We start from the raw sequence: 143402 nt of genomic DNA on the forward strand, positions 1-143402 counted from the left end.
TACACGCTGATCCCGGGAGGGAAAGGGTTACACTCTGATCCCGGGAGGGAAAGGGTTACACGCTGATCCCGGGAGGGAAAGGGTTACACTCTGATCCCGGGAGGGAAAGGGTTACACGCTGATCCTGAAAGGGAAAGGGTTACACACTGATCCTGGGAGGGAAAGGGTTACACGCTGATCCCGGGAGGGAAAGGGTTACACGCTGATCCCGGGAGGGAAAGGGTTACACTCTGATCCCGGGAGGGAAAGGGTTACACACTGATCCTGAAAGGGAAAGGGTTACACGTTGATCCCGGGAGGGAAAGGGTTACACGCTGATCCCGGGAGGGAAAGGGTTACACGCTGATCCCGGGAGGGAAAGGGTTACACGCTGATCCCGGGAGGGAAAGGGTTACACGCTGATCCCGGGAGGGAAAGGGTTACACACTGATCCTGGGAGGGAAAGGGTTACACGCTGATCCTGGGAGGGAAAGGGTTACACGCTGATCCCGGGAGGGAAAGGGTTACACGCTGATCCCGGGAGGGAAAGGGTTACACGCTGATCCCGGGAGGGAAAGGGTTACACGCTGATCCCGGGAGGGAAAGGGTTACACACTGATCCTGAAAGGGAAAGGGTTACGCACTGATCCTGGGAGGGAAAGGGTTACACGCTGATCCTGGGAGGGAAAGGGTTACACGCTGATCCTGGGAGGGAAAGGGTTACACGCTGATCCCGGGAGGGAAAGGGTTACGCTCTGATCCTGGGAGGGAAAGGGTTACACACTGATCCCGGGAGGGAAAGGGTTACACACTGATCCCAGGAGGGAAAGGGTTACACTCTGATCCCGGGAATGAAAGGGTTACACGCTGATCCCGGGAGGGAAAGGGTTACACGCTGATCCTGAAAGGGAAAGGGTTACACACTGATCCTGGGAGGGAAAGGGTTACACGCTGATCCCGGGAGGGAAAGGGTTACACGCTGATCCCGGGAGGGAAAGGGTTACACTCTGATCCCGGGAGGGAAAGGGTTACACACTGATCCTGAAAGGGAAAGGGTTACACGTTGATCCCGGGAGGGAAAGGGTTACACGCTGATCCCGGGAGGGAAAGGGTTACACACTGATCCTGGGAGGGAAAGGGTTACACTCTGATCCCGGGAGGGAAAGGGTTACACTCTGATCCCGGGAGGGAAAGGGTTACACGCTGATCCTGGGAGGGAAAGGGTTACACGCTGATCCTGGGAGGGAAAGGGTTACACTCTGATCCCGGGAGGGAAAGGGTTACACTCTGATCCCGGGAGGGAAAGGGTTACGCTCTGATCCCGGGAGGGAAAGGGTTACACTCTGATCCCGGGAGGGAAAGGGTTACACTCTGATCCCGGGAGGGAAAGGGTTACACTCTGATCCCGGGAGGGAAAGGGTTACACTCTGATCCCGGGAGGGAAAGGGTTACACTCTGATCCTGGGAGGGAAAGGGTTACACTCTGATCCCGGGAGGGAAAGGGTTACACACTGATCCCGGGAGGGAAAGGGTTACACACTGATCCCGGGAGGGAAAGGGTTACACTCTGATCCCGGGAGGGAAAGGGTTACACGCTGATCCCGGGAGGGAAAGGGTTACACACTGATCCTGGGAGGGAGGGAAAGGGTTACACTCTGATCCTGGGAGGGAAAGGGTTACACTCTGATCCTGGGAGGGAAAGGGTTACACTCTGATCCTGGGAGGGAAAGGGTTACACTCTGATCCCGGGAGGGAGGGAAAGGGTTACACTCTGATCCTGGGAGGGAGGGAAAGGGTTACACGCTGATCCTGGGAGGGAGGGAAAGGGTTACACGCTGATCCCGGGAGGGAAAGGGTTACACGCTGATCCCGGGAGGGAAAGGGTTACACTCTGATCCTGGGAGGGAAAGGGTTACACACTGATCCTGGGAGGGAAAGGGTTACACACTGATCCTGGGAGGGAGGGAAAGGGTTACACTCTGATCCCGGGAGGGAAAGGGTTACACGCTGATCCCGGGAGGGAAAGGGTTACACACTGATCCTGGGAGGGAAAGGGAAAGGGTTACACGCTGATCCCGGGAGGGAAAGGGTTACGCGCTGATCCTGGGAGGGAAAGGGTTACACTCTGATCCCGGGAGGGAAAGGGTTACACTCTGATCCCGGGAGGGAAAGGGTTACACTCTGATCCCGGGAGGGAAAGGGTTACACACTGATCCTGGGAGGGAAAGGGTTACACTCTGGTCCCGGGAGGGAAAGGGTTACACACTGATCCTGGGAGGGAAAGGGTTACACTCTGATCCTGGGAGGGAAAGGGTTACACTCTGATCCCGGGAGGGAAAGGGTTACACACTGATCCTGGGAGGGAAAGGGTTACGCGCTGATCCTGAAAGGGAAAGGGTTACACGCTGATCCCGGGAGGGAAAGGGTTACACGCTGATCCCGGGAGGGAAAGGGTTACACTCTGATCCCGGGAGGGAAAGGGTTACACTCTGATCCCGGGAGGGAAAGGGTTACACTCTGATCCCGGGAGTGAAAGGGTTACACTCTGATCCCGGGAGGGAAAGGGTTACACTCTGATCCCGGGAGGGAAAGGGTTACACTCTGATCCCGGGAGGGAAAGGGTTACACTCTGATCCCGGGAGGGAAAGGGTTACACTCTGATCCCGGGAGGGAAAGGGTTACACTCTGATCCCGGGAGGGAAAGGGTTACACGCTGATCCCGGGAGGGAAAGGGTTACGCTCTGATCCCGGGAGGGAAAGGGTTACACGCTGATCCCGGGAGGGAAAGGGTTACACACTGATCCCGGGAGGGAAAGGGTTACACACTGATCCCGGGAGGGAAAGGGTTACGCTCTGATCCCGGGAGGGAAAGGGTTACACGCTGATCCCGGGAGGTAAAGGGTTACACTCTGATCCCGGGAGGGAAAGGGTTACACTGATAGAAATCCACTGGGAGATTTACATGGGCGGATCCCTCCCAGGATCAGACTCTTATTTCCCAGTGTGCATTATACCGGATCCCTGCATCTCCGGAATCAGCGCGGCGCCCGCCCAGTAACCCGCCGTACGGCGCCGCGCAGGGTCAGCGCCAAATCTGTTCAATATGACGTCTAGTAATAAAACACTAACTGCTGAGAAGGCGTCGCGTGACTAAGTGCTTCCATCGCTACGGCGGCCCCTGAATAGATTTTGGGGGCGCACGTTTTTATAGCTTCGGGGTCAGAGCTGGATGTAAATCCACAAGTGTCCACAAGGTGGAAGCACCAACCTTGGCCAGATCTTTAAAGGTGCAGTCCCACTTTAGGATGTAACTAATGGCAGTGACAGGGTTAATAGGATGTAACTAGGTGGTGGATCATGTATATATACACATTAACCCTTTCCCTGCCAGAGGGGCCAGTAACATATTGAATCTGCCCTGTGTTCTTTAGTCTCGGTTACACGGGGGATCTCGTTGGGTTCTGCATAACCTGCTTTATAAATGCCCCCTTTATAGGCGCTATAAATGCACTTATTGTTCTGTAAACGTGACGCTTAGAGAGGCGCGTCCTATGTAGCCGGCCCAGAAATATATGTTTCCATAACGCCGGTTTTCTTGGATTTCTCTCACCCCTTAAGGTAACTGTTTCATTTCCGTGTGTCTTGTGAAATATTCTTGTTTGTATTCTTTCTCCAGGAACACAGATACCAGCGCAGCAGCTGCTTCTGTACGTCTGCTTCCTGGCATCATACTTACTCTGCAAGCAAATACAAAAATAACAATATACCTATGCTTTAGAGCAGGGGCGCGCGCACTTTTCCTGCTGCGCCCCCCTGTCTGCCTGCTCCGAAGCTCGCGCCCCCCTGTCTGCCTGCTCCGAAGCTCGCGCCCCCCTGTCTGCCTGCTCCGAAACTCGCGCCCCCCCTGTCTGCCTGCTCCGAAGCTCGCGCCCCCCCTGTCTGCCTGCTCCGAAGCTCGCGCCCCCCTGTCTGCCTGCTCCGAAGCTCGCGCCCCCCTGTCTGCCTGCTCCGAAGCTCGCGCCCCCCTGTCTGCCTGCTCCGAAGCTCGCGCCCCCCTGTCTGCCTGCTCCGAAGCTCGCGCCCCCCTGTCTGCCTGCTCCGAAGCTCGCGCCCCCCTGTCTGCCTGCTCCGAAGCTCGCGCCCCCCTGTCTGCCTGCTCCGAAGCTCGCGCCCCCCTGTCTGCCTGCTCCGAAGCTCGCGCCCCCCTGTCTGCCTGCTCCGAAGCTCGCGCCCCCCTGTCTGCCTGCTCCGAAGCTCGCGCCCCCCTGTCTGCCTGCTCCGAAGCTCGCGCCCCCCTGTCTGCCTGCTCCGAAGCACACGGGCAAAAAACAAATATTTTTCTGTGCATGTTTTTTTTTCAATCTCTTCATACATATTCACCCAGCCACTTCTGAGTCCCAGCTGCAAAACGGGGCCAGAATTAGGAAGAGATATGTCCAGTAAACCCCCCCCCCCCCCCTCACATTCCCAGTGTTTACGTTGTCAGGATAAAGTTTAATTTAATGGTTTAAAAATCCTTCCCGGTCTCATTTATTTATCTGTATCTGTCTATATCTCCGCGGCCATCAGCGCGGCGTTCTGTGCCCCGGCGCCGTTTAATCGTGCGTCTGAAACTAGCCGGAGGAATAAAGCCAGCAGGGTTCTTTATAAAAGGGTCACTGACCCCCGATACCAGGTGTGGGCAACTCCAGCCCTCGAAGGTCACCAACAGGTCAGGTTTTCCAGATATTTCTGCTTCAGCACAGGTGGCTCAGTCGACGACTGAGCCACCTGTGCTGAAGCTGGGACTGATTGTGCCACCGGTGCTGAAGCAGGGATATCCTGAAAACCTGGCCTGTTGGTGGCCCTCGGGGACAGGAGTTGCTCACTCTTGGTTTTTAAGATATTTAACTTTGAACAATGTCTGATCCTTCTGAATAAAACCTCCGGGTTTACGTGTTGCCGCTTCGGCCGCTCTACGTCAGGTGCCGAGTATATCCGTGCGGGCTCCAAGTGGAAGAGAACACAGCCTTTGAAGTGGTTGTCCGTGAACCCAGCTCAGATCCCCGTGTCCGCTCCTTGTAACCTTGGGCAAGTCTCTATCTCCGTGTCGCCCGCACGAACATTAGAGTGTAAGCTCTTTGGGGGAGATAGGGGTTGTGCCGGCAGAATGTCTGTGCAGCGCTGCGTATAATCTCAGAGCTGCGAGGGGAAATAAACGGTTAGTTATAATGAAATAAGAAAAGATTATTAAAATAATGGAAAGGATGTTTCCTTTTAAATAAAGTGTGAGGGGCGACATGTCCAGTCCCGGACCGGTCCTGGTTGGGTATTCCAGGGTGTCGGTGGCTGTAAGTAAGAGTTATATGTGCCAATGAACTTGTGCAGTTGCGCACTCCCTTCCTGTGCCCGCAGGCCGTCGTCAACACCAAGTGCGGACAGGGGATGCAGGCCCTGGACTATCTGCAGGCCGGAGAGTTCATCCACATCAACGGCTGCATTGACCGACTGGTCAACTGGCTGCACAGCAACCTGTTCCTGCTGGGAGGGGTGGCGCTGGGACTGGCCATACCGCAGGTAAGACCGCCGGCGTGGCCAAAACGTGCCGGGAATGTCGCCATCTTCCCCAAACTCGTCAGTGCTGCCAATACTTGTTGATTTATTGATGACGGAAGAAAGCGCAAAGTTCTTTTGTGGCCGTTTTACGAAGTGAGGACCGCAACGCACGTTTCTGACGCAATGCGTTCCCGTTGGCGTGTCATTCTTGCCCGTCGCTTGCAACGGACGCGGGTTAGAAGATGGATGCCAGGCGGGGGCTCCCTCAGCTTATTAACAAAAAAACAATGTGCCCTTCATCACCAAATAAAGAAAATCGGCCAGATCTTTGCGTTACTCATGGTTACGTTTGGTTCAGGAAGAAATACCCCCAGATTCAGTAATCTCCGATACTGGGTAACGTGTCCAGGCTGGCGTTAACGCCCATTGCCTTGTACAGGAGGTAATGTCCGATGGCGTGTTCACCGTATCCGAGCTCTGTGAATAACGCTCTTATCTTGTTACATTCTTCGCAGGAGGGTTTTTTCTCTGCCCAGCTGCGTGGGATCGCACATTTTAACGCTATTACATATATAGTTATATATTATTTTTTTTACCTTATTTGAAACAAAGGGGTCCCCCTGAGGTGAAGCAAAGGACCACTCCGTCCCCTGAGATATTTCATTATAAAATTGCCTTACAATATTTTTTCTCCTGGGGAAACAAAATGGCCACTGGGGTCCGCCTCATCCTGGCAGCCTATAAAACGCTGTCACTCTGCAGCTTCTGAATGGGTGTCCCTCCCCCCCCAAGACATCTTTGTTTTATTCTTGCAAGTACTGGCGAAAGTAATAAATATCCTGGCAATTTGGGGGGAAAGGGGTGTGGGGGGAGGGGGGGTTGTCCCGTTTTTTAATTCCAGGGGACGCTCTGGTTTATAGAAGGTAAAATAATGAAAATTCTTTATTTGTGGGCTGGGGTTTGTTGCTTTAACGTGAGCTCTCTGTAGTACTGCAGCACAAGAAGGAAAGGGAAGTATCACTGAGGAAAGCAGAAGGTGCTTAATACAAAGGCAGCAGGCTCTGTTAGTAGACATGTTAATGTCCTGTAGGAGGGGAGCTCCTGTGTTAACTCTTTGTAAAATCTTTTTTTCCCGCCTTTTTTTCTGCCAGCTGGTTGGCATTCTCCTCTCACAGATCCTGACCAATCAGATCCGGGACCAAGTCAAACTGCAGAGCTACAACCAGCAGCACCGCTCCGACCCTTGGTACTGACGGGGGGCAGAGAGTCCAGTGTATGCGCCACGTGGGATACTGCGCACACACCGTTGCCACGTCTCAGAGGGGGGGAGGCGCGTTTACCCCCCCTGCCAGAGCGCAGAGGAGGCGGCGCAGGAACACACTCCACTCCAGTGACGCGCGTCTGTGAGAGTAACGAGGTTCTGACTGTATTTCATTGGGAATTAACACTTTACACAGAGAGGAGAGCGTGGAGCCGGCGAGCGCGCGGCACGGTCATTAAAATCGCCTGCGTGTTTAACGTGGCGCTCACTCTCCAGGTGCAGGACAAAGCGCCAGTAACAGGGGGTCTTTGTTACCGAAGGAGGAACGCAGTATTTGGGGGTCTCTGTTACATAGGTTTCCGTTAGTGTATCCTCTTCACATGTTTTGGGTTTAAAACCCACGTTTTACCTGTTTCACGGCCGGGGGGGCCTGGGGAGTTTATTTGGGAGTTTATTGGTTTGAGGAATACTCATGCAAAACTTCCCATGACTGCCGGGTGTTTAAAATGGAAGCTAAATGCGGAGCGGCGAGGAAGTTTGAGATCAGCCGGGCGGTGTTATTTATCCGTGTCTCCCAGCTGCAGATCCGGGAATTATCCCCCGGGAACGCGTCCCCGTTGCTTTCAATAAACAAACATTTTCCTTGGTGCAAACTTCTTGCCCTCGTTTTGCAGCCGGGAGACTCTGATGCCCCCCCCCCCCCCCCCCCCCGCCGGGCTCTACAGACGAGCAAAACCGTCCGTTGATTTGAAATCCCTGGGGGGTTATTGTAACGTTATCCGGGTGTACAAGTGGGACAAATCCCCAGTGCAAAATAATTGTGGGTTTCCTTTTCTGTGATTGTGGTGCTGGTCTGTATTTTTGTTGCCTGGAGACGACAGTGAAGACGCCATGTTTTAAATCCCGATGCGGATAACCTATCCCGCCATTGATTTGTCACTAGAGTTTATCACTTTTTCCCGTTTTTAACCCTAGCACCATTTTTTATTTTAATTTTATTTATTTTTACTTAAGTTTTGAAATGTGGGAATTTCCAGAAATAAGATGACACATAAAATGACATCATATCCGTCCCGGGTCATCGTTCTGCTGCTTTGTGTGGTAACGGGGTCACGCAGCGTCCTAACGTGGGTCACAGGGGGGGCTTGCGTTTTGGGGACGGAGGCCATCTTAATAAAGTATTTTTAAATCGTTCCTGAAGGATTTCATGGACAGGAAAACGTGATCAAACGCGATGCGCAGGGAACGCGACGCGCAGGGAACGCGACGCGCAGGCGGAGGGAACGCGACGCGCAGGGAACGCGACGCGCAGGCGCAGGGAACGCGACGCGCAGGCGGAGGGAACGCGACGCGCAGGCGGAGGGAACGCGACACGCAGGCGGAGGGAACGCGACGCGCAGGCGGAGGGAACGCGACGCGCAGGCGGAGGGAATCCTCTCCCGCGTACAAATCCCTTCCAATCATTTCAAAAACGGCTTAAAAATATTTACATTTTATTTATTTCTTTAAGCGGGGCAGAAACTGGGCCGGTTTAACCCTCTAACTTTAGATGTAACATTATTAAGCGTATTATATGAAATGGTTCTGTTGCATTATTATCTTTATGTCCCTTTGTACTGCCAGCAGCATATGTTGGTGCCATAATAATAACTACCATTAGCCCACTTTGGCCTAACACTTTTTGGTCCAAAGTGTCTGTTCTTTAAATTCTTAACTGTGAATCCATCCGTCCCGTCCCGCCCCCCCGCTCCCGTCCCGCTCCCGTCTTGTCCCGTCCCTTCCTGCCCCCTCCCCCCCCGCCCCCGTCCCGCTCCCGTCCCGCTCCCATCCCTTCCCTCCCCCCCCACCCCGTCCCGCTCCCGTCCCCGCCCCCTTCCTGCCCCCTCCCCCCCCGCCCCCGTCCCGCTCCCGTCCCACTCCCATCCCTTCCCGCCCCCTCCCCCCCACCCCCGTCCCCGCCCCCTTCCTGCCCCCTCCCCCCCGTCCCGCTCCCATCCCTTCCCGCCCCCCCCCACCCCCGTCCCGCCCCCTCCCCCCCCGTCCCGCTCCCGTCCCGCCCCCCCCGCTCCCGTCTTGTCCCGCTCCCGTCCCACTCCCATCCCTTCCCGCCCCCTCCCCCCCCGCTCCCTTCCCCCCCCCTCCCCCCCGTCCCGCTCCACCCGCAGGTGTTTCTTGCACTTGAGAGAAATCTAATTTATTCTTTGCATTAAATATGGCTGCCATGGTGAACTTTCCTAACCGTTTGCTTTGGAACGGCCCAGATCGCTGAAGCGTTGGATTTGCTGCGGCATTGCTTCCTGAGCAGACGGCGTGAGCTGTCTCCGCCCTGTGGGGCTTCCCTCAGACATTACTTTGCGCACGCATCCTGCATGATAATGGAAGATGTGTCTCAGGGGTTGGTCGGGTTTACCTTTTGTCACTTGGGCGATGTCCATATGGGCTGAATATTTCTGTCGGGTATCCCGGGTATTCAGCATGCAGGCCGGGTATTCAGCATGCAATCCGGGTATTCCGCATGCAGCCGGGTATCTTGGGTAGTCCGCATGCAGGCCGGGTATCCCCTGTAGTAAGCATGCAGGCCGGGTATCCCGGGTAGTCAGCATGCAGGCCGGGTATCCCGGGTATTCAGCATGCAGGCCGGGTATCCCGGGTATTCAGCATGCAGGCTGGGTATTCAGCATGCAGGCCGGGTATCCCGGGTAGTCAGCATGCAGGCCGGGTATCCCGGGTAGTCAGCATGCAGGCCGGGTATCCCGGGTAGTCAGCATGCAGGCCGGGTATCCCGGGTAGTTAGCATGCAGGCCGGGTATCCCGGGTAATCGGCATGTAGGCCGGGTATCCCGGGTATTCAGCATGTAGGCCAGGTATCCCGGGTATTCAGCATGCAGGCCGGGTATCCCGGGTATTCAGCATGCAGGCCGGGTATCCCCGGTATTCAGCATGCAGGCCGGGTATCCCCGGTATTCAGCATACAGACCGGCTATTCAGCATGCAGGCCGGGTATCCCGGGTATTCAGCATGCAGGCTGGGTATCCCAGGTATTCAGCATGCAGGCCGGGTATCCCGGGTATTCAGCATGCAGGCCGGGTATCCCGGGTATTCAGCATGCAGGCCGGATATCCCCGGTATTCAGCATGCAGGCCGGGTATCCCGGGTAGTCAGTATGCAGGCCGGGTATTCAGCATGCAGGCCGGGTATCCCCGTTATTCAGCATGCAGGCCGGGTATCCCGGGTATTCAGCATGCAGGCCGGGTATCCCGGGTAGTCAGTATGCAGGCCGGGTATCCCCGTTATTCAGCATGCAGGCCGAGTATCCCGGGTAGTCAGTATGCAGGCCGGATATCCCGGGTATTCAGCATGCAGGCCAGGTATCCGGGTATTCAGCATGCAGGCCGGGTATCCCGGGTATTCAGCATGCAGACCGGGTATCCCCGGTATTCAGCATGGAGGCCGGGTATTCAGGATGGAGGCCGGGTATCCCCGTTATTCAGCATGGAGGCCGGGTATCCCCGTTATTCAGCATGCAGGCCGGGTATCCCCGTTATTCAGCATGGAGGCCGGGTATCCCGGGTATTCAGCATGCAGGCCGGGTATCCCGGGTATTCAGCATGCAGGCCGGGTATCCCCGGTATTCAGCATGGAGGCCGGGTATCCCGGGTAGTCAGTATGCAGGCCGGATATCCCGGGTATTCAGCATGGAGGCCGGGTATCCCGGGTATTCAGCATGGAGGCCGGGTATCCCGGGTATTCAGCATGCAGGCCGGGTATCCAGCATGCGGGCCGGGTATCCCGGGTATTCAGCATGCAGGCAGGGTATCCCGGGTATTCAGCATGCAGGCCAGGTATCCGGGTATTCAGCATACAGGCCGGGTATCCCCGTTATTCAGCATGCAGGCCGGGTATCCCCGTTATTCAGCATGCAGGCCGGGTATCCCGGGTATTCAGCATTCAGGCCGGGTATCCCGGGTATTCAGCATGCAGGCCGGGTATCCCCGGTATTAAGCATGCAGGACGGGTATCCCGGGTATTCAGCATGCTGGAAAGGTATCCCCGATATTCAGCATGCAGGCCGGGTATCCCGGGTATTCAGCATGCAGGCCGGGTATTCAGCATGCAGGCCGGGTATCCCGGGTTTTCAGCATGCAGGCCGGGTATCCCGGGTATTCAGCATGCAGGCCGGGTATCCCGGGTATTCAGCATGCAGGCCGGGTATCCCCGGTATTCAGCATGGAGGCCGGGTATTCAGCATGCAGGCCAGGTATCCCCAGTATTCAGCATGGAGGCCGGGTATCCCTGGTAGTCAGCATGCAGGCCGGGTATCCCGGGTATTCAGCATGGAGGCCGGGTATCCCGGGTATTCAGCATGCAGGCCGGGTATTCAGCATGCAGGCCGGGTATCCCCGTTATTCAGCATGCAGGCCGGGTATCCCGGGTATTCAGCATGGAGGCCGGGTATCCCGGGTATTCAGCATGCAGGCCGGGTATCCCGGGTATTCAGCATGCAGGCCGGGTATCCCGGGTATTCAGCATGCAGGCCGGGTATCCCTGTTATTCAGCATGCAGGCCGGGTATCCCCGGTATTAAGCATGCAGGACGAGTATCCCGGGTATTCAGCATGCAGGATGGGTATCCCCGATATTCAGCATGCAGGCCGGGTATTCAGCATGCAGGCCGGGTATTCAGCATGCAGGCCGGGTATCCCGGGTATTCAGCATGCAGGCCGGGTATCCCGGGTATTCAGCATGCAGGCCGGGTATTCAGCATGCAGGCCGGGTATCCCGGGTATTCGGCATGCAGGCCAGGTATCCCGGGTATACGGCATGCAGGCCGGGTATTCGGCATGCAGGTCGGGTATCCCGGGTATACGGCATGCAGGCCAGGTATCCCGGGTATACGGCATGCAGGCCGGGTATTCAGCATGCAGGTCGGGTATCCCGGGTATACGGCATGCAGGCCGGGTATTCGGCATGCAGGCCGGGTATCCCGGGTAGTCAGCATGCAGGCCGGGTATTCAGCATGCAGGCCGGATATCCCGGGTATTCAGCATGCAGGCCGGGTATCCCGGGTAGTCAGCATGCAGGCCGGGAATCCCGGGTATTCAGCATGGAGGCCGGGTATCCCGGGTATTCAGCATGCAGGCCGGGTATTCAGCATGCAGGCTGGGTATCCCGGGTAGTCGTCATGCAGGCCGGGTATCCCGGGTAGTCAGCATGCAGGCCGGGTATCCCGGGTAGTCAGCATGCAGGCCGGGTATCCAGGGTAGTCAGCATGCAGGCCGGGTATCCCGGGTATTCAGCATGCAGGCCGGGTATCTCTGGTAGTCGGCCTGCAGGCTGTAAGAATACCGTGGATGTTTTCAGGTCATTGTGACCCTTTTCTCTGCCAGGTCTGCCACACATACCTCTGCCAGGTCTGCCACACATTGCTCTGCCAGGTCTGCCACACATACCTCTGCCAGGTCTGCCACACATACCTCTGCCAGGTCTGACACACATACCTATGCCAGGTCTGACACACATTGCTCTGCCAGGTCTGACACACATTGCTCTGCCAGGTCTGACACACATTGCTCTACCAGGTCTGACACACATTGCTCTGCCAGGTCTGACACACATTGCTCTGCCAGGTCTGCCACACGTTGCTCTGCCAGGTCTGCCACACGTTGCTCTGCCAGGTCTGCCACACGTTGCTCTGCCAGGTCTGCCACACGTACCTCTGCCAGGTCTGCCACACGTTGCTCTGCCAGGTCTGCCACACGTTGATCTGCCAGGTCTGCCACACATTGCTCTGGCAGTAACACCGGTAAGACACTTTGTAGGGTGTAATGCCTTCTTTTAGAACCCACATATCTGAGGTACCAGAGAACAATACCCCGGCCTCAAGATACTTATCCTCTCAACACCTCATCCATTAATGTAAAAACCAGGGGACATACCTCAGTCACAGTATGTTACCCCCAGGGGACATACCTCAGTCACCGTATGTTACCCCCAGGGGACATACCTCAGTCACCGTATGTTACCCCCAGGGGACATACCTCAGTCACAGTATGTTACCCCCAGGGGACATACCTCAGTGACAGTATGTTTCCCGCAGGGGACATACCTCATGCACAGTATGTTACCCCCAGGGGACATACCTCAGTGACAGTATGTTTCCCGCAGGGGACATACCTCATGCACAGTATGCTAATACTCTGGACACCCCATGCACAGAGGACGACCCTCACTGAGACGGATCTCATGTGCGATGTATTTCCACTTCAGTTTGGAGATCTCCTCTGATGTAGAGACCTCAGCAGTCTCCGTCTGCAAGAAAGCCCTTGTATTACTGAAAGATATCGCCACCTATAAAGTGTCTTACTCTTTCTAGCACCGATATCGCCACGAGCACCGGGCCTGCAAGTGACCAGGACTGTCCTGCCGTTAGCAGGTCCTGTTTCGCGCTCTGACCATATAATAATGTTCCATTTCCAGCAGTATTTTCTTTTTTTGGTTTCTTGAGACTTTAACCCTTTTTTTGCTTCAGTGACCCCCCGGTGTGAAAAATAATTGTTCCCGTCGCAGAGTTTTTGTATATTAAAAGGAAACATTGTTTGAATTGTATTTTTGTATGTAGTACAGATTGTCCCGATGCGGGCGCGTGACTTATATTCTTGTAAATTCACCACTGTGACTTTGTGATATGGAAAAGTGATATTAAAGCGAAATTGTTCTCTTGATGCAGTGTGGTCCCGGTCAAACATTTTCCTTGGTGCAAACTTCTTGCCCTCGTTTTGCAGCCGGGAGACTCTGATGCCCCCCGCCGGGCTCTACAGACGAGCAAAACCGTCCGTTGATTTGAAATCCCTGGGGGGTTATTGTAACGTTATCCGGGGGCAAAATAATTGTGGGTTTCCTTTTCTGTGATTGTGGTGCTGGTTTGTATTTTTGTTGCCTGGAGACGACAGTGAAGACGCCATGTTTTAAATCCCGATGCGGATAATCTATCCCGCCATTTATTTGTCACCAGATTTTATCACTTTTTCCCGTTTTTAACCCTAGCACCATTTTTTATTTTAATTTTATTTATTTTTTACTTAAGTTTTGAAATGTGGGAATTTCCAGAAATAAGATGACACATAAAATGACATCATATCCGTCCCGGGTCATCGTTCTGCTGCTTTGTGTGGTAACGGGGTCACGCAGCGTCCTAACGTGGGTCACAGGGGGGTCTTGCGTTTTGGGGACGGAGGCCATCTTAATAAAGTATTTTTAAATCGTTCCTGAAGGATTTAATGGACAGGAAAACGTGATCAAACGCGATGCGCAGGCGGAGGGAACGCGACGCGCAGGCGGAGGGAACGCGACGCGCAGGCGGAGGGAACGCGACGCGCAGGCGGAGGGAACGCGACGCGCAGGCGGAGGGAACGCGACGCGCAGGCGGAGGGAACGCGACGCGCAGGCGGAGGGAACGCGACGCGCAGGCGGAGGGAACGCGCCGCGCAGGCGGAGGGAACGCGACGCGCAGGCGGAGGGAACGCGACGCGCAGGCGGAGGGAACGCGACGCGCAGGCGGAGGGAACGCGACGCGGAGGGAACGCGACGCGGAGGGAACGCGACGCGCAGGCGGAGGGAACGCGCAGGCGGAGGGAACGCGACGCGCAGGCGGAGGGAACGCGACGCGCAGGCGGAGGGAATCCTCTCCCGCGTACAAATCCCTTCCAATCATTTCAAAAACGGCTTAAAAATATTTACATTTTATTTATTTCTTTAAGCGGGGCAGAAACTGGGCCGGTTTAACCCTCTAACTTTAGATGTAACATTATTAAGCGTATTATATGAAATGGTTCTGTTGCATTATTATCTTTATGTCCCTTTGTACTGCCAGCAGCATATGTTGGTGCCATAATAATAACTACCATTAGCCCACTTTGGCCTAACACTTTTTGGTCCAAAGTGTCTGTTCTTTAAATTCTTAACTGTGAATCCATCCGTCCCGTCCCGCCCCCGTCCCGCTCCCGTCCCGCCCCCGTCCGTCCCCCGTCCCGCTCCCGCCCCGTCCCGCCCAACCGTCCACCCCGTCCCGCTCCCGTCCCGCTCCCATCCCTTCCCGCCCCCTCCCCCCCCGCCCCCTTCCCCCCCCCTCCCCCCCGTCCCGCTCCACCCGCAGGTGTTTCTTGCACTTGAGAGAAATCTAATTTATTCTTTGCATTAAATATGGCTGCCATGGTGAACTTTCCTAACCGTTTGCTTTGGAACGGCCCAGATCGCTGAAGCGTTGGATTTGCTGCGGCATTGCTTCCTGAGCAGACGGCGTGAGCTGTCTCCGCCCTGTGGGGCTTCCCTCAGACATTACTTTGCGCACGCATCCTGCATGATAATGGAAGATGTGTCTCAGGGGTTGGTCGGGTTTACCTTTTGTCACTTGGGCGATGTCCATATGGGCTGAATATTTCTGTCGGGTATCCCGGGTATTCAGCATGCAGGCCGGGTATTCAGCATGCAGGCCGGCTATTCAGCATGCAGGCCGGGTATGCCGGGTATTCAGCATGCAGGCCGGGTATTCAGCATGCAGGCCGGGTATGCCGGGTATTCAGCATGGAGGCCGGGTATCCCTGGTATTCAGCATGCGGGCCGGGTATCCCGGGTATTCAGCATGCGGGCCGGGTATCCCGGGTATTCAGCATGCAGGCAGGGTATCCCCGTTATTCAGCATGCAGGCCGGGTATCCCCGGTATTAAGCATGCAGGACGGGTATCCCGGGTATTCAGCATGCTGGACGGGTATCCCCGATATTCAACATGCAGGCCAGGTATCCCCGATATTCAGCATGCAGGCCGGGTATCCTGGGTATTCAGCATGCAGGCCGGGTATTCAGCATGCAGGCCAGGTATCCCGGGTATTCAGCATGCAGGCCGGGTATCCCCGGTATTCAGCATGCAGGCCGGGTATCCCTGGTAGTCAGCATGCAGGCCGGGTATCCCGGGTATTCAGCATGGAGGCCGGGTATCCCGGGTATTCAGCATGCAGGCCGGGTATTCAGCATGCAGGCCGGGTATCCCGGGTATTCAGCATGCAGGCCGGCTATCCCGAGTATTCAGCATGCAGGCCGGGTATCCCGGGTATTCAGCATGCAGGCCGGGTATCCCCGTTATTCAGCATGCAGGCCGGGTATCCCGGGTATTCAGCATGCAGGCCGGGTATCCCGGGTATTCAGCATGCAGGCCGGGTATCCCCGTTATTCAGCATGCAGGCCGGGTATCCCCGGTATTAAGCATGCAAAACGAGTATCCTGGGTATTCAGCATGCAGGACGGGTATCCCCGATATTCAGCATGCAGGCCGGGTATTCAGCATGCAGGCCGGGTATCCCGGGTATTCAGCATGCAGGCCAGGTATCCCGGGTATACGGCATGCAGGCCGGGTATTCAGCATGCAGGTCGGGTATCCCGGGTATACGGCATGCAGGCCGGGTATTCGGCATGCAGGCCGGGTATCCCGGGTAGTCAGCATGCAGGCCGGGTATTCAGCATGCAGGCCGGATATCCCGGGTATTCAGCATGCAGGCCGGGTATCCCGGGTAGTCAGCATGCAGGCCGGGTATCCCGGGTAGTCAGCATGCAGGCCGGGTATCCCGGGTAGTCAGCATGCAGGCCGGGTATCCCGGGTATTCAGCATGCAGGCCGGGTATCTCTGGTAGTCGGCCTGCAGGCTGTAAGAATACCGTGGATGTTTTCAGGTCATTGTGACCCTTTTCTCTGCCAGGTCTGCCACACATACCTCTGCCAGGTCTGCCACACATTGCTCTGCCAGGTCTGCCACACATACCTCTGCCAGGTCTGACACACATACCTCTGCCAGGTCTGACACACATACCTCTGCCAGGTCTGACACACATACCTATGCCAGGTCTGACACACATTGCTCTACCAGGTCTGACACACATTGCTCTGCCAGGTCTGACACACATTGCTCTGCCAGGTCTGACACACATTGCTCTGCCAGGTCTGCCACACGTTGCTCTGCCAGGTCTGCCACACGTTGCTCTGCCAGGTCTGCCACACGTACCTCTGCCAGGTCTGCCACACGTTGCTCTGCCAGGTCTGCCACACGTTGCTCTGGCAGTAACGCCGGTAAGACACTTTGTAGGGTGTAATGCCTTCTTTTAGAACCCACATATCTGAGGTACCAGAGAACAATACCCCGGCCTCAAGATACTTATCCTCTCAACACCTCATCCATTAATGTAAAAACCAGGGGACATACCTCAGTGACAGTATGTTACCCCCAGGGGACATACCTCAGTGACAGTATGTTACCCCCAGGGGACATACCTCAGTGACAGTATGTTACCCCCAGGGGACATACCTCATGCACAGTATGCTAATACTCTGGACACCCCATGCACAGAGGACGACCCTCACTGAGACGGATCTCATGTGCGATGTATTTCCGCTTCAGTTTGGAGATCTCCTCTGATGTAGAGACCTCAGCAGTCTCCGTCTGCAAGAAAGCCCTTGTATTTCTGAAAGATATCGCCACCTATAAAGTGTCTTACTCTTTCTAGCACCAATACCGCCATGAGCACCGGGCCTGCAAGTGACCAGGACTGTCCTGCCGTTAGCAGGTCCTGTTTCACGCTCTGACCCTATAATAATGTTCCATTTCCAGCAGTATTTTCTTTTTTTGGAAACATTGTTTGAAATGTATTTTTGTAAGTAGTACAGATTGTCCCGATGCGGGCGTGTGACTGTAAGTAGTACAGATTGACCCGATGCGGGCGTGTGACTGTAAGTAGTACAGATTGTCCCGATGCGGGCGTGTGACTGTAAGTAGTACAGATTGTCCCGATGCGGGCGTGTGACTGTAAGTAGTACAGATTGTCCCGATGCGGGCGTGTGACTGTATGTAGTACAGATTGTCCCGATGCGGGCGTGTGACTGTAAGTAGTACAGATTGACCCGATGCGGGCGTGTGACTGTAAGTAGTACAGATTGTCCCGATGCGGGCGTGTGACTGTAAGTAGTACAGATTGTCCCGATGCGGGCGTGTGACTGTAAGTAGTACAGATTGTCCCGATGCGGGCGTGTGACTGTAAGTAGTACAGATTGTCCCGATGCGGGCGTGTGACTGTAAGTAGTACAGATTGTCCCGATGCGGGCGTGTGACTGTAAGTAGTACAGATTGTCCCGATGCGGGCGTGTGACTGTAAGTAGTACAGATTGTCCCGATGCGGGCGCGTGACTGTAAGTAGTACAGATTGTCCCGATGCGGGCGTGTGACTGTATGTAGTACAGATTGTCCCGATGCGGGCGTGTGACTGTAAGTAGTACAGATTGTCCCGATGCGGGCGTGTGACTGTAAGTAGTACAGATTGTCCCGATGCGGGCGCGTGACTGTATGTAGTACAGATTGTCCCGATGCGGGCGTGTGACTGTAAGTAGTACAGATTGTCCCGATGCGGGCGCGTGACTGTAAGTAGTACAGATTGTCCCGATGCGGGCGTGTGACTGTAAGTAGTACAGATTGTCCTGATGCGGGCGCGTGACTGTAAGTAGTACAGATTGTCCCGATGCGGGCGTGTGACTGTAAGTAGTACAGATTGTCCCGATGCGGGCGTGTGACTGTAAGTAGTACAGATTGTCCCGATGCGGGCGTGTGACTGTAAGTAGTACAGATTGTCCCGATGCGGGCGTGTGACTGTAAGTAGTACAGATTGTCCCGATGCGGGCGTGTGACTGTAAGTAGTACAGATTGTCCCGATGCGGGCGTGTGACTGTAAGTAGTACAGATTGTCCCGATGCGGGCGTGTGACTGTAAGTAGTACAGATTGTCCCGATGCGGGCGCGTGACTGTAAGTAGTACAGATTGTCCCGATGCGGGCGTGTGACTGTATGTAGTACAGATTGTCCCGATGCGGGCGTGTGACTGTAAGTAGTACAGATTGTCCCGATGCGGGCGCGTGACTGTATGTAGTACAGATTGTCCCGATGCGGGCGTGTGACTGTAAGTAGTACAGATTGTCCCGATGCGGGCGCGTGACTGTAAGTAGTACAGATTGTCCCGATGCGGGCATGTGACTGTATGTAGTACAGATTGTCCCGATGCGGGCGTGTGACTGTAAGTAGTACAGATTGTCCCGATGCGGGCGCGTGACTGTAAGTAGTACAGATTGTCCCGATGCGGGCGTGTGACTGTAAGTAGTACAGATTGTCCTGATGCGGGCGTGTGACTGTATGTAGTACAGATTGTCCCGATGCGGGCGTGTGACTGTAAGTAGCACAGATTGTCCCGATGCGGGCGTGTGACTGTAAGTAGTACAGATTGTCCCGATGCGGGCGTGTGACTGTAAGTAGTACAGATTGTCCCAATGCGGGCGTGTGACTGTAAATAGTACAGATTGTCCCGATGAGGGCGTGTGACTGTAAGTAGTACAGATTGTCCCGATGCGGGCGTGTGACTGTAAGTAGTACAGATTGTCCCGATGCGGGCGTGTGACTGTAAGTAGTACAGATTGTCCCGATGCGGGCGTGTGATTGTAAGTAGTACAGATTGTCCCGATGCGGGCGTGTGACTGTAAGTAGTACAGATTGTCCCGATGCGGGCGTGTGACTGTAAGTAGTACAGATTGTCCCGATGCGGGCGTGTGACTGTAAGTAGTACAGATTGTCCCGATGCGGGCGTGTGACTGTAAGTAGTACAGATTGTCCCGATGCGGGCGTGTGACTGTATGTAGTACAGATTGTCCCGATGCGGGCGTGTGACTGTAAGTAGTACAGATTGTCCCGATGAGGGCGTGTGACTGTAAGTAGTACAGATTGTCCCGATGCGGGCGTGTGACTGTATGTAGTACAGATTGTCCCGATGCGGGCGTGTGACTGTATGTAGTACAGATTGTCCCGATGCGGGCGTGTGACTGTAAGTAGTACAGATTGTCCCGATGCGGGCGTGTGACTGTAAGTAGCACAGATTGTCCCGATGCGGGCGTGTGACTGTAAGTAGTACAGATTGTCCCGATGCGGGCGCGTGACTGTAAGTAGTACAGATTGTCCCGATGCGGGCGTGTGACTGTATGTAGTACAGATTGTCCCGATGCGGGCGTGTGACTGTAAGTAGTACAGATTGTCCCGATGCGGGCGCGTGACTGTAAGTAGTACAGATTGTCCCGATGCGGGCGCGTGACTGTAAGTAGTACAGATTGTCCCAATGCGGGCGTGTGACTGTAAGTAGTACAGATTGTCCCGATGCGGGCGTGTGACTGTAAGTAGTACAGATTGTCCCAATGCGGGCGTGTGACTGTAAATAGTACAGATTGTCCCGATGAGGGCGTGTGACTGTAAGTAGTACAGATTGTCCCGATGCGGGCGTGTGACTGTAAGTAGTACAGATTGTCCCGATGCGGGCGTGTGACTGTAAGTAGTACAGATTGTCCCGATGCGGGCGTGTGACTGTAAGTAGTACAGATTGTCCCGATGCGGGCGTGTGACTGTAAGTAGTACAGATTGTCCCGATGCGGGCGTGTGACTGTAAGTAGTACAGATTGTCCCGATGCGGGCGTGTGACTGTAAGTAGTACAGATTGTCCCGATGCGGGCGTGTGACTGTAAGTAGTACAGATTGTCCCGATGCGGGCGTGTGACTGTATGTAGTACAGATTGTCCCGATGCGGGCGTGTGACTGTAAGTAGCACAGATTGTCCCGATGCGGGCGTGTGACTGTAAGTAGTACAGATTGTCCCGATGCGGGCGTGTGACTGTATGTAGTACAGATTGTCCCGATGCGGGCGTGTGACTGTAAGTAGTACAGATTGTCCCGATGCGGGCGTGTGACTGTATGTAGTACAGATTGTCCCGATGCGGGCGTGTGACTGTAAGTAGTACAGATTGTCCCGATGCGGGCGTGTGACTGTAAGTAGTACAGATTGTCCCGATGCGGGCGTGTGACTGTAAGTAGTACAGATTGTCCCGATGCGGGCGTGTGACTGTAAGTAGTACAGATTGTCCCGATGCGGGCGTGTGACTGTAAGTAGTACAGATTGTCCCTATGCGGGCGTGTGACTGTATGTAGTACAGATTGTCCCGATGCGGGCGTGTGACTGTAAGTAGTACAGATTGTCCCGATGCGGGCGTGTGACTGTATGTAGTACAGATTGTCCCGATGCGGGCGTGTGACTGTAAGTAGTACAGATTGTCCCGATGCGGGCGTGTGACTGTAAGTAGTACAGATTGTCCCGATGCGGGCGTGTGACTGTAAGTAGTACAGATTGTCCCGATGCGGGCGTGTGACTGTAAGTAGTACAGATTGTCCCGATGCGGGCGTGTGACTGTAAGTAGTACAGATTGTCCTGATGCGGGCGTGTGACTGTATGTAGTACAGATTGACCCGATGCGGGCGTGTGACTGTAAGTAGTACAGATTGTCCCGATGCGGGCGTGTGACTGTAAGTAGTACAGATTGTCCCGATGCGGGCGTGTGACTGTAAGTAGTACAGATTGTCCCGATGCGGGCGTGTGACTGTAAGTAGTACAGATTGTCCCGATGCGGGCGTGTGACTGTATGTAGTACAGATTGTCCCGATGCGGGCGTGTGACTGTATGTAGTACAGATTGTCCTGATGCGGGCGTGTGACTGTATGTAGTACAGATTGTCCCGATGCGGGCGTGTGACTGTAAGTAGTACAGATTGTCCCGATGCGGGCGCGTGACTGTAAGTAGCACAGATTGTCCCGATGCGGGCGTGTGACTGTATGTAGTACAGATTATCCCGATGCGGGCGTGTGACTGTAAGTAGCACAGATTGTCCCGATGCGGGCGTGTGACTGTAAGTAGTACAGATTGTCCCGATGCGGGCGTGTGACTGTAAGTAGTACAGATTGTCCCGATGCGGGCGCGTGACTGTAAGTAGTACAGATTGTCCCAATGAGGGCGTGTGACTGTAAGTAGTACAGATTGTCCCGATGCGGGCGTGTGACTGTAAGTAGTACAGATTGTCCCAATGCGGGCGTGTGACTGTAAGTAGTACAGATTGTCCCGATGCGGGCGTGTGACTGTAAGTAGTACAGATTGTCCCAATGCGGGCGTGTGACTGTAAATAGTACAGATTGTCCCGATGCGGGCGTGTGACTGTATGTAGTACAGATTGTCCCGATGCGGGCGTGTGACTGTAAGTAGTACAGATTGTCCTGATGCGGGCGTGTGACTGTAAGTAGTACAGATTGTCCCGATGCGGGCGTGTGACTGTAAGTAGTACAGATTGTCCCGATGCGGGCGTGTGACTGTAAGTAGTACAGATTGTCCCGATGCGGGCGTGTGACTGTAAGTAGTACAGATTGTCATGATGCGGGCGTGTGACTGTATGTAGTACAGATTGTCCCGATGCGGGCGTGTGACTGTAAGTAGTACAGATTGTCCCGATGCGGGCGTGTGACTGTAAGTAGTACAGATTGTCCCGATGCGGGCGTGTGACTGTAAGTAGTACAGATTGTCCCGATGCGGGCGTGTGACTGTAAGTAGTACAGATTGTCCCGATGCGGGCGTGTGACTGTAAGTAGTACAGATTGTCCCGATGCGGGCGCGTGACTGTAAGTAGTACAGATTGTCCCGATGCGGGCGTGTGACTGTAAGTAGTACAGATTGTCCCGATGCGGGCGTGTGACTGTAAGTAGTACAGATTGTCCCGATGCGGGCGTGTGACTGTATGTAGTACAGATTGTCCCGATGCGGGCGTGTGACTGTAAGTAGTACAGATGGTCCCGATGCGGGCGTGTGACTGTAAGTAGTACAGATTGTCCCGATGCGGGCGTGTGACTGTAAGTAGCACAGATTGTCCCGATACGGGCGTGTGACTGTAAGTAGTACAGATTGTCCCGATGCGGGCGCGTGACTGTAAGTAGTACAGATTGTCCCAATGAGGGCGTGTGACTGTAAGTAGTACAGATTGTCCCGATGCGGGCGTGTGACTGTAAGTAGTACAGATTGTCCCAATGCGGGCGTGTGACTGTAAGTAGTACAGATTGTCCCGATGCGGGCGTGTGACTGTAAGTAGTACAGATTGTCCCAATGCGGGCGTGTGACTGTAAATAGTACAGATTGTCCCGATGAGGGCGTGTGACTGTAAGTAGTACAGATTGTCCCGATGCGGGCGTGTGACTGTAAGTAGTACAGATTGTCCCGATGCGGGCGTGTGACTGTAAGTAGTACAGATTGTCCCGATGCGGGCGTGTGACTGTAAGTAGTACAGATTGTCCCGATGCGGGCGTGTGACTGTAAGTAGTACAGATTGTCCCGATGCGGGCGTGTGACTGTAAGTAGTACAGATTGTCCCGATGCGGGCGTGTGACTGTAAGTAGTACAGATTGTCCCGATGCGGGCGTGTGACTGTAAGTAGTACAGATTGTCCCGATGCGGGCGTGTGACTGTATGTAGTACAGATTGTCCCGATGCGGGCGTGTGACTGTAAGTAGCACAGATTGTCCCGATGCGGGCGTGTGACTGTAAGTAGTACAGATTGTCCCGATGCGGGCGTGTGACTGTATGTAGTACAGATTGTCCCGATGCGGGCGTGTGACTGTAAGTAGTACAGATTGTCCCGATGCGGGCGTGTGACTGTAAGTAGTACAGATTGTCCCGATGCGGGCGTGTGACTGTAAGTAGTACAGATTGTCCCGATGCGGGCGTGTGACTGTATGTAGTACAGATTGTCCCGATGCGGGCGTGTGACTGTAAGTAGTACAGATTGTCCCGATGCGGGCGTGTGACTGTAAGTAGTACAGATTGTCCCGATGCGGGCGTGTGACTGTAAGTAGTACAGATTGTCCCGATGCGGGCGTGTGACTGTAAGTAGTACAGATTGTCCCGATGCGGGCGTGTGACTGTAAGTAGTACAGATTGTCCTGATGCGGGCGTGTGACTGTATGTAGTACAGATTGACCCGATGCGGGCGTGTGACTGTAAGTAGTACAGATTGTCCCGATGCGGGCGTGTGACTGTATGTAGTACAGATTGTCCTGATGCGGGCGTGTGACTGTATGTAGTACAGATTGTCCCGATGCGGGCGTGTGACTGTAAGTAGTACAGATTGTCCCGATGCGGGCGTGTGACTGTAAGTAGTACAGATTGTCCCGATGCGGGCGTGTGACTGTATGTAGTACAGATTGTCCCGATGCGGGCGTGTGACTGTAAGTAGTACAGATTGTCCCGATGCGGGCGTGTGACTGTAAGTAGTACAGATTGTCCCGATGCGGGCGCGTGACTGTAAGTAGTACAGATTGTCCCGATGCGGGCGTGTGACTGTAAGTAGTACAGATTGTCCTGATGCGGGCGTGTGACTGTATGTAGTACAGATTGTCCCGATGCGGGCGCGTGACTGTAAGTAGTACAGATTGTCCCGATGCGGGCGCGTGACTGTAAGTAGTACAGATTGTCCCGATGCGGGCGTGTGACTGTAAGTAGTACAGATTGTCCCGATGCGGGCGCGTGACTGTAAGTAGTACAGATTGTCCCGATGCGGGCGTGTGACTGTAAGTAGTACAGATTGTCCCGATGCGGGCGTGTGACTGTAAGTAGCACAGATTGTCCCGATGCGGGCGTGTGACTGTAAGTAGTACAGATTGTCCCGATGCGGGCGTGTGACTGTAAGTAGCACAGATTGTCCCGATGCGGGCGTGTGACTGTAAGTAGTACAGATTGTCCCGATGCGGGCGTGTGACTGTAAGTAGTACAGATTGTCCCGATGCGGGCGTGTGACTGTAAGTAGTACAGATTGTCCCGATGCGGGCGTGTGACTGTAAGTAGTACAGATTGTCCTGATGCGGGCGTGTGACTGTATGTAGTACAGATTGTCCCGATGCGGGCGTGTGACTGTAAGTAGTACAGATTGTCCCGATGCGGGCGTGTGACTGTATGTAGTACAGATTGTCCTGATGCGGGCGTGTGACTGTATGTAGTACAGATTGTCCCGATGCGGGCGTGTGACTGTAAGTAGTACAGATTGTCCCGATGCGGGCGTGTGACTGTAAGTAGTACAGATTGTCCCGATGCGGGCGTGTGACTGTATGTAGTACAGATTGTCCCGATGCGGGCGTGTGACTGTAAGTAGTACAGATTGTCCCGATGCGGGCGCGTGACTGTAAGTAGTACAGATTGTCCCGATGCGGGCGCGTGACTGTAAGTAGTACAGATTGTCCCGATGCGGGCGCGTGACTGTAAGTAGTACAGATTGTCCCGATGCGGGCGCGTGACTGTAAGTAGTACAGATTGTCCCGATGCGGGCGTGTGACTGTAAGTAGCACAGATTGTCCCGATGCGGGCGTGTGACTGTAAGTAGTACAGATTGTCCCGATGCGGGCGTGTGACTGTAAGTAGCACAGATTGTCCCGATGCGGGCGTGTGACTGTAAGTAGTACAGATTGTCCCGATGCGGGCGTGTGACTTATATTCTTGTAAATTCACCACTGTGACTTTGTGATATGGAAAAGTGATATTAAAGCGAAATTGTTCTCTTGATGCAGTGTGGTCCCGGTCAGAATGGGCACGCGGGGGGGCAGTGTGGTCCCGGTCAGAATGGGCACACAGGGGGCAGTGTGGTCCCGGTCAGAATGGGCACGCAGGGGTCAGTGTGGTCAGGGTCAGAATGGGCACGCAGGGGGCAGTGTGGTCACAGAATGGGCACGCAGGGGGGCAGTGTGGCCCCGGTCAGAATGGGCAAGCGGGGGGCAGTGTGGTCCCGGTCAGAAGGGGCACGCAGGGGGCAGTGTGGTCCCGGTCAGAATGGGCACGCAGGGGGCAGTGTGGTCCCGGTCAGAAGGGGCACGCAGGGGTCAGTGTGGTCCCGGTCAGAAGGGGCACGCAGGGGGCAGTGTGGTCCCGGTCAGAATGGGCACGCAGGGGGCAGTGTGGTCCCGGTCAGAATGGGCACGCGGGGGGCAGTGTAGTCCCGGTCAGAATGGGCACGCAGGGGGCAGTGTGGTCCCGGTCAGAATGGGCACGCAGGGGGCAGTGTGGTCCCGGTCAGAATGGGCACGCATGGGGCAGTGTGGTCCCGGTCAGAATGGGCACGCGGGGGGCAGTGTGGTCCCGGTCAGAATGGGCACGCAGGGGGCAGTGTGGTCCCGGTCAGAATGGGCACGCAGGGGGCAGTGTGGTCCCGGTCAGAATGGGCACGCGGGGGGCAGTGTGGTCAGGGTCAGAATGGGCACGCGGGGGGCAGTGTGGTCCCGGTCAGAATGGGCACGCGGGGGGCAGTGTGGTCCCGGTCAGAATGGGCACGCGGGGGGCAGTGTGGTCCCGGTCAGAATGGGCACGCGGGGGGGAGTGTGGCCACGGTCAGAATGGGCACGCGGGGGGCAGTGTGGTCCCGGTCAGAATGGGCACGCGGGGGGGCAGTGTGGTCAGGGTCAGATTGGGCACGCGGGGGCAGTGTGGTCCCGGTCAGAATGGGCACGCAGGGGGCAGTGTGGTCCCGGTCAGAATGGGCACGCAGGGGGCAGTGTGGTCCCGGTCAGAATGGGCACGCAGGGGGGCAGTGTGGCCCCGGTCAGAATGGGCAAGCGGGGGGCAGTGTGGTCCCGGTCAGAAGGGGCACGCAGGGGGCAGTGTGGTCCCGGTCAGAATGGGCACGCAGGGGGCAGTGTGGTCCCGGTCAGAATGGGCACGCAGGGGGCAGTGTGGTCCCGGTCAGAATGGGCACGCGGGGGGCAGTGTGGTCCCGGTCAGAATGGGCACGCGGGGGGCAGTGTGGTCCCGGTCAGAATGGGCACGCAGGGGGCAGTGTGGTCCCGGTCAGAATGGGCACGCAGGGGGCAGTGTGGTCCCGGTCAGAATGGGCACGCAGGGGGCAGTGTGGTCCCGGTCAGAATGGGCACGCGGGGGGCAGTGTGGTCCCGGTCAGAATGGGCCCGCGGGGGGGAGTGTGGTCCCGGTCAGAATGGGCACGCGGGGGGCAGTGTGGTCCCGGTCAGAATGGGCACACAGGGGGCAGTGTGGTCCCGGTCAGAATGGGCACGCGGGGGGCAGTGTGGTCCCGGTCAGAATGGGCACGCGGGGTGGCAGTGTGGTCCCGGTCAGAATGGGCACACAGGGGGCAGTGTGGTCCCGGTCAGAATGGACACGCAGGGGGCAGTGTGGTCCCGGTCAGAATGGGCACGCAGGGGGCAGTGTGGTCCCGGTCAGAATGGGCACGCGGGGGGCAGTGTGGTCAGGGTCAGAATGGGCACGCGGGGGGCAGTGTGGTCCCGGTCAGAATGGACACGCAGGGGGCAGTGTGGTCCCGGTCAGAATGGGCACGCAGGGGGCAGTGTGGTCCCGGTCAGAATGGGCACGCGGGGGGCAGTGTGGTCCCGGTCAGAATGGGCACGCGGGGGGGAGTGTGGCCACGGTCAGAATGGGCACGCGGGGGGCAGTGTGGTCCCGGTCAGAATGGGCACGCGGGGGGGCAGTGTGGTCAGGGTCAGAATGGGCACGCGGGAGCAGTGTGGTCCCGGTCAGAATGGGCACGCAGGGGGCAGTGTGGTCCCGGTCAGAATGGGCACGCAGGGGGCAGTGTGGTCCCGGTCAGAATGGGCACGCAGGGGGCAGTGTGGTCCCGGTCAGAATGGGCACGCAGGGGGCAGTGTGGTCACAGAATGGGCACGCAGGGGGCAGTGTGATCCCGGTCAGAATGGGCACGTAGGGGGCAGTGTGGTCACAGAATGGGCACGCAGGGGGCAGTGTGGTCACAGAATGGGCACGCAGGGGGCAGTGTGGTCCCGGTCAGAATGGGCACGCAGGGGGCAGTGTGGTCCCGGTCAGAATGGGCACGCAGGGGGCAGTGTGGTCAGGGTCAGAATGGGCACGTAGGGGGCAGGGTGGTCCTGGTCAGAATGGGCACGCAGGGGGCAGTGTGGTCCCGGTCAGAATGGGCACGCAGGGGGTAGTGTGGTCAGGGTCAGAATGGGCACGCAGGGGGCAGTGTGGTCACAGAATGGGCACGCAGGGGGCAGTGTGGTCAGGGTCAGAATGGGCACGCGGGGGGCAGTGTGGTCCCGGTCAGAATGGGCACGCGGGGGGGAGTGTGGCCCCGGTCAGAATGGGCACGCGGGGGGGAGTGTGGTCCCGGTCAGAATGGGCACGCAGGGGGCAGTGTGGTCCCGGTCAGAATGGGCACGCAGGGGGCAGTGTGGTCCTGGTCAGAATGGGCACGCAGGGGGCAGTGTGGTCACGGTCAGAATGGGCACGCAGGGGGCAGTGTGGTCCCGGTCAGAATGGGCACGCGGGGGGCAGTGTGGTCCCGGTCAGAATGGGCACGCGGGGGGCAGTGTGGTCCCGGTCAGAATGGGCCCGCAGGGGGCAGTGTGGTCCCGGTCAGAATGGGCACGCAGGGGGCAGTGTGGTCACGGTCAGAATGGGCACGCAGGGGGCAGTGTGGTCACGGTCAGAATGGACACGCAGGGGGCAGTGTGGTCACAGAATGGGCACGCAGGGGGCAGTGTGGTCCCGGTCAGAATGGGCACGCAGGGGGCAGTGTGGTCCCGGTCAGAATGGGCACGCGGGGGGGCAGTGTGGTCCCGGTCAGAATGGGCCCGCGGGGGGGCAGTGTGGTCCCGGTCAGAATGGGCCCGCAGGGGGCAGTGTGGTCCCGGTCAGAATGGGCACGCAGGGGGCAGTGTGGTCACGGTCAGAATGGGCACGCAGCGGGCAGTGTGGTCACAGAATGGGCACGCAGGGGGCAGTGTGGTCCCGGTCAGAATGGGCACGCAGGGGGCAGTGTGGTCCCGGTCAGAATGGGTCCGCGGGGGGGCAGTGTGGTCCCGGTCAGAATGGGTCCGCGGGGGGGCAGTGTGGTCCCGGTCAGAATGGGCCCGCGGGGGGGCAGTGTGGTCCCGGTCAGAATGGGCCCGCAGGGGGCAGTGTGGTCCCGGTCAGAATGGTCACGCGGGGGGCAGTGTGGTCACAGAATGGGCCCGCAGGGGGCAGTGTGGTCCCGGTCAGAATGGGCACGCGGGGGGCAGTGTGGTCACAGAATGGGCACGCAGGGGGCAGTGTGGTCCCGGTCAGAATGGGCACGCGGGGGGCAGTGTGGTCACAGAATGGGCCGCGGGGGGCAGTGTGGTCCCGGTCAGAATGGGCACGCGGGGGGCAGTGTGGTCACAGAATGGGCACGCAGGGGGCAGTGTGGTCAGGGTCAGAATGGGCACGCGGGGGGGCAGTGTGGTCCCGGTCAGAATGGGCACGCGGGGGGGCAGTGTGGTCCCGGTCAGAATGGGCACGCGGGGGGGCAGTGTGGTCCCGGTCAGAATGGGCACGCGGGGGGGCAGTGTGGTCCCGGTCAGAATGGGCACGCGGGGGGCAGTGTGGTCACAGAATGGGCACGCAGGGGGCAGTGTGGTCCCGGTCAGAATGGGCACGCGGGGGGGCAGTGTGGTCCCGGTCAGAATGGGCACGCAGGGGGCAGTGTGGTCCCGGTCAGAATGGGCACGCAGGGGGCAGTGTGGTCAGGGTCAGAATGGGCACGCGGGGGGGGCAGTGTGGTCCCGGTCAGAATGGGCACGCAGGGGGCAGTGTGGTCCCGGTCAGAATGGGCACGCGGGGGGGCAGTGTGGTCCCGGTCAGAATGGGCACGCAGGGGGCAGTGTGGTCCCGGTCAGAATGGGCACGCGGGGGGGAGTGTGGCCCCGGTCAGAATGGGCACGCGGGGGGCAGTGTGGTCCCGGTCAGAATGGGCACGCGGGGGGCAGTGTGGTCCCGGTCAGAATGGACACGCAGGGGGCAGTGTGGTCCCGGTCAGAATGGGCACGCAGGGGGCAGTGTGGTCCCGGTCAGAATAGGCACGCGGGGGGCAGTGTGGTCAGGGTCAGAATGGGCACGCGGGGGGCAGTGTGGTCCCGGTCAGAATGGACACGCAGGGGGCAGTGTGGTCCCGGTCAGAATGGGCACGCAGGGGGCAGTGTGGTCCCGGTCAGAATGGGCACGCGGGGGGCAGTGTGGTCCCGGTCAGAATGGGCACGCGGGGGGAGTGTGGCCACGGTCAGAATGGGCACGCGGGGGGCAGTGTGGTCCCGGTCAGAATGGGCACGCGGGGGGGCAGTGTGGTCAGGGTCAGAATGGGCACGCGGGAGCAGTGTGGTCCCGGTCAGAATGGGCACGCAGGGGGCAGTGTGGTCCCGGTCAGAATGGGCACGCAGGGGGCAGTGTGGTCCCGGTCAGAATGGGCACGCAGGGGGCAGTGTGGTCACAGAATGGGCACGCAGGGGGCAGTGTGGTCACAGAATGGGCACGCAGGGGGCAGTGTGATCCCGGTCAGAATGGGCACGTAGGGGGCAGTGTGGTCACAGAATGGGCACGCAGGGGGCAGTGTGGTCACAGAATGGGCACGCAGGGGGCAGTGTGGTCCCGGTCAGAATGGGCACGCAGGGGGCAGTGTGGTCCCGGTCAGAATGGGCACGCAGGGGGCAGTGTGGTCAGGGTCAGAATGGGCACGTAGGGGGCAGGGTGGTCCTGGTCAGAATGGGCACGCAGGGGGCAGTGTGGTCCCGGTCAGAATGGGCACGCAGGGGGAAGTGTGGTCAGGGTCAGAATGGGCACGCAGGGGGCAGTGTGGTCACAGAATGGGCACGCAGGGGGCAGTGTGGTCACAGAATGGGCACGCAGGGGGCAGTGTGGTCACAGAATGGGCACGCGGGGGGCAGTGTGGTCCCGGTCAGAATGGGCACGCGGGGGGCAGTGTGGTCAGGGTCAGAATGGGCACGCGGGGGGCAGTGTGGTCCCGGTCAGAATGGGCACGCGGGGGGGAGTGTGGCCCCGGTCAGAATGGGCACGCGGGGGGGAGTGTGGTCCCGGTCAGAATGGGCACGCAGGGGGCAGTGTGGTCCCGGTCAGAATGGGCACGCAGGGGGCAGTGTGGTCCTGGTCAGAATGGGCACGCAGGGGGCAGTGTGGTCACGGTCAGAATGGGCACGCAGGGGGCAGTGTGGTCCCGGTCAGAATGGGCACGCGGGGGGCAGTGTGGTCCCGGTCAGAATGGGCACGCGGGGGCAGTGTGGTCACAGAATGGGCACGCAGGGGGCAGTGTGGTCCCGGTCAGAATGGGCACGCAGGGGGCAGTGTGGTCCCGGTCAGAATGGGCACGCGGGGGGCAGTGTGGTCCCGGTCAGAATGGGCCCGCGGGGGGGCAGTGTGGTCCCGGTCAGAATGGGCCCGCAGGGGGCAGTGTGGTCCCGGTCAGAATGGGCACGCAGGGGGCAGTGTAGTCACGGTCAGAATGGGCACGCAGGGGGCAGTGTGGTCACAGAATGGGCACGCAGGGGGCAGTGTGGTCCCGGTCAGAATGGGCACGCAGGGGGCAGTGTGGTCCCGGTCAGAATGGGTCCGCGGGGGGGCAGTGTGGTCCCGGTCAGAATGGGTCCGCGGGGGGGCAGTGTGGTCCCGGTCAGAATGGGCCCGCGGGGGGGCAGTGTGGTCCCGGTCAGAATGGGCCCGCAGGGGGCAGTGTGGTCCCGGTCAGAATGGGCACGCGGGGGGCAGTGTGGTCACAGAATGGACCCGCAGGGGGCAGTGTGGTCCCGGTCAGAATGGGCACGCGGGGGGCAGTGTGGTCACAGAATGGGCACGCAGGGGGCAGTGTGGTCCCGGTCAGAATGGGCACGCGGGGGGCAGTGTGGTCACAGAATGGGCACGCGGGGGGCAGTGTGGTCCCGGTCAGAATGGGCACGCGGGGGGCAGTGTGGTCACAGAATGGGCACGCAGGGGGCAGTGTGGTCAGGGTCAGAATGGGCACGCGGGGGGGCAGTGTGGTCCCGGTCAGAATGGGCACGCGGGGGGGCAGTGTGGTCCCGGTCAGAATGGGCACGCGGGGGGCAGTGTGGTCACAGAATGGGCACGCAGGGGGCAGTGTGGTCCCGGTCAGAATGGGCACGCGGGGGGGCAGTGTGGTCCCGGTCAGAATGGGCACGCAGGGGGCAGTGTGGTCCCGGTCAGAATGGGCACGCAGGGGGCAGTGTGGTCAGGGTCAGAATGGGCACGCGGGGGGGGCAGTGTGGTCCCGGTCAGAATGGGCACGCAGGGGGCAGTGTGGTCCCGGTCAGAATGGGCACGCAGGGGGCAGTGTGGTCCCGGTCAGAATGGGCACGCGGGGGGCAGTGTGGTCCCGGTCAGAATGGGCACGCGGGGGGGAGTGTGGCCCCGGTCAGAATGGGCACGCGGGGGGCAGTGTGGTCCCGGTCAGAATGGGCACGCGGGGGGGCAGTGTGGTCAGGGTCAGAATGGGCACGCAGGGGCAGTGTGGTCCCGGTCAGAATGGGCACGCAGGGGGCAGTGTGGTCCCGGTCAGAATGGGCACGCAGGGGGCAGTGTGGTCCCGGTCAGAATGGGCACGCAGGGGGCAGTGTGGTCAGGGTCAGAATGGGCACGCGGGGGGGGCAGTGTGGTCCCGGTCAGAATGGGCACGCAGGGGGCAGTGTGGTCCCGGTCAGAATGGGCACGCAGGGGGCAGTGTGGTCCCGGTCAGAATGGGCACGCGGGGGGCAGTGTGGTCCCGGTCAGAATGGGCACGCGGGGGGGAGTGTGGCCCCGGTCAGAATGGGCACGCGGGGGGCAGTGTGGTCCCGGTCAGAATGGGCACGCGGGGGGGCAGTGTGGTCCCGGTCAGAATGGGCACGCGGGGGGGCAGTGTGGTCAGGGTCAGAATGGGCACGCAGGGGCAGTGTGGTCCCGGTCAGAATGGGCACGCAGGGGGCAGTGTGGTCCCGGTCAGAATGGGCACGCAGGGGGCAGTGTGGTCAGGGTCAGAATGGGCACGCGGGGGCAGTGTGGTCCCGGTCAGAATGGGCACGCAGGGGGCAGTGTGGTCCCGGTCAGAATGGGCACGCAGGGGGCAGTGTGGTCCCGGTCAGAATGGGCACGCGGGGGGCAGTGTGGTCCCGGTCAGAATGGGCACGTAGGGGGCAGTGTGGTCACAGAATGGACACGCAGGGGGCAGTGTGGTCCCGGTCAGAATGGGCACGCAGGGGGCAGTGTGGTCACAGAATGGGCACGCAGGGGGCAGTGTGGTCCTGGTCAGAATGGGCACGCAGGGGGGCAGTGTGGTCCCGGTCAGAATGGGCACACAGGGGGCAGTGTGGTCCCGGTCAGAATGGGCACACAGGGGGCAGTGTGGTCCTGGTCAGAATGGGCACACAGGGGGCAGTGTGGTCCCGGTCAGAATGGGCACGCGGGGGCAGTGTGGTCACAGAATGGGCACGCAGGGGGCAGTGTGGTCCCGGTCAGAATGGGCACGCAGGGGGCAGTGTGGTCACAGAATGGGCACGCAGGGGGCAGTGTGGTCAGGGTCAGAATGGGCACGCAGGGGGCAGTGTGGTCAGGGTCAGAATGGGCACGCAGGGGGCAGTGTGGTCCCGGTCAGAATGGGCACGCAGGGGGCAGTGTGGTCACAGAATGGGCACGCAGGGGGCAGTGTGGTCAGGGTCAGAATGGGCACGCAGGGGGCAGTGTGGTCAGGGTCAGAATGGGCACGCAGGGGGCAGTGTGGTCAGGGTCAGAATGGGCACGCAGGGGGCAGTGTGGTCAGGGTCAGAATGGGCACGCGGGGGGGCAGTGTGGTCCCGGTCAGAATGGGCATGCAGGGGGCAGTGTGGTCCCGGTCAGAATGGGCACGCAGGGGGCAGTGTGGTCAGGGTCAGAATGGGCACGCGGGGGGCAGTGTGGTCCCGGTCAGAATGGGCACGCAGGGGGCAGTGTGGTCAGGGTCAGAATGGGCACGCAGGGGGCAGTGTGGTCAGGGTCAGAATGGGCACGCAGGGGGCAGTGTGGTCAGGGTCAGAATGGGCACGCAGGGGGCAGTGTGGTCCCGGTCAGAATGGGCACGCAGGGGGCAGTGTGGTCAGGGTCAGAATGGGCACGCGGGGGGCAGTGTGGTCCCGGTCAGAATGGGCACGCAGGGGGCAGTGTGGTCCCGGTCAGAATGGGCACGCAGGGGGCAGTGTGGTCAGGGTCAGAATGGGCACGCGGGGGGCAGTGTGGTCCCGGTCAGAACGGGCACGCGGGGGCAGTGTGGTCACAGAATGGGCACGCAGGGGGCAGTGTGGTCACAGAATGGGCACGCGGGGGCAGTGTGGTCCCGGTCAGAATGGGCACGCAGGGGGGCAGTGTGGTCAGGGTCAGAATGGGCACGCGGGGGGCAGTGTGGTCCCGGTCAGAACGGGCACGCGGGGGCAGTGTGGTCCCGGTCAGAATGGGCCCGCGGGGGGGCAGTGTGGTCCCGGTCAGAATGGGTCCGCGGGGGGGCAGTGTGGTCCCGGTCAGAATGGGCCCGCAGGGGGCAGTGTGGTCCCGGTCAGAATGGGCCCGCGGGGGGGCAGTGTGGTCCCGGTCAGAATGGGCCCGCAGGGGGCAGTGTGGTCCCGGTCAGAATGGGCACGCGGGGGGCAGTGTGGTCACAGAATGGGCACGCAGGGCGCAGTGTGGTCCCGGTCAGAATGGGCACGCGGGGGGCAGTGTGGTCACAGAATGGGCACGCAGGGGGCAGTGTGGTCAGGGTCAGAATGGGCACGCGGGGGGGCAGTGTGGTCCCGGTCAGAATGGGCACGCGGGGGGGCAGTGTGGTCCCGGTCAGAATGGGCACGCAGGGGGCAGTGTGGTCCCGGTCAGAATGGGCACGCGGGGGGCAGTGTGGTCCCGGTCAGAATGGGCACGCGGGGGGCAGTGTGGTCCCGGTCAGAATGGGCACGCGGGGGGCAGTGTGGTCCCGGTCAGAATGGGCACGCAGGGGGCAGTGTGGTCACAGAATGGGCACGCAGGGGGCAGTGTGGTCCCGGTCAGAATGGGCACGCGGGGGGCAGTGTGATCCCGGTCAGAATGGGCACGCAGGGGGCAGTGTGGTCCCGGTCAGAATGGGCACGCGGGGGGGCAGTGTGGTCAGGGTCAGAATGGGCACGCGGGGGGCAGTGTGGTCCCGGTCAGAACGGGCACGCGGGGGCAGTGTGGTCCCGGTCAGAATGGGCCCGCGGGGGGGCAGTGTGGTCCCGGTCAGAATGGGTCCGCGGGGGGGCAGTGTGGTCCCGGTCAGAATGGGCCCGCAGGGGGCAGTGTGGTCCCGGTCAGAATGGGCCCGCGGGGGGGCAGTGTGGTCCCGGTCAGAATGGGCCCGCAGGGGGCAGTGTGGTCCCGGTCAGAATGGGCACGCGGGGGGCAGTGTGGTCACAGAATGGGCACGCAGGGCGCAGTGTGGTCCCGGTCAGAATGGGCACGCGGGGGGCAGTGTGGTCACAGAATGGGCACGCGGGGGGCAGTGTGGTCAGGGTCAGAATGGGCACGCGGGGGGGCAGTGTGGTCCCGGTCAGAATGGGCACGCGGGGGGGCAGTGTGGTCCCGGTCAGAATGGGCCCGCGGGGGGCAGTGTGGTCCCGGTCAGAATGGGCACGCAGGGGGCAGTGTGGTCCCGGTCAGAATGGGCACGCGGGGGGCAGTGTGGTCCCGGTCAGAATGGGCACGCGGGGGGCAGTGTGGTCCCGGTCAGAATGGGCACGCGGGGGGCAGTGTGGTCCCGGTCAGAATGGGCACGCAGGGGGCAGTGTGGTCACAGAATGGGCACGCAGGGGGCAGTGTGGTCCCGGTCAGAATGGGCACGCGGGGGGCAGTGTGATCCCGGTCAGAATGGGCACGCAGGGGGCAGTGTGGTCCCGGTCAGAATGGGCACGCGGGGGGGCAGTGTGGTCCCGGTCAGAATGGGCACGCGGGGGGCAGTGTGATCCCGGTCAGAATGGGCACGCGGGGGGCAGTGTGATCCCGGTCAGAATGGGCACGCAGGGGGCAGTGTGGTCCCGGTCAGAATGGGCACGCGGGGGGCAGTGTGGTCCCGGTCAGAATGGGCACGCGGGGGGCAGTGTGGTCCCGGTCAGAATGGGCACGCGGGGGGCAGTGTGGTCCCGGTCAGAATGGGCACGCAGGGGGCAGTGTGGTCCCGGTCAGAACGGGCACGCGGGGGGCAGTGTGGTCCCGGTCAGAACGGGCACGCGGGGGGCAGTGTGGTCCCGGTCAGAATGGGCACGCAGGGGGCAGTGTGGTCCCGGTCAGAATGGGCACGCGGGGGGCAGTGTGGTCCCGGTCAGAATGGGCACGCGGGGGGCAGTGTGGTCCCGGTCAGAATGGGCTCGCGGGGGCCCCCTTGATTCTGTCCGGCACCCAGCAGTCATTGGCGGGGACAGAGATGACCGGCCTCAGGATCACAGCGCTGGGATTGGAGCCGGGTTAACCCACCACAAAGACAGTGTTCTTACCACAAAGCTACTTCTTCAGCCCATGGAGCTTATTTATTAAACTGTGGTAGTGCCACTCAGGACACATCGCGCAGACATTCCCACTTCAATGGGCAGCTTCCCTGGTAAAATCCCCAGCCCCCGAGTTAGCGAGGAACAATATCCCAATAAAACCAGTAACATTTCTTTTTTTTCCCTATGATGCAACGAGCAGTAATGGTTTATACTGGTGTGGGGCTGGTCCCCGAATGCCGTGGGCTAATTTTAAGGATTTGTCTTCCCAAATTCCATCCGCCAAACCTCGAAGGGCGAAGAGTGTGGCCAGACGAGTCGCCGGTCTTTCAGGGGAATAGGGGCAGACCGTGAGAGGAGCGTGGCGCCTCCGCCATATTTACAGTCCCCGCGTTGCGCCGACCTAGCAACCCGGGAGAATTTGAGCAAATTGGCATATTAAACTAAATCGCAATTGAATTCGTGTTTATCGAATCGTTGGCGAACCCCCGACTCGGCCGCGGATTTTTCTCGCACATTTTCGCCTCGTGGGAAAGTTTTGCTGATCGCAAACGGCTATCGCACTTTTACGAATATAACTCGTTGGATCAGGCGCCTGACGCCATGGCGACTCGTCACACCGAGATTCTGAATCCTGGTAAGTGAAGTTGCAGAGTGATCCCCCGGCATTTAATTTAAATGCCTTGGGGAAGAGCGCGGAGCCTCTGTAAGGCCGTGCACCCCACCGCTCCCCCCCCCCAGTTTGCGCACCCCTGCGTTAGATGCAACATTAAAATACCTGTGTGCGAGCGGTTTCTATTAATACAAAATAGGGCAAAAGCGAAGTACAATGGAGGGTTAACCTTTGCAGTGCCGGGGTCCGCCATGGTATGTCCGGCACGTCCGTGTCATGTGATCGCCCGTGCAATGCCCTGCGATGCCAGAAATGGAGGGAGCTCTACTTCTGTTCGGCTCAGCCCATGATGGAAAAACTGGAATACCAGGTAAAGAGCTAAGGACGGTGTCTTCTAACACTGCGTGTGCAACCAATGCAGGATAAGTGCGGAGCGCATGCGCCAGTCGTGGCACCTTCCCACGCTTGATGCCACGTTGCCGGCAGTGAAGGGGTTTACTGGTTAGTACCATGCGGGGCAGATAGAGAGGTTATCACTGTGACGGTAGGGGTAAATGTGACTGCTTTTAATAAAGGTCAAGCCCGCCATTCCCCATACCTGTCAGTAATACCTCTGTATTGTGTGTATATTGTAAGTACCTGTCAGTAATACCTCTGTATTGTGTGTATATTGTAAGTACCGGTCAGTAATACCTCTGTATTGTGTGTATATTGTAAGTACCTGTCAGTAATACCTCTGTATTGTGTGTATATTGTACGCCTGGTTCCAGCACTTCAGGGCTCAGGGGTTAATTTTGTGTTGGCGGGAATGTTGCAAAGCTGAATGTGACCTATCCCTGTAACAGTTTTCATGTAACTTTCTGTATGTTGCAGTTAAACCCACCAATCGGGCTGGGTCATATTGAAGATGCCTGGCCTTAACCCTCCCTTTGTGTCTCCATGTTGTGGCATGGGGTATAAAGGTGGGGAGGGACACCCCTAGTTAGCTGGGAGTAGCTGGTGGCTTTCAGCTTTAGCTCAGGATTGATGTTCAGTGGGGATTCCAGCTGCAGCGTCGGCATCAGTGCTGGTGCCAGGCCTGGAGTCCTGTTCCAGAGGACACTGCATGGAAGAAAGAACCAGGGGAAATCTCTTTAGGGAGGTCCCTGCACCCACGTCTATATGGTAACCCCAGTTGTGCGCGCATGTGTGTGTGTGTGTACCTGTGAATAGTTGTGGATACTTTTTTCCAATAAATTAATTTTTATAACTCTCTTGTTCTGTCTGGCGAATTGATCCCTGGTATGATACTCGTGGTCTCCCGTGACTATCACCTCGGGGGTGGGGGGCCATAGCCTGAGGAAGAGATGGGACAGAGACCCATCACGATATAATGTTGCTCTCTATACGGGACGGGTCCCGCGTCTCTCTTCCTCACAATCCATGAATCGCAGCTTTTACGTTTGCTGATGTCTACAATTCTGTGTGAATATTATTAATCAAATTATAAACAGCGGGCCTGCAAACACCCTCTCCCACCCCCATTATGTGTGTGTGCGTGCGAATGTGTGTTACTGCGGCACATCCAAACATTAGACCTTTCCTAGGTGCTACTGGAAAAAGGCAATGCATATTAATCTGGAGTCAAGTTCTTGTTTGAGTTAAAACGTTGAGGTGTTAAACATATGCATAAATATATATAATTATTTTATTTAAAACCTCAGAGTGTATATGTATATATATATATCTATATAAAATGACACACATAAAAGGGAACAGCTGGCACTGCAATAGAAACAGTATGGTCAGGTGCTAGCTCCATACCATAATATAATAATATATAACAATATTGTTATAATAAGATAACAATATCTCGATTCCCACCAAGATGGAAAGCACAAAGCAGCATTAAGAAATTCATAACCAAATAAGTGTATTAAAACACAAAAAAAAGCACAAGCTCCAACGTTTTGTCCCAGCAGGAGGACCTTCCTCAGGGGGCTGCAGAGGACCTTCCTTAGGGAGCAAGAGGACCTTCCTCAGGGAGCTGCAGAGGACCTTCCTCAGGGAGCTGCAGGAGGACCTTCCTCAGGGAGCTGCAGAGGACCTTCCTCAGGGAGCTGCAGAGGACCTTCCTCAGGGAGCTGCAGAGGACCTTCCTCGGGGAGCAAGAGGACCTTCCTCAGGGAGCAAGAGGACCTTCCTCGGAGCTGCAGAGGACCTTCCTCCGGGAGCAAGAGGACCTTCCTCAGGGAGCTGCAGAGGACCTTCCTCAGGGAGCAAGAGGACCTTCCTCAGGGAGCTGCAGAGGACCTTCCTCAGGGAGCAACAGGACCTTCCTCAGGGAGCTGCAGAGGACCTTCCTCAGGGAGCAAGAAGACCTTCCTCGGGGAGCAAGAAGACCTTCCTCGGGGAGCAAGAGGACCTTCCTCGGGGAGCAAGAGGACCTTCCTCGGGGAGCAAGAGGACCTTCCTCAGGGAGCTGCAGAGGACCTTCCTCAGGGAGCAAGAGGACCTTCCTCAGGGAGCTGCAGAGGACCTTCCTCAGGGAGCTGCAGAGGACCTTCCTCAGGGAGCTGCAGAGGACCTTCCTCAGGGAGCTGCAGAGGACCTTCCTCAGGGAGCTGCAGAGGACCGTCCTCGGGGAGCAAGAAGACCTTCCTCGGGGAGCTGCAGGAGGACCTTCCTCAGGGAGCTGCAGAGGACCGTCCTCGGGGAGCAAGAAGACCTTCCTCGGGGAGCTGCAGGAGGACCTTCCTCAGGGAGCTGCAGGAGGACCTTCCTCAGGGAGCTGCAGGAGGACCTTCCTCAGGGAGCTGCAGAGGATTTATCGCAGGAAGTGGGTCCCAGTGCTGTCCGCTTTTTGTTTCTCTAATAAATCTGGTGCATTTTTTTTGTTGCAGCTGAGAGACTTTTAGTAAATATTCCCTAAGATCTTCAGGGGAAGAAGGGGTCGGTATGAAATTCTCCCAGCTGCAAAACGGGGGAACAAAGTATATACACCAGGGTTAATCCTGCTGAAAGTAATAGGGGGGCTAACCCTCCCCCTGAGACTGATATATCCCCCCAAGGACTCCTGTCCTGCACAGGGGTCTCCCAGCTTCAAAGCTGGGGCACAATCACGGCCTTCTGTGCTATTTCTTCTCCTAATCCTGTGCTGTTTTTTGGCCGCCGGGAGACCAGTAAAGGGGATCCCTCTGCTGTTTTATTTACCTCTCCCACCTGCACACTTTTAATTATGGGCTATTTCGGGCCCCTTCACGACCGGAGCCTGTTACCCAAAGGAGCAAACGGAATCCCAAGGAAATAAACGGGGGGACAGCTCTGATGAATCTGGTGCTGTTCTCTGCCTCCTTCGCCCCCCGCGAGACTACGAACGCCCGTTTTTAGTTTTACGCCTCGTATTTTGTGTCCGGTCCTTTTGTCCGACGCGCGATATAAAAGAGTCAGACCGTATGAACGTCCGCCTGCTTTTCACGCAGGTTCCTGCAGGCCGGGCGAGGGGGAGGGGGGGGGACGTCGCCCTGAAGGTTTTACGAGTTGGCAGCTTGGGGGTAACGTGGGTGTTTTTTTCCCCCTCTGCCTGGCTCGCTGCACACACAGGATTACGGGCTGGAGCAGGCGGCTGTGTGTGGTCCTGTGCAAACCTTCCCTGCACCTCTCCCAGCAACCACGTCACAGCCCAGCCACGGCTGCCTTAACCCCTGCCCTGCCAGGGAGGCAACGTCTGGCAGCAAAAAGGCTAAAGCAGGAGCGCCATCTTAATTGTTCCCCCTTTTTTTGTCTGCTGGTTATTTTTTTGGAGACACTTTGTTTTTTGGGGGGCTGGGAGCTTTTAAAAATGGCCGTCACTGTCATTTAATACACATAATGCTTGATTAACTCCGTTCTGATCAGCGTGAATGGCAATATATCCCTTGTCTTAGATACTGCAGAGCCCCTAAGAGAAGCGGTGCGGCTGTACATATTTCTGTAGCTGTCTCTGCGTACAGAGGGAATGAGACCTAATACAGGGAAATACAACACAAAGGAGGTGTGAGCGAGGCTAATATAACAATGCAAGTATTGGGGGAAGGCAGCCCCTGTGCTGAAAAGCTTGCACTCTAAGTGGTACAGGTAGTTTGCTGGCCCAGTTTGGCCTGTCCTGCATTCTGGTTTATGATTTGATTGCATTTGTAAGTCAGTAACTCCCCCCCCCCCCCCCCAAATCCCCCCACCCGAAGTCCTATAGGATTTGGATGCATAATGTATAATGTTATTATATTGCCCGTCCGAGCATGTCCTGTTCTTATCTTATTATTATATATTTGTGAAAGCACTGTATGCCTGTCTGCATCTTCCTGTGTCCCTAGGGGAAATCTCATTGGTCCCTTGGGCCGCCCGCCCCCACACCTCTCATTGGCCTGAGGCGGAGTGACCACACACACACACACACACACTCTATTGCTTGGCCTCACTCTCCCCCCGTCAGTTGGACCGCAGCTCACCTTCCACATCCGCCCCCCTCCTCTCCCGGTGCCCCATCTCTCCCGGTGCCCCTCACTCTCTCCCCCCTCCCCACCTCACCCAAATCCCCACGCTCCGCAACATCCCCAGCCGCACCATCACCCTCACCATGCGCCGCTCCCGGAGAGGGGAAGCGCGGCCCTCCTGCTCAGCAGCAAACTCCAGGCTCCTCTCCCCTCGCTAACAACGAGGAAAAGCGCGGCCCGGGCCTCCTGCACTCCCCCTCACGTGCGCCGGCTCCCGGAGAGGGGAAGCGCGGCCCTCCTGGTCAGCAGCAAACTCCAGGCTCCTCCCCCCTCGCTCACATCGAGGAACGGAGGGGAAGCGCGGCCAGGGCCTCCTGCACTCCCCCTCACGTGCGCCGGCTCCCGGACGGAGGGGAAGCGCGGGCCTCCTCACGTGCACCGGCTCCCAGACGGAGGGTAAGCGCGGCGCGGGCCTCCTGCCACTCTTGCCCCCCCTCCGCCAGCTTCCCGAACTCACCTCCTGCCCCAGCCAGATGCCACGGGGTCAAGGTAAGTCACCCACCGTCTCCCACCCACGCACTGTCACCCAGTCACCCACACACCCACCCAGTCACCCACACACCCACCCAGTCACCCACTTTCACCCAGTCACCCACTTTCACCCAGTCACCCACTTTCACCCAGTCACCCACTTTCACCCAGTCACCCACTTTCACCCAGTCACCCACTTTCACCCAGTCACCCACCCACTCAGTCACCCACCCACTCAGTCACCCACTCACTCAGTCACCCACTCACTTAGTCACCCACCCACTCACTTAGTCACCCACCCACTCAGTCACCCACCCACTCAGTCACCCACCCACTCACCCACACACCCAGTCACCCAGACACACACCCACACACCCACCCAGTCACTTTCACCCAGTCACCCACTCACTCAGTCACCCACCCACTCATTCAGTCACCCACCCACTCATTCAGTCACCCACCCACTCATTCAGTCACCCACCCACTCATTCAGTCACCCACCCACTCATTCAGTCACCCACCCACTCATTCAGTCACCCACCCACTCATTCAGTCACCCACCCACTCATTCAGTCACCCACCCACTCAGTCACCCACCCATTCAGTCAGTCACCCAGTCACCCGGGGGAAGCCCAACCCTGTCGTCCACCCCCCCAAAATTACATCCCGGGCTACGCCGGGTCTCTCAGCTAGTATAGTATAAATGTTTCTGCGATAAGCCGTCCGAGCCGTCCGATAAGCCGACAAGTCAGGCCGTCCATTATTTTTATTTTGTAAACCGCCGTATCCACGCGGCTCCGATAAGTCCGCGGTATTAACGGGAAGTTATCAGTCATTAACGTCTGTTATGTTCCCTGAGGTTATCCACAATGCTAATTAAATGCAGAAGCCGCGGGCGTGGTATGTCTCATTAGCTGAACGCCACGTTACGGGAAGTTAGCGCTGCCGGCGCTCGCTTTAAATAACGCCGTTATAGGTTTGCCACGTTTTATGTTTGTAGTACGGGGCGCCAAAATCCAGCAGGAAAATGTGTTTTAAATCCAGACTTTTCCTATGTTTTCATTACAAAAACACACACTGTTTCTGTTCCCTCAATTCTCTCTCCTCCCCCATCTCTTTCCCACCCCCCTCCCACTCACAGCCCCCATCTCCTCCCACTCACAGCCCCCCATCTCCTGCCACTCACAGCCCCCCATCTCCTCCCACTCACAGCCCCCATCTCCTCCCACTCACAGCCCCCCATCTCCTGCCACTCACAGCCCCCCATCTCCTGCCACTCACAGCCCCCATCTCCTCCCACTCACATCCCCCATCTCCCAGTCACAGCCCCCATCTCCTCCCACTCACAGCCCCCATCTCCTGCCACTCACAGCCCCCCATCTCCTCCCACTCACAGCCCCCCATCTCCTCCCACTCACAGCCCCCCATCTCCTGCCACTCACAGCCCCCCATCTCCTGCCACTCACAGCCCCCCATCTCCTCCCACTCACAGCCCCCATCTCCCAGTCACAGCCCTCATCTCCTCACAGCCCCCCATCTCCTCCTCCCATTCACAGCCCCCCATCTCCTCCCACTCAGCTCCCCATCTCCCATTCACAGCACCCCCATCTCCTCACAGCCCCCATCTCCTCCTCCCGTTCACAGCCCCCCCCATCCCCTACCACTCACAGCCCCCCCATCTCCTCATACTCACAGCCCCCCCATCTCCTCCCACTCAGCCCCCCATCTCCTCCCACTCACAGCTCCCCATCTCCCACTCACAGTCCCCCCATCTCCTCCCGTTCACTGCCCCCCATCTCCCGTTCACTGCCCCATCTCCCATTCACAGCCCCCCATCTCCTCCCGTTCACAGCCCTCCTCCCACTCATAGCCCCCCTTTCTCCTCCAGCTCACAGCCCCCCCTTTCTCCTCACAGCCCCCCTCCTCCTCACAGCCCCCTCATCTCCTCATAGCCCCCCTCATCTCATAGCCCCATCTCCTCATAGCCCCCCCCCCCCTCATCTCCTCACAGCCACAACTCCTCCTCACAGCCCCATCTCCTTCTCACAGCCCCATCTCCTCCTCACAGCCCCCATCTCCTCACAGCCCCCATCTCCTCCTCACAGCCCCATCTCCTCCTCACAGCCCCATCTCCTCCGCACAGCCCCATCTCCTCCTCACAGCCCCCATCTCCTCCTCACAGCCCCATCTCCTCCTCAGCCCCCATCTCCTCCTCACAGCCCCATCTCCTCACAGCCCCCATCTCCTCCTCACAGCCCCATCTCCTCACAGCCCCCATCTCCTCCTCACAGCCCCATCTCCTCCTCACAGCCCCATCTCCTCCTCACAGCCCCCATCTCCTCCTCACAGCCCCATCTCCTCCTCACAGCCCCATCTCCTCCTCACAGCCCCCATCTCCTCCTCACAGCCCCATCTCCTCACAGCCCCCATCTCCTCCTCACAGCCCCATCTCCTCACAGCCCCCATCTCCTCCTCACAGCCCCATCTCCTCCTCACAGCCCCATCTCCTCCGCACAGCCCCATCTCCTCCTCACAGCCCCATCTCCTCCTCACAGCCCCATCTCCTCCTCACAGCCCCATCTCCTCCTCAGAGCCCCAACTCCTCCTCGCAGCCCCATCTCCTCCTCGCAGCCCCATCTCCTCCTCACAGCCCCATCTCCTCACAGCCCCCATCTCCTCCTCACAGCCCCATCTCCTCCTCACAGCCCCATCTCCTCCTCACAGCCCCATCTCCTCCTCACAGCCCCATCTCCTCCTCACAGCCCCATCTCCTCCTCACAGCCCCATCTCCTCCTCACAGCCCCATCTCCTCCTCACAGCCCCATCTCCTCCTCACAGCCCCATCTTCTCCTCACAGCCCCATCTCCTCCTCACAGCCCCATCTCCTCACAGCCCCCATCTCCTCCTCACAGCCCCATCTCCTCCTCACAGCCCCCATCTCCTCCTCACAGCCCCATCTCCTCCTCACAGCCCCATCTCCTCCTCACAGCCCCATCTCCTCCTCACAGCCCCATCTCCTCCTCACAGCCCCATCTTCTCCTCACAGCCCCATCTCCTCCTCACAGCCCCATCTCCTCACAGCCCCCTCTCCTCCTCACAGCCCCATCTCCTCCTCACAGCCCCCATCTCCTCCTCACAGACCCATCTCCTCCTCACAGACCTCATCTCCTCCTCACAGCCCTCATCTCCTCCTCACAGCCCCATCTCCTCCTCACAGCCCCATCTCCTCCTCACAGCCCCCATCTCCTCACAGCCCCCATCTCCTCCTCACAGACCTCATCTCCTCCTCACAGCCCTCATCTCCTCCTCACAGCCCCATCTCCTCCTCACAGCCCCATCTCCTCCTCACAGCCCCCATCTCCTCCTCACAGCCCCATCTCCTCCTCACAGCCCCCATCTCCTCACAGCCCCCATCTCCTCCTCACAGCCCCCATCTCCCCCTCACAGCCCCCATCTCCTCCTCACAGCCCCCATCTCCTCCTCACAGCCCCATCTCCTCCTCACAGCCCCCATCTCCTCCTCACAGCCCCCATCTCCTCCTCACAGCCCCATCTCCTCCTCACAGCCCCCATCTCCTCCTCACAGCCCCCATCTCCTCCTCACAGCCCCCATCTCCTCACAGCCCCCATCTCCTCACAGCCCCCATCTCCTCACAGCCCCCATCTCCTCCTCACAGCCCCATCTCCTCCTCACAGCCCCATCTCCTCCTCACAGCCATATCTCCTCCTCACAGCCCCATCTCCTCACAGCCCCCATCTCCGCCCCATCTCCTCCTCACAGCCCCATCTCCTCCTCACAGCCCCCATCTCCTCCTCACAGCCCCATCTCTTCCTCACAGCCCCATCTCCTCCTCACAGCCCCATCTCCTCCTCACAGCCCCATCTCCTCCTCACAGCCCCATCTCCTCCTCACAGCCCCCATCTCCTCCTCACAGCCCCCATCTCCTCCTCACAGCCCCCATCTCCTCCTCACAGCCCCCATCTCCTCCTCACAGCCCCCATCTCCTCCTCACAGCCCCATCTCCTCCTCACAGCCCCCATCTCCTCCTCACAGCCCCCATCTCCTCCTCACAGCCCCCATCTCCTCCTCACAGCCCCCATCTCCTCCTCACAGCCCCCATCTCCTCCTCACAGCCCCCATCTCCTCACAGCCCCATCTCCTCCTCACAGCCCCCATCTCCTCCTCACAGCCCCCATCTCCTCACAGCCCCCATCTCCTCCTCACAGCCCCCATCTCCTCACAGCCCCATCTCCTCCTCACAGCCCCCATCTCCTCCTCACAGCCCCCATCTCCTCACAGCCCCCATCTCCTCACAGCCCCCATCTCCTCACAGCCCCATCTCCTCCTCACAGCCCCATCTCCTCCTCACAGCCCCATCTCCTCCTCACAGCCCCATCTCCTCCTCACAGCCCCATCTCCTCCTCACAGCCCCATCTCCTCCTCACAGCCATATCTCCTCCTCACAGCCCCATCTCCTCACAGCCCCCATCTCCGCCCCATCTCCTCCTCACAGCCCCATCTCCTCCTCACAGCCCCCATCTCCTCCTCACAGCCCCATCTCTTCCTCACAGCCCCATCTCCTCCTCACAGCCCCATCTCCTCCTCACAGCCCCATCTCCTCCTCACAGCCCCATCTCCTCCTCACAGCCCCATCTCCTCCTCACAGCCCCCATCTCCTCCTCACAGCCCCCATCTCCTCCTCACAGCCCCTATCTCCTCCTCACAGCCCCCATCTCCTCCTCACAGCTCCCATCTCCTCCTCACAGCCCCCATCTCCTCCTCACAGCCCCATCTCCTCCTCACAGTCCAGCCCCCATCTCCTCCTCACAGCCCCATCTCCTCCTCACAGTCCCATCTCCTCCTCACAGCCCCCATCTCCGCCCCACCTCCTCCTCACAGCCCCATCTCCTCCTCACAGCCCCCATCTCCTCCTCACAGCCCCCATCTCCTCACAGCCCCATCTCCTCCTCACAGCCCCCATCTCCTCACAGCCCCCATCTCCTCCTCACAGCCCCCATCTCCTCACAGCCCCATCTCCTCCTCACAGCCCCCATCTCCTCACAGCCCCATCTCCTCCTCACAGCCCCCATCTCCTCACAGCCCCCATCTCCTCACAGCCCCCATCTCCTCACAGCCCCCATCTCCTCACAGCCCCCATCTCCTCCTCACAGCCCCATCTCCTCCTCACAGCCCCATCTCCTCCTCACAGCCCCATCTCCTCCTCACAGCCCCATCTCCTCCTCACAGCCCCATCTCCTCCTCACAGCCCCCATCTCCTCCTCACAGCCCCCCATCTCCTCCTCACAGCCCCATCTCCTCCTCACAGCCCCATCTCCTCCTCACAGCCCCATCTCCTCCTCACAGCCCCATCTCCTCCTCACAGCCCCATCTCCTCCTCACAGCCCCATCTCCTCCTCACAGCCCCATCTCCTCCTCACAGCCCCATCTCCTCCTCACAGCCCCCATCTCCTCCTCACAGCCCCCATCTCCTCCTCACAGCCCCATCTCCTCCTCACAGCCCCATCTCCTCCTCACAGCCCCATCTCCTCCTCATAGCCCCATCTCCTCCTCATAGCCCCATCTCCTCCTCATAGCCCCATCTCCTCACAGCCCCATCTCCTCACAGCCCCCATCTCCTCACAGCCCCCATCTCCTCCCCACAGCCCCCATCTCCTCCTCACAGCCCCATCTCCTCCTCACAGCCCCATCTCCTCCTCACAGCCCCATCTCCTCCTCACAGCCCCATCTCCTCCTCACAGCCCCATATCTCCTCCTCACAGCCCCATATCTCCTCCTCACAGCCCCCCATCTCCTCCTCACAGCCCCCCATCTCCTCCTCACAGCCCCCCATCTCCTCCTCACAGCCCCCCATCTCCTCCTCACAGTCCCCCATCTCCTCCTCACAGCCCCCCATCTCCTCACAGCCCCGCCCGTCTTCACCTCTCGGATCCCCCGCCCCACCTGCTGAAAGTGCATTACCCGTAGAGTGAAGCCCGTTCTGGCAGCAGACAATTCAGGGACGAAGGTTCGGCCGGCACTGACGGGAGAAGGATGACAGCGGTGCGGTGGCAGATGGCATGGGTCATTCTCCACCACCACCCTCTGCATGCGGCTGCCATGGTCTTCCGCACCCGCTATCCCTCGTCGCATCGCTGCCATCCTCCCGTCGCTGCCGGACAGACCTATAGCCCTGAATTGTTTCGTTGCCCCTGAAATACGGGACAATTACACGTCTCGACAGACCTTGACCTTTTAGGGACAATTCATTGAAATAAGGGGCAATTCCGTATATACGGGACGTCCGGCAAACTCATTTAGTAACAAAGCAGGGAGAAGGAGTAGGGGTATGATACCTTTTATTGGACCAACAAGTAGTTATGCTACAAGCTTTCCAACCTCTCAGGGTCAGGGTAACCCAATGAAGGACCCCGAGAGGTTGGAAAGCTTGTAACTCATCAACTACTTGTTGGTCCAGTAACAAGTCACACTCCTTCTCCCTGCTTTGTTACTATATGGAAGAAAGGACCAACACGGCTCCCCAGCCTGCTCATGTTTAAATAACATGAGGGAGAGAGAGTATAAAGTATATTTAAATTACTTAAATAAGTATCTAAGGTGTGTTCCTTTTTGTGCCCCGGTGTCTCTCCCCGTGCTGTAGAAAGGTGTGTTTGGGGAGTTATACAAGTCACTTGGGACTTTAAGAAAGAGTTTCTGCGAGTCTCTCCGCCGCCTCTCTGGATGGGAGTTGTTATAGGGAACACCTCTTTTGTGTGTCACTAGTGAGCCCCAGCTTCACTTCACCTTGCAATGCCTCTAAACCCTTCCAGGACGGGCTCTTCAAATAGTGGTTTCAAAATATTTACTCTTCACAATGGACAAACTGCTTGTCATGATAGAGAGGATTTGGCCCGGGATTAAAGGGGTTACACCCCATTTGGCCACCCTCTACTCTCATCAGGGAAGCAAGGGGTTTACTGGACTGAGGTCCAGTAATGTGTTTTGCCTTGCTTCAATATCCAAATGTTTATTCCCCTGTGTAACTGTATTGTGTTATCCGGGTGTTTGCACTCACACATAAACTAGGGTTGATGCGGGAGGGAAGGGGTTAATGTCAAAATAGTGATTCTAGCCCTTTGTTTAAGTTACCCTCAAAGATGCCTGCCTACTAAGGAATGCGACCAAATGTTTAGGAAGCTGGAGTGGTTTGTGAGTGTTAAAACTCACACTTACAAACCATAGTTTCCTGCCAGACACTCCATTTGGTAGACTGGCCAAACGCCCCTGATTTAGGAGTGGGGCTACAGAATGAGTGACCTTATTAAATATAAGAATATTATGAGATGTCCTCGGCTGAACGTGCTAAAAGCTACATATGTATATTCGTGGGACTGATTCGCAAATAACGATTACAGCCACCTGATGTTTAGCCGGTCCTAAGAGACAGATATTAATATCTCTCTTAATTTTAGTATTACATGGTAATATTTAGTCTCATTGGGAGCGTCATGCGTGCCGGAATGTATTAATATGTCTCGCGTGCCAGTAAGTAATACTGAACTGAAGTTATGAAGTTATTTAGATAGGAAAGCAGTTTTTAAACGTCCTTGGGTGGGAGGAGTTTTACTCTGAGGAAAACTGTCAACTTCACCACTGATTTATGAGAGGGGCTGGGTTTAGGTTGTGTTCAATGGGAAATAATTGTATAAGAACCAGGCTCAGCCTATGGCTATTGTCTTCATGTCTTCATGTGTCCTTCATGTCTTTCGTGTCTTGATGATTATGACGATTGCTGTATGAACTGCCAGTCCAGATATGACTGTTTCATCATTTCCATCTTAAGTGAGTGTCCATATTTTGTCTGTTATTTGTATATCTCGTGTGTTCACCTTTTTCAAGGAATAAATTATATTTTATCATATCTAAGCCTCGTCCAGTTCAACCCAGTTATATATTTGGTGTGTATTATTAATAGCCTGTCTCAAAGCTACCGTCACACTGCTGGATCAAAAAAAAACAATAATAAATATCGGAGTCACGTCAACTCCGTGGGGACCTGACTGATCCTTATTTCACCAGCTGCACCTGGGTACAGGAGTGCTCAGGAAGGTATAAGTGCACCAACAGGTCACAGGGGTAGCGCTACCTCACACTTGGGTGGGACATGCTGGGAAGGACACATGGGGTATTGGTGCCACCGCACCCTCAGTACTGTGGGGAGGAACTACCAAGTTTTGGGCTATTGGGTGTACTTAAGGGGGTTACTATTGCTATTGTTATTGTATGTGCGTCAGTAAACATTAGTTATGTACCTGTGTGTGTATTATTCATCACTGTGATTGGTTCCTGTGAGGGGTTACCCCACCAACGCTGGGATCCCTCATAGTTGGAGGCGCTGCGCACAAGGAGAAAGAGCTCACCCCAGGCTCCCAGAGGCGGAGGCTTAGGCCTCCTGTGAGCAGACAGGTACAGCAGCACGCGTAGTCGCCCGCGTAGTTCCCTTAGGCGTAGGGAAAGGGGGCTACACATACAGTATATCATTGTATAATACTGTATATTAGAGGCGAAGAACGCAAAAGAAAATACCATTTTTTAACTTTTTTTTTTTTTTTTTTTTAAACAAAGTAGCAGTTTAGTGGATTTTCCGAGGGGTTAACTGCCCGGCGCTGCCTGGGATCAGCGAGTTCTGCGTTCTGTCAGGAGGAGCTGAGCTTGTAATCCGGCCCCAGAATCCTGGCTTCCCCACCAGCCCCTAAAATGGTCTCTGTTCAGTCAGGATTATTGATGGAAATATAAACAGCCTTAGACAGAGCTGCAGAAGGAAGCCATGCTGGCGTCTTCTGTGTCCTGTCCGAAGAGGGGCCCCGGGGATGACATGTCGGTGATTAGTATTTAGTAGGGAGGGGGGAGGGGGGGGGGGGGACAGGCTGCTTAATGCTCCTGGAAGCTCCTGAATTTGTAAACACTGAGAAAGTGATGATGTATAAAGGCGGATGTTCCATCTTTGGGGTTATTCAGTAAACTGCGCCAGTCATTGCAGCATGGAAACTCAGATATTGGCATAAATGGGAGTTTTCTTGCAATAATGCCCCGATTGGCACTATCAAAGTTTAATGAATGACCCCTTTGTGTCAATGTATTCAAATGCTTGAGATTTGTGTCAGTAGGAGGAGTTACATGACAGATTATAATCAGATGGATCAAACGCTGACACGCTGGGCACTATTTTATCTTTTATTTGCGTCCCCCCAAAAAATCCACCATGTCTGATGTGGAATAAACGTCCCTTGCACCAGATGACAATGTGGGTGACCTGTAGAAAACGTTCTCCTATTTGTATCTCTTTATATAGTGTCCAGCTGTGTTCTCGGCGCTGTACAAGAGAGACAATACAGTACAGGAAATAAAAATACAATAAGTGAAATAAACAACATCAGACAACAGGAAAGGAAATCCCTGACCCGGAGAGCTTACAATCTAAGTGGTATGATGGGAGAGTTACAGAGACAGCAGGTGAGGGAATTAGTGCAGTAGAGGGCAGTGCCTGGCCTTGATGGTGGGTAAGTGCAGTAGAGGGCAGTGCCTGGCCTTGATGGTGGGTAAGTGCAGTAGAGGGCAGTGCCTGGCCTTGATGGTGGGTAAGTGCAGTAGAGGGCAGTGCCTGGCCTTGATGGTGGGTAAGTGCAGTAGAGGGCAGTGCCTGGCCTTGATGGTGGGTAAGTGCAGTAGAGGGCAGTGCGTGGCCTTGATGGTGGGTAAGTGCAGTAGAGGGCAGTGCCAGGCCTTGATGGTGGGTAAGTGCAGTAGAGGGCAGTGCCTGGCCTTGATGGTGGGTAAGTGCAGTAGAGGGCGGGACTTGGGACGCAAACAAGCAGAAAATGAGGCAAATACGTCAAAACAAACCTCTATACTTTCGTAACATTGATACATCTCTTAAATGGGAGATCCGTCCTGTTTACGCAGCCGTCGGTGTAATGTTCGTTGTCCTGTTTATGTTTTTATTAGACCCCTAATTTAAACATGTTCTCTAACATCGGGTACTGTAATCCATGTACGTTGGGTCTCCGGGGATGGCTTCTCCCTTCTCTGTGTTTGTTGTAAGTGTAGCCGAGCCCCCTTATCTCCGTGCCGGGCAGGGGGCGGAACGGCTGGGCTGCTGCAAGGGAGTTGGAGGGGCGACCGGGTTGCCGGGGGCTCCGGGCGGACACTGGTACAGGGCGCCGCCATCTTGGTAATGCCGCACATGCGCAGAAGGGGCTTGCACTTGCGCCAGAGAGTCGGGTGGTGCGGCTGCCATTAGAGGGTGGCGCGAATGCGCAAGAGATCGCTAGTAGCAGCGGCCATCTTATAACATGCTACGCAGGGGAACTACAAGCCCCATAGTGCTAAGGGGCGGTGAACAATGTGGCACAGCCCAGCAAATCGGGCTGCAGCAATCTCGGCAGTGATAGAAGGATACATTTGGCGCGCTGGTAGTTGAGCCAGGACACAGAAGGGAGAGGTAGGGTCTGGGTGTCAGTGACCCCCCAGACTAGGTCCAGATTTCCCCCTTAGGTCCCAGATAGGCCCCATCACAAGTATAGCTTGTGGTTGCTTCAGGGAAGGCCCTAGATAGGGACGCTTCCCCATTACTGCATAGTGTCAGGGACACAGTGAAGACACCGTGCTGTGACACGCGCCTGTGGTCTGGGACCAGACCACCTACGTTAATAGACTCTCAAAGGTGAGACCCTTTAGCGGGAGTTCGCCCCACGCAGAGGCGGGCGCCTTCGTGGATGACGGCGTCGCTGGATCAGCGGATCCCTGTTTATTATTTCGGCAGCACCTGGGTACCGGAGTACCCGGGCAGGTACCTCACCTACGTGCACCAACAGTTCACAGGGTAGCTCTGCTCCATACACTTTTGGGTGGGCCTGGAGATTGGGAAAGGACATCAGGGTATTGGGGCCGAGCACCCTTTGTACTTTGGGGGACACTCACTGGGTGTATTGGGGGTTGTATATCTTATATACCGTGTGTTACAGGCTGCCGATATATATATATATATATATGTAGCCATGCATAATAATGACTGCATACGTCTTCTCTGTTGGCAGTTAGTCCTGGTATATACAGGCCTGCCCACAGTAGTTATGGAGGTTTTCCCTCACACCCAAGTGTGGTGCCCTGTGTAAGGATGGGAGTGGCTGTATGCTCTGAGTCCCTGGATAGTGACCTCAGAGATGCGCCTGCCCCCTGGAGTATAAAGGGCACAACACTGACAGTTAGTGGTTGTTCGGAGCAGAGAGTAACCCGAAGATACAGATATTGCAGGAACACTTTTGTGACCCTAGTGCAGTAACTAGCGGGAGCATAGTGATAATTCCAGTGCGTTTACGCCACGCTGTGTCCAGGGACCTGGCACAGTGGTGATCTCCCTAGGAGAAAGGGAATCCCACTTCATTATTGGAGGGCGTACCTGGCAAAGGGACATCACGCAGAGATGTGCGGCTAGAGCTGGCAGCTGCATGGGGCAGTCTGCTTCATCCCTGTACTTAATAAAGATGTCCTTGAAAACAAGAACCCCACTGTGTGAGTGTGAGCTTACTCGACAGTGGATGGCACCAAGAAGGAGTTCCTCACCAGGACCATCTCCCTGCGGAAGCATAGATCCTGATGAGGTGGAGGCGCTGCACATGATGTAAGTTGGACTCGCACCCACTACCTCAGCTACCTGTCCTGATGACATCCCCTAATAACACCAAGCGGGAGACTCAAGAGTCCTGTTACTTGCAGGTGCACCACCACACACGCCTTGTAATGGGGGACTGGTTAGACTACACGGGCCAATATGAGATTGGGTGGGTCAGGCCAGAGGGAACACCCGTTACAATTGGAGGCGCTGCTGAGATACCTGTCAACAGGACAGGCTTTTGCTAGGCACACAGTAGGAATTAAGGAAAGTGTCTGCTGCCACTTTGTGCTTGAGGGACGGAGCCAGGGGTAGTCAGGGAGGTGCTGGATATGCATGCCGCAAAGACGCCTTGGGATCCGTTAGGGGTTAGTGAGTCTGGAGCCGGGGGCTATTGCTGTTCTAGTCGCCTTGAGGTAGCGCTAGCGGGGGACGCCTGAAGGGGTAAACTGGTAACTGAGAGCAGGAATTCTGGAAGGGTCCGCACTAGGCTAGCCAAAAGTAGGTCGACGCCCAAAGTGCTGCATGGAAGAGCCAGAGTACTCTAGTCCCCATTCCAGATCACTTACCAAGGAGCACAGACTGGAGGAACGTGTTACGGTAGACACAGGAAGGGTGAGCCTAGCCTGAGGTAGTGCACACACGAGTCAGATCTACGTTAGGTACACAAGGTGGTGCACAAGGCATGTTTGTTGTACAGATGTGGTAGCTGCCCCGCAGAGCGGAGCTCCACGTACAGAAGAGCGGGGTTCAATCAAAGAAACAGAGGGAGACCTGTCAAAATGGAGGATCTGTACAGCACAGAAGGTCCAGGATGGCAGGGAAGGAGAACCACAAGAATGGAGGATCTGCATAGAGCAGAAGGTCCAGGATTGCGGTCATGTGAAGAACAGACTACAGAAGAGACTTTTGTGAGTTTGTTATGGAATGGCGTGAAAGCCGTGGCTGCGCCGTGTTTGTCGTGTTTTTGTTCTCGGGATGATACCCCTGAGAATAATGAGCAGGACAGTGTGCTTCGATGGGAGGAACAAAATGGACTTTGTTATACACCAATTAACAGACAGCCAGACGTTGCCTTCAGTGAAAGAAAAGACAATGCTTACCAAGATGGCGGTTCCCGCGTTCCCGGGACACCGCGTGGGCATGCTGCAAAAGGTCTTGCAACTTTGCAGTCTGCTAGATGTTGGCCAGGATTGGCGCCAACGCGAAAACTCCACCCCGATGGGGAGTTTGGCGCGAAAGCTGGAGCCGCGCCCTCATGGACTATGACTCACTCCGCACCTGTGCTGGGTCAGCCTACAAGTCTACGAGACATCCCCCTAGTTTCAACCAGGGGGAGTGGTTTGCGGTCTCACCGGATGTCGCAAGAGGAAATGGGAGGAAGGGTGGCTATATCAGCCCATGCCTTTCAGTTGCGAAGAGCCATTGATCAGTACCGACCTCTGAGCAGAGTACCTCCGCTGATAAAAATGGCTGAAGCTGTTGATAAAGTGGACCAAGGTCCTGTGATTTCCACGCACCCCTATTCGGCTCCAGGAGGCTTCCTGGTGATCCGGGTGGAGGGTGTAGAGACTGTGGCGTGTCTGTGCCTGCAGTGCAGACTGCCGGGCGGAGCCGTGGGCAGCGAAGCCCGATGCCCCCACTGTGGACTGCAGTACATGTGGCCCATGACCACATTCGTACCTGTACAATCTACGGGGATGACCGGAAATGTACCGGTGGCAACAGAAGAGCATCCGGGAGCTCTCGGGAATAAGAGCCCAAGTCCCGCAGAGTCAGAGTCAAGAGTGGTGCTTCCGACAGAGAAGCCGAGTCATCGGAGAGGTGATCACCGAGGAGCCCATCGCCGGTCTCCTACTGGGATGCCTCGGCCGAACTGCAAACTGGAATCCTCGGATGAGGAGTGTGCAAGGCTGGCGAGTAAGACAGTCATCAGACGAGACTGTCATACCATTGGTACGCCATGGAGGGATGAAATTCCTCGTGGTATGGAGACGCGGAGTCGAGTGTCTCCTGTACCGCGACCATCCGATCGCCGGAGTCCCACTGCCGTGGTGACTAGTGGATCGGACGGAGGCAGATCTACACCTACCCTGCACGGGACTAAGACACAGTGTCTGTCGCAGGCCCAGGAGGTGGAAGATCCAGAGGAGCGAGTCCAGAGCCAGACTGGATCGCGTGGCAGAATGGCGTTGGAGGAGATCCTTGTGGAGGAAGAGATTCCGCTTGGGAATCCACCGCAAGATGGCGTCGCAGCACGTGCGTGTGCGGAAGTGGTGCCGGAGAACCAGGGAGGCCCCGAGTGGGAGATGGTGCCGCCTCTGCGATCGAGCAGCGGGAAGCGATCCCCTATTATCCAGGGGAATGGACGTTTGAACTGCAACCCCAGAAGCTCCGCTGTTGAGAATAAAGATGGACTTTGTGGCGACGTCAAGACAGGTATCGCTGGAGAGCAGGTCGAAACCCTGTCAGTACCTACTGTTCGGTCCCGTCCCCACACCCCGTCCACACCCAAGGTTAGTCCTACGGCCCTCGCTAAAGCCCCTGTACCCGTCCCTATCCTATTTGGATCTAGTTCCAGTTTAGGGTTGTCCGGGGAGTCACGGGGTCCTTTTGATGATCGGACTGGGAGCCTGGACTTGGGTACGTCGGATGATGGGTCGGAGGGAGGAGGGAGCATGTCCCGACAAGTGTCGGTGTCGAGTGATTGTCCTAGCGGGATGAGTATTACTGTTAGGAATACCTCTCACCGTAAGGGAGTTAATACCAGATCTGAGGGTACATCTGGAGTGTCTTCTGGTGAGCCTGATGAGGAGTCCCTAGAGGAAAATGCAGATTCTAGCTCCGAGGAACGGAAGGAGACTAGGTGGTGGGCCCCCTTGTACGAGGGGTATGTCTCGTGGTTTGACCGCACCCGCTTTATTTTAGAGAGAGAGGGGGTGGTTGATCACTGGTGGGCTGCCGGGGATTTTGATGATGAATCCTACCTTAGGGCTCTAAGGGTACGATGGGACCGTATACAGGCAGGCCTAATTATTCCTAAGGGGTCCGCAGGGTTAGATGATCCGGTGGAGACACATGAGCCCCTATCATGGGTGTTGCCCGGGAAGGCTGGTCAAACCAGTTTAACTAGGGCTTGCAGAGCTGAGCGAGCTATCATTGCCAAGTACAGGAAGTCCCATGGGCTTGATTACCCCTATGTCCCTGAACCTCTAATGACAGAGATAGAGGAGAATAGGGAGAGATGGCTCAAGAATGATATTCAGTATTATATCATTGAGAGAGGGGGAGCCATTAAAGGTATACAGGCCGAGCAGAGGGTAGCTCAACTGATGCGGGTCTGGAAGATTGGGCGCAGTGTACATATGCACAAGGTGGTGTACTGTAATGAAAGAGGAGTACCACGGGAATACAGTGTGACTGTGCATGATGCCGCGGGGCGAGAGGTAAAGAAGCCAGATCCTCGGCATTACTATTGAGTGTCCAATAGAGTGGTCTGTTGTTTCTTTTGCGCTCCCTGCTGGTCAGTGAGTGTACTGAGCGTTCATTATTATGTTATGTAATGATGTTGCTGTGTTATTTGTGTGTTCTTTTGCAGTGTTTCCTGGCGCAAGGTACACCAAATTTAGGTCCCAGCCGGGACGGTGGGTATTCACCAGGGGGAGTATGTAGCCATGCATAATAATGACTGCATACGTCTTCTCTGTTGGCAGTTAGTCCTGGTATATACAGGCCTGCCCACAGTAGTTATGGAGGTTTTCCCTCACACCCAAGTGTGGTGCCCTGTGTAAGGATGGGAGTGGCTGTATGCTCTGAGTCCCTGGATAGTGACCTCAGAGATGCGCCTGCCCCCTGGAGTATAAAGGGCACAACACTGACAGTTAGTGGTTGTTCGGAGCAGAGAGTAACCCGAAGATACAGATATTGCAGGAACACTTTTGTGACCCTAGTGCAGTAACTAGCGGGAGCATAGTGATAATTCCAGTGCGTTTACGCCACGCTGTGTCCAGGGACCTGGCACAGTGGTGATCTCCCTAGGAGAAAGGGAATCCCACTTCATTATTGGAGGGCGTACCTGGCAAAGGGACATCACGCAGAGATGTGCGGCTAGAGCTGGCAGCTGCATGGGGCAGTCTGCTTCATCCCTGTACTTAATAAAGATGTCCTTGAAAACAAGAACCCCACTGTGTGAGTGTGAGCTTACTCGACAGTGGATGGCACCAAGAAGGAGTTCCTCACCAGGACCATCTCCCTGCGGAAGCATAGATCCTGATGAGGTGGAGGCGCTGCACATGATGTAAGTTGGACTCGCACCCACTACCTCAGCTACCTGTCCTGATGACATCCCCTAATAACACCAAGCGGGAGACTCAAGAGTCCTGTTACTTGCAGGTGCACCACCACACACGCCTTGTAATGTGGGACTGGTTAGACTACACGGGCCAATATGAGATTGGGTGGGTCAGGCCAGAGGGAACACCCGTTACATATATATATATATATATATATATATATATATATATATATACTAGCTGAGAGACCCGGCGTTGCCTGGGATGTACCACCCTTCACAGCTGGCTGGCCCCCACGTTCACAACTCTGTCCCCCCTCCTCTTCACAGCTCCGCCCCTCCCCCCTCATTCACAGCTGCGGTCTCCACCCCCCCTGGCCCCCACATCACTCTCCACCCTCCCTGCCCCCCACATCACGCCCCCCCTGCCCCCCACATCACGCCCCCCCTGGCCCCCACATCACTGTCCCCCGCCTTGCACGTCACCTAACTCTCCCCCCCCCCTTGCACGTCACCTGACTCTCCCCCCCCTTGCACGTCACATCACTCTCCCCCCCCCTGCACCTCACATCATTCCCCCCCCTTGCACCTCACATGAGTCTCCCCCCTTGCACGTGACATCACTGTACCCTCCCTTGCACCTCACATTAGTGGCCCCCCCCCTGCATGTCCCCCCGGCCCAAACCATAGACTGTCTGCCACACACACACACGCTGTCACACTCATACACACTGTCACACACATACACACTGTCACACACATACACACTGTCACACACACACACACACACAGTGAGACACACACCGTGTCACACACACACATATTATATATATATATATATATATATGTTCAGTAAAACCCGTTATTATGTACCTGAGTGTGCGTTTACTGTTAGTATTGGTTCCTGTGATAGGATCATCCTACTTTATTGGGATCCCTCGCAGGTGGAGGCTCTGCACCAAGGCAACCAAGCGATACCCCAGGCCGGCGGAGACTCAGGCCTTCTGGTAGCCAAACAGGTAACCGTAGCACTGGTGTTTCCTTTAGTACGGGGAAAAGGGGCTACATAAGATACAGTAATGTTGTAACAATGTTATATGTCATTTACTGACTTACATCCATGTACTGCCATTATACCTCCCCCCGCGCCCCCGCGTAACCACTGTAGTATTTGTGCTTCTGTATCATTTCCTTCTTCCTCCCCCGTTTCCCTCCCCTAATTCTTTTCTGCGTTCCTCCCTTACAGACGCCATTCGAAAAATCTTCTAATAAATAAGACGTTTTAAAAACAATATATATTATTATTTTTCTAGAGATGTTTGCCCCCCCCCCCATTAAAGGGGCCGTCAGACCGGGGAATACAACGTACAGTGGCACATCTCTAGGGTTAAATGTAAATAACTAGCACCATTGAATAAGAAAAGAAAGGATAGGTGGGGAAGGAAGATCAGCCTGGAAATGGTTTCATTATAGTAACCCGAGGTTTATAGTGGGGTTTGCTGCCTTTATCTCTCCCTAACTCTGTTCTCTTTCCTAAATGGCTGCGTGATGACGCAGATAGCGACGCCGGGCCGCGCACGAGACTCCCGTAACAAGCAGCTGATCTCCGTTTGTGTATCGGGATTCCCTTTGAACACGCGGGTGGACAATCACTCCGCGGCCTTGTCTGCGATTGAAATACGGACATATTCATGAGGGCGTGTTCCCTCGCTTGGACGTCGGCACACTCCAGTTGAGATCCGGGGGGTGTCCTCGATCGATGCAGAACTGCAGCGACAACAAGATCATCTTCCATTGGATTGCAGAGTCGCCAGCCGGTTGCCGGTAACCGGGCGTCTATTTCTATGCTTGTTTTTATTGTTCTTCCTGTGAGTGGGCGTTTGTCGCCCCCTTTTTAATGTGTAGCACCCTTTCCCCCACCCTAAGGCCGCACTTATAGTGCCGGCGATGCTGCGCTCACTGGAAAAATCAAATAGAAGTGACTTCCAGCGATCGTGACCAAGCCGTCGCATCGCGCTTACTATAAGCGCACGCCTAAGTGAGAGTGTGTCGCTACCGATGTATTCTGGAGCTGGTGTATAGATGTGAGGTGGAACAGAAGGCCTGAGATCTCCGCGGTGGTATAGGGAGACATCAGAACACGCTCTCAGGGATGGTTCATCGGTCAGCGCAGCTCCTCCAGCCCAGGAGGACCCTGGTGCAGCCGGGATGAACCTCATAGGCAACTCTTCTTGGTATTCACACTCCAGACATCACACCAGAGAGGGTATAACTGGGGTTTATTTGGTTCAGTACAGCATTACAGGCTCCATTCCCTGAAGGCAGTACCCCGGGCTTGAGGCCCTGAGCACCCCTCCTCAGCATACCTTACCCCCTAACAGGGCAAGGTCTCAGCCCACTCCTAGCCAGGAGAGACTCACTGCTGCGTCCTCATAGCAGGGAGGGCAGCACAGAACTCACTCCCAGAACCCGTACTCTAACCTCTAGGGAAACCCCCTCCTTCCCAGGGGAGGGGCTTGTAAGCCGGCCTCCTGTCAGTCATAGGCCCCCCTTGTAATACCAGGCCTGAACTTTATTAGGTAACACACATATAACAATACATCCAGGCCCTGCAGGAGGTGCTCCCAACACTGCCCACTCTGTACTGGGACTTACAGTGCTGGAGGGGCCAGAGAATTAGTAGTCCCAAAGGGGACTTGGCTACACGTTTCCTTTTTTTACACGGTAATGCATTAGGCCGCTTGCGCTATTCCTTTTTTGCTGTTTAGGTTTTTATTTTGGAAGTGCTACTTCTCCAGAAGAGCGGCCCCCCTCCCTGCGGAAGTGGCTTTCTCCATGATAATGGGACTCTGTCCCCGTTTGGTGTAAGCGAGTTTACCGCCTTCGGCTTGATATGTGGACACTTTGTCTTTACACTTTCTAGATTGTTTTTGCCTGTGCTGCAGGCACTTTAATGCACATTTTGGTTACATGTATGTTTTATATTTTTGGGCGATCACAGATTCACATTATATTTGTAGTATTGACTTAGAGCGCTGGGTCTCTTGTCCCTATATAGCATGGGTCTCCCTCTGGGCTCCTCTTGACCCCATTATTTCCCTCGGGTTCCCCTTCATCCCTCACCTGCAGCTGCGACCTACAGCCGAGGCTGGGGAGGGTGCGGGGAGGGCTGCTGTCGGGATCCCTTGCGGGTGGAGGCACTGTCACCAGAAGAATCAGGTACACCCCAGGCTCCCAGCGGCGGAGGTTCAGGCCTCCTGTGAGCCACAGGTAACGCACCGCACACACCGTAGTCTTCATATATTCCATAGGGTGGGGGAACGTGCGCTACACCTATACATAATATATTATGAATGATAAAATATAACAGCAGCTGTAAGAATAGTATAGTGGGCACAATGTACACAGGGTCCTATAAAAGTTATACTACTTTGCCTTCCAAGCTTCCAGATGCTGGGGCGGAGATAAGCGGAGAGAGGCAAGGAAAACCCAAGCATGTGTCCCGGGCACTCGCAGTGATACAAAGGACTATATGGGGGCACGTACATCCGTCTCTAACCAGCTCAAGCGGCCGGAAACGGGTACCAACAAAAATGGGGCTGACCACAGCACTCCTGGGTATTAAAAAGAAGAAGAAATGGTATTCAAGCTGTCAAAATACAAAAATTAAAACAACGTGTAACGTTTCGGCCCTTATGGCGCCAGGTAAATGGATATAATAAACGAGAAGGAAAGTGTCGTTCTGGGCTGCAGATATTTCTACAAACCTGATCAGCCAGGGGTGGGCAACTCCAGTCCTCAAGGGCCACAAACAGGTCAGGTTTTCAGGTGATTGAGGCGTCTGTGCTGAAGCAGGGATATCCTGTACACCTGACCTGTTGGTGGCCATTGAGGGCTAGAGTTGCCCACCCCTGGGTTAAACACTGGGTGATACAGGGGGCTTCGTTACGCTGATTGAGATCAGATTCATGTCCTGACTCCCTCACTACAGGCCGGGCCAGTAACACACGTGTTCTGCGCTCCTACATATACAACGGATCAATTCCCACGGTTTTCTTACATTTCTCTCGCCCCTAAAGTATCATTTTCACGGATTTGCTGCCTGTATAAACATGCACATATTTAATTCTAGTCTTATATGCTCATTATCGTTCTCCCTCTTTATATCTTTGGCTAATAATGGTAACATTATTCGTTTAAACAAAAGGGGGGGGGTGACAATTTCCCCTTATACAGGCATACCCCGCATTAACGTACGCAATGGGACCGGAGCATGTATGTAACTATGTAACACAGGCATACCCCGCATTAACGTACGCAATGGGACCGGAGCATGTATGTAACTATGTAACACAGGCATACCCCGCATTAACGTACGCAATGGGACCGGAGCATGTATGTAACTATGTAACACAGGCATACCCCACATTAACATACGCAATGGGACCGGAGCATGTATGTAAAGCGAAAATGTACTTAAAGTGAAGCAATACCTTTTCCCACTTATCGATGCATGTACTGTACTGCAATCATCATATATGCGCATAACTGATGTAAATAACACATGTGTAACAGGCTCTATAGTCTCCCCGCTTGCGCACAGCTTCGGTGCAGGTAGGGAGCCGGTATTGCTGTTCAGGACGTGCTGACAGGCGCATGCGCGAGCTGGCGTTTGCCTATTGGGCGATATGTACTTACTCGCAAGTGTACTTTAAAGTGAGTGTACTTAAACTGGGGTATGCCTGTACACAACAGTTAACAACAGTCTCAAAAGAGATTAGGTAAAAAAATAAAACATACACTGTAAAGCATTTGGTTACAGCAAAATGATTAAAATATAATAAAAAACATTGTTCAAATGACTTATTATTGTCTGATTTCTTTGATGGAGTTTATCATCTACCTTTAACCAGGGCGGTGTGTCCAGGATTACAGGTACAGCCGGAATCTTAAGAAAATAAATATTCATTTATCTATAAACAACAATAAATAATTCATATTTCATAAAGAAATGCGGTAAAATGACCATATAACCCTTTCCCGTTAGTATCGCAGCCCCGTTCCTTATAATCAGGGTTTCCTTTTTTTTTATATATAAAATCGGTGTCTTTTTAAAAAAAAAATTACACTTATTTTTAAACTTTTCCCAGTGATTTTATTTTAAAACATCTGTTATTTTTCCCTCCGTGATGATAATGAAGACATTGGACGCGCGTTAGATTTTGGTGTTTCTCGGCGCACCTTGCTTTAGCTTCTATACCCCCCCCCCTTTATCTCGTACCTGAGGGACGCGGCGGCCACAAGACGTGGAATTTAATAGAATAGGAGGCTTCTTTTCCAGTGCTTATCTGTTTTACACAAAAAAGTGCAAAATGATCAGTCGGTGGTTTATTTTCGGTTAAAAAACCTAAAACCGGGATCCCTACACATACCTTCTGCCGCAACGCGTTTTCTACTAGAAAATATGTATTATATTGAAACTACAACAAAATAATCCACCTTTTACTAAAGGAGTGTGGTAGAAAAGAATGTACCCACTATTACAGGGGCCACCTCCCAGTCCGCAAGGGCCACCAACAGGTCAGGTTTTAAGGACATCCCTGCTTCAGCAGAGGTGGCTTAGTCATTGACTCATTTGCATGTCATTTCCCAGAATCCCCTGCTGCAGCGGAAGCACTGTATGTTGGGAGATAACGGGGAAAGGCGGGGTCGCAGAGCTGTCTGAGGCGTGCGCGTGTGCACACACGTGGGAGTTGTATTTGTATGCTGATCTATTTCAAACTTTACATTTTTGGGGGCTGAATTATCTCCTGTTATGCTACTGGCATCCACGGTTACCGTGGCAACCTCTATTGCCTTATCGAGAGTGAATGTCCGCGGCCATTTTTAACCTCCCAGCGCGGCCAATCTTCTGCCACGGTTATCTCCAGAATTCAGCTACAGCGTTTATAAAGGACGCGAACGCTTAAAACAGCAGAAAAAAGGCCCTTGAATTGGTAAGGAGAAAGGAGAAGTATTTTTATGGCGAGCATTTACAGCTAATGTGTTCTGGAAAAGTTTTGCTTTTTTTTTTTTTTTTAAGGGATTTATAAGGCCGTGCCTGTAGTGCCGTCGATGGCGACACGACGGGTGACGTCGCTAACCGGCGAAAGTTATATTTCGCTGGGCGTCGTCGTTGCGTTATTTCCAGCAATTTGATTGGTTCAAGGGCCGTCACGTGACGCGGCAGCCCTTGAAAAATCTAATTTTGACGGCTACCAGTTTTCGCGACGTCGTTTTGTTGCGCGCACTATAAGCGCACGCAGCAGCGGCAATGCATTTGTTTTCAGGCGATGTCGCATCGCCGGCACTATAAGCGCGGCCTTAGAGTGAATTGCGTAAAATAAAAAAAAATAATCCCCAAATCACTAGCGCCCTGATGTATGTTGGTGTCATTATTCAGTCTTACATTTGGCGCGCGTTTGATTATTCTTTGGACGGCGCGCGTCCTGTTCACACATATTGATGTATTAAGAACTGTTTGTGTTACTTGCCTTTTTGTTTTTTATTTAACTGACCATTTTGACGCATTTATGGCGCACAAAAGTGATGTATGCTTGAAGTTCAACATAACATTTACGCAGACGCGCCCAACGTCACATCCAAACTCCGCCTCTGACGCCGCACAGCACTTTGATATGGGTTTCATACAGTGACGCGTTAACCTGCTATTCTTCTGTGCGTCCGTTTCACGCCAAAAACACTTATAACGACGCTGTATACAACATAATCACCCTGTATACAGACCCGCTTACAAACAGTGTTACCACAACAAGATTGGGTGGAGAGTGCAAAGCACGTGGTTACTACAGAGACAGACATTAAAAGTTTCACAATAGTTGCACTTTTACATAGTTACATATTAGATGGTATATAGAAGATGAGGTTGAATAAAGACATATGCTAAATGTAGACGACAGAAACTTTATCCTATATTTGTATTTACAGTATATTGATCCAGAGGAAGGCAAACAAATAACACCAGTGACATATCATCCAATGATGTCTCATAAGGGGAAAAAGAAATGTATCCCTGATATTTATTATTGTATTGTATGTCTTTATTTATATAGCGCCATTAATGTACATAGCGCTTCACAGCAGTAATACACGTGGTAATCAAATAAATAACAGATAATATAAATAACAGATCATGGGAATAAGTGCTTTAGACATTTCGGAAGAGGAGTCCCTGCTCCAAGGAGCTTACAGTCTAATTGGTAGGTAGGGAGAACGTACAGAGACAGTAGGAGGGAGTTCTGGTAAGTGCGTCTGCAGGGGGCCAAGCTTATGTATCGTGTTCAGAATATCCACAGTGCTATTCATATGCTTCTTTAAGCAAGTGTGTCTTAAGGTGGGTCTTAAAGGTGGATAGAGAGGGTGCTAGTCGGGTACTGAGGGGAAGGGCATTCCAGAGGTGTGGGGCAGTCAGTGAAGAAGGTTTAAGGCGGGAGAGGGCTTTAGATACAAAGGGGGTAGAAAGAAGACATCCTTGAGCAGAACGCAAGAGTCGGGATGGTGCATAGCGAGAAATTAGGGCTGAGATGTAAGGCGGGGCAGAAGAGTGTAAAGCTTTAAAAGTGAGGAGAAGAATGGAGTGTGAGATGCGGGATTTGATCGGAAGCCAGGAGAGGGATTTCATGAGGGGAGACGCTGAGACAGATTTAGGAAAGAGTAGAGTGATTCTGGCAGCAGCGTTTAGGATAGATTGTAGGGGAGACAGGTGAGAGGCAGGAAGGCCGGACAGCAGGAGGTTACAGTAATCAAGACGGGAGAGAATGAGGGCCTGAGTCAGAGTTTTAGCAGTCGAGCAACAGAGGAAAGGGCGTATCTTTGTGATATTGCGGAGGAAAAAGCGACAAGTTTTAGAAATGTTTTGAATGTGAGGGGCGAATGTGAGAGAGGAGTCGAGTGTGACCCCTAGGCAGCGTGCTTGGGCTACTGGGTGAATGATCGTAGTTCCAACAGTAATGTGGAAGGAGGGAATAGGGCCAAGTTTGGGAGGAAGTATGAGGAGCTCTGTTTTAGCCATGTTGAGTTTAAGGCGGCGGAGGGCCATCCAGGATGATATAGCAGAGAGACATTCAGAAACTTTGGTTTGTACAGCAGGTGTAAGGTCAGATGTTGAAAAGTATATTTGTGTGTCGTCAGCATAGAGGTGATATTTAAACCCAAAAGATGTTATTAGGTCACCTAGAGAGTGTGTACAGAGAAAAGAGAAGAGGTCCCAGGACAGAGCCCTGGGGTACCCCCACAGAGAGATCAATAGAGGAGGAGGAGGTGTTAGCAGAAGAGACACTGAAAGTACGATGGGAGAGGTAAGAGGAGATCCAGGATAGAGCTTTGTTCCGAATACCAAGAGTATGGTCATACTGTGCATGCTATGTCTTGTATATAATGTATACCCTGCTCATTATGTAACTGTATTTGAAAACATGTATTATTTGTCTTAACTCTGTGCCCAGGACATACTTGAAAACGAGAGGTAACTCTCAATGTATTACTTCCTGGTAAAATATTTTATAAATAAATAAATATGGAGAATATGAAGGAGAAGAGGGTGGTCCACGGTGTCAAATGCTGCAGAGAGGTCGAGTAATATGAGCAGAGTGTAATATATTTATCATTCGATTTACTCCCTGGACCAACATCCTTCCCATGTTTACTTATTTGGTATATCCCTGTATACCTTCCCTTTACAAAAAGATGTCCAACCTTTTTATTGTTTCTGCCAACACTCTCCATGGGTAAGGAGTACCACACTGTAACTGCCCTTACTGTACAGAACCCTTTCCTTTGTTGCTGGTGAAATCTCCTTTCCTCCAGGCTACGGTCCCAGTCACTGCGTGCACGCCGCGTTGGAGTCGCGGGCTAGGGGTAGCGATAGGACACGTGTCTTGAGTAGAGTGGGGGGGGGGGGGAGGGCGTGATGGGGGCGCAGCCATGATGTCATGCGGGTGTTTCGCCCTCATTGGCTGAACCGCCACCATATGACGTGGCCGACACTCGGCCGCCACGCCCAAAAAAATCTTGTCTTTTGGCAAAGGTGGTCACGCATCGCGCACACACGCCGACTGGGGCCAGCCCCATAGAGGGCTGTGCCAGGTGTGCGTTGCACGTGCATCCGCGGGGACGAAGCCTAAGGGATGCCCCGAGTCCTTTGTACTGCCCGTGGGATGAATAATTCTTTTGAAAGCTCCTTGTATTGTCCCCGAATATATTTGTATATAGTTATCATATCCCCTCTTAGACGCCTCTTTTCTAAAGTAAATAAATCTAATTTAGCTAGCCCCTCCTCGTAAGTTAGCCTGTCCATCCCCTTTATTCATTTGGTGGCTCTTCTCTGCACTCTCTCTAGTTCCATAATGTCTTTTCTTATAATGTGATGCCCACTTTGTTTTATTTGTATTGAAAAAGTTGTCCGTCTCCTGCAGGAGCGGCTGAGTGAGCAAAGGCACAACAATGACACTGAGTTCACGTCAGGGGAACCTGGTTCAATTCCCGGCGTCGGCTCCTTGTCACCTTGGGCAAGTCACTTTATCTCCCTGTGCCTCGGGCACCAAAAACATAGATTGTAAGCTCCACGGGGCAGGGGCCGTGTCTGTAACATTCCTCTGTGCTGCGAACCGCGCGCTGCGCTGCGATTGTGACGCGCTGCGTCCCATTTGGAGAAAAGAGCTCCACAAAGTGAAGTTACTATTCCTGTATTCATGCTATAGATAGAACATGCCACGGTTTGGGCCTGGGAGGGATGCACTTGGTCCCCATGGAGTAGCCCGGCCCTGGGAGATGCTGCTCAGCACATTGTCCTGCCAATCACCAGTTTGTCCTTGTCTCAGTTTTTGGGGGAGGGGAGGCAGGGAATCCTTGCTCCTTTCCCCACCCCCCTCACCCCCCTTCAGTGTGCATGTTCCAGCAGCCACATTCCTGAGTTTCCCTGCTCTTCCAAGCAGAATCTCACCAAGGAAAACCGAAAGTGTGGGTCACAAGAAACCCAATCCATGCAAAAGCAACCGGTGCACGTGTCGGGGGTTTGGGAAGAAGAACAAATCTGGGAGATCTGCTGCCCCCCCCAGAATTGTCCGGGACCGTCCAGGCGGAGATTTAAGATGAAAAATAAGAGTTTGGGGAAAAAGGACTTCAATGCAAAAGTGATTTAAGCTCTTTCTTTGTGTCGGGAAAAAAAAACGATTTTAACATGTGATTTAAACAGCTCCTAACTGCTGAAGTGAGCAGCACTTCCAGGGTGAGTTTTCAGAAGAAAAACAAGAGTTTTGGGAAAGAAATCAACGCAGAAGGCAGCACTTTGCACGTTACGCTTTCTGCTGGAAAAGGGGGGGGGACACAGAGACTTGTGAATTGGATCTCACATGCCTGGAATCAGCAGCACTTCCAGGGTCAGCTCTAAGGAGAAACGGGGTGTTAAAAAAAAACCCCTAAACAATGTACAAGGAATCAGTGCAGCTTGGGGTTGGGAAAGGATGTGTCCAATCTAGCTAGCAGCACAGGGACCAAATAAAGTGAGTGTGAGGGAGAGTGAGTGTGTGAGTGTGTGTGAGCGTGTGAGGGAGAGTGTGTGAGAGTCAGTGTGTGAGGGAGAGTGTGTGTGAGAGTGAGTGTGTGAGGGAGTGTGAGAGGGAGTGTGTGAGTGTGTGAGTGTGTGAGTGTGTGAGTGTGTGAGTGTGTGAGTGTGTGAGTGTGCAGGAGGAGGGGGATAAGGAGGACAGATCCCAGCTTCTGGATCAGGTTACATTCTCCCACTCTGCTTTTTTTCCAGAGATCCTCCTCCCATTTCTGTAAGTTTGTTGGGGACAGAAGGGAGCTGTTTTCACTTAAAACCCCCAAACAAGTTCCCTGCATCTGTTGTCCCAGGTTGTTGGGGTTTTTTTTTTGGGGGGGGGGGGAGAGTTTGGGGTCTTTGTTAGTTCAGGGTTTGTTTTTCTTTTTGGAAAAGGGGATTTTTTTTTCTTGGCAGCAACAGGAAAGCGAGTAAAATGGAGGAGGGAAGTTTGCAGAACTGCAGAGGCCTGAGAGGACCCCCATCCTGCTGAGGGGACCACCATCCTGCTGAGGGGACCACCATCCTGCTGAGGGGACCCCCATCCTGTTGAGAGGACCCCCATCCTGCTGAGAGGACCCCCATCTTACTGAGGACCCTCATCCTGCTGAGGGGACCCCCATCCTGGTGAGAGGACCCCCATCATGCTGAGAGGACCCCCATCTTACTGAGGACCCCCATCCTGCTGACAGGACCCCCATCCTGCTGAGAGGACCTCCATCTGTGTTTTGGAGTAATTGAAGAGTTTGCCTCCTTTGTTCCCAAGATGTCCTCCTTGGTGCTCTGGATCTGCTGGGTTTGGGTTCTTGGGTTTGGGTTCTGCCTCCCTGGCTCAGGGGGAGCTCAGCTCAATGAGACCTTTTACATGGATAGGTGCAAGAAAAGCACCACCTGTGAGGCCCTGAAATACAACATCTGCCTGGGCTCTGCCCTGCCCTACGGGTTCACCTCCACTGCCCTGACCGAGGACTCCGGCTCTCAGGAAGAGGTCCATGATAAACTGCTCCTCTGGTCTGGTAAGCATGGGGGGGCAACTTATTCCCCAACTCCCATCCCAAATACTGCAGAGGAGGGCATGGTAAGGGCTGGCTACAGTCATGTCCATCTATCTATTCACATATACAGATTACTGTGTGTGTGTGTGTGTGTGTGTGTGTGTGTGTGTGTGTGTGTGTATGTGTGTATATATATATATATATATATATATATATATATATATATAATACCATGTACACGCACTCTCTAATGTACAGAACGAATTAGATCATTGTTCCCATTTATGTCTGTCACCCTCGTCTTTAATTTCCCTGACTTAGCCATGTCAGAGCCTCTGCCCCACAGAGCTTACAATCTGAGCAGTGTATATGTGTTTATTTAGCTTCCGCTGGGTCTGATGCAGTTTCCAGTATGCAGTAGAAACTAAAGATTTAGGTATATAATCGGGAGAAAGGTGTGACACACACACACACACACACACACACACACACACACACACACACACACACACACACACACACACACACTGACAGACACACACACACACACACACACACACTGACAGACACACACACACACTGACAGACACACACACACACACAGATACACTGATACACACTGACAGACACACACACTGACACACACACGAATGCTTAATAAATTACATACTAAACTTTCATGGCTATAATCATAATATATATTATCGTTCTAATAGTAACCTCTTCTACGTGTGTGTGTGTGTGTGTGTGTGTGTGTGTGTGTATGTGTATATTTATTATGTAGTTGACAGTAATCCCTTTTATGCACTGTGATAAAGGCCTGTGTTTGCTAAGCGGTGCTATGCCATAAGACACCTTACGGGCAGTGGCGGACTTAACTTTTTGCCGACCGTAGGCTAGGGGGCGGCCCTCCTCAGTGTAGCGGCGGCATGTGACACCGTGGCGTCCTTTGCTGTCTGGTCGCCATGACCGCGTGACGCTACAGGAGTGGTCCGGAAACGGTAAGACTCGCGTAACAAAACTGCGGCTCAAGCCTGAGGCCTTCTGGGAAATCTGCCCCTGCTCCCAGTCCATGAATTCGCTATAACGGTAACTTCTGGCACCGGAAACTGGCATAGGCCATAGCACCATTTAGTTAATGTGGGTGAAAGTCACGTGAGCACGGCTACATGAAACTGGAAGGGGCACTTCTCCCACTTCATAGGCCAGTAGCTTTTACTAGTAGGCCTCTTCTAAGATGTCAGGTTTCATAAAAACACACGCGTATAAACGGCCGGTCCCACTCTTGAACCCCGTCTTTTGGAGTTTATCTGGCTAATAAGGGGTGAATGTTTTACATAACGTGATAGATTTTGTATCTAGTAAGCCCCTTAGCCATGTCCCCCCTAACCCCCATTTATATATATATAGATATATATATGCAAATACAACTGTATGCTCATATATGTATAGATATATATAGAGAGAGAGAAACAGGCCTTTTGCGCCCCGCGGCGCTGGTTGGGAATAACGCGCAGCGTTTGGGGCTCTGTGATACGGTGATCTCGGCTCTCGGGACTATATTGAGTAGTGGCATAATTCATTGGGAAATATTTGTCCACATGGCAATTATACTCTCTGCAGACACGTCTTCCAATATGTCCTTCAGACAGCTTGGTCTTCCCCCCGGGCGCATTGTTTTAAAGGGTAAGAGTATTTCCGCTCACGATTTTGCCTTCAGACCTTCTTTATTTTAATACAGGCCAAAGTAAGAGTGAGTCATAGAAGGACAGGCAGCGCTGAGCCGTGCGGACGCTCCGCGGTGAGCCCCGGCAACCTCAATGAGGATGTCTTGAGAAGGGGGCTCCCGCGAGCGTCCGCAGGCGTGCTGAGGCGCTGGGATTTTCAGCCGACAGCAGAACCTGTTTCTGAGCGCTTTGCGGGCTATTGGCCCAGTGACGTCAGTGCGCCGCCTCCCGATCGCGCACGCTGGCTCGTCTGCTAGTTCATGCAATCGCTCCTGATTGCGCAGGATTAGCAGCCTCAGCGTGAGCGCGGAGGAGCGCTGACTGCTACACTATGGTGTAGTGCTTGTCCTGGAGACTTTACTATAAGAAGCTTGCTGGGGGACCGATGCAATAGGATTTAATGTCAGTCCAGTTAGATGTGAGGGGGAAATTCTTGGTCCAAAGAGCTTGCTATCTATGTGAATGGTTAAGAACCATTGAACCTTTTAAAAATGTCTTGTGACTCAGTGGAAGCCCTTATAAACTGATTTTGATTTCATGAGAGCCAGAGGCCACTTATTCTATTCATGTAAAAACACAAAATTGCTGTGATACGGCTTATTTTTTAAATAAATTGCTAGCCACGCAATCGGAAGCTGCAATGTAATCTCCCGATGATGTCACAGCTTTTTATTGGCTGTCAGAATGACGCTGATCTCGGTGGCCATATTGTTTCTCCTGGACTAGAATTCCTGTAAGAAAATTCCATAGTAAACATCTCGGGATCCCCCATGTCCCTGTAGGTTTGGGTGCTGGGGTCCAGTTCTGGGGGCCCCCGATGTTTGAAGCAAGATACATATTTGACCCAATATCTAAAGTGCTGGTCCCTTGACGTACTTGTGTGACGCGACGGCTTGATCGCGATCGCTGGAAGTCATTTCAATTAGATTTTTCCAGCAACCACAGCGTGACGTCAGCATCGCGGGCGCCAGCAATATAAGCGCCGCCTAAGACAGCAGTGCTCCTATATAGAGTGAGCGACTTCCTCATTCACAAGGAGACAAAAGGATTATGCCCTCAGGGCACATGGGCGTCTCAAAGCTTCCTGGCCAAATGTGATGGGTCACGGGTGTGAGCATGTAAGAGGTTGTTGGTTGCCGTACTCTTCCGAAATGTTAAATTAACTTAATTGGTATATAGTACACTGATGCACTCACGAGAGTCGCTCTAGTGCTGTGCCATAGAAATAGAAGTCATCTATGTAGCGACACCATAGATCGATGTACTGAGTATAGTGTGCCTGATTTGTCAGAAAATATCACTGTCTTCTCCCACCATCCAAGGTACAGGTTGGCATAGGTTGATGCCCATCGCTGTACCTTGGATCTGATGGCATATGCAGTAATTGAACATGAAGTTATTTCTGGATAGTAAGAAATCTAATAATTTCAGTACAGTGTTGCTGTGATGATTATGTTCAGTACTTCTAGTGTATAGAAAATGTGCAGAGGGCCTCTATCCCCAAGTTATGTGGAATGCTTGTGTATAGAGCCTCCACATTCAGGCCCACCAGGAAGGTCTGCTCATCTATGGAGACCCCATACAGTCTCCGAAGGACATCCTTCGTGTCCTTGAGGTATGAGGGAAGGCTCATAACAAAAGGATGTAATACTTTATCAACATAAATACTGGCATACTCCATCAAATTCCTCGAACCAGAAACGATAGGTCGTCCTGGAGGTGGAAATCTATGCTTGTAGTCTTTGGGGAGACTGTGGAAAGTAGCTATTTGTGGGGTTTTGCCAAGTATACATTCATATTCGTGCTTTGACAAAACCTTATGGTCCACACCCTTTTTTAGTATGGTTATTAGATCCCTTCTAAAATTTAGGGTAGGATCTGCGTCAAGGACCTTATAGTATTTGGTGTCAGATAGTAATCTCATATTTTCCCTGATATAGTCATCACGCCGGAGGACTTGCCACCCTTGTCTGACGGCTGGATGACAACGTCCGAAGTCTCCTGGAGTTCGAGTGCAATGTGTTCATTTGGCGTGAGGTTTGATATGGGCAAGTGTTGTGGTATCATCTCTAATTTCCTGGTGACAGCCTTAGCAAAAACGTCAATGTTAGCGCTTGGTTCTAAAGGTGATTGCGCTCTGAGTTTTGTGAAAGGTGCCTCCCTGGGGGTGCATTCCTTATCCTCCAGTAAAGAGGTGGCACCTTGTAAGTGCGAGTACTCACTCGCCTCTATGGTATATTGTGAGCTGGGTGTTTAAAATCCAGTCTCAATTTTTTGCTAAAGAATTTATGCAGCAATAATTTCCACGCCAATACATCCGTGTCCTTATCTCACGCAAAACAATTGTATTGTGCAGATGATCAGAACGAGGAGTGGTCAGCACCTCGGCCTGGACTGCCTCCTTCCCTTCTTGCCGCTGTAGACCCACACTTTCCGATGTCTTCGCCTTCCCCCCCCCCCCCAACCCTGTCTAGCAAATGTATTTTCTTTCCGCGCTTAAAGTTCTGATTGGAATCTGTCGGTATTGTTTTTATGGGGTGTTTCAAGGTCATTCCAATCGGAATGTATCTTCCATTTGGGAATGTCAATGAACTATCTTTCAATTTCCTCCTTAGTGGCTGTTAATTTCTTTTTCTCATGGGTAGTCAATGGTGGCATTAAAGTCTTTGAGCAGTCTAACAGGGTGGCTTCCCAAGCTCTCGTATCAAATCATTTTCGAGACTTGTAATTACCCGCCACATTTTACATCGGGATCTCTAAATATAATCAAAGCATTGGAAGAATTTTCAACTTATCTGCAGGAGCCCCTTTCTCATTGGTGATGTTGGTGAAGGACACATTCAGGGCCTCATTTTGCCAAACATTGAAGTCCGTTTTGTTCGATAGGTAACCAGCCGTAGCTGGATTACTGTGAAGGGAGCTGGCGTCGGAGCGACTTCCGATAAACTAAAACCAAAACAGAGAGGTGGCAACATGCTTAACCAGGGTAAAAAATGGGGTAGGTGCACTACAGGTGCGCCAACGAGTATTCTAAAACTTATCTGGGGCAATCACCAACATGACCCAGGTAATGCTGCGACATTTCAGTGACATTTCTGCAGACAGACTAATGGCCCATCGGATTAACACAGCAGGGGTCCCTGGCAGTCCCATTCAAACTTTATTTAATGTCCCCACACTGTTATCTGTTATTACTATTAAAGATGACATTTTATGCTCTAAATCAGGGCTGCGCAAACGGAATGGGACTGCCAGGGACCCCCGCTGTTAATTCGATGGGCCATTAGTCTGTCTGCAGAAATGTCACTGAAATGTTGCAGCGTGTACCCAGCGTGTACCTAGCGTGTACCTAGCGTGTACCTAGCGTGTACCTAGCGTGTACCCAGCGTGTACCCGGGTCTTGTTGGTGATAGCCCCAGTTTTTCCAAGGCAAGTTTTAGAATACTCGTCTACAAACCTGTACGGGTAACAAAGTCCTAATCGGAGAGTTCTCCAGAGGTGGAGAGCTGGGTAGGGAGACCCCTGTGATGTGCACTTACCCAAATGTACAGCAATGTTTGTGGTTGAGATGGAATGGAGAGCTCGGGATCCCTCAGCACACAGGTACCGCAGGAGATAGCATAACACGGATACATATTGAATGATGATGATAGCTGGTAAGCAGTGTGATCTAGAGATTCTAGAGCACTGGTGCGCAAACAGGGGGGCGCAAGATTTTTTTTGGGGGGGGGGGGGGCGCGGCGGTTACAGAGGCCTTGCGCTTTTCCCCAAAGCATTTCATGTCATTTGACACTGCATCGGCTTGGCAACGCGGCATCAAATGACGCAGCAGGGTCATGTGACATGACCCTGCGGCGTCATTTGACGCCGCTCTAGAGAAGGTAGTGGGGGGGGGGGGTGCGAGCGCTGAGGGAGAGCAGGCAGGAGGGCGCAGGGCAAAAAGTTTGCGCAGCCCTGATTTAGAGCATAAAATTCATCTTTAATAGTAACAGCAGATAACATAGAGTGGGGACATTGAATAATTTAACGGAATATAGCTAAGGTATTCTATAAAAGTACATGCCAAGAGATGAAGGAATATCTCTGTACAACCTCTTGTCGGGTTGTATACATATTTCTCTGCCGGGGAGCCGTGTCCCCCTCTCGGGTACTAAAAATCACCCCGTGGCAGTCAGAAGTAGGGCCAGCTATGGAGCCTTCAAAGAAGCTCACCCAGCTACCCCCCCCCGGGGTCGTACACTGCGGAGCCCCGTCAGGGCTATATGAACTCTAATCGGGACGCGTTCCCTAACTGTCAAACAATTAAAAGGGGATCCTTATACTATTCTATCTATACGCTTAGCACATACACACTATACACAGTGAGGTCCCACCTCTGTGCCTCCTCCAGGGACCTGACCTTCTAGAAGCCCCCCCCCCCAACCCCTCTCTCTATAGATATCCTCCCATTAGATCACTGCTCAGAAAATGGCGGGGCGAGGATTCCCGGCACCATGTTACGGGAAAGGGGTGCTATTCTGTGTGGGCCCACACCCGTTAACCCCTTAAAGCCATAGTAATCCCAGAGGGGGGAGGGGGGGTTACACTAGACATGCTGGGGAGTGGCTATACTGTCTGCATAGTCACCCTACATCACAGGATATGGGGGGGGGGGAGTAATCTGACTGATCACACACAGTTAACCCATTAAGGTTGTTAACCCCTTAGTAGTAGTCCCCAAAGGAGGGCGACATAAATGATGTGAGTAATCTTACTGGTAACAGCCATAGTGAAAACCCGTGTCAAATACATTTTTGGTCTGACATATAGCAACTCAATTCTGCCCTCGCGCTATTAACAGACTTTTTGGGTTCGGGCCAAGTTGAACGTTGACATTTGGACGCACTGTCTCTTTTTTTATGTCGCACAGAAACCATTCTTTTTAATGACATACCGTCTACATTTGAACGTCTGGCGCAGTCCCTTTCTGTGCGCCAAAAAGAATGACAACAATATTTGTGACGCTGCAGCACAGCGGGAGCGATGTCAGGACGCAGGCGCACTCAGCCACAGGAAAATCTGTGTGCGACGATTAGTTCATGGGCCCAATAAATGTGTTTGTGGTTACATCGTTGGCCAAACATCAGAAAACCGGTTGTTTTGTTAATCATTTAGCCGATTTTACTTGCTACTGTCCTTAGCGCGGCTGTCCTTTGTGCGGCTGTCCTTAGCGCGGCTGTCCTTAGCGAGGCGGTCGTTAGTTCACTTTTGTGGGTGGGAGAGTGTGTGAGTGTAAGCGGGAGAGTGTGTGTGTGTGGAAGTGAGAGAGTTTGTGTGTGGAAGTGGGAGAGTGTGTGTGTAAGATAGAGACTTTGTCTGTGTGTGTGTAAGCAGTGGGAGTTTGTGTGTGTGTAAGTGGGAGAGTATGTGTGGGTGTGGGTGTGGTGTGTGTGTAAGTGGGAGAGTGTTTGTGTAAGTGGGAGTGTGTGGGAGAGTGTGTGTGTGGGAGAATGTGTGTGTGTGGGGGAAGTGGGAGTGTGTGTGTAAATGAAAAGGTGGAGGGTGTTATTAAACATCGAGGATCACACTGATATATTTTAGTGGCTGTGGGTTATTGGGAGTTAGATGCAGGCCAGTGTTAGTGGCTGTGGGTTACTGGGAGTAAGGTGCAGGCCCAGTATTGGTGCAGGCCAGTGTTAGTGGCTGTGGGTTATTGGGAGTAAGGTGCAGGCCCAGTGTTAGTGGCTGTGGGTTATTGGGAGTAAGGTGCAGGCCCAGTGTTAGTGGCTCTGGGTTACTGGGAGTAAGGTGCAGGCCCATTGTTAGTGGCTGTGGGTTATGGGAGTAAGGTGCAGGCCCAGTGTTAGTGGCTGTGGGTTATTGGGAGTAAGGTGCAGGCCCAGTGTTAGTGGCTGTGGGTTACTGGGAGTAAGGTGCAGGCCCAGTGTTAGTGGCTCTGGGTTACTGGGAGTAAGGTGCAGGCCCATTGTTAGTGGCTGTGGGTTATGGGAGTAAGGTGCAGGCCCAGTGTTAGTGGCTGTGGGTTATTGGGAGTAAGGTGCAGGCCCAGTGTTAGTGGCTGTGGGTTACTGGGAGTAAGGTGCAGGCACAGTGTTAGTGGCTGTGGGTTACTGGGAGTAAGGTGCAGGCCCAGTGTTAGTGGCTGTGGGTTATTGGGAGTAAGGTGCAGGCCCAGTGTTAGTGGCTGTAGGTTATTGGGAGTAAGGTGCAGGCCCAGTGTTAGTGGCTGTGGGTTATTGGGAGTAAGGTGCAGGCCCAGTGTTAGTGGCTGTGGGTTATTGGGAGTAAGGTGCAGGCCCAGTGTTAGTGGCTGTGGGTTACTGGGAGTAAGGTGCAGGCCCAGTGTTAGTGGCTGTGGGTTATTGGGAGTAAGGTGCAGGCCCAGTGTTAGTGGCTGTGGGTTATTGGGAGTAAGGTGCAGGCCCATTGTTAGTGGCTGTGGGTTATTGGGAGTAAGGTGCAGGCCCAGTGTTGGTGGCTGTGGGTTATTGGGAGGGGTGCAGGCCCAGTGTTAGTGGCTGTGGGTTATTGGGAGTAAGGTGCAGGCCCATTGTTAGTGGCTGTGGGTTATTGGGAGTAAGGTGCAGGCCCAGTGTTAGTGGCTGTGGGTTATTGGGAGTAAGGTGCAGGCCCAGTGTTAGTGGCTGTGGGTTACTGGGAGTAAGGTGCAGGCCAGTGTTAGTGGCTGTGGGTTACTGGGAGTAAGGTGCAGGCCCAGTGTTAGTGACTGTGGGTTATTGGGAGTAAGGTGCAGGCCAGTGTTAGTGGCTGTGGGTTACTGGGAGTAAGGTGCAGGCCCAGTGTTAGTGACTGTGGGTTATTGGGAGTAAGGTGCAGGCCCAGTGTTAGTGGCTGTGGGTTATTGGGAATAAGGTGCAGGCCCAGTGTTAGTGGCTGTGGGTTATTGGGAGTAAGGTGCAGGCCCAGTGTTAGTGGCTGTGGGTTATTGGGAGTAAGGTTCAGGCCCAGTGTTAGTGGCTGTGGGTTATTGGGAGTAAGGTGCAAGCCCAGTGTTAGTGGCTGTGGGTTATTGGGAGTAAGGTGCAGGCCAGTGTTAGTGGCTGTGGGTTACTGGGAGTAAGGTGCAGGCCAGTGTTAGTGACTGTGGGTTACTGGGAGTAAGGTGCAGGCCAGTGTTAGTGGCTGTGGGTTATTGGGAGTAAGGTGCAGGCCAGTGTTAGTGGCTGTGGGTTATTGGGAGTAAGGTGCAGGCCAGTGTTAGTGTCTGTGGGTTATTGGGAGTAAGGTGCAGGCCCAGTGTTAGTGGCTGTGGGTTATTGGGAGTAAGGTGCAGGCTCAGTGTTAGTGGCTGTGGGTTATTGGGAGTAAGGTGCAGGCCAGTGTTAGTGGCTGTGGGTTATTGGGAGTAAGGTGCAGGCCAGTGTTAGTGGCTGTGGGTTATTGGGAGTAAGGTGCAGGCCCAGTGTTAGTGGCTGTGGGTTATTGGGAGTAAGGTGCAGGCCCAGTGTTAGTGGCTGTGGGTTACTGGGAGTAAGGTGCAGGCCCAGTGTTAGTGGCTGTGGGTTACTGGGAGTAAGGTGCAGGCCCAGTGTTAGTGGCTGTGGGTTATTGGGAGTAAGGTGCAGGCCCAGTGTTAGTGACTGTGGGTTACCGAGAGTAAGGTGCAGGCCCAGTGTTAGTGGCTGTGGGTTATTGGGAGTAAGGTGCAGGCCCAGTGTTAGTGGCTGTGGGTTACCGAGAGTAAGGTGCAGGCCCAGTGTTAGTGGCTGTGGGTTATTGGGAGTAAGGTGCAGGCCCAGTGTTAGTGGCTGTGGGTTACTGGGAGTAAGGTGCAGGCCCAGTGTTAGTGGCTGTGGGTTATTGGGAGTAAGGTGCAGGCCCAGTGTTAGTGACTGTGGGTTACTGGGAGTAAGGTGCAGGCCCAGTATTGGTGCAGGCCAGTGTTAGTGGCTGTGGGTTATTGGGAGTAAGGTGCAGGCCAGTGTTGGTGGCTGTGGGTTATTGGGAGTAAGGTGCAGGCCCAGTGTTAGTGGCTGTGGGTTATTGGGAGTAAGGTGCAGGCCCAGTGTTAGTGGCTGTGGGTTATTGGGAGTAAGGTGCAGGCCCAGTGTTAGTGGCTGTGGGTTATTGGGAGTAAGGTGCAGGCCCAGTGTTAGTGGCTGTGGGTTACCGGGAGTAAGGTGCAGGCCCAGTGTTAGTGGCTGTGGGTTACTGGGAGTAAGGTGCAGGCCCAGTGTTAGTGACTGTGGGTTACTGGGAGTAAGGTGCAGGCCCAGTGTTAGTGACTGTGGGTTATTGGGAGTAAGGTGCAGGCCCAGTGTTAGTGGCTGTGGGTTATTGGGAGTAAGGTGCAGGCCAGTGTTAGTGGCTGTGGGTTATTGGGAGTAAGGTGCAGGCCAGTGTTAGTGGCTGTGGGTTATTGGGAGTAAGGTGCAGGCCAGTGTTAGTGGCTGTGGGTTACTGGGAGTAAGGTGCAGGCCAGTGTTAGTGGCTGTGGGTTACTGGGAGTAAGGTGCAGGCCAGTGTTAGTGGCTGTGGGTTACTGGGAGTAAGGTGCAGGCCCAGTGTTAGTGGCTGTGGGTTATTGGGAGTAAGGTGCAGGCCAGTGTTAGTGGCTGTGGGTTATTGGGAGTAAGGTGCAGGCCCAGTGTTAGTGACTGTGGGTTACTGGGAGTAAGGTGCAGGCCAGTGTTAGTGGCTGTGGGTTACTGGGAGTAAGGTGCAGGCCAGTGTTAGTGGCTGTGGGTTACTGGGAGTAAGGTGCAGGCCAGTGTTAGTTGCTGTGGGTTACTGGGAGTAAGGTGCAGGCCAGTGTTAGTGGCTGTGGGTTACTGGGAGTAAGGTGCAAGCCCAGTGTTAGTGGCTGTGGGTTACTGGGAGTTAGATGCAGGCCAGTGTTAGTGGCTGTGGGTTATTGGGAGTAAGGTGCAGGCCCAGTGTTAGTGGCTGTGGGTTATTGGGAGTAAGGTTCAGGCCCAGTGTTAGTGGCTGTGGGTTATTGGGAGTAAGGTGCAAGCCCACTGTTAGTGGCTGTGGGTTACTGGGAGTAAGGTGCAGGCCCAGTGTTAGTGGCTGTAGGTTATTGGGAGTAAGGTGCAGGCCCAGTGTTAGTGGCTGTGGGTTATTGGGAGTAAGGTGCAGGCCCAGTGTTAGTGGCTGTGGGTTATTGGGAGTAAGGTGCAGGCCCAGTGTTAGTGGCTGTGGGTTATTGGGAGTAAGGTTCAGGCCCAGTGTTAGTGGCTGTGGGTTATTGGGAGTAAGGTGCAAGCCCAGTGTTAGTGGCTGTGGGTTATTGGGAGTAAGGTGCAAGCCCAGTGTTAGTGGCTGTGGGTTATTGGGAGTAAGGTGCAAGCCCAGTGTTAGTGGCTGTGGGTTACTGGGAGTAAGGTGCAGGCCCAGTGTTAGTGACTGTGGGTTATTGGGAGTAAGGTGCAGGCCAGTGTTAGTGGCTGTGGGTTACTGGGAGTAAGGTGCAGGCCCAGTGTTAGTGGCTGTAGGTTACTGGGAGTAAGGTGCAAGCCAGTGTTAGTGGCTGTGGGTTATTGGGAGTAAGGTGCAGGCCAGTGTTAGTGGCTGTGGGTTATTGGGAGTAAGGTGCAGGCCAGTGTTAGTGGCTGTGGGTTACTGGGAGTAAGGTGCAGGCCAGTGTTAGTGGCTGTGGGTTACTGGGAGTAAGGTGCAGGCCAGTGTTAGTGGCTGTGGGTTACTGGGAGTAAGGTGCAGGCCAGTGTTAGTGGCTGTGGGTTACTGGGAGTAAGGTGCAGGCCCAGTGTTAGTGGCTGTGGGTTACTGGGAGTTAGATGCAGGCCAGTGTTAGTGGCTGTGGGTTATTGGGAGTAAGGTGCAGGCCCAGTATTGGTGCAGGCCAGTGTTAGTGGCTGTGGGTTATTGGGAGTAAGGTGCAGGCCCAGTGTTAGTGGCTGTGGGTTATAGGGAGTAAGGTTCAGGCCCAGTGTTAGTGGCTGTGGGTTATTGGGAGTAAGGTGCAAGCCCAGTGTTAGTGGCTGTGGGTTATTGGGAGTAAGGTGCAGGCCCAGTGTTAGTGGCTGTGGGTTATTGGGAGTAAGGTGCAGGCCCAGTGTTAGTGGCTGTGGGTTATTGGGAGTAAGGTTCAGGCCCAGTGTTAGTGACTGTGGGTTATTGGGAGTAAGGTGCAGGCCCAGTGTGTGGCTGTGGGTTATTGGGAGTAAGGTGCAGGCCCAGTGTTAGTGGCTGTGGGTTATTGGGAGTAAGGTGCAGGCCCAGTGTTAGTGGCTGTGGGTTACTGGGAGTAAGGTGCAGGCCCAGTGTTAGTGGCTGTGGGTTACTGGGAGTAAGGTGCAGGCCCAGTGTTAGTGGCTGTGGGTTACTGGGAGTAAGGTGCAGGCCAGTGTTAGTGGCTGTGGGTTATTGGGAGTAAGGTGCAGGCCCAGTGTTAGTGGCTGTGGGTTATTGGGAGTAAGGTGCAGGCCAGTGTTAGTGGCTGTGGGTTATTGGGAGTAAGGTGCAGGCCAGTGTTAGTGGCTGTGTATTACTGGGAGTAAGGTGCAGGCCCATTGTTAGTGGCTGTGGGTTATTGGGAGTAAGGTGCAAGCCCAGTGTTAATGGCTGTGGGTTATTGGGAGTAAGGTGCAGGCCCAGTGTTAGTGGCTGTGGGTTATTGGGAGTAAGGTGCAGGCCAGTGTTAGTGGCTGTGGGTTACTGGGAGTAAGGTGCAGGCCAGTGTTAGTGGTGCCATTTTGAAGTGAGAAAACAAGGTTTGAGATCAACCATCAACACCGCAGGAGAGTCACGGTATCACCCAGCTCCTTAGATAGTAAGCTCTTTGGGGCAGGGATGTTCCTCGGTGTACGCCATTAGTGTCCTGTAAGAATAAATATTATTTTATCTGTTTGTGCCCAGGATTAAGGAACGCCCCCCGCTGCTGGGACGCCATCCAGCCCCTGCTGTGTGCCGTCTACATGCCGAAGTGTGAGGGCGGCAAGGTGGAGCTGCCCAGTCAGGGCCTGTGCCAGGCCACGCGGGGCCCCTGTGCCATCGTGGAGCGGGAGAGAGGCTGGCCGGACTTCCTGAAGTGTACCACAGACCGCTTCCCCGAGGGCTGCCCGGTAAGAAGGCAAACGCCGCAAGGCGTAGGCTCTGCACTACTGGAAGGGCCGCGAGAGAGGGGGGAGTTTGTGTCCTGAGCGCGGGGAAAGCTGCCGTCCGGATATGTCATATTTACAGCTACGTAATTTCTCCGGACGTTCTGGGGGTCTGGGCCCTACGTCATTTCTCCGGCCGTTCTGGGGGTCTGGGCCCTACGTCATTACTCCGGCCGTTCTGGGGGTCTGGGCACTGCGTCATTACTCCGGCTGTTCTGGGGGTCTGGGCCCTACGTCATTACTCCGGCAGTTCTGGGGGTCTGGGCCCTACGTCATTACTCTGGCCGTTCTGGGGGTCTGGGCCCTACGTCATTACTCCGGCCGTTCTGGGGGTCTGGGCCCTACGTCATTACTCCGGCAGTTCTGGGGGTCTGGGCCCTACGTCATTACTCTGGCCGTTCTGGAGGCCTGGGCCCTACGTCATTACTCCGGCAGTTCTGGGGGTCTGGGCCCTACGTCATTACTCTGGCCGTTCTGGGGGTCTGGGCCCTACGTCATTACTCCGGCCGTTCTGGGGGTCTGGGCCCTACGTCATTACTCCGGCCGTTCTGGGGGTCTGGGCTCTACGTCATTACTCCGGCCGTTCTGGGGGTCTGGGCCCTGCGTCATTACTCCGGCCGTTCTGGGGGTCTGGGCCCTACGTCATTACTCCGGCCGTTCTGGGGGTCTGGGCCTTACGTCATTACTCCGGCTGTTCTGGGGGTCTGGGCCCTACGTCATTACTCCGGCAGTTCTGGGGGCCTGAGCCCTGCGTCATTACTCCGGCCGTTCTGGGGGTCTGGGCCCTACGTCATTACTCCGGCAGTTCTGGGGGTCTGGGCCCTACGTCATTACTCCGGCCGTTCTGGGGGTCTGGGCCCTACGTCATTACTCCGGCCGTTCTGGAGGCCTGGGCCCTACGTCATTACTCCGGCCGTTCTTTGGGTCTGGGCCCTACGTCATTACTCCGGCCGTTCTGGAGGCCTGGGCCCTACGTCATTACTCCGGCCGTTCTGGGGGTCTGGGCCCTGCGTCATTACTCCGGCCGTTCTGGGGGTCTGGGCCCTACGTAATTCTCCGGCCGTTCTGGGGGTCTGGGCTCTAGGTCATTTCTCCGGCTGTTGTGGGGGCCTGGGCTCTACGTCATTACTCCAGCCGTTCTGGGGGTCTGAGCTCTAGGTCATTACTCCGGCCGTTCTGGGGGTCTGGGCCCTACGTCATTACTCCGGCCGTTCTGGGGGTCTGGGCCCTACGTCATTACTCCGGCCGTTCTGGGGGTCTGGGCCCTACGTCATTACTCCGGCCGTTCTGGGGGTCTGGGCCCTACGTCATTACTCCGGCTGTTCTGGGGGTCTGGGCCCTACGTCATTACTCCGGCCGTTCTGGGGGTCTGGGCCCTACGTCATTACTCCGGCCGTTCTGGGGGTCTGGGCCTTACGTCATTACTCCGGCTGTTCTGGGGGTCTGGGCCCTACGTCATTACTCCGGCAGTTCTGGGGGCCTGAGCCCTACGTCATTACTCCGGCCGTTCTGGGGGTCTGGGCCCTACGTCATTACTCCGGCCGTTCTGGGGGTCTGGGCCCTGCGTCATTACTCCGGCCGTTCTGGAGGCCTGGGCCCTACGTCATTACTCCGGCCGTTCTGGGGGTCTGGGCCCTGCGTCATTACTCCGGCCGTTCTGGGGGTCTGGGCCCTACGTAATTCTCCGGCCGTTCTGGGGGTCTGGGCTCTAGGTCATTTCTCCGGCTGTTGTGGGGGCCTGGGCTCTACGTCATTACTCCAGCCGTTCTGGGGGTCTGAGCTCTAGGTCATTACTCCGGCCGTTCTGGGGGTCTGGGCCCTACGTCATTACTCCGGCCGTTCTGGGGGTCTGGGCCCTACGTCATTACTCCGGCCGTTCTGGGGGTCTGGGCCCTACGTCATTACTCCGGCCGTTCTGGGGGTCTGGGCCCTACGTCATTACTCCGGCTGTTCTGGGGGTCTGGGCCCTACGTCATTACTCCGGCCGTTCTGGGGGTCTGGGCCCTACGTCATTACTCCGGCCGTTCTGGGGGTCTGGGCCCTACGTCATTACTCCGACTGTTCTGGGGGTCTGGGCCCTACGTCATTACTCCGGCCGTTCTGGGGGTCTGGGCCCTACGTCATTACTCCGGCCGTTCTGGGGGTCTGGGCCCTACGTCATTACTCCGGCCGTTCTTTGGGTCTGGGCTCTAGGTCATTACTCCGGCCGTTCTGGGGGTCTGGGCCCTACGTCATTACTCCGGCCGTTCTGGGGGTCTGGGCCCTACGTCATTACTCCGGCTGTTGTGGGGGCCTGGGCTCTACGTCATTACTCCAGCCGTTCTGGGGGTCTGAGCTCTAGGTCATTACTCCGGCCGTTCTGGGGGTCTGGGCCCTACGTAATTCTCCGGCCGTTCTGGGGGTCTGGGCTCTAGGTCATTTCTCCGGCTGTTGTGGGGGCCTGGGCTCTACGTCATTACTCCAGCCGTTCTGGGGGTCTGAGCTCTAGGTCATTACTCCGGCCGTTCTGGGGGTCTGGGCCCTACGTCATTACTCCGGCCGTTCTGGGGGTCTGGGCCCTACGTCATTACTCCGGCCGTTCTGGGGGTCTGGGCCCTACGTCATTACTCCGGCCGTTCTGGGGGTCTGGGCCCTACGTCATTACTCCGGCTGTTCTGGGGGTCTGGGCCCTACGTCATTACTCCGGCCGTTCTGGGGGTCTGGGCCCTACGTCATTACTCCGGCCGTTCTGGGGGTCTGGGCCTTACGTCATTACTCCGGCTGTTCTGGGGGTCTGGGCCCTACGTCATTACTCCGGCAGTTCTGGGGGCCTGAGCCCTACGTCATTACTCCGGCCGTTCTGGGGGTCTGGGCCCTACGTCATTACTCCGGCCGTTCTGGGGGTCTGGGCCCTGCGTCATTACTCCGGCCGTTCTGGAGGCCTGGGCCCTACGTCATTACTCCGGCCGTTCTGGGGGTCTGGGCCCTGCGTCATTACTCCGGCCGTTCTGGGGGTCTGGGCCCTACGTAATTCTCCGGCCGTTCTGGGGGTCTGGGCTCTAGGTCATTTCTCCGGCTGTTGTGGGGGCCTGGGCTCTACGTCATTACTCCAGCCGTTCTGGGGGTCTGAGCTCTAGGTCATTACTCCGGCCGTTCTGGGGGTCTGGGCCCTACGTCATTACTCCGGCCGTTCTGGGGGTCTGGGCCCTACGTCATTACTCCGGCCGTTCTGGGGGTCTGGGCCCTACGTCATTACTCCGGCGGTTCTGGGGGTCTGGGCCCTACGTCATTACTCCGGCTGTTCTGGGGGTCTGGGCCCTACGTCATTACTCCGGCCGTTCTGGGGGTCTGGGCCCTACGTCATTACTCCGGCCGTTCTGGGGGTCTGGGCCCTACGTCATTACTCCGACTGTTCTGGGGGTCTGGGCCCTACGTCATTACTCCGGCCGTTCTGGGGGTCTGGGCCCTACGTCATTACTCCGGCCGTTCTGGGGGTCTGGGCCCTACGTCATTACTCCGGCCGTTCTTTGGGTCTGGGCTCTAGGTCATTACTCCGGCCGTTCTGGGGGTCTGGGCCCTACGTCATTACTCCGGCCGTTCTGGGGGTCTGGGCCCTACATCATTACTCCGGCTGTTGTGGGGGCCTGGGCTCTACGTCATTACTCCGGCTGTTGTGGGGGCCTGGGCCCTACGTCATTACTCCGGACGTTCTGGGGTCCTGGGCCCTACGTCATTACTCCGGCTGTTCTGGGGGTCTGGGCCCTACGTCATTACTCCGGCCGTTCTGGGGGTCTGGGCCCTACGTCATTACTCCGGCCATTCTGGGGGTCTGGGCCCTACGTCATTACTCCGACTGTTCTGGGGGTCTGGGCCCTACGTCATTACTCCGGCCGTTCTGGGGGTCTGGGCCCTACGTCATTTCTCCGGCTGTTCTGGGGGTCTGGGCCCTACGTCATTACTCCGGCCGTTCTGGGGGTCTGGGCCCTACGTCATTACTCCGGCCGTTCTGGGGGTCTGGGCCCTGCGTCATTACTCCGGCCGTTCTGGGGGTCTGGGCCCTACGTCATTACTCCGGCCATTCTGGGGGTCTGGGCCCTACGTCATTACTCCGACTGTTCTGGGGGTCTGGGCCCTACGTCATTACTCCGGCCGTTCTGGGGGTCTGGGCCCTACGTCATTACTCCGGCTGTTCTGGGGGTCTGGGCCCTACGTCATTACTCCGGCCGTTCTGGGGGTCTGGGCCCTACGTCATTACTCCGGCCGTTCTGGGGGTCTGGGCCCTACGTCATTACTCCGGCCGTTCTGGGGGTCTGGGCCCTACGTCATTACTCCGGCCGTTCTGGGGGTCTGGGCCCTACGTCATTACTCCGGCCGTTCTGGGGGTCTGGGCCCTACGTCATTACTCCGGCCGTTCTGGGGGTCTGGGCCCTACGTCATTACTCCGGCCGTTCTGGGGGTCTGGGCCCTACGTCATTACTCCGGCCGTTCTGGGGGTCTGGGCCCTACGTCATTACTCCGGCCGTTCTGGGGGTCTGGGCCCTACGTCATTACTCCGGCTGTTCTGGGGGTCTGGGCCCTACGTCATTACTCCGGCTGTTCTGGGGGTCTGGGCCCTACGTCATTACTCCGGCCGTTCTGGGGGTCTGGGCCCTACGTCATTACTCCGGCCGTTCTGGGGGTCTGGGCCCTACGTCATTACTCCGGCCGTTCTGGGGGTCTGGGCCCTACGTCATTACTCCGGCCGTTCTGGGGGCCTGGGCCCTACGTCATTACTCCGGACGTTCTGGGGTCCTGGGCCCTACGTCATTACTCCGGCCGTTCTGGGGGTCTGGGCCCTACGTAATTCTCCGGCCGTTCTGGGGGTCTGGGCCCTACGTCATTACTCCGGCCGTTCTGGGGGTCTGGGCCCTACGTCATTACTCCGGCCGTTCTGGGGGTCTGGGCTCTACGTCATTACTCCGGCCGTTCTGGGGGTCTGGGCTCTACGTCATTACTCCGGCCGTTCTGGGGGTCTGGGCCCTACGTCATTACTCCGGCCGTTCTTTGGGTCTGGGCCCTACGTCATTTCTCCGGCTGTTCTGGGGGTCTGGGCCCTACGTCATTACTCCGGCTGTTCTGGGGGTCTGGGCCCTACGTCATTACTCCGACTGTTCTGGGGGTCTGGGCTCTACGTCATTACTCCGGCCGTTCTGGGGGTCTGGGCCCCACGTCATTACTCAGGCCGTTCTGGGGGTCTGGGCCCTGCGTCATTACCACGGCCGTTCTGGGGGTCTGGGCCCTACGTCATTTCTCCGGCTGTTCTGGGGGTCTGGGCCCTACGTCATTACTCCGGCTGTTCTGGGGGTCTGGGCCCTACGTCATTACTCCTGCTTCCTAAGTTGCTTCTGTACGCCGGCGTAGAATTGCTGTGCTTGGGAGACAATATGGCCGCCCTGTCAGCCAGCGAGGGCCAGGATATGACGTTGCGGTTTGTGTTGGATGACCCCGGCAGCCATTCTGGGTTTTAATGGGTCCAAATAAATGAGGAAGCGGCTCTAGGAGAGTTAAAAACCCAAAGGCCTTCTCTGGGGGAATCTGCTCTGGGGGAATCTGCTTTCCTGCATTAATACCCCCACAAAACAAGTTCATTCAGAACATAAACAGATGTATTTATTGTGTATCCCCCCGTGCCCGGCTCCTGGGGGGCTACACAGATATAGGTACAATTGGCTTCTCAGTATGGGTTACGTTTATCAGGGGTGCAGATCCGCACAGGCTGGGGGTGTAAGCAGGGGGTAATGATGGGCGCCAGGAACTTTGTAGTTACAAACAGGACAGGTTTTATTTACAATCCATGAATATACAGCTGCTTCTCCAGGTGCATTGCTGCATCCCTGGTGAGGCACATCCTTTGGACAGGGGAATAGTTGATGGAGTATACATTACAGATAATACTCCTTGGGGTACTTTGTGACGGCTACTTTCAGGGTCCCTGCTTGGGCTGCCATTCATCTTCCTTCTGAAGGTAACTGGTACTTTGTGCTCTGTCTTGTCTATCCCCTCTATCGTGCTACCTGGCTGGGGGTGACCGGGATAGACCTCCCTGTGATCTGTCCCACATTCTTCCCCTGGGGATGCTCAGCACGGGGTTATGTCTCAGGGATTCTAGGTACTGCTCTCTTAGAATAGTCCCAGGGCTACAGGTTGGGGTAACCCCCAGGGGACCTACCTGGGAGCCTGTACTTAGGTTCCTACATCTCTAGGGAGCCTGACTACCAGGGCACTTCCCTATCTTATCTTATAGAACAATAAAGGGCTCCTACCTACATACATACATACATACATACGTGTATATACACATACATACATGTATGTCTTTAGTTATATAGCGCCATTAATGTACATAGCGTAATACACGGGACATCATGAAAATAACAAATAGTAGCACAAATCGCACAAAAAGGGGAGACGTGCTTCAGACATAAAAGTAACATTTAGGAAAAGGAGTCCCTGCTCCGAAGAGCTTACAATCTAATTGCAAAAAGAAAGGAAATGATCCCATTTTTTTCATGGTGAGTAGAGGTGCTAACTGCTTTAATAGCATGCAACGCTGCTGCTGCTGCTACATCTCCGCCACTGGTCCCCTTTCTCCCGAGCACACAGCCTCCCTGATTTGCAGCATGTTCGTACAGAAGGGAAGCATCTCTCAAAGAAAGAGAAGAGTTAGAACAAGAGGTCATTCTCTGAAGCTGGAGGGTGTCAGACTCAGGGAAAATGTCAGGGAGTAGGTCTGGAAAGGGTGGTAGATAAGTGGAGTAGCCTCCCAGCCGAGGTGGTATGGAATTGGTGGGGAACAGATGGCCTCATGCAGCCTGATTGCCCCATCTCCGCGGTGCAGAGGGAGTAGAAATGCTGCTGGTGTAGGTCGGAGCTTCTCTCCACTTCCCCAGTCATATAAATAATAAATAATACAAATAACACATAAAGGGGAGAAGCGCTTCAGACACAAAAGTAACATTAGGAAAAGGAGTCCCTGCCCCGAAGAGCTTACAATCTAATCGATTCGTAAGAAGAACGTACAGAGACAGTAGGAGGGCGTTCTGGTTACTGCATCTGCAGGGGGCCAAGGTTAATGTATCAGGTGTATAGTATTAGCCACTGTGCTACTCATATGCTTCCTTAAGCAGGTGTGGTTTAAGGTGGGTCTTAAAGGTGGATAGAGAGGGTGCTAGTCGGGTACTGAGGGGAAGGGCATTCCAGAGGTGTGGGGCAGTTAGTGGGGAAGGTTTAAGGCGGGAGAGGGCTTTAGATACAAAGGGGGTAGATACATACATATATACATACATACATACAGTACATACATACTTACACCCCTCTTTACAGATGAACCCCCTCCTCTGGCTCTCCTCCTGGGACCTGAGGATGGAACTCCTCATCTCTCCCTCTCCCTCCCATGGGAGTGGTTCTAATTATCCTTACTCTAGGTGGCAGGCGCAACACTTTCTAGAAGAGAGGCGTGGCTAGGGTCTTCTGCCCAGTAACTCCCTGCATGTGATGAGAAACAGCAGCATTGTATCGTTAACCCCTTTAGGGTTCATTAACCCCTTTAGTGAGTCTAGTAAATCCCAAGAGGGGCGCTACAATTGCTTTTGATTTTACCCAAACACTTGCTGCGTTACCGCCTGTTCTTTCACCGCTGTCACGATGGCAGCCACGGTCTGCGAAGCGTCACTCGCTCATCATATTGATCCACGCTGCGAAATCCTCGGGTAGTCAGCGCAATAAATAAAAACATTGATTTATAGGGGCAACCGCGCCCCTGCCACAATGAAATTCCTCTTTTAGTAGTTTTCCAAATTTTTTGTTTTTATCTCTTTTTTTTTCAAGCTGTTTTTAATTCTATATTTATGATGTATTTTCGAAGGCCCGAAGCCTGCCGTAGAGTTTCCACGGGACAACCAATGCAGTTTATTGTCACTTGCTCCACCGGCCAGTGACCTGTTAAATAAACAGTTTTCAGAGGTTCCCTGATGAGGCTCTTTGAAGTCCAGTGAGGACATGGGGGGGGGGGGGGGGGGGGCGACGACGACAATGTTAATTTCTGTTTAACGCTATTTTTAAGAATTAAATAGTGCCAAAATCAGTCAGCAGAGAGAAAAATGGAGAGGTGAGAACGGACACCCTTCTGTACAGTATTGTGAAGCAATAAAATAGTAATAAACAGGCATCCAGGGGGAACTGCACGATTAACATCACAAATCCACGATGCCTGCTAGGAAACAGGATATATCAAACGTTTTATTTCAGAAATTTCCTATAAATACATATTGATTGCCATGTTTTTAGGTTGGATTTCAGTGACATTATTATTATTTATAAAATATTTTACCAGGAAGTAATACATTGAGCGTTACCTCTCGTTTTCAAGTATGTCCTGGGCACAGAGTAAAACAAATAATACATGGTTACAAATACAGTTACATAATGAGCAGGTTATACATTATATACAAGACATTGCGTGCATAGTTAAAGATAATATATATTATGAGCGTATGAAACAGTTACAGACCAGGTTAAAGTGTGAGACAGCCTTAGATTTGAAAGAACTTAGACTGGTGGTGGATGTGAGAGTCTCTGGTAGGTTGTTCCAGTTTTGGGGTGCACGGTAAGAGAAGGAGGAACGTCCGGATACTTTGTTGAGCCTTGGGGCCATGAACAGTCTTTTGGAGTCTGATCTCAGGTGATAGGTGCTGCATGTGGTAGGGGTGAGGAGCTTGTTCAGGTAGCTGGGTAGCTTGCCCATGAAGAATTTAAAGGTAAGACAGGTGAAAGGTGAACTTTGCGCCTAGACTCGAGTGATGACCAATCTAGTTCTTTGAGCATTTCGCAGTGATGTGTGTTGTAGTTGCATTGGAGAACAAAACGACAAATTGAATTGTAGAGGGTGTCAAGTTTGCTAAGGTGGGTTTGAGGTGCCGAGCCGTATACTACAGTATGTCTCCATTGGTGGCGCTGTTATTTTTTTTACTGATCTCATTGTTCCCACGGCAGAACGAAGTGCAGAACATCAAGTTTAACAGCACGGGGCAGTGCGAGGTGCCTCTGGTCCGCACCGACAACCCCAAGAGCTGGTACGAGGACGTCGAGGGGTGCGGCATTCAGTGCCAGAACCCGCTGTTCACCGAGAAGGAGCACCGCGAGATGCACGCCTACATCGCCGTGTTCAGCTCCGTCACCATCTTCTGCACCTTCTTCACGCTGGTGAGTCCCGGGAGGCCGCGGGGGGGGGGCGCCGATCTCTAGTCCCGTGGAGTTGCTGGAAGACAATTGAGAACAGGTTATACGTGTCTTGCAAAGATCCGCTTGCACACGAGTGATTGTCCTGTGGTCGCGTGCAACTGCTGAATGGCAGAGACCGTATTGTGTGATCAGGTTTTCGTCTGATAATCACACACACAGAAGAAAGAAAGTTGGTATCAGCCATCGTCTTAAAGAGGCAATTTTTTTTTCATTTGGGAGTGAAACAGGGGATCGCCAGAGCTGAACCCCTTTAATTTCAGCTTTGGGGACCCCCTGCTTCTGGAGATACTTAGCTCCGTAGGCAGTGGCGGACTTGCATGTCTGCCACCTGTTGTAGGCCTCTGCCCTAGCGTATTGACGTCATGTGACTCCGTGTTGTCAAAAGGTCATGTGCCGCTGCGTTGTCATGGCAACACTGCGTCGTGTGACGACGTGGCATCATTTGACGGAGGGTTGCCATGACGACGTGACGCTGCAGGAGGAGGTCGCACCGGAAAAGGTAAGCTCCCCCAAAAATTGCAGCTTCAGGCTATAGCCTACTCAGGCCAGTGGGAAACCCGCCTCTGTTCGTAGGGGGCACCGGGGGGCCGCTCCGCTCAGTTAGCGGGGTTCATATAATGGCAAGAGTTTCAAAACTCCTGCGACCAATAGGAAGCCGCGACGTCACTAGGTCCGGCTTCCTATTGGCCCGCGTGACGCGGGAGCTTTTAAACGTTGCCGAGATTCCGGCGCCCCCTTCGGAGCTCTGTATCTCGGGAAGCGGGGGGTCCCCTGACCTGAAAGTATTGGGGTTCAGACCCCCTGCATCAATCATATGTTAAAAAAAAAAGCAACATATAAGACTAAAAAAAACGGCGTGGATTGGTCCTTTAAACTAAATGACACGGGGAAGAAGAAGAAGAATATTGGAACGGTGTGCCCGAGTAATTCCACGTGTGGCTGGGAAATAAAGAAAATCATTTTCTAGTTTAACTTTAATTACCTTAAACCAGATTGAGGTTTGCTGTTAGCAGCTCTAGCATCGTGGGCGGTATTAACTGCGCAGTGGTGCTGAGGCACAGGTCTCCTCCCCGTGCTAGAAGGCAGTCTGTGGCCCATACACCGTACGGTGTTGCGTGGCACTGTACCGCTTGGTAAATATTCGCACAAATCCTTTGCGAGCCGTGCAGCTAACACTGCGCTTGTCGTGCTGGTCAGCAGAGAGCGCGGTGTTTTCTGAGGACGGCTTGTTCAAGTAGGAATTCCAACAAAAACAGAAAGGAGATTTTAACATCAAATGAATAAGGGATGCTCGTAACCCCCCCCCACCACCCCCCCCCCCCCCCCCGTTGCGTGGGAAAAGGGCAAAAAAAACATCAATTTGTGATAACTAATCTAAATATAGAGGAAGAAGCAGCTCCAAGCTTGGTGTAAGTATTGATATATTCACTTGGACAAGCTTGTGGGGGTCAAGAAATCCTTCGCCTGTATTATAGTAACATGCTACAGACCAGGGTGATCGGTACGTGCCCAGATAACGCGCGGGGGTTGGTTAATATCACCGTGCTGATTTCTAACGGACTGACCTCTTTCGCCTCTGTTCCCCTCTCCCCGCGATTAGGCCACCTTCCTCTCCGACTGGAAGAACTCCAACCGCTACCCGGCCGTGATCCTGTTCTACGTGAACGCCTGCTTCTTCGTGGGCAGCATTGGCTGGCTGGCGCAGTTTATGGACGGCGCCCGCATGGAGATTGTATGCCGCGGGGACGGCACCATGCGGCTCGGGGAGCCTACGTGAGTCTCGCTATTCGCCTTATTTCTACAAGGGGCTACAGAACATCGTCAGGCAGGAAGGGAACCGCCACTTAGCACAAAGTCTGAGCCCCTCCTAGGACCAAAGGGGGCAGGTTTAAAGCCGCAGGTTTGAAATTCAAATAAAGAAAAAGTATACGGCTCATTTGCACCTTTGCAAAATATCAGACAAGTCAATATATATATATATATATAGTGGATAAGTGAGAACAAGGCACTCCGTCAGGTAGATATTGGTAGGTGCAAATCCTATATAAATCAAATAAGCTATACGATACCGTAAATATATACCTTGAGAAAGGTCCCGTGTGGAGGACCGAAACGTTGGTTTATATGTCACACTAAATACAATTTTTTTTGACTACTTTCTGGAGTGCTGCCTCTGATATTCGGTCATACGGTATCGTATAGCTTATATATATATATATATATATATATGGGGAAAGGCGGGGTTGCAGACCTGCCTAAGACATGCAGATGAGCATACAGCTATATTTGCATATTTGCTTTCCTGTGGAGGGTTTTTGTCACTTTTTTTACTCACCATAACTTAACTCAGTATTATGGTTTGGCCTATCCCATAAGCCTCTCTTGCATTCCCAGTAAAATCAACCCCACACTGATGAGACCCATCAAGGTCAAAACAGCTGTCTGTGGGTGGTTTTCTGGGTATGCACCTTAACCCTGGCTGTGCTCAAAGCTGTGACCATGCAGCAAGCTTAAGCCTATAGGGAACCATGTTAAAAATGGTTATTGAGGCAAAAAGTGACACTGTGTGCTCATTTGCATGTCATTTCCCAGAATCCCTTGCTGCAGTGGAAGTGCTGTATGCTGGGTGATAATGGGGAAAGGCGGGGTTGCAGACCTGCCTAAGACATGCAGATGAGCATACAGCTATATTTGCATATATATATATATATATATATATATATATATATATATATATTTACTTTGAACATTTTCCTTGGAAACAAATGCCTTGTAGCGTCTCTACAATCTGTATCTAATCTCTTGTAATAAGACGAAGATATCTAGACCCTGAGCGTTAATTCGGCGATCCCCCAAAAAAGGGAAATCATCCAATTTTTTCCCCCGAAAAGCTACAAATAAGTCTGCGTTGTTACTTTGAGGATTACAACCTTTCTGGAAATGTCAACGACGCTGGTAAGCTGTTTACACATTTTGGGGGGTTCTTTGAAGTTCAGGCTTCTAGGGTGGTTACATTATTTTTTTTAAGGAAATTGTGTCACGTGGATAAGTTTTATTACACAATGTGGGGACTGCCCCCTGCTGGCTGCTCCGGGTACTGTATTTAGCAGCTTTATTTGAAGCTGTGTCTTTTTTGGGATTAGCTGTGGGAGGCGCTGACATCCTTTCTTTTTTTGAAACATTTTTGCCTTTGATATATTTTTCTATTGGAAGGGGGGCTCAACTCCAGTCCTCAAGCCCCCCCCCCCCCCCCAACAGGTCAGGTTTTTAGGATATCCCTGCTTCAGCACAGGTGGCTCATTCAGAGGCTCAGTCAAAGACTGAAGCAGGGACTGATTGAGCCACCTGTGCTGAAACTGGGACTGATTGAACCACCTGTGCTGAAGCAGGGATATTCTGAAAACCTGACCTGTCGGGGAGGCTTGAGGACTGGAGCGCCCCTGTTCTATTGTACCATATTTTGGGGGTTTGGGTGCTCCCCCTTGCTGGTAATCCTGAAGCTGATTGCCCTGTAGCCCCCCGGCAGTGACGGCGTTAGGGATTTCTGTTACCGGCGGCTCTTCCCTCTCTCCGCAGTTCCAACGAAACCCTCTCTTGCGTCATCATCTTCGTCATTGTGTACTACTCCATGATGTCGGGGGTCACCTGGTTCGTCATGCTCACCTACGCCTGGCACACCTCCTTCAAGGCGCTGGGGACCACCTACCAGCCCCTCTCCGGGAGGACCTCCTACTTCCACCTGGTCACCTGGTCCATGCCCTTCGTCCTCACGGTCGCCATACTTGCAGTGGCTCAGGTAACCCGCGCCAATCTGAGGCTTTAGGGAGAGCTATGGGATGGGGTCAGGACATCATCTCATAGCATACAGTGCTCCCACTGCAGCCAGGGACTCTGGGTAATAACAGGTAAATTAATATTTGTGGCCCCCCGCAGAAGTTCGTGTCAGAACGAAACGCTCGTCGGGTAGTGATGACGTCACGGTCACCTGCATCACAGCGCTATGTTTTCGTTATTCTTTCGTTATTCATGCTCATGACTTGGTAACTACTTTGGCCAGCTTAAAACTGGATGTGGGCTCAGAGGCGCCCACTAGCAGGGAGGTTCGCACGCGGGGTTAACTGCAGCCAGTATGTGCATATACCAAGTACTTTCTCTGCGGACAGGCAACGGCTTACTCTCCTCTCTCCCTCCACCCCCCTCCTCTTCCTTACTCCGGTGGGTTGGGTTTCTAAGGGCTGGGAAAGCGTTGAGTGTGCGGCCATCGGTCACTACAAGGAGATGTTATAACACATCCTATTTGGCAAAGCGCGATATCTATACCCCACATGGGGAACAGATTAAATATGCCAGCACTAAATATGGGACTCAGATATATGCTTACATCGGGAGTATGTGGGTACTGGCTGCATAGCAGCTATCTCTCCCCAGGTGTACAATATAATCTGATTGACCACAAGAGGGAGCTACACCTCCTCTGTCCAAGTACTGCATAAAACAGACAGGGTGCATCCTTATATGCACAGACACTGATCGAGCTGCACCCGGGGACCCCCTGATTCAGCACCCGGGGACCCCCTGTTTCAGCACCAGAGGACCCCCTGGTTCAGCACCCGGGGACCCCCTGTTTCAGCACCAGAGGACCCCCTGTTTCAGCACCCGGGGACCCCCTGTTTCAGCACCCGGGGACCCCCTGGTTCAGCACCCGGGGACCCCCTGGTTCAGCACCCGGGGACCCCCTGTTTCAGCACCCGGGGACCCCCTGTTTCAGCACCAGAGGACCCCCTGGTTCAGCAAAGGGGACCCCCTGTTTCAGCACCCGGGGACCCCCTGGTTCAGCACCCGGGGTCTCCCTGTTTCAGCACCCGGGGACCCCCTGGTTCAGCGCCCGGGGACCCCCTGATTCAGCGCCCGGGGACCCCCTGGTTCAGCGCCCGGGGACCCCATGATTCAGCACCCGAGGACCCCCTGTTTCAGTGCCCGGGGACCCCCTGGTTCAGCGCCTGGGGACCCCCTGGTTCAGCCCCCGGGGACCCCCTGGTTCAGCCCCCGAGGACCCCCTTGTTCAGCCCCCGAGGACCCCCTGGTTCAGCCCCCGGGGACCCCCTGATTCAGCACCCGGGGACCCACTGATTCAGCACCCAGGGACCCCCTGATTCAGCACCCGGGGACCCCCTGGTTCAGCACCCGGGGAACCCTGTTTCAGCACCCGGGGACCCCCCTGGGTGGGATTTCTGCTTGTTACCATTGAATAGGTGAGTGTCCTCCGTTCGCCCCAAGGGGTACCACCCCTTTAAAAGAAGGGATGCCGACATGGTCTCCTTGTTACGTAGCCAGGAGGGCCGCGCTCCTGCCCACTCGGCGTATAATGATCACCAGTCCGTGGTTGTCTTCCAACAGGTGGATGGGGACTCGGTGAGCGGCATCTGTTTCGTGGGCTACAAGAACTACCGTTACAGGGCAGGCTTTGTCCTGGCTCCTATCGGACTGGTGCTGGTCGTGGGGGGTTACTTCTTAATCCGAGGTGAGCTGCTGGCATTGGTCAAAGTCCAATTAAAATGGCGCAGTGTCTCGTTTTGTCATTTTATTTAAGCGCCAAAGTTCTTTTTCGGAAGTGTGGACGCGCTATGAATGCGTTTGGAACAGGGTAGAATTTACCGCTATTGGCAGTAATACATTTTTGTTGGTTGTAAAAGATTATCCGAAACACACAAGACGCGGGTAACTCGCAGTGGAGGTAACGTTATCGGGGGTAACTCGCCGTGGAGGTAACGTTATCGGGGGTAACTCGCCGTGGAGGTAACGTTATCGGGGGTAACTCGTCGTGGAGGTAACGTTATCGGGGGTAACTCGCCGTGGAGGTAACGTTATCGGGGGTAACTCGCCGTGGAGGTAACGTTATCGGGGGTAACTCGTCGTGGAGGTAACGTTATCGGGGGTAACTCGCCGTGGAGGTAACGTTATCGGGGGTAACTCGTCGTGGAGGTAACGTTATCGGGGGTAACTCGTCGTGGAGGTAACGTTATCGGGGGTAACTCGCCGTGGAGGTAACGTTATCGGGGGTAACTCGCCGTGGAGGTAACGTTATCGGGGGTAACTCGTCGTGGAGGTAACGTTATCGGGGGTAACTCGTCGTGGAGGTAACGTTATCGGGGGTAACTCGCCGTGGAGGTAACGTTATCGGGGGTAACTCGCCGTGGAGGTAACGTTATCGGGGGTAACTCGCCGTGGAGGTAACGTTATCGGGAGTAACTCGCCGTGGAGGTAACGTTATCGGGGGTAACTCGCCGTGGAGGTAACGTTATCGGGGGTAACTCGTCGTGGAGGTAACGTTATCGGGGGTAACTCGTCGTGGAGGTAACGTTATCGGGGGTAACTCGTCGTGGAGGTAACGTTATCGGGGGTAACTCGTCGTGGAGGTAACGTTATCGGGGGTAACTCGCCGTGGAGGTAACGTTATCGGGGGTAACTCGCTGTGGAGTTAACGTTATCGGGGGTAACTCGTCGTGGAGGTAACGTTATCGGGGGTAACTCGCCGTGGAGGTAACGTTATCGGGGGTAACTCGCTGTGGAGGTAACGTTATCGGGGGTAACTCGCCGTGGAGGTAACGTTATCGGGGGTAACTCGTCGTGGAGGTAACGTTATCGGGGGTAACTCGCCGTGGAGATGAAGTCATCTGGGGTAACTCGTCGTGGAGGTAACGTTATTGGGGGTAACTCGCCGTGGAGATAACGTTATCGGGGGTAACTCGCCGTGGAGGTAACGTTATCGGGGGTAACTCGCCGTGGAGGTAACGTTATCGGGGGTAACTCGCCGTGGAGGTAACGTTATCGGGGGTAACTCACCGTGGAGGTAACGTTATCGGGGGTAACTCGCCGTGGAGGTAACGTTATCGGGGGTAACTCGTCGTGGAGGTAACGTTATCGGGGGTAACTCGCCGTGGAGGTAACGTTATCGGGGGTAACTCGTCGTGGAGGTAACGTTATCGGGGGTAACTCGTCGTGGAGGTAACGTTATCGGGGGTAACTCGCCGTGGAGGTAACGTTATCGGGGGTAACTCGCCGTGGAGGTAACGTTATCGGGGGTAACTCGTCGTGGAGGTAACGTTATCGGGGGTAACTCGTCGTGGAGGTAACGTTATCGGGGGTAACTCGCCGTGGAGGTAACGTTATCGGGGGTAACTCGCCGTGGAGGTAACGTTATCGGGGGTAACTCGCCGTGGAGGTAACGTTATCGGGAGTAACTCGCCGTGGAGGTAACGTTATCGGGGGTAACTCGCCGTGGAGGTAACGTTATCGGGGGTAACTCGTCGTGGAGGTAACGTTATCGGGGGTAACTCGTCGTGGAGGTAACGTTATCGGGGGTAACTCGTCGTGGAGGTAACGTTATCGGGGGTAACTCGTCGTGGAGGTAACGTTATCGGGGGTAACTCGCCGTGGAGGTAACGTTATCGGGGGTAACTCGCTGTGGAGTTAACGTTATCGGGGGTAACTCGTCGTGGAGGTAACGTTATCGGGGGTAACTCGCCGTGGAGGTAACGTTATCGGGGGTAACTCGCTGTGGAGGTAACGTTATCGGGGGTAACTCGCCGTGGAGGTAACGTTATCGGGGGTAACTCGTCGTGGAGGTAACGTTATCGGGGGTAACTCGCCGTGGAGATGAAGTCATCTGGGGTAACTCGTCGTGGAGGTAACGTTATTGGGGGTAACTCGCCGTGGAGATAACGTTATCGGGGGTAACTCGCCGTGGAGGTAACGTTATCGGGGGTAACTCGCCGTGGAGGTAACGTTATCGGGGGTAACTCGCCGTGGAGGTAACGTTATCGGGGGTAACTCACCGTGGAGGTAACGTTATCGGGGGTAACTCGCCGTGGAGGTAACGTTATCGGGGGTAACTCGCCGTGGAGGTAACGTTATCGGGGGTAACTCACCGTGGAGGTAACGTTATCGGGGGTAACTCGCCGTGGAGATGAAGTCATCGGGGGTAACTCGCCGTGGAGGTAACGTTATCGGGGGTAACTCGTCGTGGAGGTAACGTTATCGGGGGTAACTCGCCGTGGAGATGAAGTCATCGGGGGTAACTCGCCGTGGAGGTAACGTTATCGGGGGTAACTCGCCGTGGAGGTAACGTTATCGGGGGTAACTCGCCGTGGAGGTAACGTTATCGGGGGTAACTCGCCGTGGAGGTAACTTATCGGGGGTAACTCGCCGTGGAGGTAACGTTATCGGGGGTAACTCACCGTGGAGGTAACGTTATCGGGGGTAACTCGCCGTGGAGGTGATGTTATCGGGGGTAACTCGCCGTGGAGGTAACGTTATCGGGGGTAACTCGCCGTGGAGGTAACGTTATCGGGGGTAACTCGCCGTGGAGGTAACGTTATCGGGGGTAACTCGCCGTGGAGGTAACGTTATCGGGGGGAGCATCTGGAAGGAGCTCATCTCTTTAGAGATGGTTGTTTCGATGTTGACATCCCACGGGCCATTCAAGTCAATGGTCTAGGTCAGGGGCCTCCAAACTCGGTCCTCAAGAGCCCCGCGCACAGGCTGGCTTTTATGGATATCCCTGTTTCAGCGCAGGTGGCTCAGTGCTTGAATGGGCCACTGATTGAGCCACCTGTGCTGAAACAGGGATATCCATAAAAGCCGGCCTGTGTGCGGGGCTCTTGAGGACCGAGTTTGGAGACCCCTGGTCTAGGTCGGTAGTGGCCAACTTCAGTCATCATGGGCCACCAACAGGTCAGGTTCTAAGGATATCCCTGCTTCAGCACCGGTGTCTCAATTAGTTCCTGCTTCAGCACAGATGGCTCAATCAGTGGCTCAGTCTGTGAGTGAACCACCTGTGCTGAAGCTGGGATATCCTCAAAACCGGACCTGCTGGAGGCCCTTGTATGCTGGAGTTGGCCACTCCAGGCCTAGGTGCGCTAAACCTTAAGTGAACGCTGTCAAAGGACAATAAACGTAGTATGAAGCCATGTTTTCTGCTGTAAAGAGCATACGTTATTAATAGCGGCATGCCAATTCCATACAAGTGAGGCATTGTCATATCTCCGCCTAGCCACTACAGTCCGTTAAGGTTCATGCGAACTTCAGCGTTCCGTTATTTAAATGCCCTCTGAGCTTGGCATTACACCCATTTAGCCCGTGCAATAGCGCTTTGGCAGTTTCTGCATCGGTGTAATGCCACAGACATGATTTAAATAACATCTCGTTATTTTCCGGCATTGTTTCCCCTCTCCTCTGTCCCCCCACTCCAGCAAAAGCCCTATTTCAGAGTCTGGATCAGAGGAACGCCAGGACTTGCATAGAGTAACGTCACATTATTTGGTAGATAGTGCGGCGTTCTAATCACACGCCGTCCGTCCGTTGGACTGGCATATAATTGGCACTGTGACTACAGCGTTAACTCTGGGAAGTTAACGTTTCCGGTAACATCCCAGTTTATGAGGCCTTGATTTAACTAAGCTCCGATGCGCCTCCCCAGTCCCCCGTCACCAGAAGGGGGTCTCCTGTCAAAACGGTGCTTAGTAAATATGGGCCACATTGTAGGACCAACCTAATTAAGCTTTACCTTGGGAAACGTTAACCCTTTTCTGCCAGTATCCTCTCTAGTAACAAAACGATTAAAATGGGGGAATGTCGTGTAAGTAGCACTCCTTTCTCAATATAATATAGCAAGAAATCTCTGTTCTGAGGAACTTGCACTCTCTTTTGCGTGCCATGCACACAGGGAGCCCGACCTGCCTCGTGCTCTGATCAGTCTGACGGATTGTGTCATCTCGCGTTCATTTTGCAGGCGTGATGACTTTGTTTTCCATCAAGAGCAAGCACCCCGGCCTCCTGAGCGAGAAAGCAGCCAGCAAAATCAATGAGACGATGCTACGACTAGGTAACATTCCTTTCTTCTCTCTCCGGGCGTGGTCAGTTACGTGGACCTGCAGTTTAATCCCACCTACCCTTTCTTTTATTTCTTGTGGCATTGGAACCGGAAGATCTCGCGGGAACTGAACCGCGCTGTGTCCCCGAGATACTAACCGGTTTCGTTACCGGTATTCTCCTCCCCTTTTTGGGAATCCACGATGACTTCCAAATCTCGCGGGCCAATAGGAAGCAGCGATATCATTGATTGCGGCTTCCTATTGGATGGCTGTTTTTAAATGCCCGGTTTAACTCCGGTGGACTTCCCCGGTTCAAACCCTGAAGAAGAAAAAAATACATTTGTGGGGTGGCTGCTTGATCACATACTTCACTGTGAAGTATTGCTGAGAAAATAACATATATGAATCTTCTGGAACTCAGAAGATCTGAAACTCGGCCCTGATCACTGCAACATTGGAATCTCTGCAGAACCTCTTCCTGCGTTCAGTAGGAACGCTGCTCCAGCCATGAACTTTTTTAGATATCTGCTGTGCAATTTCTTAGACACATGACGACTTAAAGACTAGACAAACCACATGTAAAGACACACTAATGGGACAGACGTGACATACCGGACTGCGCGCAAGGCACAGAGGGGTGGGGGGGGGGGGGGGGGACGATGAGGGGATCCTGGAGGCTGTATCCGTAGAATAATTTTAATGAAGGTATTACATGGCTGTAAGGTTTCATACCGACTCTTCTTTCTTTATAGGAATATTTGGATTTTTGGCCTTCGGCTTCGTGCTGATCACCTTTGGCTGCCATTTCTATGATTTTTTCAACCAGGCGGAGTGGGAGAGAAGCTTCCGGGAATATGTTCTGTGAGTATTGTTGTAAACTGGCCAATCAGAACGCTGCATTCAGCGCAGCTCACAAAATGTCACCTTGTCAATTATTGCCATATGGAACTTTCAGAAATGGAGCGCACTCATTGGCTCAGGCGGTTGTCATGGATATCCTGAGCCTGTGTCCTCACGCAGCAGCACTAAGAATGTTCCATTCAACCACAATTTATGGGGGAGATCAGTTGACATTTTTACAAAGGGCGGCGAGATCTGTTGCTAGCTGCGACTCCGGACATCTTTGTGCTGTCGTCCAAAGATTTTTAAAGCATCAACTTACATTTAACCCATTAATCATACCACTACTTAGTTTTTTGGAGGGATTACCCCTTTTTAAGAAGGTTGGTACAGAAGTTTCTTACATTTAGTGCATTTAGTGCAAACACTGTAGTGAGGGAACCTATAACCACGCAAATACTAACTGATGTAATGAGAGAGCCCTATAACCAAGTGTGACGGAGCGGCCTGTAGGCGAGGTCAGTTATGAGTCCACATACATGCATTTTAGGGTGAACCAAAACATTGAGTGGTCTATTTCTCCACAAGCAACAACAAAACATTGGGCACACTTTAAGGCAAAACGCAAAGCATAAAAAGAAAGCCTACTCCACTTTGGAGACTAAATAAACAGTACAGGCTCTAACTATCTGACTGGCTGGATAGACCAGTTCCCAATCCAAAACACACAAACTATCACGGAACAATGAATATGAAAGTCTTAGTATGCTGGTCCGGCGTCTCCGGTTTCTCCAGGCAAACTTCAGATGCAGGCGTTGCAGTCCTGCTGCTCCCAGGAAGTCTCTTGCCCTATTTCTGTGCAGGCTTCCTTGCGGTGCGGGGCTTTGGGTTCCCCACTGTTCCCAGGCAAATCCTTCTGGTGAACAAGAAGCCTGGATCCCTGCGGGGTCACAGTCAATCCTCTGTGACCCTCTTCACTTGCGGAACAGGAACTCTAACAGAGACTCCAACAGGGACTGACAGGTGCTCACTTCCTGTCTTTTAAACCCTGTTTACTCAGTTCATGTCACACACCTCAGGCAGCTCTGGTAGGAAACCTGACACCAGTGTGTAGTTTCCTGCCTTGTACAGGGAGTTAACTCCTTCACTTCTTTATACCAAGCAAACACTAACTGATGGAATGAGAGAGCCCTATAGCCAAACAAACACTAATTGATTAAATGAGGGAGCCCTATAGCCAAACAAACACTAATTGATTAAATGAGGGAGCCCTATAACCAAGCAAACACTAATTGATTAAATGAGGGAGCCCTATAACTAAGCAAACACTAATTGATTAAATGAGAGAGCCCTATAACCAAGCTGCACAGTGCACAAATCCTGAGCTTCCTTACCTATCCCGGGCAGTTATAACCAAAGATAGGGTTTGTCACAGACAACCTCATACCCAAATGGTTCCACTCCCAAAAAACCCTAAGTGTATATTATCCCATTCATGCGCCTCAACCCTATTACCCACCAGTAAGGAAGTGCAGATAAGGGAAGGTGATACAACTATGACATTAAAGAGCGACACCCTGTTTAATGCACTTTAAGATCTTAATTAATGAACTCTATAAAATAGCTTTTATTAGTTACATTTACATATACTGGTGGTAAACATTTTTTCTGATCATAACGTATTAAAACTGACCCTCACATGCACGTCAATGCATACAGATCTCACAAGGGTGAGGCCTCGGCCAGGGTTCCTGCTGGCGTGCGGAGGCGCGCTGAAGCTCAGGGAAAGCGGGTGCTTTCCCTGGCCTTAGACAGAGTGCCGTCCGGGGGGGTGTCGGCGGGCGGGCCAGTGACGTCACGGAGCTGGTTCGCCATCATTGGGCGAACCGCTCACGTAACCGGCCCTGCGTGCCGGCAAGCGGGGAAATGTAAAATTTCCCTAAGACCTATGCTTCCGCAAGCGCGCGGAAGCGTAGGCGAGCCCCTACTAAAGCCGCTCTCATTGCGGCTGTAGGGGCTCAGTGCCGAGCGGAAGCGCGCCTCCGCCCGCAAGCACTAAACATGTACGCGGCCTAACAAAACCTCAACTTCACCCCCTTCCAATCCCATGCGTGAGACCCCCTCTTATTGACCAAGAGTCTGATTCCCCTAACCCTATTCCCTTCTGTCAGTGTGTGCAAGAGCTTGCTTGGTGCAGATGTGATCACTTGGTTCAGTGGCTTCCTGAGGTTCCCAGGTGGACCTCACAGGCTTCCTTAGAACTGACCTCATGCCGTCCTGCAGATGTGAAGCCAATGTGACCATTGCAGTCCAGACCAACAAGCCGATCCCCGAGTGCGAGATCAAGAACAGGCCCAGCCTCCTGGTGGAGAAGATTAACCTCTTTGCCATGTTTGGCACGGGCATTGCCATGAGCACCTGGGTGTGGACCAAGGCCACCATCGTCATCTGGAAGAGGGCCTGGTGCAGGTGAGGCCCACACTGTCCTCCTGGGTTTTACACCGCAACCACCACCCCGCCATAACCCTTTCACTGCAAGAGGGGGATGTGATGCAGTGTACTTTGCCTAGCAGGATCGCTACTGTAATATTATTATACTTATTAATGGCAATATTGTGTAACTTATACATTCATTCTCGTGTTGGACTGGTTGGGCCCTTTGCCCCAAGTAATTTAGAATCTAATATTTGGATCCTAAGTCCCAGGAAGATAAAGGGATTCGTCCAAGACAGACAAACACAACGTAACAAAGGGGGTTAGCCAAGTTAACGAGCGGTTACTGTAACGGGGTGTGGATCTGCAGGGAGGGGGGTTCCACGGGGTAACTTTTCCTAAAACTGAGAAAAAAAACCTCTCTCGCTCTCTCTAAAATATAAATATATATACAGTATATATATATTGCATTTGGGAGCTGGCTGCGCGCTCAGTATTAAGGATCCTACAGAGGGTGTCTGTGCTAAATACAAATAAATATCCAACTTGAAGAAAAGGTAATTACCTGGTGCAGATACTGTAATTAGACCATTACGGTCTTTTCTTCAAGTTCTATTTATAGAATGTAGTCACTTAAAATGTAGTGGTACTGTGCCTGGTTAAAAAATAATTGGGGCAAAGCTCTTTGGACGAGTTATAGAAGAATTTAAGCAACATGTATACTGTAAAAATAGGGAGTTGCAACAATTAACTTTTTCTTTAAAAATAAACTGCCATCACTGATTTGTTTTAAATATAAATACACATATATTTATATATACATAATAGGAGCCTCTCTCTCATTTATATATTTATTTATATATATTTGTCTTCATACACGCACACACCATAAAAGGCAAAATCATGCATTGCAAACGCCCGTGTGGCGATAAAGAAGATAGGACAGCAGTGGGTGCGCCCCCTTTGATCCGCAGACCTTTGCGCTGTCAATCCTCTGTTGTAAGTGTTTGTCGAGCGTCGCTTCCAGTGGTTTTGGTGTTGACCTACCTCCAGTACGACCGCAGCCTCCTTTATCTGACCCTCCCCTGCAGGATTCTGGGACGCAGCGATGATGAGCCGAAGAGGATCAAGAAGAGTAAGATGATCGCCAAGGCGTTCTCTAAGCGGAAGGAACTGCTCAACAACCCTGAGAAGGAGCTGTCCTTCAGCCTGCACACCGTGTCTCACGAAGGACCAGTGGGTAAGGACACGCCGCCCACTGCGCTGCTAAAATGTTGTGTAGTCCGGGCATACATTGGGGTCTGTGGATATATTTAAAATCAGAGACAAAACATAAAACACAGACAGAGCCCAGTGCTTCATCCATTGACACAAATACACAGTACAGTGCCTATATATATATATATATATCTTTTGAATAAAATGGTCTTTTAGTTTAACTCTTTGGCCAAAGTGTCGTAAGCCCTTGAGCCCCTCCAAGGCAGACCACATATCATGGGTCCTAACACTAATATAAATGCTTTATAACCTGTACATTACCAGGAAGAAGGATTTATAATAAATCTGTCTGTTAAGTTGTTTCTAAGGGGTCCAGATAGGAGGCTGTAATAATGTCCGCTTGTGATCCTACGCCATCTTTATTATTAAATAGTCTCTGCCGTAAAATCATTTTGAGCTAATTTCAAGAGAACGTTTTTTCTGGCCTGTTCCCGACACATAGCGACATGCTAACGCTTGGATAGTTTAGATGGAACAACATGGGCTTGGAAGCCGTTATCTGAAAATGCAGCACGTCCCAAAAAGTTTGGAGAGAAGTCCGAGTCCCCAGATCTTATTACATTTTCCAAGAGAACCGATGAGATACTAAGTCCAGGTTGTCTATTAGCACAGCAAACTGTATTCTGCAAACCACCCGTCTAATAGAAGGTGCATTTTGTGTTTTCCATTCGCAAACCAAATAGCCACGATAATATGATTATTTTCCATCTGTGTAGACCAACTACAGGTAGGCCTAGAAGGTGGACTTTGAGTCCATGTGGACTCTGGAGTGCAGAGTGCCCGAAATCCATTTATAAACCTTATTCCAAAGGGAGACACTTTTGGGACTTTCCCACCACATGTGTACGAGGGAACCAGTCTGGCACTGTTATTATTATCGTTTATTTTTAATGCTCCAACATATTCCGTAGTGCGGTACAATACGGTTGGAGGACGAAACAAGAACCAAATAACAAACATTAACATACATTGTTACAGTAGGTAAGAAGGGCCCTGCCCCGAGGAGCTTACAATCTATAAGGACGGGTGAGTGGAAGCGTAGGGTACAGAGGAATGAGAAGGTTTTGGATTCTTGGGGAACTCTTTCAGACGTCCTCCTTTTGGGGCGATGCAGATGTGGGCTGAAGAGGTTCTGACTGAATTCTGCTGTGCAAGTTCTGTAGTCCAGGGCAATACAAATTGCAAGATGGGGGGAGGGGGGCCTGTCAAAACATTGCAAGCATTGCCAGATGTTAACCCTTGGCACGCTGTTTCTGTGCAGAGGGGAGCAGCTCTTTTGGAACCCTTTCTGTTGGGGCGACGCAGATGTGAGCTGAAGAGGTTCTGAATTCATTCTGCTGTGCTATGGAAATGATTAAGCTTTTCTGGGGTTAGATACCATCTGCATATCAATTTGTACAGCTTTTCTTTAATCAATCTCCTAAAGGAGCACACAGCAGCATTCTCTCAGATATCCTCCTAATCATTTTAGGAGAGCGACACCCACAGATCATGTGGCAAACTCCACGTAAACCCATCTTTTGCCTTGTCCTGTAATATAGCAAAGAGCTTTCCTTGAGTATTAAAATGATTCAAAAGGAGTCAACCTCATACAGATCTTGATAGGACCTGGAGATGCTGTGTACCTAAATATTTTAAGAAGTGTGACTTCCATTTAAAATTACAATTCAGCCCAAATCACGTCTCAATGTGGGAAGATTTTAAACCCCGAAAGATTGCCAAATTTTTCAAGTCCAAAAAATACACTTGGTAAAGAAATCAAGGGGATAGAGATTGTAAATTGAGTGTAAGTAGATTTTGGGGTAGTGTCAACTCACAAGGTATCGGGGTTATTACGAATTGCTATTGCCAGTATTTGGATCACCAAGGCAAACAGAATTGGAGAAAGGGGGCATACCTGTCTAGTGCCATTCTCCAGGATTTCTGGCTTTGAGGAATAGGGGCCAACTCTAATCTCTGCTGATGGCTAGAGGTATTATATTTTAAGCACAGATATACATTTCTCACACACATTCATGGTTTCTAGAACATTAAATATAAAATACCAGTTTTTAAAATATCAGTCTCTCTCTCTTTATCCTCAGCCGGCCTAAACTTTGAGATCAACGAGCCATCAGCTGACATGTCGTCAGCGTGGGCACAGCACGTCACCAAGATGGTGGCCAGGAGAGGAGCAATTTTACCGCAAGATGTCTCTGTTACTCCTGTAGCATCTCCTGGTAACATTCTATTTATTTTTCCCATCTATGCGCCAGCTTTAAATATGAATCTTTAGTGGTTCCTCATATGGTGCAAGCCCATACCTTGTACATCTCAAAATCTAGTTTTTAGAGCCTGAGATGTCCTCTCCCTTACAGTCCTAATCCCACAAAGATAATTATAGAGGTATCCAGTGGGCTCCAATAATAACCCAATTATTCTATTAGATTCAATGGCAATGTTGGGGCAATATATTGAGATATACTCAAATATCACACCAGAAACACAACTGAAGCTGGCTACATCTTAACTAAGACGCTCCCGGCTACTCCAGTGTGACATTGAGCTCAAATGGCTTTATGGATGTCCTTGTAATCGATGGTTTATCTTCTTTCCAGTGACGATCAATGATGATGTCGCTGTTACTTATTAGTCTTTTTGGCAAGAACTTGCCCCCGGGCCATGTTTAAGTACCCAGTTCTTTAATAACATGACATTTATTCAGAACCAGTGACCTTCTCGTTGTACCGTATGGCTGCGGTGCTTCTATACTGGGGACATCCAGTCCCAACACATATAAGTGTCAATGCACATCAAAATTCCCTAAAACCCCAATATTTCATCATTATTACCATTTCCCATTACTTGCAACATCCTGCATTAATGCCTGCACATCCTAAACTGATCTAATATTTAATTTAAATTGGGATTTCATTGGCCAAAGTATAAGCTAGCCCATGTCCGGGTAAGCTAGGGAAAGTCCTAACTTCTAAGTTGTATAAATGTGAAATACTGAAGCATGAGAACGACCTCACGCATATGAGCGTCTGCCAATAGCTTTCTCTTCTTTCAGTGCCTCCGGAAGAGAGGGACAACATGTGGCTGGTGGATACAGACATTCCTCCCGGGATGGAGAACAAGGCAGGCAAGAAGAAGAAGAGGAGGAGGATGAAGAAAGAAATTCAACCCTTGGAGGAGAGTGCCGGCATGGACCATTTTCCTGTCCGTGCTTCCACTGCAGTGCCGCGCCTTCCGAAGCTGCCCGGAAAGACCAGCTTGGTCGCTAGGTCAAGGCAGCCTCAGGTACTGGAGGAGACTTTGCCAGGATCCTACGGAGACACCAGGAAGTGGCCCCCTTTCCAAGAAGGTTTATATCCTCGAGAGAGCACAGATAATCACCTCGGATACAAAAGATACTCCCATACCAACTTGATGTCCCATCCTTACTCCACCGATGAGACCTCCCTTGCAGATCAGAGCAGCGTTCGATTTATCTCCCCTCCCAGGCGCGACGGCGTGTTCCGGTACTCAAACGGAAACCCCCACTCCCAGCTCATGGGGCACCCCTCTTATGGTGCAAGAACTCAAACTAGAAGAGCAGAGGTGGCCCCAATGCACTCCAGGGCTAACCTCATGGACGCAGAACTAATGGATATGGATTCAGATTTTTAGTGGCCAGTAAGTGTGTTGCGGGCTCCCAGTAATCTCTGTGAGAGCGAGCCTGACTTTGAATTTCCTGGGTCCTCTTTGTGCAGTTAATTTGCAGCGCCTGCAATGGAGAAACCCTAAGAAAGCCTTTTTTTAGCAGGTTCTCGTTGGAAGCCGGTTGGCGGATACGTATTGGATGTGTAGCTGTCCTGCGGGTGCGTCTGCTACAGAATATTGGCTTGCGGTTCTTTAATTAAAAATGAGAGGTGCTGGAACCTCTGTCGCCCTGAATTCTGCGGGGACGGTCAGACGAATGATGGGCAGCCAACTCCAAGAAGCTTGGCAGTGACTGGCACAGCATAGGCCATGCAGCTGGGCAGGGCAGAGGGGCCCCGTGGTCCTGCAGTGGGTCGTTGGATGGAACATGTTCTGCTGAACACTTATTTATTACTTGCAGAGAAAAGGATTGCGTGGAAGTGAAGCCGATCATCACCAAGCCTTAAACAAGGGCAAGTTGGTACTTGGGTACCAATGCTTGAGCAGCAACCTTGTCCATGTGTGCCCGTTGCCAGGGGGAAGCTGCCGTGTGTCAGTGACGTCCTGCGAGGATTGCACTCCAGAGGTGGCTGCACGGATGCCTTCAATTGGGCCTTCGAGTTGGAAGGCGCTATGCAAATTCAAGCCCTTGTGCCCTATGGAATTGCACAAGACACCATATCCGCGAGCGTCCTCTCCACACCACATTGTGTTACTTTTATAGATAAATATACGTAGGTATTACCCACCGGGGGCCTTTTTTTCAATGGGACATTGCATACATTACAATACTCCCGTACTACAACCATACTCGGTATTAATTGGGACTTCTGTTTACGTGTGCGGAGCCTGGGTAAGGAAAAGCTTTGCCGGGCAAAGTCAGGATCCCCCAGAATCCTTCATTTTTTAGTAAAGGACGCTGCGTTTGGTACGAGTTCATGGACACCTCAGTCTTATTTTATATAGGAAACATGTGATTTTGTGTTTACGGAAAATGAATGGGATTTTGGAACATTTCCATCCGTGTCAAAGACCTTGTCGGGCCAAAGAGCGGGCGTTATTTTTGTCGCCCTGTTGCTTAGTGCTGTGCAGAAATACCCAGCTATACTGAGGAATTGGGGAGGTGAGCCCATGTGTTAACATTCTAGGTAATTTTATCAACTAGGTATGGGGTGCTGAACTCCAGTATTCAAGGGCCACCAACAGGTCAGGTTTTAAGGATATCCCTGCTTCAGCACAGGTGGCTCAATCGGTCCCAGCACCGGTGGCTCAATGAGTCCCTGCATCAGCACAGATGGCTCAATCAGTGGCTCAGTCTTCGACTAAAAGTCTTCGACTGAGCCACCTGTGCTGAAGCTGGGATATCATTAATCCTTAAAACCTGACCTGTTGGGTTTTTGGTCTTGAGGACTTGAGTTCAGCACCCCCTGAACTAGGCAACAAGGACGAGGCGTCTTGGGCAGCGGTACAATAACACCGCACCGGGATACCGCGCCGTCGCTGTGCGCTATTTACAAACGCGCAGCAGACCCCCTACGAGCTGGATCATGTTTTAAAGTGGCAAACAGCTACCTTTCTGTGGTGGTCCTTTTTTGGTGGGGGGGGGGGTTTGGAAGTGATCCACGGTTTCTTTGTTTTAGTTTTTATTCTGTACTGTTTCTGATATTTTCCTAGCTACAAATGAATCTTCCAGCTCCTGTGCCTCCTCTGCCTCCTGTGCCTCCTCTGCCTCCTCTGCCTCCTCTGCCTGTGGGGAGAGATGGGCCTTCCGTGGTCTTCATTCTCTGCCAGCGCCCCGAACGCCTTTGAACGTGTCTGCCATTGCGTTTAAGGGCTGTTACAGTTGAGCAGACCCGGCCTCGGTGATGGAGAGACAAAACCCTTCGAATGGGACTGAAGTACCTTAAACTATAAAAGCACTAACGGAGGAGGGGGCATTTCTAAAGGAGTCGTCCTTCCCTTAATAAAATATGGTAACGGTGCTCCGTATCCCTTGGTACTGTCATACCTCAACCATGGATTGGCGTGGTACAATTTGTCGCATCCGGAGACCTTATCCAGGTGTCTTCCGTGGCCCTTACAGCTGCTAGGATAATATAACTTCCGTGGCCCTTACAGCTACTAGGGTAATATAGCTTCTGTGGCCCTTACAGCTACTAGGGTAATATAACTTCTGTGGCCCTTACAGCTACTAAAAAGGCCCTTCCGACACGAGTGTTAAGAAATAAAACCTGAGTTATCACCCGGTAACAAGGGGAAACTGTTGCGTGTGATTGTAATAATGTGGATATTTGTTAAATAGACTACATTAAGTGTGGCTGCTGCTTTAAAAATGAAATCTAGAAAGATTTAAAGCGTGTGCGTGTGCGTTTTTATGTTCAGATTACCGGTTCTGCGCCTCCATTACCCAAAACAAAAATAGTCTTTTAACTTTACTTTTTAATCAAGGGCATTTTGAATATATATTTAAAAAAAAAACTATATATGTTTCTAATAAGTAAACGGCTAGTAAGTGCAGTATAACTGTAACTTCACACTATCCCTCTATTGCTCAGATCCCAGTAAATTCCGTCACTCGGGGTCCATTAATGGCCCTGTTGATGACTGTCCTGTCGTTTCCTGACCCTCTCTATCCCTCTCTTGTACATCCGGGCTCTTGACTCTTCAGTGGACAGTTAGCTTGGCCTTCTCCTTCCCCATCCATGTTTTTATATATTTACGGTCATTACCGTCTCCTCTCTGCTGCTCTCTCGCTCTGTCCAGGGTTTTGCCGCCAACTGCCCATCTCCCCATTCACACTCCGGCTGTTACTTTCTGCCGCTAACCTCCATCCATAGATCCCATTGCAGGCGGCTCCACCGCAGGTGTCCTGCATCTTGAAATGGCGGCTATTCCATCACCTGACATTATGTTGGTGCGCTCCGTAAAAAAAATGGGGAATTCCAGAAAGATTTCAAAATGTGTTGTTCATGATGTCCGTGTTAAAGCAGCCAGTCAGGAAATATATCGCCGTCCATCCTTCCGATCGGATGTTGGTCAATGATCTTCCATTAGCAACTACTGAGGTGAGCAACCTGCCAACCTCACTGAGACTACGCAACAATATCTCATCATTTAGCCCAGTGTTTCCCAACTCCAGTCCACAAGGACCCCTACCAGTCCACAAGGACCCTTACCAGTCTACAAGCACCCCTGCCAGTCCAGGTTTTAGGGATATCCCTGCTTGAGCATAGGCAGTTCGATCAAAACGATTGAGCTAATGTGAGGATATTCTTAAAACCTGGACTGGTTCGGGGTACGTGAGGACTGGAGTTGGGAAGCACTGATTTATTTTTAGTCCAATCGGCAGTCTTGGAGAAACACAGAGCTAAAATAACTCTTGATGGTCCTGTTTAAATATGGGCACTGCTTTCACATCCCTGCTCTGCAGCATTCGTACCTGACGTAGGATGGACCCTTCAGAGGCTCCGCATTGCATGGAATGTGGTGGGGGGTTTGCAGTAAAGCTTCTGGGCCTGTCTTACACTATGAAACTTGCGTTACTTACCTGGGTGTTTTCATTGGCTGTGGTGTAGAGCAGGAGTGGGCAACGCCAGTCCTCAAGGGCCACCAACAAGCCTTCCAAATGTTCAGGATATCCCTGCTTCAGCACAGGTTGAGCCACCTGTGCTAAAGTAGGGATATCCCGCAATTTCTGGCCTGTTCATGGCTCTTGAGGACTGGAGTTGGCCATCCCTGGTGTAGAGCAAATCCAATGGTGACATGAGGCTGGGTCTTTCCCCAAAGGACCCCGGGAGGAAAAATTCTACTGTGGAAACCACGAATACTGAGAAAATAAGTGAGCGTGTCAACTTGTCTGTGATATCTCACTATTTTAAGATGGACACAATCGGGTTAAAGTGGAAATATACATATTGTTGCATATTCATGGTGTGCCTCTCCCTTTGTTATGTTTTTTATAAATATGTAGACTCAAAACATTTCATGACATATGCAACCTCAAAAGAGCATAAGAGTCAAACTTTGGCAGGTGCGCGTCTCATACGCAATTGAATAAATATAGAAATACGTCACCCAAACCCAGCGGCGAGATGATGAAGGAAATACAGCGCCCTGGTGAAGGTCCCTGTGGGAACCGAAACGTTGGTTACGCATTTGGATATTTAATATTCAAATTAATTGCACCACTTTACCATCCAGGGCTGTGTCTTCTTCGTCCCACCGTTGGGTTTGGGGGAAGTGTATAGAAGGGACAGTTATATTGTTGTATAGTTTAATACTTTGATACAATGTTTGGCCCATTTCCCTCTTCACACCGACCTGCGTCTCTCTGTATTTAACCCTTTCATTCCTGATACATTGTTCGTCAAACCGAGAGAAGACGAGGTGAATAAATCTCTCACAAGTAGACATCTAGCAGGGCCGTTTCAAAGAAGTATTTCCTAACAAATTCGCGTTCATTTTATCCCAAACAGCCATATGTCTGAGAGCTTTTCATGTTCTTCCAGTATAAACGTCTAAATAAACCGTGTCTCCAACCTTCTCGCTTTGCCACCCGTGGGAAGCGCTTTCTGAAGGCTGCGGATGGTATGCGCTTCTGTATGTAACGGGAACATTGCGCTCTGAGGACAGTGAGAAACCAATAAGCTGTTGCCAAAATCCTTTTGCCATTTTTGTACCTGTAAATAATAATAAAGTCTGCCCCGTGTGCTCTCGTTGTTATAATATTTTAGGTGATCCTTTTTCTGGCACAAACCCTTTCCCACGAAGCTTGCAATCTACATATCCGTGCTCGAGGCCACGAATAGATGGCGATATGCCCACGGCTATAAAATGCCGACTGTGGGAATCGAACCAAGTTCACCTGGATCATAGGCGATGATGTTACCATATCAAAAGGGAACACAATGTGGGTTGTTGGGTGTGCTGAGGGAAAGAGGACCCTATCAGATATATATGTATTTGAGAGAGGACTATCTTTTGTCCCCTCTACTAGGGGCGATCAGTTCCAAAGCGAAATTGATTTGTATAGATTTATACAGTTACTGGAACAACGCCGTGCAATGAAGCATTGTGATGTTATTTTGTCTGTCTTCTTCCCCCGAGATGTCTAACTCTCTAACAGGAAATACAAAGTGACACTGGATCTGTGTCCGATGTCGCACCGAGAGATACTAAAGTACAAGGCCAAGCTCCAGAAGCCCTCGTGGCTAGTTTAGATCCCAGGTTGGGCCAAACAAAGTTGAGGGAAAAAAGCTAATTTATACCTGTAGTTAACAACAATACCTTGGATACTTTCCATAATTTGATTAAACGTGATTTGGGTGGGTTTGATTGGACTAACAGAACACATAACCGGAATTTTACTCGGTCTCAAAGATAGATTCTCTGATACCTTGATTGTATTTACATGTGCCGATAAGGGGGGGTGCATTGGTTATTTTAGACCAAAAAGACTAACGAGCTGAAATTATTAGACAATTATCTGATAAACATTACCAGGTACTACCGGTTAAACCCACTGCCGTAATCAGAAATGGCTGAAGCTCTACAAGATAAGACCATTCATTCTAAATTGGTAACACTCTTAACGAATAAGTACCCTCTTTGCCCGGTGCTGTATACTATCCCTAAGATCCACAAAAATACCAAAATGCCATTGGGTAGATCCATAGTAGCCGGCGCTGACTCGGTGTTTGAGCGTATAGCTGTCTATGTGGATGCGTTTCTAAAACCCTACGTACCCCCAGGGGGAATCTTCTGTTCCGGGTGCTACACACGTCCAGCTAAAAATGAAAATGAATAAACGCAATCCCCGCAATCTCTCAGCCCAGATCCCACCACATTATATACCGGGCTCGACAAATGCGGTCGCCCGGGGCGACTGCATTGTAACCGCTGTCGACTGCTTCCCTGCGGCGGTGTCCCCCGCCGTCTCCCGGTCTTCTCCATCTTGATCGTTAAAATCATGTTTATCTCCTGCAGCACTATTGAAAATGGCCGCGTGGCGTCATATGGGGACGGGGCGCTGCATGATGTCGTGATGTCACGCGGCGCCACATTACGCAGTGCCGCGTGACGTCCCAGCGTCCCGCGTGTCATATGACGCCGCGCAGCCATTTTGAATAGTGCTGCAGGGAAAAACATGATTTTAAGGCGACAAGACAGCAGAAGGCCGGGAGATGCCATCAGGTCCCCGCTTCAGGTAAGTGGGGGGTAGGCAATGGGGGGTTTGGCCCAGTTTGTCGGGCCCTATGTGTGTGTGTATATATATATATTTATTTATGTCAAAAGGAGTGCTACTGAGCGTGGCCAAATGTATACAACAAAAGACACAAATACCCAACGCTACATCCAATGGGACACAATACAGAGTTAAATACTTCAATGTGAGTATTCTCATGAGTAAGGGTCATTTAGTTAAACCTTTTGGCCAAAGCATTATAAGCCTGCAGCCATGTCACGGCATGACCAGTATGCAGCCATGTCACGGCATGACCAGTATGCAGCCACGTCACGGCATGACCTCTCTGCAGCCACGTCACGGTGTGACCTCTCTGCAGCCACGTCACGGCGTGACCAGTATGCAGGTCCTAACACTACCTGCGAAAATTCTCGGTTATCTCTGCTAGAGGGAGAATGACCTCGGGGGGTCTGTGCTGCGCAGGAACGTGGAAAGTGTTGCTACAGTACTTACAAAGTGTGGAGGGGGGTGAGCTTAAACCCCGGGAGGAGCGGCCACTGACCGCCAAACAACTGATACAAGCTGGTAATTAAAATTAATAAACACAATCCCAGCAATCTCTAACCCCAGAACCCACCACCACAATATATATATATATATACACACAGATAGACTCTGCATACACACCTCTAATAAAGGGTGTTACCAAGAGGTACAATACATTTTATTGATGTGAAAGTCCACAAGGTGGATGATACTGTAGGTTGCAAACTCTCCCTTTTTGTTAAACCCATTTGTTTGTAATCATTTATTGAGATACAACAGATTTCACCCACTGGGATTGGTGCGTAATCTTCAGGTTACTCAACTGATGTGTGTCAAGAGAATCATTTGAGTCCAAATTAGTTAACACGCGTCTTTCAGAGATGGCGGGTACATTTATGAATAGCAGTTACCCTAACCAAAAAAAAAATTGTCAATACATATACCACAATTGATACCTTAGAAAGATCTTCTTTATTGAAGGAAAAAAAAAATACGTGTTGGACACTAACCGCAGGACTCCTTTTGTGGTCCACATACACTACTGCTCCTAATTTTAGCAGAAGTAGTATATTACGTTATTTGAAAATACAACGCGGGGATATGAGACTTAATAAAATGTTTAAGAATCCTCTTATCATTTGTGGATCTGATAACTGCTGAAGGAGTGACTCGGGCACTGCCCCGAGCTGTGCAAGCAGACGGGTGCTGATCTGTGGGGTTCCGGATCTCTGTGTGGGGTGGTGTGTGGGTAACTTTGACCCATGACATGCTGTTTTAACTTCTCCTTGATGTACGCAGATTACCTATTTCCGTCATTAACACGTTTATTTTTTATATACTTCACTATGAGCGTTGTGCGCAGTTTTCTTTTGTTTGTTCAACCCTTCAAGGATGCATTTTTTTTTTTTTTTTAAAGGAATAATGAAGTTAAACATTTTAGCCCCATGAAAGGGGGGTATTTGAGCGCGCTGTCCCTCCAGTAGCTCTCCCTCGGCTATCCCAGTCTCCCCAGCAGCCCCCAGTCTCCCGTGATCAGCGGGGCATACTCGGCACATATAAAAACACAAAAATAGGAGCGCAGGAAAAAGAGAACCAGAAAACCGAGATTAATACACAATGTTTATAGCAAAAAACACAGAAAATGCCACAATGAATTGTATTGCAATGAGAGTCTATGACACTACTGTGAAAGCGTAGAAATAAAATCAATGAGTCAAGGGTTCAAAAAATGTAACAACATGAGTTTATCTGTACCAAGGCACAATTGGGAGACAAGAATTCAGAAAGAACTCAAGCCTCTGAAAACATATTGCTTGGATCACATTTTTATACATTTCAAAATGAGTAATACACCCCTTAAGGGGGCTGGCTTAGAGATAAATAATAATATGATGACATGCAAAAATATATATTGGTTGATACATAAATATGCTGCATATGCTATATTCTTATCGATAATTTACCATAATGTGGGCCTCTTAACCTTGTGACATAAGGGAGTTACTCTGTCCAGCCCTGTGTGTGACTGTATCTGTCAGATAACAGAACCCTATAGTCAGCAGAATTATCTAAGACAGGAGAAACCGCTTACGAATGCTATTTCAATTTATTACATGACGCGTAGGAATTACAAGGGTGGGTTAGATCCAGAAGCGATACTCTGCAGAATCAAACATTCACAGTTCATTCATTCACGAATGAAACAAATAAACATTCATATAAGCAAACACTCAGAAAATGGTGGTTTAGGCCAAAATGGAGGTGATGATAGCCACACACATTATCTCAATCTTCACAGTCCTCTCTTTTTATTCTTGAAAACATAGTCTTTTAAGGATAATTCAGATACAACTCAGAAGCGTTGCACTGGCCTGGAGGGCACAAGTTTGCATGGCTTTGATAGTTCTGGAAACTCACAGAGCTGCTGGCTATCATCTCAGCCAGGTTGGTCTTTCTGCCATCATCTTCATCTGTATTCCATTAAGGAGGACTGACTTTTCCTTCTGAGATTGCATCTTCCGTAGTCTGTGATCAGTGGCATGGCCTGGGTAGAGGGTGTTACACACCTTTGCAGTATGGATTTACTGCACATGGCACAGACATACAAATCAATCAGAACTGCAAACACACAGACAAATCCATTCATCAGTTTCGCTTCTAGAAAATCAACCAACATGGTAATTCCTAACGAAACCCACCTCTTATCTCCACCTTTCCTTAATCTCTCCTGTATCTCTGCGATCTTCTCTACCTCATGCTCAATCTTACCACTTTGATTTCTAAATAACATAACATTGCTCTTTAACTAGGGCACACACGCTAAAATATAGTCCAAAGCCATTCTATTCTGTAGGGCCATTAATCTAATCTGTACCTGTTCTTGATTAAGTAAATTAATGAATGTAGTTGTATGATTGAGAACATCATCCAGTACATCCGTAAGTACATTGAGCCTGTCATATAGCAACTCAACTCCTACATTAGGAAATAAGCTAGCCCAAAATTGTTCTTTCCAAAGACTACTTTTCAACCCCTGTGCGTTGGAAGTGGCTCTGCTATTCCTGATCCTGCCAGTGGGTCATTGTAAAGGCAGGTACAATTGTACCTAGATAGCAAGACCCCGTCCAACCACATGGTAATACTCTGTAGGCCCATTTTCCACAAAGCCAATACACTCCCCTAGGTAAACTAGAATTTGTGCAAGCACTTTTTACTATCTTAATTAAAACTGAAAAATTAAGGCCACATCCTCCCTGTAAATTTTTAGTTCAGGGCTGTAAATACATTTTTACACAAATTTTATTAGTTGGTGGAGACACCTGACCCATAAATTGATTTGTTGTTCCCAGTGCAAAATCCACCTAAAGGAACCTCATTTACCAGTGGAATTCGGTTTAGAAAAGTTCCCTGTAAACAAATTCAAATTAACATTTCATCATTTTAAATTCGGCATTAGTGTAAGGTATCCCTACTCAAGGGGTTAAATGTAATTCTCTCTTACGTCATTGGGGCCACTAGAGTATGGCAGGGATTCATTGTATATATTCCCTTGTGATTGTGACCCATAAACCTGTGTAGCATTGTGCAAGATTGTATGATTGTCTGCAAAACGATGTGACCATAAAACAATAAACATTACAAATATTTCAAAACTGATCATCCCTTGTCATCATCTGGATGGTGTAGGCTGATCTTGCCTAGCGGGGCATACATCTTAAAAACACACTCTAAAGCATAAAAATAATATGGAGTCCTGAAAAAACAAATTGTTTGTTTAAGTCCGGGCCTTGCCTGTAGTCTTAATTCCTCAGTGGTTAAATGTTCTAGGATTATTATGCCTAGATACACGAACTGTTGGTCAAAACGCTGGCTTGATGATTCTTTGTCTTTGTTAGCTGTTTACGGTGGTGCCGGCACTTTTTTCTTGCGATGCTGCTGCTTTGTATTCTCCTTGGTAGACTGTATAAGCTGCACCTAAGTTTGGAGAGACTTAAACATTTCATTAATAAAAGCACAAGGAGAGCGCTTTTAACCACTATAATTTAGTATCAGCACAATTTTTTTTGTTTTTCACCACTATCTTGGCATCCGCATATAAAATAAACACAAAAATACCTTGCTCGCCAAACTACAAAAGAAAGAAATCAACGGCGCATAGGAAAGTATCGTAAGAGAACACTGATAAGTGACAAGAGGTTGTCACTAAAAGTCCCTAATGCTTGCACTCATTGTAAACTGTAAAATATGCATAAAGTACCAGTTAAATAGCTAGTACCCTAATATCAAATTTATTCCAGACCAAATGGGAAATATCCACATAAACTTAACTATAACACAACTAAAACGTATACAACTTTTTTACAAGCTAGAAACTTACGAAATGCATAAAATGACAACTAATAAATCATAAATAAAAGAGTCCCCATGTGAACGAAACGGACAGTATACGGTAAACAAAAATGCTAATATGAACACGAGTGTAAAGCCCTATCAGAACATGAGGGGCCAGTGTCCATAATATACTAACAATGCTAATTAGCTTCACCACAAAACACTGCGTTTTTTGCGATATAATAGATCAGAAAATGCCTGTGACACCCACAGAGGACAGGGTACTAACACCCAATGTACTAAGAGGGAACACCCTAGTTGGTAAAGGGTAGAGAGCGCTCAGTGTCCTAGTTGGTATAAAACAGACCTTGTATCTCCAAAAAAAATCTCGTACCGTCCTCGCGGTGTCCCGGGGCAGCAGCACGGAAGTCCGTCGTCACGGACGCAACGTCGCTGCGTATGACGTCACCACCTACCATGACCAAGCCCTGAAGAAGTGTCATCTGACACGAAACGCGTAGGTGGTGACGTCATACGCAGTAGTGTCATGTAGTGCTATAGACTCTCATTGCAATCCAATTTATTGTGGCATTTTCTGTGTTTTTTACTATAAAGATTGTGTATTAATCGCGGTTCTCTGGTTCTTTTTCATGCGCTCCTATTTTTGTGTTTAAACATTTTAGCACCACATCCAATGTTTTGGCGCAATAAAACCTTCATCAGGGATAAAAAAACAACTCAATGCACAACTGCATTTCTGTCCAGAAATAGGAGAAAAGGGTTATAGTTGTTTAATTTTCAGTCCCTTCCACAGACCGCATGCACACAAACATTTCATGCACACACAGACCGCATGCACACAAACATTTCATGCACACACAGACCGCATGCACACAAACATTTCATGCACACACAGACCGCATGCACACAAACATTTCATGCACACACAGACCGCATGCACACAAACATTTCATGCACACACAGACCGCATGCACACACAGACCGCATGCACACACAGACTGCATGCACACAAACATTTCATGCACACACAGACCGCATGCACACACAGACAGCATGCACACACAGACCGCATGCACACACAGACCGCATGCACACAAACATTTCATGCACACACAGACCGCATGCACACACAGACCGCATGTACACACAGACCGCATGCACACACAGACCGCATGCACACACAGACCGCATGGACACACAGACCGCACGCACACAGTCCGCACGCACACACAGTCCGCATGCACACATACAGTCCGCATGCACACACACAGTCCGCATGCACACACACAGACCGCATGCACACACAGACCGCATGCACACACAGACCGCATGCACACACAGACCGCATGCACACACAGTCCGCATGCACACACAGATCGCATGCACACACAGTCCGCATGCACACACAGACCGCATGCACACACAGTCCACATGCACAAAAACATTTCATGCACACACAGACCGCATGCACACACAGACCGCATGCACACAAAGTCCGCATGCACACAAAGTCCGCATGCACACACAGTCCGCATGCACACACAGACCGCATGCACACACAGACCGCATGCACACACAGACCGCATGCACACACAGTCCGCATGCACACACAGACCGCATGCACACACAGACCGCATGCACACACAGACCGCATGCACACACAGACCACATGCACACACAGTCCGCATGCACACACAGTCCGCATGCACACACAGACCGCATGCACACACAGACCGCGGTATGCTTCTCTGGCTACTGCTTTAGGTGTTGGGCTGTACCTGTTTAATAACAGGAGAGCTGAGGAGGCTGAGATGGAATCGACCCAACCACTGCCTGCACCTAACAAGGCTGACACTGGTAGGGCCCCGGGAAACAAGGCGCGGCCGTGAGGCGATGCTACATGCGTAATAATCATCCTCACAAGATTACTTTTCTTTTCTCTCACCCCATAGGCTGCTGTACATGGCAGAATAAGGCCAGGTCCATAGCGCCTTCGCCCGTGCGGAGGCGTGCGTGGCCGTGATGTCATCCGCTTGAAGCGGGTGCGTTTTTTGCCGATGGTACACGCGCCGTCCATGGGGGTGTCTCGGGGCGGCCAGTGACGTCACGGAGCTGGTTCGCCCTCATTGGGCGAACTGCTCACGTGATTGGCCTGTCGCGCCAAGAAATCAGTTTGAACTGATTTCTTGCGCAACGCGTGCCGCTTCCCCGCACACCGCATAGACGTGAAGACTAAGGCAGTCTGTTCGCTCAGCGTGCGGACGCGTCCGCACGGTCTGCGGTACCATGGCCCCAGCCTAAGGCTAAGGCCCCGCTCCCTCAGTCAGCGTGCCCGCACTGCAGACAGGCGGCGCGCTGACAGGCAATTGACTGCTACCTGCGGTCTGTAGGGAGCGGGAGCAGCGGCCGGGGCGCGTGGTTTGAGCGGAGGGGCGCGTGGTTTGAGCGGAGGGACCCGCTACTGTCCCCCTCCCTCCACATGCCGTCTGCTGCTCCCCTAAATCCCCCCCCCCTCCCCGCGGATGGCTGCAGCGGGGGTCGGTCTCCCGGGCTGCAGGAGGCGGTCTGAATCAGCTGTGCATCGGCAGCATGTGGTTACCAGCGCATCACTACGGTCATATTCATCCTCTCCGTGCACACACACACACACACACACACACACACACACACACACACACACACACACACACCCTACCTTGTGGAGGAAGCTCTCTGACAGCTCCCGCTCCCGCCCCCGCCGCTGATAGGCTCATCAGCGCACCACGTGACGCGTCACCGCTCGGGATCGCAATTTTCTTGCATCCCCTGGCGGCTGACGCGTCACAGCGCGTAGTGAGCCGTGCAGCGAGGGGGGACTGGGACCGGCTAGGAAAGGATACCCCTGCTGGTGAGGAACGCGGCCGCGCGCGCCGCCGGACGCAGCGGGACCAAAGCCTAAGGGTCAACCTCAGCAAGCAGAGGTCACACAATGACCTTGTGGGGAAGTGTAGTTCTGAAACATGGACAGCAGGTGGCGCTGCTGCACTGGGCAGAACAATCTTTAATAACACCGGCTCCTTCAGAAGCCTCTCAAATCTATTATATATATTTAACCTCTTCACGGCCAATGGTAGTTAACACCTGTCAAGCCAAATATCTCGTCCAAATGTTGCTATACGAATAAGTATGATTGCTGTGAGTAACTTTCTTTGTACCTATGAAAACTATATATTGGGTATTTTTCAGCATAAATTGAGCTTTTCATTGGTAACTGTGGATTGCATATCATGTAACCAAGATCCGATGTATGTGTGTGTATATATACACATACATATATACGTACAAGCTTTTCATTCAAATTAATACTAAATATTATTGCCCTATGTTCCCCATTACACTGACATCAAAGGTGTGCGTGTGCGTGTGCGTGTGTGCGTGTGCGTGTGCGCACACATGCTTTCTCTGGGCCCATGCAGACCCCCCTTACAGAAAAAGGCCCCCACAAAAGTATATATTTTCTGAAAGTTTATGGAATTCCAGCATCTCTGGCTGGGGATCTTTGTGGAAAGCAATGTAAATTTATGACAAAAAATATCAAGATACTTAACGTCCGACTTTGGCTTAAAACATATCATACCAGCTTAGTGTAACCGTGAAGAGAAGCACTAAATATTACTGCCCTGGGTCCCCTGAGTACACCGCTACTAAATATGTATAGGTTAGCTCAGGGGGGCTCATCTCTGGTCCTCAAGCCCCCCCCCCCCTCCCCCAACAGGTCAGGTTTTCAGGCTATCCCAGCTTCAGCACACGTGGCTCATTCAGAGACTTATTCAAAGACTGAGCCTCTGACCACCCGTGCTGAAGCAGGGACTGATTGAGCCACATGTGCTGAAGCAGGGATATCGTGAAAACCTGACCTGTTGGGGGGAGGGGGGCTTGAGGACTGGAGTTGAGCACCCCTGCTTCAGCATAAAAATACTCCCATGAAAGTATATATTTTTCACGGTACACACCGCAGGGAATGCAGACGCAGATAACCGGGTTCCTGACAGAAATCTTTGTTGGAAGCCGTGATGTTTTTATCTCATTATATTACACTAACTTCAGATTCTGACATCCGCGGCAAAACAGAACACCCCCAGCCCCATAATAAAATATCCGCACTAATGCCCACGTCCAGAGGAGGGCGCTAAACTTTAGAACGCCAATACTCTTTGTGGACCTGCGCCGTGTCACGCTGCGCACAGCTGAAGACCGCGGGGCTGAGGTGGGGGTGGAAAGACACCGACCCACAACCACGCCGTCCGGTCCGGCATGCGTAGTCCAAGTCGTATAGCGTTAGTAGGGTTGGAGAGGTCAGAGTGATCGGGGTACTGGCAGTGGTTCTGGGTAGGAGAGTGGAAGGATGGTAGATGTCCGTAGCCAAGGTCCAGGGTCAGAGAAGGTAGAATAGTCAAGGGACGAAGCCGAGGTCAAAGCGTTGGAGAGTGTAGGAATTCGTAGAACAGCCAAAGGTCAGGAGAGAACAGACAGGCCAAAGGCCAAGCAGGGATCAAGGCACAACGAAACAGCAGCGGTGAGCACAATGCATAAACAGGGGTATATGCTCAGCAGGGGAGGACAGACAGGAGCAGGTATATATGAGGAAGGGTCTAATTACCTAGCAGGGGTGGGATCAGGTCCTCCAATGGCGCCAGGGAGTTAAGTGGCTGAACAGCCTACAGGTGAGACATCCCTGGTAATACTAATTGGGTTCCGGGCGACCTGCGCGCGTGTGCGCGGCGCGCTAACGTCACGAGGACGCGTGGCCGAGATTCCTCCCTGTGGGAGGCGCCGACGGCACCCTTCAGAGCGTGCGCGCACTGGCTTGGCCGTGCGCAGGTGCGTGGCTCTGCCGTGTGACGCGTCAGCCGGGCGGAATCCGGCAGGGGCTGCGGCGGCGGTTACAGTATCCCCCCCTTGAGGGGAGACCTCCGGGCGACCCATGGATGGTTTATTAGGATGACTACGGTGGAAGGCATGAATTAGACGGTTAGCATGTACCTGTCGATGAGGAATCCACTCTCTCTCCTCCGGGCCAAAGCCCTTCCAGTGTACGAGATATTGCAATCCTCCTCTGGACATTCTGGAGTTGAGAATGGTCTGTACCTCGTATTCTTGTTGGCCCTCCACCAGTATGGGTTGCGGAGGTTTAGGTTGTCCTTTGGAGGATGAGTCTTGTAGACAGGGTTTCAGAAGGGAGGAGTGGAAGACGGAGGGAATCCTCATATTCTTTGGCAGTTCTAGCTGGTAGTCTACCGGGTTGATCCTTTCTGTGATACGGAATGGTCCGATAAAGCGCGGTGCCAGTTTGGGTGAGGTTACCTTTAAACGAATGTTTTTGGTGGATAACCAGACCCTTTGTCCTACAGAGTACCCTGGGACCACTCTACGGTGACGATCTGCTTGTCTCTTCTGTAGTTTACCAGCGTGCCGTAGGTTCAGTTGGATCTTCTGCCACAAGTCTTGTAAGTGTAGGATCCTGTCCTCTGCGGCCGGGACTCCAGACTTCAAGATAAGAGAAGGGAGCGCAGAAGGATGGAAGCCATAATTGACCATGAACGGCGACTGTTGGGACGATTCATTCCGAAGATTATTATGGGAGAATTCTGCCCACGGAAGAAGTTCCGCCCAGTCATCTTGAGTATCAGCAATAAAACACCTTAAAAATTGTTCCAGAGACTGATTGGTGCATTCAGTTTGCCCGTTGGTCTGGGGGTGGTAGCCTGACGAAAAGTGCAGTGTGACGTCCAGACTCTTACAAAACGCCCTCCAGAACCGGGAGATGAATTGGGATCCTCTGTCGGATACTATGACCTGGGTGGTCCCATGTAACCTGAAGATCTCCCTGATGAAAACGTCGGACAACATGGGCGCGGTGGGTAGACCTTTCATCGGGATGAAGTGTGCCTGCTTAGAAAACCTTTCACCACTACAAGGATGGTATCCATGTCTCTAGATTTAGGCAACTCAACGATAAAGTCCATAGATATATGTGTCCATGGACGTTCCGGATGGGTAAAGGTTGAAGGAGACCCACAGGTCTGTTGCGTGGAGTTTTGTTCCGTGCACATGTGGTGCATGTAGCTACAAAACCTTGTATGTCTCTCCGCATGTTGGGCCACCAGAAGGTGCTTTCTATGATCTTGGTATTTCTCTTGGTGCCAGGATGACCAGCTGTCTTGGACGAATGTCCCCTCTCCATGACGCTCCTCTGATAAAGAAGGGGAGTGAACAAACGGTCCTCCGGAACCTTGAGTCCTGCTGGGATGTTGCTCTGGGCCCTGGTAATCTCAGGTAATGCACTGAAAGCATTGGCTGCCACAATGCAAGTGGATGGGAGAATGGTCTCCTGCTGTTCCACCTTGTTATCCTCTACCAGGAATTGTCGGACAAAGCGTCGGCTTTTAAGTTCTTAGACCCTGGGATATAGGAGATAAGAAAGTTGAAGCGTGTAAAAAATAGGGACCATCTTGCCTGGCGAGACCCGAGTCGCCGTGCTCCCTCAATGTATAGCAGATTTTTATGGTCTGTTAATATCGTGACTGGTGTCTCCGTACCCTCCAGTAAGTGTCTCCACACCTCTAAGGCCATCTTGATCGCGAGGAGCTCACGGTTTCCTACATCGTAATTACTTTGGGCGGAGGAAAATCTCTTAGAGAAATACGCACAGGGGTGGAGTGGAGCTTGAGGATTCTTTATTTGGGAGAGTATAGCTCCTGCTCCTACATCGGAGGCGTCAACCTCCAAAGAAAATGGTAATGTAGGGTCTGGGTGTACCAAGATGGGTGCTGAGGCAAATGCCTACTTTATCCTCTCGAAGGCCTGGAGAGCCTCGTTGGACCAATTCGTAGGGTCAGCTCCGTGATGGGTGCTACTACCGATGAGAATCCCTGAATGAACCTCCGGTAGTAGTTGGCGAAGCCAAGAAACCTTTGGATAGCCTTGAGGGAGAGAGGACAGGGCCACTCGAGTACAGCTTTGACCTTGGTAGGGTCCATAGCGAGACCGGTATCAGGTATGATGTAGCTGAGAAAGGAAGTAGATCTTTGGTGGAAATGACATTTCTCGAGCTTAGCGAACAAGTGGTTCTCTCTTAAGCGCTGTAAGACTTCCTTGACGTGAGCCGTATGTTCAGGCATGGATCTGGAAAAAATTAGGATATCGTCCAGGTATACTATCACATGGCGGTCCAGAAGGTCTCTGAAGATGTCATTTACAAAGACTTGGAAGACAGCAGGGGCGTTACATAGCCCAAACGGCATGACCCGGTACTCATAGTGCCCGTCGCGAGTATTGAATGCAGTCTTCCATTCGTCTCCTTGTCTGATTCTGACCAGATTATAGGCGCCTCTGAGATCCAATTTCGTGAAAATACTTGCTCCTTGAAGTTTGTATTAACATGTAAAGGAGAATTGAGACCGCTCATCCCACATGTGTATATCAAAATAGTAATCAAGGTAAGTTGAAGCAGGTGCTTGGAGGGAAGAAAAGGGCTTATAATAACAGTGTTGATCAGAAAGGTTCCTTCTATTAGTACTGCTGCGACCAACTTTATTCTAACAAATACCCGGTTTGTCCCTGGCTGGTTCCTGGAATGTGACACTTTTCACCCGGAACATGCCGGCTCCTTTTGCCTTCCCAGCCAGGGGTCATGCCCGGCTGATGCGCGGCTGATGTGTTAATTTATAAAGGTTCAGGATTTAAAAGGCTGCAATGCTTCGCGTGTCCGCCAGATGGCATAAAATCATGAATTGTAATGCAGTATATATATACTGTATAACAACAACCCCTATAACCCCTAACATACAGTACTGTACACATACAGTACTGTATATGCACATCACTTATACTATGGGCCGGCGGGGGCGAGATGTGTTTGCAGCAGAGAGAGATCCGCTGCTCTTTCTCTGCGCAAACATCGGCACATTAAAAATTATTTAAAATACATTTTTATTCATAGTGAACATGTGCAGGGGGTCTCGGGAGCTGAACCGCGTTGGTTTCAGGTCGGGGGACCCCCTGCTCCCCGAGATACAGGCCCCTTTATGAGGTGCCGGTATCCCTCTGCGTTTAAAGGTCCCGATCACGTGACCGCGGCCTGTAAACAAAGTAGAGGGATACCGGCACCCCCTAAAGGGGCCTGTATCTCGGGGAGCAGGGGGTCCCCGGACCTGAAACCAAAACGTTTCTGCTCCGGAGACCCTCTGCACATCTACAGTATGAATAAAACACATATATAAATAAACACTCGTTCCTTACCTTAGCGGCTATGTGCTATGGTAACGAAGCAGCATTTCTGTATTTTAATAATATTGTACAGTGAGCAGGGGGTTCCCTGAGCCAGAAATTAATGCTCAGGGACCTCCTGCACAATATTATTAAAAATACAGAAATGCTGCTTCATTACCTTAGCGTATAGCCGCTAAGGCAATGAAGGGGTTAACCCACCGTGCCCGCTTTATTGTGGGTAGCGGGGGTGGGTGAAGGGGGTATTAGCCCCAACGGTGGCTGTTTAGGACTTGCGGGGGGGTTACGGGTGCACTTAACCCCTTCACGACCGTAGCAGTTAATACCGCTACGGTCATGAAGGGGTTAACCCCTCCCGCTAACCCCCGCAAGCCCTAAACAGCCACCGTTGGGGCTAATACCCCCTTCACCCACCCCCACTACCCACAATAAAAAAAACTCACACACAGCAGCCGCCCAAAAAATAAATAAATAAATCTAAATAAATTAATATAAATAAATACATTTAAAACACATTTTTATGTATAGTGTAGATGTGCAGGGGGTCTCGGGAGCTGAACCACGTTGGTTTCAGGTCCGGGGACCCCCTGCTCCCCGAGATACAGCCCCGTTTATGAGGTGCCGGTATCCCTCTGCGTTTAAAGGTCCCGATCACGTGACCGCGGCCTGTAAAGCAAGCAGAGGGATACCGGCACCCCCAAAAGGGGCCTGTATCTCGGGGAGCAGGGGGTCCCCGGACCTGAAACCAACGCTGTTCAGCTCTGGAGACCCTCTGCACATCTACACTGTGAATAAAAAACATATATAAATAAAAACTCATTCCTTACCTTAGCGGCTATGTGCTATGGTAATGAAGCAGCATTTCTGTATTTTAATAATATTGTACAGTGAGCAGGGGGTTCCCTGAGCCACAAATTAATGCTCAGGGAACCCCCTGCTCCTGCACAATATTATTAAAAATACAGAAATGCTGCTTCATTACCTTAGCTGATAGCCGCTAAGGCAATGAAGGCAGAATAGCATATTTATTGGTGACATTTGATTTGCCCCCAATAAACATTGCAATAAACAACATACAGTACACCCCCTGTGTATTTAAAATGCATAAACAATAAATACATGACATACATATTTTTATTGTGTGTTTTAAACCTGCCTGCCTTCACTGTAATCTATGTAAAAACCCCTCCCCCTATTGTGTGTTTTAAACCTCCCTGCCTTCACTGTAATCTATGTAAAAAACCCTCCCCCTATTGTGTGTTAAGCTTCCCTGCCTTCACTGTAATCTATGTAAAAGCCCCTCCCCCTATTGTGTTAGTTGTATAAATTGGCCGCCACTGTAGCACTCTATGCTGGATTATAACAGGCGGACTACAATGGTTCAACAGATAATTACTGTTATTAGGTCTATTGACCCATAGAAACCGGGAAGATCAAAAAATAATAACATTTTATTAATTCAAATATTTGTTAAAAACACACACAAATTCATTCATACGTTAAAATAACCCCATGATGAAGTGGCTGTATAGGTAGCCCTTAAAGATGGATATATCTTAGTATATAAGGTACGGACTGCTATCTATAAACATCTATTCCAAATAGATCCAATAATTAATTCAGGTCAGCAGTATAGTCCTAGCATCAAATGTTAGAACTTGTGGATTAATACAGTATACAAATTTATCTTGAAATAGAACTGATTCAATCCATCCATAAGATCATAGGCCCGTCATGCGTGCATGTATTATATATAGTGATAGTGAAAAAAGAAAAATAATACTGTGCGACACTATTTAACCCTTAAAATATAAGTGATACAGTGCAGTGACTGAAACCCCTTCTAATTAGTAATACAATAAAACCACAAATACCACAGTGAGGATAATGAAAAAAATTTACATAACCGTGTATTAACTGATTTGGGCGTCTGCTGCTATTGAAACAGGGGGTGGCTCAGCACCCCCCAACACACTAGAGAAATGGAAACAAAAAAACAGCGCACAACGCCAAAATTACACACAACGGTAGTAATAACAAGAGCAAAGAGCAATAGATAAAGCCAATGCAAGTGGCAATAAGCATATAGACCATATAGACCATAAATCATCCAACGCGTTTCGTAGTACTAACTACTTCTTCAGGGAAGCTACCGTTGTGTGTAATTTCGGGCTATTCAGAGACTCTAGTACACTCCTGCCGATCGTATCATTGCTGCGGTTATTGTGACGTCATCACGCAGCGTCCCGTGACGGAGCGGCAGCGTGGCACGCTGAGGTTGTTCCTGTAGGCATCGGGCTTACCTCCGTGTGCAGTGGTTTCAACTGCGGGGCTTCACGAGCTGCTCCAGCAAACATAGAACTATTGGTGGACCCTCTGAGTGTCACTACTTAGTGCGGAGCCCAGCTGTTTTAAGGGAAACCCCCTTTGGAGATGCCGACCGTCTGATGAGGAGTTCCGGTTAGAGTTCTGCTCCGTAGCTACTGCCACAGTTCCCACTGAGAGAAGCAAGCATCTGACTTCCATGCCAGCAGTCGCCGAGTGGTAACCAGTGTTATACACACTAAATGCACTTTTTAATCTATTTGATGTACGCAGATTAATTATCCCCTATTTAAATATATATTTGTATTCTGGAAGCCAGAGGGTCACGTGGAGATGACTTAGCCCAGATAGTGCCAACTCGCCCTCTTTCCTAAGCACGACAAGATCTGTTTCTTTTCTTAGTTTTATTGAGGGAAAACAGGATAAGGTACAGTCTCTTGTGTAGAGGTGTAGGTGTCTCTGTGTGTGCTCAGTATTCAAGGGAGGTGAAAAGATTCTCCTTCAGCACCATTACAGGGTTTTACAGAGAGGTACTCACGAGTCCTGGGAAATGGTGGAAAGGATGAAGCAGTGTATGCTGGGTGTCAGATAGTCTGGGGACAGACCATCTGTGGGCAGAACAGAGGGGGAGACAGCGGACTAACCCATTTGGGAGAAAGGCTGGGGCTGCCATGGCAACTCACAGGAGTGCCTGGAGAAGCTGCAACATGTAGCAAAATGTAGCATCTTAATGCAGCAGACTGCTGGAAAGGGGGAAATGGCTCTGTATTATCACACAAGCATTGGAGTTGCATGTAGAACCAAATACATACAGCTGCCACTAAGCATGCTGACAAGCAGGGCTGCAAGGACAAGGGGGGGTGAGACAGAAATGCGGACAGGGGTATTCCTGTTCCATGACACTCCCCGTCTTGTATCTGTAGATACCACTATATGGTAGGCTATGTGGAACATATGTGCAATGCATACAACATAACAACATAATAATGCAAAGTCCATGTCCACATAACGAGGTGATACCGGCCGGCACCACTGGTGTTGAAATCCCTTGGCAAAGTCTTTTAGCAAAGGATATTGAATGGATGAACCGCTCCAGGTTTGCTGGTTTCACCACAATGTCTTTCTGTGAAAGTCTCTGGCACTGTTTCCTTTCGACTTTGTGAGAGAACAGTACCTTTGACTCTGTAGCTTTCTCTACAGAGTGCATCACCTCGTGGATGTGCCAGTCATGGTAGTTTGTCATCCCATCACCTGGCGTTTGGCGGGAGGAGATGGCTTTAGGTTCCTTTAGGAAGCAGATTAATGTCCCTGGAAGACTGATCGTCAAGTGTTGTCCAGTGAGGAGGGTGTCGTTCAGGGAGACTCCCTGGAGTTGAGCGCTAGGGTTGAACACTACCCGGATTTGATCGGGTTCCTGAGGGTGGTAGGCCCCAGGTGATTGGAGGTACCGACATTCTTCGCCTTCCTCCATTAGAGGTGCTGGCTTTGCGTGGCCGGTAAAGAATATCTTCTGGATGAAGACCACAAAGTTGTTTTTGGTCTCTGGTTCCCTTTGTAGGCCGCAGAGGTGCGAGGTGAACCTAGAGATGGCATGTTCTCCATTGTTTGGGAAGCACCTCCTTGGTGAACGGAATGGTAGCGGAGTCACCCGACTGCTTAGTCCGTCTTTAGAGAGCTCCTTGACAGTTAACCTCGGGAATCCTCTATCTTCCCTCGATGGTGTTTGTTTGTCATCGTTCCTTGTTGTCTGGAACGCTGTGCACCGTAGTTCATCGGTACATTTCTCTTGCACGAGAACATCTCCGCGTAGTTTGGTGAAACGCTTTTGTGTTTCTTTGTTGACTGCCATCGGGAGGTTGTTTCCTCCCTGGACATGACGAAGAACAGTCTCTTTTGTCCTTGTAGATCCTTTTGGGAAATGTCTCTGCAACTGTCCCCTCTTACGTGTTTGAAAGCACAGTCTTTGACACTGTGGCTTCGCCTGTGGGACGCAATCTTTTGCGGCTATGCCAGCCGTGGCAATTGGTTGCTCTGTTGCTTGATACTCTGTGGAGAGGAACAACTGTACGTCTTAATTGTGCCCTTGCTCGCGGGAGTATTGTCTGATTGTTTGTTGTTTTTAGGACGATCCTTTTGTCGGTCACCTTTGGGAGGTTACTCTCTTCCATCGGTGGAGTCGACTCATCATCCTTGGCTGTCTGGACTGCTGAGCATCCTAAGCCATTGTCGCATCCCATCGGCGTGGGGATGTCTTTGTTGGTCTCAGGGGTATGACTTTGTCTTTTCTCTTCACTTGGCCCTTCGGTCACTTGGAGATAGCCAAGACATGGTTCGGAGAAAGATGTGTGTCCACATTCTGTCACCTCCGTTCTGCGGGCATCGACGTAGTCTTGCCCGTGCTCTTTGTTAGTGCACGAGTTGCCCACTATCACCCATCCTAGGACGAGTCTTTGGGCGTATGGCGCGTTGTGGGGTCCGTTGTGCTGTTTACGGACTTTATGTACTCTCATGATGTCCCTACCGAGCAGCAGCAGGATCTTGGCGTCTTGTTCCACCGGCCGGATGTGGTTGGCTATTCCTTTGAGGTGGGGGTAATGGAGTGCCACGTCTGGTGTGGGTATCTCGTCCCTGTTTGTGGCCATGTGGTTGCACTCGATGAGTGTGGGAAGGGGTATGTTCACTTTGCCGTCTATTGAGCATATGGTATAGCCATTCACTCTTCTCCCTGTGGTCTCCATTTGCCCTGCGCACGTTCTGAGAGTGTAAGGAGAAGCACCATCTTGTATGTTAAACATGTCGAAGAACTCTGACCTGACCAGTGATCGGTTGCTCTGGTCGTCGAGGATTGCGTACATCCGAATAGCCTTCTCAGGTTGTCCCTGAGGGTGCACTGCGACAAGGCATATTTTGGAGCAGGACATTTTGTCACCTTCTTTTCCGCAAACTTCAGTGCGCTGAGATGCGACGGATGTTGACTCTCCTTCTTCTTTCTCCCCGCCATGCTCCGCTATGGAGGATGGGTTGTTGAGTTGGTGGGGTGTCAGCGCCTCTGGGTGTAACGATGTCACGTGCTTGTCACTCTCGCACACTGTGCATTTGATCTCTTCCTTACAGTCCCTGGCTAGATGGGTCGTGGAACCGCAGCACTTGAAGCAAACTCCGAATTCTCCAAGTAACCTCTTGCGTTCCTCTAGGGACTTCATCCTGAACCCAAAGCACTTGTTGAGTGGGTGTGGCTTCTTGTGTATGGGACATTCCCTGTTTGGGTCCCTTGGTTCCTTGTCTCCGGCGACCGACTGATCGGGAGTAGTTTGGGTCGTGGGAGGCACGTCCGTCCTGCGGGCCGAGATGGGTGTTTGGGAGTTACCATATCTCGTCGCTGGTCTCTCGTTCTTCGGGCTGCTTGCACTGTATGTGGTTTGCGCACCTAAGATGAAACTGGGATCGTTTCTTGTCCTTGCCGCTTCGCGGATGAAGCTCACGAAGAATGAGAATGGGGGGAAGACAGCCTGCTTCTCCCTTTTGTATTTGGAACCTTGTGAAAGCCACCTTTCTTGGAGGTTGAAGGGTAGCTTCTCCAGGATGGGTCTCACTCCACGAGCTGAATCTAGGGCGTTGAGACCTATTAAGGAATGGTCTTTCCTTGCGAACTCCAGTTCTTGCAGCAGGTCTCCAAGATCTCGTAACTTCGAGTAGTCTTTATTCGTGATCTTGGGGAAGCTCTCGATTCTTTTGAAGAGTGAATCCTCGACTGCTTCAGGGCTGCCATAGGTCTCTTCTAGCCTTTCCCACACTAGGTCCAGACCTACTTGGGGTTGATGTGCGTTTGCCGTCCGAAGTCTCTGCGCTTGCTCCCTGGATACGTTCCCCAGGAACTTAACTAACAGGTTGAGCTCTTCCCTTGCTGAGAAGTCCAAGCTGTCGATTGCGTCTTTGAACGTGAACTTCCACGTCCGGTAGTTCTCAGGGCGGTCGTCGAAGCTGATGAGTCCTGCGTGCACCAAGTCGCGCCGGATCATGTACTTGGCTATGTCTATCAGACCTGAGACATCGGCGCGTTTGCCCCGTTCTGAGGTAGTTGCTGGGACGGTCTGTGCGGTCACCTCTTCCTTGGCGTGGACGCGTGATGGCTGCTGGCCAGTGTGAGGGGCTGTTTTCTCCCGCGTGGGTGTACCTGGATTACGAGCCTGTTGTGGTGCATCCGTGTGCGCTCTGGCGTGTGGATCACTGTTGCGGCTGTGGCTATCCCAGGCAGCGTGTGCCATTGACGGAGCAGCGTCTTCTCCTCGTGGGCCTAGCAGGTCTTCGGTATCTGTGGAGTCGCTCCATCCGTGTTGAGATGGTGCGCTGGTGTTGACACTGAAGAGGCTCCTTACATAGTCTTCAGTGCGTCGGGCTGGATCCTCTGAGGCAATCCGTCTGTACGGTCGCTCCCCGCCGTCCTGTTGCGCGGCTGCTTCTAGGACTTCGGCTTGGGCTATAGCGGCGGCGGCGGCTTCCTTCTCTTGATTAAGTGCCTCTAGTTCCGCATCAAATTCGGCCTTCCTACGCGCAGTGGTTGCTGCAGTAGCGGCAGTAGCGGCGGCAGCAGTGGCGTTAGCGGCGGCGGCAGTGGCGTTAGCGGCGGCGGCATTAGCAGCGGCTGTCTTTTCTTCCTCTTCTATGCGCGCTCTTCCTGCTCTTATGGCTGCTTCTCTGCGACTATATTCGGCCCTGGCACGTGCGGCCTCTGCGGTGGCTCGCGCCTTGGTAGCGCTTGCGCTGGACGCGTTGGATTGCGCTGATCTTGCTGACCTTGATGAGTGTCTGGATGTGCTTGAGCGCTGCGATGCAGTTTCCAGCAAAAGGTCTTTCCTCTTACTTTCGGCTTCCGTGATAGAGGTTCGCACGCGGCTGTCACGTGTCAAGTCAAGGTTATGCTGTAAGTCCCTTTCATGCAGGCTTTCGCCGGTGTTAGCCCTGGCCAGGTAAGTGACATATGCCTCTGATAGCTCTTGGTAGCATAAGTGATCTATCTTTAATTGGGTTATTGCCTGCTCGAGCTGTTGCACGGAATTGCCAGCGGCGGCGACATTGCGTATCCCAAGTGTGGTAGTGTTCCAGGCCAACTCTAATTTAGCGCGGTGCGCTTCAATGTCAGTCTCGTATTTTTCGCGGGCCTTTTGTGTCAGTGTGACTGTCCGTTTGGGCCTTGCGCCTGCCTGCGCCTGTTGCAGTTGCGCAGCGGTCTCTGTGTCTGAGAGATCGCTTTCCTGTGTGATGTCTGGTGAGGCTCTGAGTTCTGCCATGCTGTAGGTATGTGTAGGCCTTTTGCCAGTGCGTGTGGCGTGCGGTCTTTTACCTTGTCAGCGATGGGCGTCTGTCTCAGATGATGCCGAGCGGTGTCCTGCAGCGTGCAGCGTAGGGGTAGCTGTACTCACAGGTGTCCGTAGGCTCCTCACTGTGGGGCTGAGCAGCGGGTGGACTCAGGCAGAGAAAAAGGCAGTTAGTAATTGTGAGAGAAGCACTGTTTGTTGCAAGGCTGCCGTGCAGTTTGAGCTACTGGTTGTCTGTGAAAGCTGCAGACTGTGTGCAGTTTTAGCTACTTGGTGCTTCCTTTGTGTGGTGTAGAGGTTGCTCTGTATAGCTGTGAAAGCTGCTTGCTTGTACTGCTGTAGAGGCCACTTTGTATAATGGAGTCTGGAGTAGCAGCTCCTGTAAGTGTCTGTAAGGCACACGATAATCTTTTCACTATTCTGGAAGCCAGAGGATCACGTGGTTATGACTTAGCCCAGATAGTGCCAACTCGCCCTCTTTCCTAAGCACGACAAGATCTGTTTCTTTTCTTAGTTTTATTGAGGGAAAACAGGATAAGGTACAGTCTCTTGTGTAGAGGTGTAGGTGTCTCTGTGTGTGCTCAGTATTCAAGGGAGGTGAAAAGATTCTCCTTCAGCACCATTACAGGGTTTTACAGAGAGGTACTCACGAGTCCTGGGAAATGGTGGAAAGGATGAAGCAGTGTATGCTGGGTGTCAGATAGTCTGGGGACAGACCATCTGTGGGCAGAACAGAGGGGGAGACAGCGGACTAACCCATTTGGGAGAAAGGCTGGGGCTGCCATGGCAACTCACAGGAGTGCCTGGGGAAGCTACAACATGTAGCAAAAATGTAGCATCTTAATGCAGCAGACTGCTGGAAAGGGGGAAATGGCTCTGTATTATCACACAAGCATTGGAGTTGCATGTAGAACCAAATACATACAGCTGCCACTAAGCATGCTGACAAGCAGGGCTGCAAGGACAAGGGGGGGGGGGGTGAGACAGAAATGCGGACAGGGGTATTCCTGTTCCATGACAATTTGTATTTACCTACTTCACTATTGGCGTTGTGCGCTGTTTTTTGTTTCCATTTATATATAGTGATACCTGGGTATGGTGACATAGGCATACATTTGGAAGTGTATTGCCACTGTATTGGATTGAAAACTGGTTAAAGGACAGACAACAGAGGGTTGTCATAAATGGAACTTTTTCAGGTTGGGCTAAAGTCGTGAGTGGATACCTCAGGGATCGGTACTGGGACTCCTGCTTTTTAACTTGTTTATTAATGACCTTGAGGTTGGGATCGAGAGCAAAGTCTCCATCTTTGCTGATGATACTAAATTGTGTAAGGTAATAGAATCAGAGCAGGATGTAATTTCTCTTCAGAAGGACTTGGAGAGACTGGAAACGTGGGCAGGTAAATGGCAGATGAGGTTTAATACAGATAAATGTAAGGTTATGCATTTGGGATGCAAGAATAAAAAGGCGACTTACAAATTAAATGGAGATATATTGGGGGAATCCTTGATGGAGAAGGATTTAGGAGTGCTTGTAGACAGCAGGCTTAGCAATAGTGCCCAATGTCATGCAGTAGCTGCAAAGGCAAACAAGATCTTATCTTGCATCAAACGGGCAATGGATGGAAGGGAAGTAAACATAATTATGCCCCTTTACAAAGCATTAGTAAGACCACACCTTGAATATGGAGTACAATTTTGGGCACCAATCCTAAGAAAAGACATTATGGAACTAGAGAGAGTACAGAGAAGAGCCACCAAATTAATAAAGGGGATGGACAATCTAACTTATGAGGAGAGGCTAGCTAAATTAGATTTATTTACATTAGAAAAGAGGCGTCTAAGAGGGGATATGATAACAATATACAAATATATTCAGGGACAATACAAGGAGCTTTCAAAAGAACTATTCATCCCACGGGCAGTACAAAGGACTCGGGGCCATCCCTTAAGGTTGGAGGAAAGGAGATTTCACCAGCAACAAAGGAAAGGGTTCTTTACAGTAAGGGCAGTTAAAATGTGGAATTCATTACCCATGGAGACTGTGATGGCAGATACAATAGATTTGTTCAAAAAAAGGTTGGACATCTTTTTAGATGGGAAAGGTATACAGGGATATACCAAATAAGTATACATGGGAAGGATGTTGATCCAGGGATTCATCCGATTGCCAATTCTTGGAGTCAGGAAGGAATTCATTTTTCCCCTTAATGGGGTTTTTTGTTTGCCTTCCTCTGGATCAATAAGTAAGTATAGATATAGAATATCTGTTGTCTAAATTTAGCATAGGTTGAACTTGATGGACGTACGTCTTTTTTCAACCTCATCTACTATGTAACTATGTAACTATGTAACTATGTATGGGCATGTAATTCTCCTAATTAGTATCCGGAGACATGTATATATTCAATGATTGTGATATATATCTTTAGTGGTGCATTCTTTCCACAGTATCATCTCAGTAAGGGATAACCACAAATCGTGAATACATATATATGCTGTAGAAAAACTTCCTCTGTTGATCCTAGTAGGATCCGTGCCTGTGTACCCAAATCGGAGCAGTCCCGTCACAATGAGATAGTAAAATAAGACCGCAGCGGGTCAAAGGTAACACGGAAGGCTCCGTCAATGATACAAGCCTGACTGTGTTGATGCTCGTCTGCTGCCTGGAGCAAAGATGCAGCCACATCTGATGACGTCACTAATGACGTCCCTCATTTCCCGACGATCGTTTCGCGTGTACACCACGCTTCTTCAGGGGGAGGAGTCTGACTAACTATATAACTATTCGATGTGAAAGTCTCCATCTTTTTGCCAAGTTTATGTTTTTACATGAAAACAGATAGTGGGCTCCAATGTGGCAATACACAGGTTTTGACGCACCGCTCATTGCTCACGTCTCTCTGAGGCTGTGACTCTCCCCCTCTCTCTGAGGCTGCGTCCCCCCCCCCTCTCTTGAGGCTGCGTCTCTCCCCCCCTCTGTCTGAGGCTGCATTTCTCCCCCTCCCTCTCTCTGCGCCTGCGCCTCTCCCCCCTCTCTCTGAGGCTGCATTTCTCCCCCTCCCTCTCTCTGCGCCTGCGCCTCTCCCTCCTTTCTCCGAGGCTGCATTTCTCCCCTCTCTCTCTCTCTGAGGCTGCATTTCTCCCCTCTCTCTCTCTCTGAGGCTGCATTTCTCCCCTCTCTCTCTCTCTGAGGCTGCATTTCTCCCCTCTCTCTCTCTCTCTCTGAGGCTGCATTTCTCCCCTCTCTCTCTCTGAGGCTGCATTTCTCCCCTCTCTCTCTCTCTCTCTCTGAGGCTGCATTTCTCCCCTCTCTCTCTCTGAGGCTGCGTCCCCCCCCCCTCTCTTGAGGCTGCGTCTCTCCCCCCCTCTGTCTGAGGCTGCATTTCTCCCCTCTCTCTCTCTGAGGCTGCGTCTCCCCCCTCCTTTCTCCGAGGCTGCATTTCTCCCCTCTCTCTTTCTGAGGCTGTGTCTCTCTCCTCTCTCTCTCCAAGGCTGCGTCTCTCCTCTCTCTCTCCGAGGCTGCATCTCTCCTCTCTCTCTTTGTGGCTGCGTCTCTCCTCCACTCTCTCCGAGGCTGCATTCCTCCCCTCTCTCTCTCTCTCCGAGGCTGCATTTCTCCCCTCTCTCTTTCTGAGGCTGTGTCTCTCACCCCCCCTCTCTCTCTCTCTCTCTCCGAGGCTGCGTCTCTCCTCCCCTCTCTCCGAGGCTGCATTTGTCCCCTCTCCCTCTCTCCGAGGCTGTGTCTCTCCCCCTCTCTCCCTCGTTGCGGACACATTTGTTGGACATCACGTTGGTCTGGCTGAGACTCATATGGAGGCCACTTTCTTATTTGCTTTAGTGAGTTCTCCAATTTGTTGCTGGAGGTTTTCTGGACTTGTGGCAGAACAGGTCAATATTTTATGTATGTTCTCTTTTATTTCTATGGGGCTGTCCCACGCTCCTCTGACTTTTGGAAGACCCCTATATGCATCTAGGGATTTGGGAAACAGTCCCTAAATGTAAGGGTTTGAGTGAAGGTCTCTACTTTTTTTTTTGATATTCACACTGTCACTTGCACGTTATATATCCTTACTAGCTGAGAGCCCCGGCGTTGCCCGGGATGTTTGTGGTGTGGGTGTGGCATTTGGGTGGGGAGTGGTCCACACGGCCCATGTGCGGTGGTAGTGCTGCTGTGGCTGTACAGATGGTGATTGTATCGGTGTGCTGATTTGGGAGGGTTTGGTGCTGATGTGGGGGTGCGGATGTGGGTGTGCCGATGGGGGAGGTGCAAAGGTGGCGATGTGTGGGTGCTGATGGGGGCTGAGAATGGTGGGGAGCCGAGAATGCCAGTGTGCTGGGGGGGCATGGGATACCGGTGTGCTGATGTGGTGGTGCTGGGGATAGTGTGTGTGTGTATACATGTTTGTGTGTATACATTGTATGTGTGTGTGTGTGTGTATATACATGTGTGTGTGTGTGTATGTGTACATGTGTGTGTGTGTGTATACATGTGTGTGTATGTATACATGTGTGTATGTATACATTGTGTGTATGTATATATTGTGTGTATACAACATGTTTGTGTGTGTATACACATGTGTGTGTGTATACACATGCGTGTGTGTGTATACATGTGTGTGTATACACATGTGTGTATACATGTGTGTGTATGTATACATGTGTGTATACACATGTGTGTGTATACATGTGTGTGTGTATACATGTGTGTGTGTATACATGTGTGTGTGTATACATGTGTGTGTGTGTATACATGTGTGTGTGTGTATACATGTGTGTGTGTATACATTATGTGTATTGTGACAAACGGCTTACTCCGGGGCTCCGTCGTTTGTCCGGGACTGTTAGAACACGGTCTTTTAGGGTAGGTTAAATGATGAGGCGTCACGTACTGTTCCTTTAAACAGGCTATGCCTGGTTTATTCAGTCCCAGGCACTGAGACTGCCACAGTGCATACAACAGAAAACAGATCAAAACAAAAGCTGCTCACCTGAGCGATAACTTAACTTAGATATCCCTGACTCAGGGTTGGAAGTGGCTTTTCCACTTCCAACATCAAAACACGGTACTTTTGCAGTCTTACACAAATGAACAGAAAGATTGAACCTGTTTGGGGAAGAGGCTTCTCCCCTCTGTAGTTCAGCAGCCTTCCAGCCTCCTGGCTCTTGTGGGGAGACCCGAGCAAACAGGAAATCAGTCTTTCATACCTGATTCCTAATTAGCATGACAGGTGACAGAAATCAGGCAGCAGACAAACTCTGGTCTGGATCTCTCATCCCTCAGTTCCAGCGCTTGCCAAACTGTGGGATGGAGTGTATGTATTATAAGGCTGCACTCCCAGGCCAAACAGGATAGAAACTGTCTAGTATCCTGGGAGCCCTATATACGGAATTTATTACCATCCCCTGGTTTCTGTCACATATCCTCCCCCCCAGCTCAGACCTCGAGGGATGAGCGACCATGGATATTAGGGAGTGCATCCTTGACAACCCGTCAGCATTGCCATGTTTGTGCCCTGACCTGTGTTCCACAGAAAATTTAAAGGGTTGTAGGCTTAGGAACCACCTGGTCACTCTAGCATTCTTTTCCCTGTTTTGACACATCCAGGTAAGGGGTGCATGATCTGTGACCAACCGGAATTTTCTCCCCAACAGGTAGTATTTGAGCGTCTCTACAGCCCACTTTATTGCGAGACACTCTTTCTCTACTATGGAGTAATTTTTCTCCTGGGGATTTAGTTTCCTACTTAAATAAAGGATGGGGTGCTCCTCACCTTGAGACTCCTGGGAGAGTACCGCCCCCAGCCCTACCTCAGATGCGTCGGTTTGGACTACGAACTCTTTGGAGAAGTCAGGTGTGACCAACACTGGTTGGGCACAGAGAGCTTCTTTCAGGCTTCTAAAGGCCTGTTCGGTTTCGGGGGACCACTTTACCATTAGCGGTCCTCTTGCTTTTGTGAGGTCAGTTAGTGGGGTTGCCTTAGTTGCAAAATTGGGAATAAACCTTCTATAGTACCCAATTAACCCCAAAAAGGTCCTTACTTGTTTTTTTGTAACTGGCCTTGGCCAATTTTGTATCGCCTCCACTTTGAGTGTTTGGGGTTTGAGTAAACCTCTGCCAATAGAATATCCCAGATACTTGGCCTCCTCCAGACCAATAGTGCATTTAGCGGGGTTAGCAGTTAGTCCAGCAGACCGGACTGCGTCAAGCACAGCTTGGACCTTTGGAAGGTGGGATTGCCAATCTTCACTATGGATTACCACATCATCCAGGTAGGCGGCAGCATACCGAGCATGTGGTTTTAAAATTTTATCCATCATTCTTTGGAATGTGGCGGGAGCTCCATGTAAGCCAAAAGGCAACACCTTATACTGAAAGAGGCCGTCTGGGGTTGAGAAGGCTGTCTTTTCTTTTGCCCTTTCTGTGAGGGGAACCTGCCAGTACCCTTTTGTTAGGTCTAGGGTTGTGAGATATCGGGCTTTGCCCAGTCTCTCTACAAGTTCATCTACCCTGGGCATAGGATAAGTATCAAATTTTGACACCGCGTTTAGTTTCCGGTAGTCATTACAAAACCTTGTTGTACCATCTGGCTTTGGGACTAAGACTATAGGGCTGTTCCACCCACTTTGGGATTCCTCAATTACACCTAGTTTTAGCATTTTTTTAACCTCTAAACTTATAGCCTTTCTTTTGGCCTCTGGGATTCGGTACGGTTTAAGGTTAACTCGGACCCCCGGTTCAGAGACTAGGTCATGTTCAATTACGCTAGTTCTACCTGGCCGTATAGAGAAGATTTCTTTGTTTCTTTTCACTAAATTCTGAACCTCTCGTTTCTGATGAACAGACAGGGTTTCAGCTATGCTAACCTCTGGGTCAGTTTCTTGATTCTCTGACGGACCTGGGGGTACTAGGGTTAACAAGACTTCTCTATCTTTCCAGGGCTTGAGTAGGTTTATATGGTAAATTTGCTCAGGTTTCCTCCTACCTGGCTGTCTTACCTTATAATTTACTTCTCCCACTCTTTCCAAGACCTCATATGTCCCATGTCATTTAGCAAGGAATTTACTCTCCACGGTGGGAACCAGAACTAGTACCCTATCACCTGGAGAAAAAATTCTGACCCTAGCACCCTTATTATATGTATTCCTCTGTGCTTCTTGAGCTTTCTCCATGTGTTCCCTCACTATGGGTAGGACTGCAGCAATGCGGTCCTGCATCTGGGCAACATGCTCTATTACACTTCTGTAAGGGGTAACCTCGTGTTCCCAAGTCTCTTTGGCTATATCCAGTAAGCCCCTTGGGTGTCGGCCATACAATAGTTCAAACGGGGAGAAGCCTGTGGATGATTGGGGAACTTCCCTAATGGCAAATAACAGGTACGGTAACAAACAATCCCAGTTTTTCCCATCTTTATCAACCGCCCGCCGTAACATGCTCTTTAAGGTTTTATTGAACCTTTCCACTAAACCATCTGTTTGTGGATGATAGACTGAGGTTCTGAGATGCTTGATTTTTAGGAGTTTACATAGCTCTTTCGTTACTTGGGACATAAATGGTGTTCCCTGGTCAGATAGAATCTCTTTAGGAATCCCGACCCGGGAAAACAGAACTACTAACTC

General features: G+C 52.5%; 2 protein-coding genes across 7 annotated transcripts in view; both read left to right on the top strand.

The window, feature by feature from the left end:
- The window catches only part of TSPAN33 (tetraspanin 33), a 110254-nt gene extending 102287 nt beyond the window's left edge, over positions 1-7967 (top strand). The window contains exons 7-8 of one of the 2 annotated variants that reach the window (XM_075599310.1): positions 5347-5535; positions 6666-7967. In XM_075599310.1, coding sequence (XP_075455425.1) covers positions 5347-5535; positions 6666-6767 — 291 coding nt within the window. In that variant the 3' untranslated portion in view covers positions 6768-7967. The remainder of the gene's footprint in view (positions 1-5346; positions 5536-6665) is intronic. The other variant, XM_075599311.1, reaches the window with a different exon arrangement.
- Positions 7968-67497: 59530 nt separating this feature from the next.
- SMO (smoothened, frizzled class receptor) lies at positions 67498-111272 on the top strand. Of its 5 annotated transcripts, none has more exons than XM_075599314.1 (13): positions 67498-67828; positions 68558-69156; positions 81705-81910; positions 90956-91165; positions 92805-92977; positions 94781-95000; positions 96602-96725; positions 100995-101087; positions 101829-101937; positions 104200-104385; positions 105441-105589; positions 107712-107846; positions 108680-111272. In XM_075599314.1, exons 2-13 carry the CDS (start codon positions 68907-68909, stop codon positions 109276-109278), a joined length of 2454 nt encoding a protein of 817 aa, XP_075455429.1. In that variant the 5' UTR covers positions 67498-67828; positions 68558-68906; the 3' UTR covers positions 109279-111272. The 5 variants fall into 5 exon arrangements, with proteins under 5 accessions (XP_075455429.1, XP_075455431.1, XP_075455430.1 ...); XM_075599316.1 differs by having other exon boundaries at positions 68564-69156; XM_075599315.1 differs by lacking the exon at positions 67498-67828 and adding an exon at positions 67911-68102.
- The last annotated feature ends 32130 nt before the right edge of the window (positions 111273-143402 follow it).

The sequence above is a fragment of the Ascaphus truei genome, chromosome 5 (assembly GCF_040206685.1).
Source record: "Ascaphus truei isolate aAscTru1 chromosome 5, aAscTru1.hap1, whole genome shotgun sequence".
Taxonomy (NCBI): Eukaryota; Metazoa; Chordata; class Amphibia; order Anura; family Ascaphidae; genus Ascaphus; species Ascaphus truei.

What these genes read in the sequence shown, in the direction of transcription:
- SMO (XM_075599314.1), top strand. Translation starts at nt 68,907, where the DNA reads ATGTCCTCCTTGGTGCTCTGGATCTGCTGGGTTTGGGTTCTTGGGTTT. An exon ending in TCTGCACCTTCTTCACGCTG is followed by an intron (nt 91,166 to 92,804) that starts GTGAGTCCCGGG and finishes CCCCGCGATTAG; the next exon opens with GCCACCTTCCTCTCCGACTG. An exon ending in GGGTTACTTCTTAATCCGAG is followed by an intron (nt 96,726 to 100,994) that starts GTGAGCTGCTGG and finishes TTCATTTTGCAG; the next exon opens with GCGTGATGACTTTGTTTTCC.